At 43.7% G+C, this 135,405-nt stretch overlaps 5 protein-coding genes and 4 pseudogenes across 11 annotated transcripts in view; 3 read left to right on the top strand and 6 right to left on the bottom strand.

Moving 5' to 3' along the window:
• The window catches only part of Faah (fatty acid amide hydrolase), a 21,975-nt gene extending 18,749 nt beyond the window's left edge, over positions 1–3,226 (bottom strand). Inside the window, exons 1-2 of the mRNA XM_004872961.4 lie at positions 2,933–3,226; positions 177–290 (exon numbers count right to left, since the gene is read on the bottom strand). Coding sequence (XP_004873018.2) covers positions 177–290; positions 2,933–3,127 — 309 coding nt within the window. The 5' untranslated portion in view covers positions 3,128–3,226. The remainder of the gene's footprint in view (positions 1–176; positions 291–2,932) is intronic.
• Positions 3,227–28,346: 25,120 nt separating this feature from the next.
• Positions 28,347–28,955, top strand: LOC106008515 (ubiquitin-conjugating enzyme E2 G1 pseudogene; annotated as a pseudogene).
• A 6,792-nt stretch (positions 28,956–35,747) lies between these two features.
• Nsun4 (NOP2/Sun RNA methyltransferase 4) lies at positions 35,748–55,690 on the bottom strand. 2 transcript variants are annotated; one of them, XM_004872958.3, is made up of 6 exons: positions 55,490–55,690; positions 51,276–51,610; positions 45,995–46,149; positions 42,369–42,529; positions 37,626–37,750; positions 35,748–36,366 (listed from the first exon to the last, which is right to left on the bottom strand). In XM_004872958.3, exons 1-6 carry the CDS (start codon positions 55,580–55,582, stop codon positions 36,090–36,092), a joined length of 1,146 nt encoding a protein of 381 aa, XP_004873015.1. In that variant the 5' UTR covers positions 55,583–55,690; the 3' UTR covers positions 35,748–36,089. The 2 variants fall into 2 exon arrangements, with proteins under 2 accessions (XP_004873015.1, XP_021106449.1); XM_021250790.2 differs by lacking the exon at positions 55,490–55,690 and adding an exon at positions 52,385–52,574 and having other exon boundaries at positions 35,904–36,366.
• Lrrc41 (leucine rich repeat containing 41) lies at positions 55,294–92,825 on the top strand. Of its 2 annotated transcripts, none has more exons than XM_021250785.2 (10): positions 55,294–55,347; positions 73,512–73,598; positions 74,427–74,497; positions 83,836–84,979; positions 89,842–90,102; positions 90,622–90,786; positions 90,877–90,975; positions 91,638–91,760; positions 91,976–92,051; positions 92,135–92,825. In XM_021250785.2, exons 3-10 carry the CDS (start codon positions 74,471–74,473, stop codon positions 92,352–92,354), a joined length of 2,115 nt encoding a protein of 704 aa, XP_021106444.1. In that variant the 5' UTR covers positions 55,294–55,347; positions 73,512–73,598; positions 74,427–74,470; the 3' UTR covers positions 92,355–92,825. The 2 variants fall into 2 exon arrangements, with proteins under 2 accessions (XP_021106444.1, XP_004873008.1); XM_004872951.4 differs by lacking the exon at positions 55,294–55,347 and adding an exon at positions 69,829–70,056.
• On the bottom strand, positions 57,747–57,815 carry LOC147827317 (U4 spliceosomal RNA; annotated as a pseudogene).
• On the bottom strand, positions 60,641–69,553 carry Uqcrh (ubiquinol-cytochrome c reductase hinge protein). 2 transcript variants are annotated; one of them, XR_015452614.1, is made up of 5 exons: positions 69,360–69,553; positions 65,856–65,882; positions 64,822–64,969; positions 64,557–64,718; positions 60,641–60,858 (listed from the first exon to the last, which is right to left on the bottom strand). XR_015452614.1 is itself a non-coding variant. In XM_004872950.4 (4 exons), exons 1-4 carry the CDS (start codon positions 69,411–69,413, stop codon positions 60,826–60,828), a joined length of 276 nt encoding a protein of 91 aa, XP_004873007.1. In that variant the 5' UTR covers positions 69,414–69,548; the 3' UTR covers positions 60,641–60,825. The 2 variants fall into 2 exon arrangements, 1 of the variants encoding a protein (XP_004873007.1); XM_004872950.4 differs by lacking the exon at positions 64,822–64,969 and having other exon boundaries at positions 69,360–69,548.
• LOC147827318 (U2 spliceosomal RNA) lies at positions 61,943–62,237 on the bottom strand (annotated as a pseudogene).
• Rad54l (RAD54 like) lies at positions 92,806–121,507 on the bottom strand. 4 transcript variants are annotated; one of them, XM_021250786.2, is made up of 18 exons: positions 121,229–121,506; positions 120,556–120,642; positions 119,515–119,634; positions 111,371–111,431; positions 110,545–110,680; positions 110,010–110,079; positions 109,628–109,916; positions 109,291–109,415; positions 104,849–104,999; positions 99,903–100,029; positions 98,476–98,550; positions 98,208–98,338; positions 97,488–97,598; positions 97,194–97,317; positions 96,754–96,832; positions 96,270–96,449; positions 93,242–93,405; positions 92,806–93,152 (listed from the first exon to the last, which is right to left on the bottom strand). In XM_021250786.2, exons 1-18 carry the CDS (start codon positions 121,364–121,366, stop codon positions 92,942–92,944), a joined length of 2,379 nt encoding a protein of 792 aa, XP_021106445.2. In that variant the 5' UTR covers positions 121,367–121,506; the 3' UTR covers positions 92,806–92,941. The 4 variants fall into 4 exon arrangements, with proteins under 4 accessions (XP_021106445.2, XP_021106447.2, XP_021106446.2 ...); XM_021250788.2 differs by lacking the exon at positions 121,229–121,506 and adding an exon at positions 120,753–121,087; XM_021250787.2 differs by lacking the exon at positions 98,476–98,550 and having other exon boundaries at positions 121,229–121,507.
• Positions 118,872–118,986, top strand: LOC147827319 (U6 spliceosomal RNA; annotated as a pseudogene).
• Positions 121,508–135,405: the final 13,898 nt, after the last annotated feature.

Below are 135,405 nucleotides of genomic sequence, written 5' to 3' on the forward strand. Positions count from 1 at the left end.
CTCACACACACAGAGTGCTCAGGCTCCTTCCACGCCTGGCAGCCCCTGGCACTATGGTCCCTGCAAGGCCCTTGGCAAACCAATCCCAGGCCAGGTTTTCCCCACAGCCTGTGCAAGGGTTGAGAGGAGGCAGGGAAGGAGGGACCAAAGGACTTGGGCAGCCCCAGCCCACTTACCTTTCCCACATAGGTGAAGAGGGCAGCCTCAGGGGACACCTCTCCACTGCGTAACTTCTGCACCAGTTCAGGCAGGGGCAGGGCCAGCAGTGCCTCTGAGTCCAGGTCAGGGTTCTGTGGGGGACACACTCAGATCAGTAATTATAGTTAATCTACCAAGATAATGCAATTATGTTTGATTTTGTAAGGTGCACAGCAATGATCTCCTATTTTGATGTCAGTTTTTCAATAAAGTTTTAATTATGGAAAAAAAAAACACCACATGTGCAAAGGCAGTGGCAGGCACAGAGTCTTGTGGCAACTCTCCCAACCTTGACAGTCTCAGTGGTCCCTGTCTTCCATCTGGAAAGGCTATCAGAACTCACTCAGGGGGCAGATGGTGGAAATAGGCAAAGGGCTGTGACAGGTATGCCTCGCATGGTCCACAGAATCACCAGAAACACCTTTCTTTATTCCATATTCTCTCTGTTTTTTGTGGTACCAGGGATCAAACTCAGGACCCTGCTCTTGCACAGCAGGCACTGGAACCACTGAGCTAAATCCCTGGTCCCCAACACCTTTCTTTAGAGCTGCTCCAGAGGCTGGGGAGGTGACCCATTTTGGGATGACCCAGTGGCACTTAGGTCCCTTTCTCCCCTATCCAGCTGGTTTCCTCCTCAGCACACAGCTAGTTTCACCCGCATGGGGGTGGGTGCTGTACTACAAACAGCTGTAGCCTCCCAGGGGCCTGGGCCTGCTTTCCTAGGTGTCCTTCACTACTCAAGGCTGAGCTGAGAAAGTCCCAGAAGAAAGGCTCCTGAGACACCTTCAGATCCCACCCCCTCATCCAGGGACCCAAATCCCAGGCACATGGCCACCTTAGGGGTGGGAAGGGGAGGGAGCTGGTTTCAAGACGGGGCTGAATTCAGCCACCTCCACCTGGCCCCTCAACATCTACAAAGCTATTGTCTTCAAGACTTAGCCGGGTATGGTGGCACACAGCTGTTGTCCCAGCTACTCAGGAAGCTGAAGGAGGAATATCACTTGAGCCTATGAGTTTGAGATCAGTCTAGACAACATAGCAAGACCCCAGCTCAAAACAAAACAGAACAAAACAAAAAAAGACCTAACCCTTTGCTCATTGCCCAAAACCACACAGGCTCCCCACTGGTTCTCCCTTTGGTTTCCAGTCATTGGAAACCCAAAAGATAATTTTCTCTCCTGAAAGAGCCAAGTTTCAATATATAAAGCCAGGGCTTCTACTCCAAGGAAGATGTATAAACAAGTCTGTATTTCAGAGCCATAATTTCTATTCTGGAAAATTCAGTTCTTTCAAAAAAAAAAATAAACAAACAAAATAAAAGGGCAGAAGTGAGAAGGTGAAATGTAGTAAGACCCAGCCTCTGACCACCCCCTGGCCCTAGCAGTCAAATGGATTCCTTGTTGCTAGGAGGATTCCTTCCTGTAGCCAGAAACTGTGGGCAGATTTCTGTGTCTGTGAGCTGAGTGGGGGAGCTAGCAGAACTCAGCTGACTGCACAGCAGGGCAAGAGCCAAGAGCTCAGAGTCTCCAGGCTGAACCAGTAGCATCACAAGGATCCCTAGAGAGGCATCTCCAGATCTCAGCCAAACACAAGAGTCTGGACCCTGGGCTCAGGAGCAGGAGGTGGCCAGTTTGAACACCAGGGCCCTCCCAAACTGTTCAGAGAGAACCTAACACTGACAGACAGTGGTCTTTTTGGCCAATTTGATGAGTGGAGCCTGGAACCCAGATATATTTTTACTTCAATAAATAAATACAACACGTCCTAGCTTCAGGGGTGGTGTGGGGTAAATTCAAATTAATTACAACCAAAATTTCACCTACATTCAGGTCCAAATGCTGGGCCTGGCATCCAAGGCCCTGTCTCTCTCCCCTCCTTCTCTCCAGGGCAGCTGGGGTCCTGCTGCACACCTAAGCTCTAGTTCCCCTGAGAACCTGCTAAACGCAATTTTCAGTGACTGCCTCTGTGCCTCCCACCTAGGCACACTCAACTGACTCCAGCTTTCAGTCACCTGGGCTGTCTTCTCAGATCCCGCCCTCACAGCAAGTCTTCTCTTCCTCAACACGAGATCATTTCCCAGAGCTCAGCATTTCGAATGCTAACTGGGGCCAGTGTTTCATACATCTGAAGGGAAAAGCCCCGTGTTCTAGATGGCACTTTCTCCTCCACACTCCGCCGTGGCCCCCAAACACACACTGAGATCATAGAGTTACAGAGCTGGGAGAAGCAAAGCTTGTTGACAGATTTCCCAGGGAAGGGCTGGAACTAAACGTGCTGGTGGAAAGCGTTGTCAGGGGTTGGACACAACAGCCTGGGTGGCAGAAGTTGGGAAGATTTCCATTCTAGACCAACTTTGCCAATAACTCCCACGTACGTGGGCCTCTTTCCGGCTCCCTCTTAAGATCCTCACGCACAAAACAAGAAGCCTGAATTCTAAGCTCTCCCGAGGCCCTGGGCTATCGCTCCAGGGTCCAAAGTCCTAAAGTCTAGCATCCTATTGGTCCTCACGGATCGTGTTAGCGTCTAAGTCTTCTGGACGCTCAGCAAAGCTCCTCTTTGACCCAGGGCTGCGATGGCCCTCCACGACCTGCCCTGTCCCTTTCGTTTCCATTCCACGGAAAGAGGTTCTATAGTCATCCCCGAGCTCCCCGCGCACCCGCCCTGCGCGCGTCAGGACTGCAGAAAGAGCTGCGTGGGGACCCGCAGCCAAGCCCATCACCTCCCCGGCCGTCACCTGGAGCCGGAAGCGCTGCGCTGCCTTGTCCATGGTCTCCAGGCCCGCTCGCTGCCTCTGCTGCGCCCGGGCCCCTGCGCCCCGCGCTGTCCGGCGTCCCGACCAGCGCAGGGCCACCGCCGCCGCCACGAAGCAGCAGGCCAGGGCAGCCCCGGAGGCTCCGGACAGCGCGCTCCACAGTTCGTGCAGCACCATGATTTGCGCTGCGGTCTGCTGCGGAGGGCGACAGCTGAGGAATCTGCAACCGCAGCCCCAGAGCTCTGCTATAAAACCCGGGCTGGATCGCCTGGGATTGAGCCCGTGGGAGGGGCGGGGAGGCGCGCAGTCGCCAAGCAGCTACTGGAGGCTAGCGGATCGCCGAGGTCAAGGTGCTACCTGCCTATCGGCTGAGGTCGTTTCCTGCGTCCTTCCTCTTCGGCCGAGGGAAGCAACCATCCAGGAAGGGTAACCGCTTCGCGTGGGCGCCCTCGGAAGCACCGGTGTAGCAGCGATTCAGCCGCGACCCGCTGGGGCCACCACCTCCAACGTCTCCCGCGGGACACGAGGACCAAGAGGACCGGCAGCAGCCACAGACTGGGCTCGCGGACCTGATTAACCTCTGCAAACACTGAAGCAGCATCTTTCTTGGGGAACCGAGCGTCCTGGCCTAGCACCGCTGGGCAGCGGTGCCAGCGCGGAGCTTCTGGGGCGCTAGCCCGGCACAGACCCTCGAAGTTTTTCTGGGGCGGCCATCTGCTGCCCCCTCTTATTTCCCCAAGCCCTGGACGCCGTGCCTCTCACCCTGGGCTCCTCTTCGTAACCCAAACTGCCCATCGCTTGTCCATTTCCTTAGCCACTTCCCACAGACTGGGAAGGGTCGCCCTCTCCCAGTCCTGAGCCCTCCTGGATGCAGGTTCATCAAGCTGAAAGAATACTACCTGACCCGGAGTCTTGCAAGGACCTGGCACCTTTCCCAGTCATCTCACACACACAAAACTACTCCTCCCACGGCCTCTCTCACAGGATTTCATGTGCTTTATTTTATCTGTTCTCCCCACAGTCCCATGAGAAAGATGCTTTTATTCTCAATTTACTGGTGCAGTAACTGAAGGGAGAGGGTTAGATAACTTGTATGGATCACATGGGTGGCAGAGTAAGGATTCAAACTCAGGTCTAACCCAAAGCCAGTGTTGATTTATCCCCACCTAAGACCAAAGTAACAAGTAACAGCTATACCCAGAAAAATTATTTTAAAAAGTTATAAAACTGTCTTTAGTTTTACACAATGATAAGTAAAAAATATTAAACTCCAATTGAACAAGGTATGAAGTTATTTTAATACTGCTTTTGTTGCTAAAGCAATGAATTCACCTCTGAGACCCTGTCTCAAAAAAAAAGCATAATAATTCACCGGACTAAAAAGATGAGAGCTTATTAAAAAAAAAAAAAAAAAAGATGGGAGCTTATTGAACATGCCACTAAGGGAGAAGAGGAGGTGTTTTCACAGAACAAGTATCTTCCCCCATCTCTTCTCCATTTGATGTCCACCAAAACATGCCATTTACCATTGAGTTAAAAAAAATGTCTGCGCACATACACCAGTTACTTTATGAAGAATGGTGGAATGGGGAAAAGGCAAATTGAAAAAATAGATAAAACTATACTGTAGGAATCAGGCAGAGGTGGAACCAAATTGTGTTTTCTAACTGAGAATGTATTCTTGGTCTGTAGGAACTGAGTTGGGGAGGAAAACACCAGGCTTCCTTTATAGAAACTTCCTGTCTGCTGTTAGGAGCCAGTAGTTCATCCCCACCACCCACTCCAGCTATGCAGGTGTGTCCCTTTCCCTGATTGACTGCCGGTCAAGTTAGATTTCCTGTCTGCCTCCCTGACGGCTCTGTCATTCACTAGGCCTCACTAGTTTACTAAAAGGTATGGCATGCGGTGTGCTTCATAAACTGCATCACAGAACCATTCTGCCCTGCCACCTTCAAATTAATATGATTGTTGCTCTCAGTCTTCTTAACCCTCTCCCGGGCTTTTCATTGGCCTTGGTGAACACAGAAGTCTCCTGAGCTGTCACTTCACAAAAGAGGTGGCAGGTCCACCTAGGAGGAACGCACAAACAGCTCCAGGAGTGGTCTGTACATGTTCGCTGCCTGACTGGAGGGCCTCCCTGTGGTGGGTCATGAATGTTTTTGGAAGAATCTTGCCCTAAGGACCTTAAATCAGACTCTTGAGCATATTCTAGTGGGTCCAAAGCCTTGTGTTTCTGAAGCCTTGGAGTGCATCCAAATTCCTGCTCAGCACTAATGGCCATTTATAAATTTCAAATCTCTGGACCTCAGTTTTCCCTTGAAAAGAGGAACGGACAGGTACAGATGATGGAAACCTTAATCTGAAATGGATCCTGCAGGTCACCCCAAACCATCTCCTGACTAAGAGAACAGGATGCTAGGCCTCCTTTCACCCTTTACTTGCTGGGTGACCTTGAGTAACTCAACTTTCCCTCTTTTTAAGAAGAGCAATATTCCTCTAGATCTTCTGTCTCTCTCAAGTAAAGGAAAATAATACCCAGGCCTGGTGGCACATACCTGTAATCCCAGCACTCTGGGAGGCTGAGGCGGGAGGAATGCAAATTGGTGCCCAGCCTGGACAACTTAGAGACTTAGCAAGACTCTCTCAAAACAGAAAATAAAAACTGTGCTGGATATGTAACTCAGTGCAAAGGCCTTCAGTTCAATCCCAGTACCACAAAAAAGAGGTTAAGATTATAGTTATGGGCAAACTCCGGCCATTTCTGAGGCTTAATTGTCAAGTTTCTTACTTGCAAGTAGGGCCTAGATTTACTACCTAGGACTCCATTTACAGAGCACACACTTGTATTTATTGTCATGATGGCTTCTCTAAGTAGTAAGGGCCCCAAGGACACATTAACATCAGACTTACTTTATTTTATTTTATTTTATTTTTGGTACCAGGGATTGAAAGCTGGACCTTGTGCTTGCAAATCAGGTGGTGGAACCACTGAGCTAAATCCTTGGCCAGACTTACTTTACTTGAAAGATCTGGTACATAGCAGTGGGTTTGGTGGTCCAGGCAGCAAGCCTTGGACTTACTGAGTTTAGTGTTCAGGTCATCAGTGGATGATCACTTCATTCTGGTGAGAAAGGATCCTGGGACACTCACTTTCTCACATCCATAATTTAATTAAACAGATATCTACTGACCTGTGGCACACGCTTATAATCCAAGCACTTGGGAAGCTGAGGCACAATTGCCATGAGTTCAAGCCCAGCCTTAGCTATTGTTCTGAACTACATAGTGAGACCCTGTCCTAAAACCTGACATTGTGAGCTGTGCATGGTGGTACATATTTATAATCCCAGCACTCTGGGAGACTGAGGGCGGAGGATGGAAAGTTTGAGCCCAGCCTGGGCAACTTAATAACTTGGCACGACCCTGTCCCAAAATTAAAAATTAAAAAAGGGCTGAAGATGTAATTCAGTGCAGTACCCAGCACTGAAAACAAAAACGGAAACAAAACTGGCTTTGTGGATCTTGAATTCTGATTGGGAAGGATAAAGGTGTCTAGAAATCAAGAAACAAAATAGAAGACTAGCTTTCAAATGCAGAGATCATGCTGCATAAACCCAAAGAGCCTTGGATTCTGACTCTTGGGCTGAATAGTCCTCAGGGAAGCCAGATAACACCAGGTAAAAAGATTGGCCCTGGAGCACGACTGTCAAGTAATCCCTCCTTGCTTTCCGGCTTCCTGTGCCTCAGTTTCCTTACATGTAAAAGATGATGCCAGTACTCCTCAATGCTCCAGTACTAGTGTTAAGAATCAAATGAGTCAGAACATGTAACACAGAACTGGCCTAGCACATAGTAAGCAATCCATTCATGTTGATCATTGCTAGTATCACTACTATTGTTGTTATTAGAAAAATAAAAATAAAGACAAATAAACCAGAGGTGGTGGTGCATACCTGTAATCCCAGCTACTTGGGTGACTGAAGCAGGAGGATCTCAAGTTAGAGGCCAGCCTGGGCAATTCAGAGAGACTGTCCCTCAAAATATAATTTTTAAAAATTTAAAAGGCTAGGATGTAGCTCAGTTCTCCCTGGGTTACATCCCAGAAGGAAGGAAGGAAGGGAGGGAGGGAGAAGGAAAAGGGTGAGAAGGGAAGGGAAGAGAAAGGAGACTTACAGAGATGCATTTTCTGACCTGAGAAGCCCAAGCTCAGGAATCAGACTGCCTGAATTAAAACCCTAACTCTGCTACTAGCTGTGTAATGCTGAATAAGCTGCATTCATCTTTCGTACCTCCATTTCTACAAAATGGAGATAAAATTAGTTACTACCTCACAGATTTGTTGTAAACATTAAACAAGTTAATTCAAGGAAAGAACTTAGAACAGCACCTCACCCATTGTAAGGGCTCAAAAATCTTTAGCTTACTCTATTTTAAGCAACAATGTGAAGCAATCCTGCCAGTGTTTTGGGAGGGCAGGGTGGAGGAGAAATGGGAGAGGCAGCTGAGGCTGAGGCCTGGAAAGAAAGAGTAACCACATCGAAGATCCAGAGGGTCCGGTTTTCCAAGCTCTTCCTGAGCTGTGTTTTCAGGCACACCACACCATTAGCTCTCCTGCCTGGACCAAGTCTTCTGCTGTCCGGTGGGAAGACAGGCAGCCCCTTCCCGGGCTCCCTGGGAGGTGGCGGCTGTGCTGCCCTGGGGAGGAGAGCTTGCAGAAGGGAGACAGCTGCTGCATCCCAGCGGGTGTGAAGTCTTTGTTCAGAGGATAGGAACTGTAACTGCTCTGCTTCTCCCTTTCCTTTCCCTTAGACAAGCCCTTCCCAAGGGCCAACTGCAAAGAAGGAAAGAGGGGCACAGCCCTCCTCTAAGGAATGGCTGTGGTCTGAGTGTATGCTCACTCCAAAATCTTCCATGTTGAAACCTAGTTACCAAGGTAATAGAAGTTGGGGCTCTTTGAAGAAGTAATAGATCAGGAGGACTCTGCCTTCATGAACAGGATTAGTGACTTTATAAACAAAAGTGCTAGATGGGCCGGGGATTTAGCTCAGTGGTTCCGGCATCTGCCTCAAAAGCGGAAGGTCCTGAGTTAGATTCCCCACACCAAAAAAAAAGTGCTAGGGCTGGATGTATGGCTCAGTGATGAAGCACTTGCCCAACATGCATAGACCTTGGCTTCAATCCACAGCACAGGAGAAAAAAAAAAAAGCCCAGCCTGGGCAACTTAGTAACTTAGCAAGATCCTAACTCAAAAATGAAATATAAAAAAGGGCTGGGAGCTGGGCATGGTGGTGCACATGAGTTATCTCAGAATTCAGAAGGCTGGGGCAGGAGGATCACTGTGAGTTTAAGGCCAGCCTGGGCTAGTGAGTTCAAGCTCAGCCTGAACTATATAACAAGATGCTATCTCAAAAATCCAGAAAGGGAGGGATCTGGGGGTGTAGCTCAGTGCAAATGGGATAGAAAGGTAAGGCATGGCTAAAACTGACTGCAAGAGGAGGTGTGACAAGGTCCCCCAGTACACGCTCAGCACAGTTCCAAAGCCCTGCATGTGGACTTCTATGGAGCAGGTTTTCAATAGGGAGGCCTAAAAATGACATCAGGCTGAGGAGTGGGTGATACAAAATCATTGAGTTTTTGCCCCCTGTGCTCTCTTGCATGGTTATCTGCCCTCATACTGTAGGGTGTACTTCTTTTCCTACTTTTGTTTGGTTCAAACTCACTTTGAAGAGCCTGTTTCTTTTCCTATCTTTAATAAAACTTTGTTACTGTCTGTGCTTGTTTTGACCAATTCTTTGCTCAGGCAGAAGAAGCTAGAAGCCACTTCCAGAGACTCCAGCACCCAAAAACCCTGTAACACAAAGGCCCTGGATTTAATCCCCAGTACTGAAAAAAATATAGTATTTGCCCCTTCTGTCTTGTGCACATACAAAAGCAACAAAGGATCACATATAGAACAGTGAGCCTTTACCAGACAACAAATGGGTTGGCACCTTGATCTTTGACTTCCCAGTCTCTAGAACATCAGGAAATAACTGCTCTTCTTTTTAAATTACCTAGGCTCAGGTATTTTGTTATAGCCGCAGAGATGGACTAACACAGCCCCTCCTAGCACAGGGACACTACACTCAAAAACGCTGCGATCTGTGGAGTGCTACAACCTTCCCCCACCCCCAGTACCAGTGTTGGAACCAGGGCCTTCTCACTGAGCTACATCCCCAGCCCCTTTTTAAAGTTTTCTTTTAAGACAACATTGTGCTAAGTCACTAAGTTGTCCAGGCTGGGCTCAAATTTAATGATCCTCCTGCCTCAGCCTCCCAAGGCTGGGTACTTACAATTTACAAAGCACTGTTGGGTCTTTGGACACAGTTGTCTGGGGCCCCCTGCTGAGTTTTGGGAGAGTTCATCTCCTGTGATAAATTGATCACATAAATGACCCCAGTATTCCACCACTCCCTGTATCTATGCTCCTTGCAAAGTACTGTAATTCAGTAGCTCTTTCCCTGAGGCAGATTCTATTTCTCCACTCCTATAACATTTATCACTTGCTTTAACTAACAGAGAGAAATGGAAGGAAGATTGTGCTAGTTCTCAGCGAGTTCTTATTTCTCTATCTCTCTTTCCTGGGACCCTGCTACTGTTGTGAGAACAAGCCCAAGCCAGCTGCCAAAGGATGAGAAGCCACGTAGGTTGCAACCTACCTTCCCAGCTACTCCTGCTCAGCCCCTTCCCCAGGTGAGAGAGCCAGCTGAGCAGAGCCACTGACTGCAGATACATGTGTGAGTCTCACCAAGCCTAGCTGAGCTCAATAGAACCACCAGCCAACCTGTAGTCTCAGAGAATAAAGAATGGGCATGGTGTGCATACTTCTAATCCCAGCACTTGGGAGGCTGAGACGGGAAGGATCGCTATAAGTTCAAGGCCACCCTGGGCTACATACCAAAACCCTGTCTCCAAAAAAAAAAGAGAGAGAATAAACAATGATTGTTTAAACAACTAATTTTAGGGCTGGTTTATTACAAAGCAATAGCTAACTGATCTAATAACTAACTAATAGCTAACACCTACCAATCCCTGTCGCTCAGGTGAGTGACTGAGACCCACAGATATCCAGTGACTTGTTCATCACTACATAGCCTGTGGGTAGCTCAACTGTGAGTCAAAGCTATATCTTCAAGACTCAATCCCTACTGCCTCTGTGTTTGCCATGGACACACAGCAAGGATACTTCTGTTTATTTGTTTATTTGTTTGTTTTGTTTTTTTGAGACAGAGTCTTGCTTTGTAGTTCATGCTGTCCTTCAACTCACTATGTAGCCCAGGCTGGCCTTGAATTTGTGATGATCCTCCTGCCTCAGCCTCCCAAGTGCTGAGATTACTCAGGTGTGCCACTATGCCCGTTTTTGACCACTGTTAATAACTTCCTAGTCATTAGCCTGGATAGCTACAACCCACACCTCACTTTAACCCAAGTCCTCTTTGTATATACATGAAATGTTATGCTTGCTCCATTCTATAATTTATTTGAAATGGTGGGGTTATTTTATCATTCTGTACCTTGGTTTTCTTAGCTGTAAAATGGGGATATTTTGTATCACTTCCTTGAGTGCCATGAGAAATAAATGAGTTAATGTTAGTAAAATGCTTCAAATAGTGTCTGGCATGTCACAAGGGCTAGGTCACTAAATAAAATAGTATGACTAAAAATGAGCCACTGTGATGACAGTTTTATTAGAGAAACACCTTTATTTTGATCATGAGAGCTACATGTGTTTCACTTTGATCTGATTAGATCAGTCTGAGTGTTGAGTCAGCTTGTGTGCTTTGGCATATACTCTTCTATCTAAGACAGCATAGAAGACATCCTGTGGATGGCCAACAAGTTTTTGAAAACCCGACATGCAAAAAAGCACCGATAAAATATTACTACACATTCATGAAATATCACAAAGAACATATCCTCGGTAGGTTGTATATAAATCAAGTCCTAATATAAATTCATGTTATTTTTTTTCCAGTACCGGGGATCAAACTCAGGACCTTGTGCTTGCAAGGCAGGCATGGTGCCGCTGAGCTAAATCCCAGGCCCAAATCCATGTTATTTTAACTCATCTCAGGAATTATTCTGCAAAATGAAGACAGCTTTTATAAAGCAAATCTGTATTCTTTGAGGGACATTCAAAATGTTGAATAGAGATGCACTAAATTTCTTTGTGTCTATCTAAAATAAATCTCTCCTTCAAGGGACTGAGGCCCCTGTCTCTTTCCCAGGATCCCCCCTACAGGTTTCAGGGTTGCTTGCTACTGAACCTCAGTACAACTCAAAGTACCCCAAAAGGTCTTCTACCGCTCATTTGCTCTCTTGTCCTTAGCTCTTTAGGCTTGGGACCTGTTGATTCCTGGCTCTACTGAGGAAGGTTAAACAGAAGGTTTGGGGGAGCTGTTCTCAGAGACTCTGCTGTCATTACATTGGCAGTCTGGATATTCAGCTGCCAAGTCTGCAGGCTCTATGGATTCTTCTCTAGCTGGCAACAACATGCTGGTGACTTTCTTCACAAACAGGGACTTCTAAGAGACACAGCCCACAGTTTTGACAAATGCCCACATCTGATTCTAAGAGTTGGGAGAACATGCATTTCTCATTCAGTCCCTTGGCTTTGGCAGACTGTTGGAATGGAGAAAGGCCCTGACACACTTCTCAGCCTTCTTCAAATGTTTTAGGCTTTAGTATTATTCTGTGCCTTTCATCACACCATTTCCTTGGCCTCTAATGTCTGATGTTCCCCCATTTTCTTCAACCATCATCACCCAGCAATACACACTGCCTGGTAAACTTTTAATCGTCCTTCAAGATGGAGTTCACAGAGGGCTGGAGATTTAGCTCAGTGGTGCTACTGCCTGAGTTTGATCCCCAGTACCAAAAAAAAAAAAAAAAAGATGGAGTTCATAGGCCTCAGGTTTTAGGTGGCAGGTCAAGTACAGACGTTTACTATTGCCATTAAAATAAGAGAAAAACATTTTTTAAAGAAATCATTGGAAACGAAAAAATGAAATTCCTCAAAGATAGAAAGTAGGCAATCTAGGGCCAGGGATCTAGCTCAATGGTGCCATGCCTGCCTGGGAGGCACAAGGTCCTGAGTTCCATCCCTGGTACCAAAAAAGAAAAAGAAAAGAAAGTAGGCAATCTCAAACTGGAAGTAAGGGGAAAACAAAAAAGAAGAAGCAGTCAAAGACACTAGAGAGAGCCAGGGTGTTCCTGGAGAAGGTCCAAGCAAGAATGGGCCACGGTGCAGACGTGGCCCAGAGTACAGAGTACAGAGTATGGAGTACATCTTGGATGTGCTTCGACTTTGGAGGCTTTCCCTGGCCCCTTTGATAAAGTTAACTCCTTGCTCAAGTCTAGAAAAATACTATCGTGCCACAGTCTGGGAAGGGCAACCACTGAGTGTATCAGGCCTTAAGAAGAGCAGAACAAAGAGGAACTGAGTGACTATGGTCCCCCAGGACAGGTAAAGAAGTGGAAAAAAGAGAAAAGGACAATGACATTATAGGAATCCCTGCCTACATGTCTATTTCTTGGTCATGCTAGCTTTTCTGACCAGTCACCCTTTTGGATCAGGAGAAAGGCCTCCTGGGAGGCAGCCCATCCCAGCTCAAGAGTGAATCCACATCACCCTTTACTGGCCAATTATCAGAGGGCAATCAGTCCTCTGACAGCCTAGAAAGGGGGCTAGGGAGGACTAAAGAAAGAAAGACAATAGAGACTTGTGTAATTTCAAAGTACACGGTGGGCTGAGAGGTCAGTGCCTCAGAGTGGGCAAAGACAAAGACACTCTGAGCTAGCCACTATTTATTGGGTTCTTACAATAATCAGAGGGAAGATCTGGTGACTCAGAGGGTGGTGTTAGTCCTATGTTGATGAGGATCTTCCATGAGATGAGCAAACAAAGATGATAAAGAATTTGTCCCTCCCCAGGAGAAACCTCCCTCTCTGTCTCTCTCTCTCTGCTCTCTCTGTCTCTCTCTCTCTCATTACTCCTGGGTTCTCAAAGACCAGGATTCTTCAGCTGACAGAGCATCACAGTATTATGGGACCACTGAAGCCTCAACTTGTGACCAGAGGAAAACGGAGTTATGTTTCCACAAGCCATAGCCAGCTCCCAGGCAAGAAGACTAGGCCTCAGACAGTCCTAATCATATTTTTTTTTTTTTGGGTGCTGGGGATCGAACTTGGGTCCTTGTGCTTGCACAGCAAGGGGCAAAACCACTGAGCTAAATCCCCAGCCCTCCCTAATCATAATTTAATTATGAAATGTTTGTAGTGTCTACTTTGCCCCCTGAAACCTCACTGGGTCAACAAATGATGTCTAAAATGGGATACGAACCAGGAAAAGGATTAGGTAAGCAACTTCAGGGAACAACACAGCCTATAGAACAGCAACAGAAAAATAATTGCTTTGGAATTGGATATGATCAAAATTTTTAGTTGGGGCTATTGAAGAAGTTTCTCCACCCAAGGCAGCCTTGCCTTTACAATGGAAATCAAATGATCCCATTTGGGTTGATCAATGGCCCCTAACACAGGAGAAACTAGCCATTCTAGAGCAACTTATATTAGAATAACTTAACGAGGGGCATTCAGAACCATCTGTGACCTCTTGGAACATACTATGTTTTCCTAAAAGGTCAGGCAAATGGCATTTGCTTCAGGACTTATTTGCAGTTAATGCCAGCTTCATTCCAATGGGGGCACTGCAACCTGGCTTACCAAACTCAGTGGCAATTCCTCAGAAGTGATCACTTATAATTATAGACTTAAAACACTGCTTCTTTAACATTACTTTGGGGCCGAGTGACTGACCTTGATTTGCCTTTTCAGTATCTAGTACAAATTTTAAAGACCTGATGAAGCACTTTCAGTGGACTGTGTTGCCTCAAGGAATGGCGAAGAGCCCCACATTGTGTCAGCTTTTTGTAGCACAGGCTCTTCAAGCTACTCATAAATAATTTCCTACTGTATATTTAACATATTATATGGATGACATATTAATCTCTGTGAATACACAACAGCTGCTTTTACAGGCCTTTGCTGTTGCAAAGAAGAATTTAGTGTGTTTTGGATTGTGCATAGCACCTGTAAAGGTTCAACTATCTGAGCCTTATACTTACCTGGGTACCTTGTTAGCAGAGCGATTGGTTAAGCCATAAAAGATACAATTTAGGACAGACAAACTAAAAACACTAAATGATTTTCAAAAATTATTAGGTAATATTAATTGGATTAGGCCTAAAGTAGGGATAGCAACTTTTTAATTGTGGAATTTGTACGAAATATTACAGGGAGATTCTGATCTTAATTTCCCTCAAAAATTAACTCCAGGGCCAGGAATTTAGCTCAGTGGTTTCGCGGCCTGCTGTGCAAGTGCAAGGACCCAAGTTGGATCCCTGGTACCAGAAAAAAGAAAAAAGAAAAAATTAACTCCAGAGGCATAAAAGGAGTTACAATTAATAGAACAAAGCATACATAACTGTCAGGTTTTTCATATAAACGCTAACTATCCAGTTCATTTGTTTGTGCTTAACACCCCCCATTCACCTACAGGTTTAATAGGGAACTGGTATGAGAAACAGGTCTTTCCCATGGAATAGTGTTTTTATCTTGCCAGTTAGTGAAATCTCTACACTCATATCTAGATAGGTACTTAGGGATTCAACCACTAGAACAACCATGATTGGCAATAATAAGTCTTTTAATTATATTTTTATTCCAAAATGCTTAATATCCAGGTGAAATTATACTACTCCTCTTACAACGCTAATGTTATTGATCTTCTCTTCTGGGTGTTCAACAACCAAAGTTTAAAGACCAGAACTAAAGGTATCTGGGCTAAGAAGATAGACAATGTTTTGGCCCTGGCCCTCCAAGGTCAACAACAACAACAACAACAAAAAGATCCAGGACATGAGGGAACCTTCTCCAAGATCCTGCATCTTTGGTGAGTCACCCAACCTCCTGAACAGGGAGGTTGTTGAACACCAAAACAGTAAGATCCAACAAAAAGTATGCCAAAGGAATGTCATCTGGAGGAAAAAATCTCCCATGCTTTCACAGAAAGCTACATGGTTGAGCAAGGCTGTGACATATCCTGATGGCTGACACTGACAGAGGAGCTAAGAGGCTCTATGCATGGTTCCAAGACAGTGCCTGAGGAGACTTAATGGACCTTGTTAGATAACAAGAGGTTAATTTTATTTAATATAGGTCTCACCGTAACTTGGTCCTAAATATCCAGTAGAAAAGTATAACTGGCCAGGGATTTAGCCCAGTGGTTCCATTGCCTGCCTCGCAAGCAGAAGGACCCAAGTTCGATCCCCGGTACCAAAAGAAAAGTATAACTGAAGATAATATTTATATGAGTTCAACAAGAGTTTTAAGATTTTAGCCAAAATTGCTTTTAAAAATTATTAGATTTTTAATCCTTTTACAGCAAAAATTAAGAGAAATTATGCTTATTATAGACAGCTAAACCAGTCAAACACACTATAGATCCTCACAATATATAGGGACAAGCCATTTTGGGTGTGCTCACTTTTCTTAAAAGCACCCTTACATAAAAACAAAAAGAAAGGGAGATATGCCGGGAGAAATTCTACATAATTTTGGGGAAAAAATCATTTGATTAGGCCTATTTCTCCTGCCTACAGGCCAGCTATGGCATTTTGAGACATAACTCCATTTTGGCCTCCGGTCACAAATGAGACCTCAATGGTGCAGTGATGCTGTGATTCTCCAGGGCAATATTACACCAGCTGAAGACATCCTAGGAGGAACAAAATCTTCATCTACATAGTTCCTCATTGTTCTAGGATTTCCGCCGCCCTGCCCCCCCCCAACCCCGGTCTGTTACATTTGTTTCTCCCGATGTACTGAATAAAGGTGCAGCAAGCTCGGGGGTTTTCCTCTTTGCTGCCCAGAGCAGCATTGATCAGACCCAAAGCTCAGCTTCTTCTCAAAGTCTCATTTTTTTCTACCTTTCCTGTGTAATAAGTTAATTCACCTTGTGCTATCGTGGCTCACAGGAGACTAGGACTTACTGCAGAGGTTCTAGTAACATCTCCTTTCCCTGTTCCCTACATGTAACTTTTTTTTTTCCTACATGTAACTTTTAAAAAATGTCAATAATTTACATAAATCAATTCAATTATTGACTTATAAATAAGAATAGACAATCAAGGATCACTGGTATTATGGCTTGTGTCTAAATGATCCCCCCAAAGCCTCATGTGGTCATAGGTGGAGCTTTTCAGAAGTGGCTGGATTTAGGGTGTGTAATGCTGGGATTAAGTATGTGATGCTGAGATTAATGGTGTGTGATTACTGATTGGTTTGCTGTAGTTCTGGGAGTGGATAATGGCAAGACCCCCCCCCCCCCGGGTGTGAATGCTACTTGCCCTTAGGACAGCTAGCCTTGACAGAATATAAAGGACAGAAAGAGGGCTGCTGTGGTTGCTTGCTGCTTGCTACTTCACTGCTTTGCTGCCTTCTGCCTACCATGAACAGTTTCTCCTCTATGATGCCCCTCTGCCATGCCACCCTGTCTTGGAGCCAGCCAACTATGAACTGAAATCTTTACAAACTGTGAACCAACATAAATCTTTCCTTCTTTAACTTTGAGTGTCAGGTATTTTGTCTCAGCAACAAGAAGAATAACTAAGACTATATCGGACACTTGAAGAAATCTATTAACATAAAAAATAAGGACTGGTGTAGGAGGGTGTGCAGTGGCACACTTCTGTAATCCCAGCTACTTGATGAGCTGAGGCAGGAGATGACAAATTCAAGGCCAGCCCAGACAATTTAGCAACAGCTTGACTCAAAATAAAAAGGGCTGGGAACTAGGGAGGGGGGCAAGAAGGAAAAAAGGGGAAGAAAAAAAATGAGAAAAGAAGGAAAAAAGAAATAATGCATTTGTAAATAGGGAGGGATGGAGGGGTTGAAGGGAAGGAAGGGAAATGGGAAAAAATAAGACCCAAGATATACATGTACAGGCACAAATTTCCAATGATGAATGTGATCATAATGTATACCTAAAATGTACCAATACACTTAATGAATTAAATAAATAAATAAATAAATAAGGCTAGGGGTATAGTTCAGGTAGACTACCCCTGGGTTCAATCCCCAGTAATCATAGCCAGCTGTGGTGGTACATGCCTATAATCCCAGCACTCGAGAGGCTGAAGCAGGAGAATCACCTCAAGTTTGAGGCCAACTTGAGCTACATTGTGAGTCCAAGGCTAGCTTGAACTATGCAGCAAAACCCTGTCTCAAAAAATAAATAAAACAAGAGCCAGGAATTTAGCTCAGTGGCACAGTGCCTGCCTCACAAATTCAAGGTCCCAAGTTCAATCCCTGGTACCAAAAAATAAATAAATAAAATCCCCAATATCACAAAAACAAAATGCCAGTATCATAAAAACAAATGAAATAGAAAACTGTATTGTACAGTTGGAACCATAATTTTCAAAATGTGGAAGGTGATTTTATGTATGTTTCCTTTAGCTATTTCATTATGGTGCATCTGGTTTATTTATCCTTTCTGTTTTAGCTGAAGTGTCCCCTCCTCTGGGAGGATTTCCCAGAATTCCTTAGTCGACACTGGGGATATTCCACTCACCTAAGCTCCCTGTGCTTCCCTCATGGGATGGTTTATCGCACAGTATTGCAATGAGTGTTTACATGTCTGTCTGGACTCTCTCTAGGGCAGAGACTGTATCTTCCATCATCGTATTATTCTTTTTTTTTTTTTTTTTTCACGTACTGGGGATCAAACTTGGGTCCTTTTGCTTGCACAGCAGGTGGCGAAACCACTGAGCTAAATCCCTGGCCCCATCATATTATTCTTAACACCATGTTGAATTGATTGTGAGGGTGAATGAATACTGCTGTGTTATAGTCTACTATATCATCCTGATGACTCCTCAGTTTACATCCAAGTGGCTAGTATATTGCCCTCCCTTAACACATCTAATGATGGACTGCTGGTGCTTGTTTGTCTAACTGCAGGGTTTATAGAGTTTCTGAAAACTATTCCATGTTAAGTTCTGCAGCCCCTATATCAAGAGCAGAGTTTCCCAAAGCAGACAGGTTCTTCTTCCTCTAAAAGAAAAGGGTGGACATGGCCAAACAGCCTCCTCAAGGATAGGAGTACAACTCAGTGGCAAAGTGCTTGTCCTGCACTCCCAAAGCCCTAAGTTCAATTCCCAGCACTGCAAAAACAAACACCAAAAATTTGGAATTCATCAGGTTGAGCTCTCCTGGCTTTGTCACTGGAGAAAACTCTTAGTGTCTTGAAGGTCATCTGTTCAATAGGTTATCTTGTAGCAAATGGACGTGATGACTTGTCCAATGTGAACCCTCACCACCTGACACCCAAAGTTAAAGGAGGAAAGATTTATCTCAATTCACAGTTTGTAGAGGTTCCAGTCCCTGGTCGGCTGGTTCCAAGGCAGGGTGGCATGGGAGAGGGGCATTGCAGAGGAGAAACACTCCATGGCAGAGCAGGCAGGAGGCAACTAACAGTAGCCTCCCTTTCCCTTTTATCCCATCCAGGCTATGAACCTTTTGGGTGGTGCCACCCACACACAGGTTGAATCTTTCCATTATCCACACCCAGAACCATGCTAAACCAATCAGAGGGTTAATTTAGTACTACATACCCTTAATTTCAGTATTACACACCCTTGATCCAGCCAACTCCAAAAAACCCCACCCTATGAGTGCATGAGGCTTTGGGGTGATACTAGACACAAGCCATAACAGTGGGATTGAACCCAGGGCCTTTATACTGCTACATCTCCAGCTCTTTTTAATTTTTGAGACAAGAGTCTTGCTAAATTGCTAAACTGCCCAGGCTAGACTCAAACTTGCAATACTCCTGCCACAGTATCCCAGAGTTCTGGGATAATAGGTGTGCACCACAATGCCTAGCTGGAGATAGCAATATTTTTATTTTTTGTTTTTTGAGACAGGGTCTTGCTATGTAGTTCAGGCTGGTCTTGAACACACTATGTAGCCTAGGCTGGCTTCGAGCTGACGGCAATCCTCCTGCCTCACCCTGAGTGATGGGATTACAGGTGTGCCCCCTCCCATGATTCTCTTCTTTATGCTTTGAAGAACATTGAATTCTGGGTCTTGGATCAATACTTCTCTATCAGTTAATTTGCTTTCAGGTTTAAGTAACAAAAGCCCAACCCAAAATGGCTTAAACAATAAAGATAATTGGCCAAAATGGAAAATACCACAATGAAAATGAGTTTTGAGTTTGACCAGGGGACTGACAATGATTCCCTGCAACAATCTTGGTTTTTGCCTTCCTCTAGGTGCTTTGGCTTCATCCTCATGCTGGCTTTCCAGGCAGCAGTGCTTCACACATGCTTATTCCTCAGCTAGGAGAAAGTATTGCTTCCCACAACCCTTGAGCAGAAGTTCTGAGTTTTTTTCTGATCCATGAGTCAGCGACTGTGGCTAGAGGGATGGGTTTACCTTGATAGGGCTAGACCAATCAGAGCCCACCCCTGGGGCAAAGGGTATGCTACCTTCTACCCAGACTGTCTACTCCAACTTCTAAAGACTAAAAAACATTTCGCCGCCTGCTGCACAAGCAGAAGGATCTGAGTTTGATCCCCGGCACCAAAAAAAAAAAAAAAAAAAAAAGAGAGACTAAAAAACATCAGCGTATAATACCTCACTACATTGTTTTCCTATTGTTATATATAATATGTTATCCAAAATTTAGCAGTTTAAAACAAGAACATTTATTATCTCTCAATATCTGTAGATTGGGAGTGGTGTGGTGGGATTATCTGCTTTAGAATCTCTCACTAGGCTGCAATCAAGATGTCAATTGGGAGCTGGAGGTACATTAGCTCAGTGGTAGATCACTTGCCTGACATGCGTAAAGACCTGGGTTTGATCCCCAATCCTTTTCAAAAAATAAAAACGGTCTAATGGAGTTCCTGTTTCCTGTATTTCTGGGAGCCTGTGCCCTCCACCTCTGAGAGTCAGGACTGCATAGAGAGACTATTTACAGCTGATACACATCTGACACAAACTGTCAGCAAACTTTCTTTTTTTTTTGTTACCGGGGATTGGACTCAGGACCTTGCACTTGCAAAGCAGGCACAGTGCCACTGAGCTAAATCCCAGGTCCTGAAACTTTCTAACTTGTATTTTAACTGTTAAAGAGATTAAAACTTTTGCTTAAGGACATGTCCAAATTATAGACTGTATTAGAAATCATTCTTTATGTTTAAAATTTTAAAAGAAATACCTGAAGTATTATTGATAAAGTCCTCAAATGTGTTATAGTCTCCACGCTGTTAAGCTAAAATAAAACTGGGAAAACAGAGCTGGGCATGGTGGTGCACACCTATAATTCCAGGAATTGAGGCAGGAGATCACTGAGTTTGAGGCCAGCCTGGGCTACATAGTGAATTCAAGACCGGCCTGAAGTATACAGTGGGCCCTGTCTCAAAAAACAAAAAAAGCTACTCATGGTGGCAAATGCCTATATAGGGGAAAGGAGTCTACAGGTAGGGAAAGAATAAAATAAAGGTCTCATTAGGCTTTCTGGTTAATCCTGACTAGAAAGAATTGAAACTTTTTGGGGCTGGGGATTTAGCTCAGTGGTTCTGCCACCTGCCTCTAAAGCACAAGGACCCGAGTTTGATTCCCCATACTAAAAAAAACAACTTTGCTGGAGGGAGCAATTAAGAAGATAAGAGGGATTCAATCCCCAGTACAAAAAAAAAAAAAAGATAAGAGGGAGAGCTGATAAACACAGTAGGAGAAAGCCAGGTGCCTTAACTAAATTAGCCAGCCCTCCCCACTTCCAATAAAATGCAAAGGAGACAAGAGGCATCCTTTTTTTTTTTTTTTTTTTTTTGCTTAAATTCTTTTACTGGTACATTTTAGGTATACAATACGTTTACATCTATCATTGGGTGCTTGTACCTGTACATGATGTATCTTGGTTCTTATTTTTTCCCTATTCCCTGTGCACCCTTCACCCCTTCACCCCCTCCACCCTTCCCTATTTATATAGACTTTGTTTCCATTTTTTTCTTTTTTCATAATTTTTCCTTTCCCTTCTTTAAAAGGAAACTCTTATTTAGTATATAAAAATACACACACCTATGCATATACATATTTTTTCACTCTAGGGTCACTGTATTACTGCATTAAATATACACACATCCCCCTACTTAATCACTAAATCAACCTTGCATATAAGGCTTCTCCTCCTAACCTCTCCCTATTAACCCCAGAGATAAGCCCCTGACAAAAACAAGAGAGCAGGGAGAAATCAAAGCCCACCTAGGAATGTACATGTAGGCAATGGTGTCCAGGTTAGGGTCTTGGGGGCTGAGACCCACCGGAACACAGACAATCAGGTTGTACAAGCTCCAGGGGGCAGGGCCCCTATCACATGATAAAAGGAAGTGGAGGACAAAGGCCCATGGGTAACCATGGGTCCCTGCCCACCTCTCACAGGGCAGCTTTCTGTCTTCTGATTTTTCCTTCTTACAAATAAAGTGTCTTCCTCTTTACACTTCATTCCTTTAATTTGTTACTAGTGCTCAGTTTACAATCCTAGTAGGCTGTGGAACAGTAGTGTGCATCTGAGATGTGATACCTGTAATCCCAGCTTTTGAAAAGCTGAGGCAGGAGGATCACCATAAATTCAAGACCAGCCTGGACTACATAGTGAATTCAAGGCCAGCCTGAACTACATAGCAAGACTCTGACTCAAAAAACAAAAATAAAAGAAACAGTGAAAATAAAAAGTGTTTGAGAGAATGTGTCAAGAAAATTATTTATTTAATGTTATTTCTTTTCTTTTCTTTTTGAGACAGGGTCTCACAATGCAGTTCAGGCTGTCTTTGAACTCACTATGTAGCCCTGGCTGTCCTTGAACTTAGTGATTCTCCTGCCTCAGCCTCCCAAGTGCTGGGATTATAAGCATGCGCCACCCAACTCGGCAGATTAATGTTATTTCATGAAGCTACCAAATATTAAAAATAATGTCACTTCTTTGTTATGGAACAGAGAGTTTACAAAATTTTTAAAAGTTTTGAATTGTTGATGCTAATACAGTTTTCGTGTACTTTTCCCTATGTCTGTGTATAAAAAAGTGTTGTTTTCTATAGGATTAGTATTGCATTTTGAGGTAAAAAAAGAATTTATATTGTTTAATAAACTATTAGCTTATAAATTTAAGACATTTCTTTATCTCAATTAACTTAAAATAATGAATGAATAAACTAAAATATGGAAAAATAAAAATTATGTCAACTAGGGCTGCAGTTACCTCAAGGCACAACTGGAGAACCATCCCTTTCCAAGCTCACATGGCTGTTGGTAGGATACAGTTCCTTGAAGGGTTTGAGACTGGAGGGAAATCTCCTTGGTGTTAGCTGGAGGCTCACTCAGATCTTTGCAAGTAGCTTCAGCAGGATAAGAACGCGGGCAGAAAGAGAATCCCAGTAGGAAGGTAGAAGACACTATTTTCCAACCTGATCATGGAAGTGATATCCCATCACTTGCTATATTGTTTGTAGAGGAGTCACCAGGTCCAGCCCACACTTAAGGGGAGGGTATTACACAAGAGCAGAATACTAGGCAGCAAGGGTCTCTGGGACCCATGCAAACAGCTGTTCAACACATTTAGTAAGTAGGGTTCTCATTTCTTTCCAGACGCTGTAATTAGTTTTTTGGGCTTGAGTCAGGGTCTCACTATGTAGCTCAGACTGGCCTCAAATTCACTATGTAGTTGGGTGTGGTGGTGCACGTCTATAATGCCAGCACTTGAGAGGCTGCAAGAGGAGCACCATGAGTTTGAGGCCAGCCTGGGCTACATAGCGAGAACCTGTCTCAAAAATTCCCACCCTCTCAAAAAAGGAACTATGTACCCCAGGCTAGCCTCAAACATTTTAAGCCATCCTGCTTCAGCCTCCTGAGTGCTAGGATTACAGGCATGTGCCACCATGCCCAGTTTACTTAAAGTAGTTTTTATACTTTTTTTATACCATGATGTACAATAAGAATGTATTTCAAGTTAAGGCCTAATAAGCATATACACACATGCTATATTTTGGACCTGGAATGTTCTCCAAAAGCTCACGTGGCTTGGTTTCCAGCTTGCCATTCTGGGAGGTGATAGAAACTTTTAAGATGTGTGGCCTATGGGAAGTTTTCAGTCACTGGGGGTCATGCCCTTGGAGGGAATCATGGGACCTTGGACACTTTGTCTTCCTCTCATTTTCAAGTCCTGGCCATGAGGTGAACAGTTTGCACCACCACATATTCCCTACCATGTTGTGCTGTCTCACTACAAGCCCAAAGCAATGGGGCCAACTGGTTATAGACTAAAATCCCCAAAATAAAACTTTCCTCTTTTTAAGTTGATTTATCTCAGTATTTGTTACAGTAATATAAAGCTAACACTACATACACACTGAAGCAAATGCTTCAAAAAGTCATATTTCCTCATGGGCTGGTGGTGTAGTTCAGTGGTAGAACACTTACCTAGCAAGTGCAAAGCCCAATATTAACCTTTACTGTGTGTAATACACTGATCTTCTTTCCCCTCCTCTCCACCCATGTCTTTTTTTCTTTTTTTTTTTTTTGAGATAAGAGTCTTGGTATGTAGTCCAGGTTGGCTTTGAACTTGTTACATAGCCCAAGTTGTCCTTGTACCTGGGACCCCTCCTGCCTCAGCTTCCCTAGTGCTGGGATTATAGACATGCACCATCACCAGCTTTCTCTCTTTTTTGGCTGGGGGGGGGGCAGTGAGACAAAGTCCCGCTATGTAGTTCAGGCTGGTCTTAAACTCACTATGTCACTCAAGCAGGCCTCCAACTCGCAGTGATCCTCCTGCCTCATGGCTCCTTTCTTTTTGCTGTGCTGAGGATCAAATCCTCATGCATTCTAAGCACATCCTCTACCATTGAGCTACACTCTTAACCCTCTACTTTCTTTTTAAGGTGATTTTATTTATGTGTGTGTGTGTGTTTGCGTGCACGCACTCATGTGCTACTGGAAATTGAACCCACAGCCTTCTGCACTGAGGTACATCCCCAGCCCCCCTCCCTTTGTTTATGAGATGGTCTAAGTCCTTCAATTGCCCAGGCTGAGCTTGAACATGCAATCTTCCTGCCTCAGTCTCCCAGCGTGGCGAGATTACAGGCATGTGCCACCATATCCAGCTTAAAATGACCATCTAAATTATTATCTCAGTTAGGAAGTGCTGTTAAATATTCTATTGCATCTTGAGTCAGTGAGTAAGTTTTTATGGTGAAAGCAAGATTTCAAACTTGAAACCTCTGAGCTTTTTAAAAATAGGCACTAATCAAAAAAAAAAAAAAAAAAAAAGGCACTAATCCATTCATAAGGTTGGGGCCCTTATGACCCAAACCCTATCCCTTAGGTCCCACTTCCATGACTGTTCCATTGAGGATTAAATTTCCAACATATGCTTTTGGGCAGGGTGTGGGGAGGTGAGGACCCATTGAAACCATAGCAGCTGGCAAAAAGTTATTCATAATACTTATTTCCCTCCACCCCCACCCCACTCGATATGGGGGGTTAAACCCAGGGCCTTGGCACTGAGCTACAACCCAGCTTTTTTTTTTTTTTTGGTACCGGGTATCGAACTCGGGTCCTTGTTCTTGCGAGGCAGGCAGCGGAACTGCTGAGTGAAATCCCCGGCCCTTCCAAGCTCTTTAAAAAAAAAATTTATCCTGTGCATGGTGGCTCATGCCCAAAGCTTGGGAGGCTGAGCCAGGTGGGTTACCATGAGTTTGAGGCCAGCCTGGGGTACATAGTGGGTTTAAGCCCAGCTTGAACTACGTCGAGAGACCTTGTCTAAAGGCAAAAAAAGAAAAAAGGGTGAGGTGGGGTAGGGAGAAAAGTTAGACCTGCAATCTGACTCACTACAACTTTTCTTCTGGCCCCAGCTCTGCCCCTGGGGACATTCAAAACACATCTTCTCTCCCTGTCTCAACACTACTATCTGGCCAGTCACTGATAGTGCATGTCTGCCTGCATCTCAACACTTGGGACACGCTAAGGCAGGAGGAGCACAAAATCCAAGGCCAGCCTGGGCTATATAGCAAAACCATGTCTCAAAACAGAAACAAAAATATTCCTATTTGGAGATGGCATCTCTCTTCCCTAAGTCTGCCCATCTCCACGATAGCACTGCCAATTCCCCCAAGTCTTTTTCCCAGAATGGAACATCCTATTTTCTCTCCATGTTGTTCACCCTCCTCAGGCTACAACCAAGTCTGCCAATATGTCTCCTAAAACGTCACTTTAAAATATGGTTTGAGAAGCTTGGAGTTTAGCAGCTAAGATTAAGGCTGAGCAAGCCTAAGGATTGGACTGTCCTTCAGAAGCATTCAGCAAATGCTATTGATAATCATATTGCTTGTGGGAGGCCTATGAAACCTGACCAGCTCATTTTCCAGCTTAAAAGTCTTGCAGTGGCTTCTAATTACTCTGAATAAAATACTCATTCTTTTTATGTGGACTTAAAGGCCTCTGGTGGTTGGCTTATCCAGCTTTCCATTTCACAATCATTCCCTTCTCTGTGTTGCAGCACTTTGATCCTCATTCAGGTCCTGGAATACACGCCTGCCTTAAGAGCTTCACATTCACACCACCTGTTCCCTCTGCTAGAGCACCCCACACCCTCCCCACTGCCTCAGTAATTTGATTCCTCTGCATCCTCCAGTTTGTTTAAAAATCTCTTCCTTGGGGCCTGGGATTTAGCTAAGTGGTGCTGCTGCCTGCCTTACAAGTGCAAGGTCCAGAGTTGGATTCCCAGTACCAAAAAAAAACAAACCTCTTCCTCTTGGACAAAAAAAAAAGTGAAAGTAGAAGGAAAGAATGGAAACAAAGCTTTTGTACATAGGGAGGGGAGGGGGCTTGAGGGGGAGATGGGATAAAATAAAATTTATTTTTAAAAAAACTACAAGTTTTAACTGTTACAAACTGTGCCACTATGAATGTGGGTGTACATATATTGTTATGGTATGATTCTTTTAATTCTTTCGGAAGATACCCAGCAGGGGACTAGCTGGGTCAAATGGGACCTCTAGTCCTAGTTCTTTGAGGTGTCTACATACTGATTTCCACAGTAGTTGCACCAGTCTATACTCCCACCAGCAGTAGAGGTTTCCTTTTCCACATAGCCTTGCCAGCATTTGTTATTTGTTGATTTCTTGATAGCAGCCATTTTTTCTGAGGGTGTGGTGGAATCTCAGTGTTGTTTTCATCTGCATCTCTCCAATGACCAGTGATGAACATTTTTTCATGTTTATTTGCTATTTCTACTTCTTTGTCTTAGAAATGTCTGTTCATTTCAGATGCCCATTTTTGGATTGGGTCTTTAAATTTAGGAGGTCTTGTGGGACTGCATGATTCCAAAATCAATTATTCGCCTAGCCTCTATAGTACTTGTAAATTAATGGTTAAAATGTGCTTGTTAGTTCTGGGATAATAGAATCTGTAATGAAACAGAGTTCCTAAGTAAAATTGCTCAACCCCTTGTTTGTCCGGAGAACGAATGTTCCCAGGCCCACTACCTGTAGAACAATCCATCAATGTGTCTGCTGACCATCAGTACGTGACAGTCGTGACCATTAGTGTGTATGTCTGCTGACCATCAGTACGTGACAGTCGACCACTAACCTTTGTTCCTTTTTTTTCCGTAAATCTACATGTTAACCTCCCCCTCAACCCCCTATAAAACAGCCTCGGACTCTGAGCCAGTTGCCTCTCTTAGCTACTTTGCTTTGGGAGTGCCGTCTGGCCAGACTAATAAAGGTCTGTTTTATTTTTCAACTTGTCCGGTGTGTTCCTTCCCGGGTGTTCGTCGCTGCAGTCAGCTCCTCGGAGCGTTTGGTAAGGCCCTCGGTCTTACAGTCTGATTTTTTTTAAGTTTTTTTTTTTTTTTTTTTGAGGGAAGATGGATTTTATTGAGACAGGAGGCTGGGCCCAGCTCAGAACATGCTCTCTCCTCCTCCTCCAGGGATCCCATATCCGGTGCCCCTGAGCAGCCTGCAGCCCAGGGGGGGGGGGGGGCTCTGGCTCAGCCAGCCAGCAGCACAGGTGGGGCTCTGGGGTCAGGTGTGGCACGGGGAGAGCTCCAGGGCGGCGTGTCCTGGGCAAGTCCCACCGATCCTCCAAGCCTCAGGTTTCTCATCTGCAAAGTGGAAGCGCTAAGCCTGCCACCAGTGCCAGCTAGGCAACCTCATCCGCTTTTACCTTCACCTCTGAGCCCGGGCTCTCTTTTAAGTTCTTTATAAATTCTAGAAAGTAGACCTTTGTCTGAGGAACAGCAGGTAAAAATTTTTTCCCACAGTGTGGGTTGTCTTTTCATGCTGTTGGTGGTTTCTCTTGCTCAGCAGCTTTTTAATATGAAGAGATCCCAGTTTTTGATTCTTTGTGCTAGTTCATGTGGGACTGAGGTTTGTTCATGAAATCTTTTCCTCCACCAATGTCTTCAAGAGTTTTACCTAACCTCTCCTTCAGCCAGTTTAGTGTTTGTTTCAATATTTAGATCTTCAATCCATTTCAATTTTAGTTTAGTGCATGGTGAGAGATATAGGTCTAGTTTTAATCTCCGGCAAGTTGAAATCCAATTTTCCCAGCACCATTTATTAAAGAGGCCATCTTCCATCCAGTGAGGATGTTTGGCTCCTTTGTCAAAGATGAGGTGGCTGAGTGTGTCTGGAGTTGTTTCTGCATCTTCTAATTGGTTCCACTGATTCTCAGGTCTGTTTCTTTGCCAGTACCATGCTGTTTTTATCACAGTAGCTTTGTAGTATAGTTTCAAATTGGGGATTGTGATACCCCCTACCTTGTCTTTGTTGCCTAGAATTGCTTTTGCTATTCTAGGTCTCTTCTTGTTCCAAATGAATTTTTGGATTGTTTTCTCAACATCTGTGAAGTATGCTTTTGGAATTTCAACTGGGATTGCATTGACTATATAGCAGTTTTGGAAGTATGACCATTTTCACCATATTGGTTCTTCCTACCCAGGAGCAAGGGATGTCTTTCCATTTTCTGATACTCTGTTCCATCTTTTTTCAGAGTGCTATAGTTTTCAGAGTAGAGGCCTTTGATTTCCGGCACAGTTTGTAATAGCTAAAACTTGGAGACAGCTCAATTGCCCACTAACAGGAAACTGGACAAAGAAAATGTGTTTTTTTTTGTTTTTGTTTTTGCTCTTGCTGCTTTTATTCTTTCACCACTGTCAACTGTTGACCTTCTGCCATGTGCCACTCTGCCTTGGAGCCAGGTGATTATGGATGAAACCTCTACACATTAACTCAACAAAAATTTAATGGAAGGCTTTTCAGCAGGTTTAATAGATGACGATGATCTCTATTGGCAGGAAGTCCTTATTATTGGTCCTCCTGATACACTTTATGAAGGTGGTGTTTTTAAGGTTCATCTCACTTTCCCAGAAGATTATCCCCTCTGGCCTCCTAAAATGAAATTCATTACAGAAATCTGGCACCCCAATGTTGATAAAAATGGTGATGTTTGCATTTCTATTCTTCATGAACCTGGTGAGAATAAATATGGTTATGAAATACCAGAGGAATGCTGGCTCCCTATCCACACTGGAAACTATCATGATTAGTGCCATTTTGATGCTGGCGGACCCTAATGGCAACTCAACTGCTAATGTGGATGCTTTGAAAGAATGGAGGGAAGACAGAAATGGAGAATTTAAAAGGAAAGTTTTCCACTGTGTAAGAAAAAGCCAAGAAACTGCTTTTGAGTGAGATTTATTCAGCAGCTAGAAATTTCACTTATTTCAGGGTCTCCAATTGTGAAACATGGCACTGTTTTCCTGCACTCTACCCACCTACTGCTGGACTTCTGTCACAACAAGTTGGCAAACACTGGCTGGAACTGGGCTGCAATAAAGCATGCCAGTCATCAATGCTGATAAGAGCCTAACAAATGTCAACTTTCAGATGATTTCGCAGTCTGAATTCCAACGAACTCTTTTAACCTTCAGGAGGAATTGTAAAGACCTGTACATAGCACAACATGATCTGGACAATATATATACTGTTCATGTACATCCACATACACACCTTGCACCAAATAATGCTTTCTTGTAGTAGAATAAGAATTGTGTAAACTCTAAAAGATTTTAGCAGGTTTTCTTTTTGTTGTTGTTGTTGTTGTACTGGGGATTGAACTCTGGACCTTTCAAGGCAGGCGGCCGAACCACTGAGCTAAATCCCCCGCCCTGTTTCTTATCAGTTTTAAAAGACTCTTTGAGTCTTATCAGTGGTTCAGTCACCTGCTTTGCAAGTGCAAGGTCCTGAGTTCAATCCCCAGTACCAAAAATAAGACTCCTTAAAGAATGTCAGATGGGGCCAGGGATTTAGCTCAGTGGTTCAGCCACCTGCCTCACAAGCACAAGGATCCGAGTTTGATCCCCAGTACCAAAAAAAAAAAAAAAAGAATGTCAGATGAAAAGCGATTAGGATTAAAAGTTTCCATTTAATTTCTTTTAAAGCATTAAGGCTTCATTAAACTCATCTCACTTATTAAACTTTTCTATCTTCTTTGTTTTGACATACCCCCTTTTGCTTTTGTCTCTTCTGCCAGAAAGTCCTCAAATCATTTAGTTCAAATACTGAAATAGTTAATAAGGAGTTACTTGATTTTCAATGATGACACCAGAGTGGTCATCACTAGGTTCTTTGTCCTTTTTATATTCTACTTGCACCCTTGGATTGGATGTAGCAATAACATTTTCTGGCTGTTAAGAGCTCTTGAACCCAGTCATTATCCCCGAGAACTAAAAAAAAAAAAAAGCTGTTGCTTCTAAATTCAACTTACTGAAATTTACCCCAAACAATACAAAATTCTTGTTTGGTTTTTTGCCCTCAATTGCCCATTAAGAGTGGATAAATGAAGCATGCATAGCTACTGGCTTTTTACTTCTGGGTTTGCTATCAAAAGTGCTATTTGCCCTCATACCCTTCTTGGTCCTTCATATTTCTTTGCCTGTATTCTTCTATACTGCAGATTTTTCCTCACCTATTGTACAAAGAAATTGTGATGTGTATTTTCATGTAATTTGATTTTGGAATTCTGTCACCTTATGCAGTGAGTTCTTCCAATACACAATTTTTTTACAATTAAAAAAATGTGTTTTTTTAATAAAATGGAGTACTACTCAGCCATAAAGAATGAGAAATTAGAGACATTTATAGCTAAATGAATGCACATTGAGGCCATACTCGTAAGTGAAATAAACAGGACACACATGTGTAAATACTGAATCATTTCTCTGGTGTGAGAAACTGAAAGTGTAAATAAGGATCAAAATGTATAATGGATCATGTGAAATAGGAAGAAAAGGTCAAAAGGGGAATGGGAATTGGAAAGGGCAAGGGAAAGGAAAGAAGGGAAAGGAATAATATGAGAAAAGGAAAAAATGGAAACAAAGTCTTTGTAAATAGAGAGGGGTGGAGTGGTTGAAGGGAGGGCAGGGGAATGGGGGAAAAAAATAAGAACAAGATATATTATGTAAAGGTACAAATTCCCAATAATGAATGTCAGCATATTCCTAAAATGTACCAATAATCTTAATGAATGAAAAAAGAAAAAGAAACTACAAAAACAAAAGCAAAACAAAAAACAACAAAAAAAAATCTCTTCCTCTAGGGTAAGTCCCCCAGCCATATGTACTCTACTCTTTTCTCAGGACTTTGCTCACTTGTAATTTACTTGAAATTAACTATAATTAGTTATAATTTATTTGTAATTAACTTGCCCTCTAGATTGGCCATCTTTTTTCATAAGAAAAAAGACCTTGTCCATCATGTTCACCATTCCTACATTTAGGATTAGGCCTAGCACATGACAGACACTCAAGTATATATTGCTTACCTAACATTAAACATGCATATCGGCACTTGGGGGCTAGAAGATGCAAAGGTAAATACTAGTTTCCTGCCCTGAACAATTCCTCATCTAGGAATAGGGTAAAGGAGAAAAAGCAAAGATGGGAAGTGCTACACCCATAACAGATACAGAAGATGGAACCACTCAGTCTGCTTTCAAGGATCTGAATAGGCTTTTTGGAGGTGCAGACTTGCTCTCTGAACAAGAAGAGAAGGAAAAGGGCACAGGACAGAGAAAACAATGTGTCATAACTCAGAGGACCAGTCAGGTTATACTTGAAACCTAGAGACTGTGAGAAAAGGGAGTAGGGGATGGCAAGCATGAAACCACCAGAGTCCAGGGCTCAGTTTGGACCTGGACTTGGAGGCAACACTGAGAACAAGGATTATAAACAGATCAACAACACTGTCAGATTAGGGAGATTTACCTTTTGTGGTGCTAGGGATTGAACCAAAAGCCTCATACATGATAAGCATGGATCTACCTCTGAGTTCATTACCAGCCCTAAAGTCTGGGTTTTTAAATGTCAATTACAGTACTTATTAATTGACAGATGTTAACAATTCTCATTAAGCTGATTTAGCCTCAAAACTTGGTGGCTTACAACAGTCACCATTCTATTTGCTCAAAGTTCTGAAGTCAGCAATTTAGGCTGCTGTCCCCAGGTTGGAAGGTCTAAGATGCACTCCAGCAGGATGATCCAGGCTTCTTCATGTGGTAGGAGAAATTACTTAGCTAAGATTAAGTGATCTATGCTCCTTCCCTTATCTATAAAATGGGACTAAGAAAGAGTATCTCCTAGGGTTTTGTGAGGATAAAAAACAAGGACATAAAACAATGTTTTCATAGCATGGTCCTGGCTCAAGCAAGTGTTCAAAACACACTGGTGGGGCCAGAGATTTAGCTCAGTGGTGCCGCCGCCTCCCTCGAAAGTGCAAGGACTGGAGTTCGATCCCTGGTACCAAAAAGAAACAAAACACCCTGGCGATTAGTGCCATTGCTACTAGTAGTTAGGTAATAAGGGTAACTGCAGCTTCTGGCTTGGGCAGCAGGGCAGAGACGGTACTGATGTGTGGAGATGATGAATGCATGTGAGAAGAGCAATAGTTAAAAGGGGGGAAAGTGGTGATTTGAGTTGGCCAATGAGGGTTCCTCTTGCCTTTCTTCCATTCAAGGACCTCAAACCCTGAGACCTTCTAACTCAAAGGTTTTTTAACTAGGGGTTTATAGATAGGTTTTAGGGGGCTAGACTACCGTTCAGTGGTAGAGTGCTTGCCTACCAAGTATGAAGCCCTGGGTTCAACCCTTAGCACTGCAAAAATATTTAAGTATTTATGTAAATTATTTTGGGGGGGGGAGATATCCAAATCCCTGAATGATGTGTAAAGTGCTATAGGGATCTTTTTTTTTTTCCCCTGAGATGGGCCAAAGCTTTTGGGGGGGGTGGTACTGGGGATTAAACCCAGGGCTGTAAACATGCTAAGCAAGCACTCTACCACTGAGCTACATCCCAAGTCCTTTTTATTTTAAAACAGGGTCTTACTGAGTTGTCCAGGATGGTCTCAAACTTATATCCTCCTGTCTTAGCCTCACAACTATGTGGAATTAAAGGGGTATTCCACTGTTTTATCAGTTTTTTCAAATGTTTAACTTGCAATTCTCCTGACTCAGCCTCCTGAGTAGCTGGGATTACAGGCATGAGCCAACTCATCGAGCCAAAATAAAGTTTAGGATGACAATGCAAGTACAAGCAAGGATGTGGAAAAGTAGGAATTCTCATACATTAGTGACAGGGATATAAAATGCTAGAGCCACTTTGAAAAACAGTATGGCAATATCTCATAAAGTTAAAAATACATTAACCACACAAAAAAATACATTAACCATATGACCCAACAATTCCACCTGTGTAGTTTCTCAGAGACAAGAAAACTTGTACACATAAAATCATTTATGTAAATGTTAGCACCATTACTAATGGCCAAAAATGGAAGCAACTCAAATGTTCACAAACTGTGATTTATCTATATCTATGGAACACAAGTCAACAATAAAAAGGAACAAATCATCAATAGTATTTTCAAAAACATTATACAGCACTAACTTGAAGAAGTCCAACACAAAAGATTATACTATATGTTTCATTTCCCAAGGTCAAGTATTTGAAAAGATTCACCAGCATCCACAGAGTATAGTCATCTCAGCTTTTTTTCTTTTTTTGGTTCTGGGGATCGAACTCGGGTCCTTGCACTTTCGAGGCAGGCGGCAGAACCACTGAGCTAAATCCCCAGCCCCTCAGCTTTTAATTTAAAGGCAAAGGATACAGGGCAGCAAGATAAAGACTATGCAGGTAAGCATCAGGAATCTGAGACATCCCATGTACAAGATCCCAGTGGCCCTTATTCACATGTGGACTGCACTGAGAGGGGGTCTGTGCCTGAATCACTATGATCTGTGTGAAGAATCCTTGCTTTGGGAAAGCTCAAATCAGAAGTTCCCAATATAAAGGGAAAGAAAGAAGGCAGGCTTCAGTGCTGCTTCCTGCCTGTACTGCCATGGACTGTTTCTCTGCAGTGCCCCTCTGCCATGCCACCTTGCCTTGGAGCCAGCAGACTATGACTGAAATCTCTACAAACTGTGAGATAAAAATAAACCTGTGCTGCTTACAAAGAAAGTTCCCAGGAAGGTTTTCACACTCCTCTGACCATGTAATCAAGCCACACACACATAAGCAGCTAGACCAGTTGCAAACTATCATTAAAGAAAGTAATCCTGGGGGCTACCAGAGGACAGTCAGATTTTAAGCAGACATTGTAAATCCCAATACCCTTATTTTGTCCAAGAGTGGAAAAGCTAGACATTCAGGTGTCTCAAAGATAAATATGAAGTTCTGGCAATCCAGTAGCAAATCAACTCTATCATCCACAATATCAAATTCTATAAAAGGCAAAATATAGGTCCAGGGATTTAGCTCAGTGGCACCACACCTGCCTCGCAAGCGCAAGATCCTGAGTTCAAGCCCTGGTACCAAAAAAAAAAAAAGGCAAAATATAGTGACAAAAAATCAGTAGTTACCTGTGACCTGGAACAGAAGGGAATGAATGCAAAGAAACAAAAGGAAATATTTTAGGAGATGGAATTAATTTCTACTTTTTTTTTTTTTAGTACCGGGGATTGAACTCGGGCTCTTGCGCTTGCGCAGCAGGCAGCAAAACCACTGAGCTAAATCCCCGGCCCAATTTCTACTTCTTGATGGTGATCATGGGTACACTATTATACACAATTACTGGGCTGGAGATTTAGCTCAGTGGCACCTTGCCTGCCTCGAAAGTGCAAGGTCCTGAGTCCAATCCCTGGTACTGGAAAAAAGAAAAGGAAAAGAAAAACAATTACCAAAACTCATTAGAGCTGGGAAGGTAGCTTAGTGCTACAGCACTTGCTTGGGATGCACAAGGACCTCCATTCAATCTCTAGCGCTGACCAAAAAATTAAACAAAACCTTAATAAACACATTAAAAACTGATGGAAGTCAAGCATGGTGGCACACACCTGTAATCGCATTACTCTGGGAGGCTGAGGCAGAAGGATCATAAGTTTGTTTTGTTTTTGGAGTACCAGGGATCAAACTCAGGACCTTGCGCTTTCAGGGCAGGTGAGGAGCCACTGAGCTAAATCCCCAGCCCATGAGCAAGTTTTAATATCTCTGCCATAAAGTGTGGGTGACCAGCTGGGAAGTCTGAGGCCTAATTGGTTTCTTCAGTGAGCACTAAGAAAGAGGGCTGACAACTGCAGGGAAAAGTAAAAACACCTGAGACTGTTTGACAAGTACCATGGTAGAAGGGAGACAGATGAATCCTGTGTAACTCTAATTGCTTGTGCCCGTGTCTGACTAAATAAAGCCAAGGTTTGCCAGTCACTTGGGGCTCTATGCAGAAGGGAAACGTGAGTTCCCTGGCCCCCCAGATTTTAACCTGATTCTGTGTCTATTTTTCATCCTCGTCACCCCTTGGTGAGGTCTGAGCTTGTAGGCTGGTTCCTAGAATAAAGGTTATCTTTTTTAAGGCTAATGTTACAAAAATATAACTACATAACCGTCATGCTATCAGTAAATTATGTAATGTTGCCCTCAAGCACATTGTGAGAAGTGAATTCCAGTGATGCTGGGAAAAGCACTGAGGGATTTGGAAGTGGGCTAAAGGACAGGCACCAGAGCTCAGCCACAGATTAGAAACAAGAACAAAAACTGCATAAGGTCCTCAGTTCAATCTCTAGTACCACAAAGCAAAACATTAGGAGATGCCCAGATACTTCAGCAAAATGAGGTGAGTTCCCAAATACTCTTAACAGCTCTCTAGCTCCCTGTCCCACAGGAGCTCATGCCATGTTTGCTGCTAGAAGAAGGAACAAAGGAAGAAATGCACAAGAGTGTGACATCCCTATAGGAGAAGCAGTTTCTCCAGCCACACAGTAGTGTCACTGACAGCAGAAGGAACGGTCAGAATTATTCAGCTCAGGAGAGCTTTCTCAATATGAGTAAGAAGATTATCATGCACAGGCTTAACATATTTAGTTACTTGCTCTTCAAATTAGATCACGGGGAACTAGGAAGGCTTGCTGGGCCTGTCAACTAATCAAGAGGAACTTACCTCAAGTGTGAGGGAGGAGCTATAACCAGAGGCCTGTAACCAGGCTCAGGCACCTTGGAGCTAGTATTCAGCAGCTGCAGCTGGGAACAAACAGAACTAAAACAGGACCTGGACTGACATGAAGCCCCCAATAATAGCCCCAGATCTATGGAGCATCAACAATTTTATTGGCTAACTGCTTCTTCCCAAGTTTACAGCTTATAGTGTAGGCCTGCTCATTCGTTCCTCCTGCTAACCCTCAAACAGGGTAGCAACCTTTAGCACAGATGTGGAGGCGGGGCAGAGGTATAAGTGAGCTAGAAACCTGCTGATGCTCCACAATTGGACATCAGGACATACAAACTCCTAATTCCTACTGCTTAAAACTGTCTTCATAAAAACTGGAAGATGGAGACAGGATCCACAGTGTGTATCTGCCAATGGTCTTGGTTTCTGGTTCCTCCAACAGAATACACCCTTTGTCTTCCTACTTCAGGAACAGGGTGATGCTATGTCAGCCTACGCATTTTGCAGAAGTACATAGGCCCAAAATTGGCTATCAGGTTTGGCAATACCAGCTCGCCAACCTGGCAGGATTGAAAGAAACAGAATGTGTCCATGAAAAGTTTTCGGAAGTGAGACAGGTCTTCCACCTGAACCTTGATGCTGTATTGGTTGGCCAGAAGCTCAATGGTGCCTTGCACCACATACTCGTTCTGTAAATGTGACAGTGAGCAAGTGGAATAGACAACGTGGCCTCCTGGTTTGGTGGCAAGAAGTCCAGCCCTGAAAACAGAAAGAGAAAGAAGCAATGACTAGTGAGCTTCCCAGCAGTAGAAGGAGCAAATAAAGAGCTACTACACAATGGGTAGCTGAATTAGTCACTTAAGTCCCTTCTATGATGACACTGCCTGAAAACTTATTCTCAAGGCAGAGACCAATCCAACCTTATTCCATGGTCTCTCTTCTGGGAAGCCTTACTTTGTATCTGGACTGGTTATGGACTAAACCCTGAAGCTGGTTATACACTGAGTCTTTTTTTTTTTTTTGGTACTGGGGATCGAACTCGGGTCCTTGTGCTTGTGAGGCAAGAACCACTGAGCTAAATCCCCAGCCCCATACACTGAGTCTTTACCCCAACCCTCAGTAGTTCATTTTCTTTTCCTTTTTCCCTCCCTCCTTCTCTTCCTTTTTTTTTTGTGGGGTGGGGGGGGGCTTTGAGACAGGGTTTTGCTATGTAGTCCAGGCTGGCCTTGAACTTATGGTGATCTTCCTGCCCCAGCCTCCCCTAAGTGCTAAGATTATAGGCATATGCCATCATCCCCAACTTTTCTTTCCTTTTTTTTTAAGAAGCAGTCTCGGGGCCAGGGATTTAGTTCAGCGGTTCTGCCACCTGCCTCACAAGCACAAGGTCCCGAGTTTGATCCCCAGTACCAAAAAAAAAAAAAAGAAGCAGTCTCACTACTTTTGCCCAGGAATTTAGGGCAGCCCCAATCTTCTGGGCTCACGTGATCCTCCTTCCCAGCCTTTCAAGTAGCAGAAACCACAGATACACACCGCTGAATCTGGCAATAGCTCTTTTTCAAATATGCAAGTCACTGGTACAGGGGGCAACGGAGCATGAGTAAATTTGTGCACTGCACCCTGGTATATCCTATTAGGGTATTGTTTTGTTTTGTTTTTTTGGTACTGGGGATCAAACTCAGAACCTTGAGCTTGTGAGGCAGGCAGTGGAACCACTGAGCTAAATCCCCAGCCCTAGACAGGGTTTTTTTGGGGGGTTTTTTGGTACCAGGGATCAAACTCAGGTCCTTGCGCTTTCGAGGAAGGTGGCAGAACCACTGAGCTAAATCCCTGGGCCTAGATAGGGTTTTTAATGTTCCAGAAAAGGACTATCGCATCTCCTCCAGGCAAATCTCCAGCTATAAGACCCTTCTATGGGTGACAGTCTTGGCAAAAGCTTCTGGTTCCCCCAATCTTCCAGTGACCAGACTCCTAGAGCACTCTGGCACAAACCCTTGAGTTTTTGTAAATCTATCACTCACGCTAGTAGCTGCAATTGCAGCATAGGCAACATCTGTCGCTCCTTCTTCCTTGACCGTTGAAAAATGTTATTCTCTTCCTCATGAAGCGAGTGGCGGTCTGTGGTACAGGGCACATCTACCAGTACCTGCTCAGAGTTAAAGGGTAAAGCATTAAAGTTCCTTAAAGACTCTTCCTACTGAGGCCAGAGCTGTCTTAGCCCCTTGGCCTAGAAGGTTCATGTTCCCTCTGCCCATCCCTCCATTTCAGAGAACCTGACAAAGCTACTCATTTTAGCCTCTTAGACAACTGTGAAATATTGAGTGGGAAAATAGTATATTCAGCAATATTTATGAATAGTCAAAAAGCCGAAACCAACACACAGATAAATATAAAATTAAAGAACTGCTATCAACTAAGAAAAAGTTTTAGTGCTTCAGGGATGTGTCCTTACCTACTTGGATGAAAACATCCAGTTCATAGATGATACAATGCTCAATTTATAGATAATATTGAATAACAAAATCAGGATTCAAAATTAAATTAAAACAATGTCCGATCTAATATGGAAAAGTTTTAAAGTAAGAAATACAAAATCATTCATTACAAAGAGCCTACTGAATAAAAACAAAAATTTTGGACCAGGGATTTAGCTCAGTGGTTCTGCCGCCTGCCTTGCAGGTGCAAGGTCCCAAGTTCAATCCCCAGTTAAAAAAAAAAAAAATTTTTCTTTTAAACTTTTTTGTTTCAAAAAGTAAAATCATCTTTGAAAAAGATCTGTTTTAGTTAAACAGGAACTCTAGGCAAATTAAAAACTGATCCAGTGTTCAACATCCTGATGTGTTCCCAGCTGCCTTGATAGAAAAATGATCACCTTGTATTCTAGTCAGACCATGCTGAACTGTGATGGGGCTGCCCTTCACAGAAAAAATGAAATATTAACTAATGGTGATACCCACAGAAGGAACACTGCAATGTTCTAGAAACCATATCATAGAAGAGTTTTATACCTCTTGATTCTAGTAATGTAGTAAATTAGATATACTAAAAATTGTTATAACACAAAACTTTAAAAAGGCTGGGTAAAATGTATTTTAAAAATATGTTCAGGGCTGGGGATTTAGCTCAGTGGTTCCGCTGCCTGCCTCGCAAGTACAAGGTCCTGAGTTTGATTCCTGGTACCAAAAAAAAAATGAAGTGTGACAGAAATATGTTCAAATGTAGCACTCAAAATTACAAAAGCCTCCAGAAGGAAAAAAAAAAGACAGGACAATAAATCCAAAGAGGCATGTAGGAGCTAAATTAATGGCTTCTGGGGTTGTTTTGTTTTGTTTTCAGTACAGTCCTGGGGACTGAGTCCAGAGCCTTCATGCTGAGCAACATCTCCAGCCCTTTTGCTTGAGATTGTGACTTGCTAAATCACTAAAGTGCCCAGCCTAGATGGCTATCTGCTATCCTCCTTTCTCAGCCTCCTAGAGTTCTGGGATGCCACCACACCCAGCTAATGGTTTATGTTTTTTTTACTAATCCCTATTAACTAAAAGCCTAGAAGGACAAAAAAACAGTGCATTTCCCACATGAGGTGAGAAACTGGAATGGAAACCCACAGCAAAACCAAATCTTCAAAGAGCATGCTAGTAAACAAATACCTTCTGCTTTGAGCTGGCTCCTGAAATTTAATACCCTAGATACAGAGGAAAGCTGGAAAAAGAACAGCCCTCACAAAGACCAACCCTGAGTCAGCCTAAATTGAGTGAATTAAAATGGTATGCCTTAATGTTAAACTGTTGCCCTGAAGCAAATCAAAATCTTTTTAAAGGAAGCTGGCAGCATGTACAGCCTCAGATAATTCTTTATATACAGCATTGGCAATCAAAGTTACAAATTACTAACTTACCAGAAGATAAAATTCAAATCACCGAAAAACCACGAGAAGCTGGGCATGGTAGCATATGCCTATAAGCCCAGCACCTAGGAACCTGGGAACCTGTATTACATAGCAAGACTCTCCCTCAAAACACACACACACACACACACACACACACACACACACACAAAACAAAACACAAAATAACAACAGCAAATGCCCCAAGAGGCCACCGTGTTCTCTCTTGCATGATGGCCCACCCTCATGCTACATAGTGTACTTCTTTTCCTACTTTTACTTGCCCCAAACTCACTCTGCAGAGCTTTTTCTACCTTTAATGAAACTTTGCTACCATTTGTGCTTGTCTTGACCAATTCTTTGTGCAGGACAGGAAGAACCTAGAAACTACATCCAGGAGGAGGCTCCAGCACCCTAAAACCCATTAACATATTTGGCATAGCCAGCCAAAAGGAACAGGCAAGGCCCTTTTGGATACAATTTTTGTTTCTCTCTCTAAAATGCCACAAAGGTTTTTTAGGTTGGGGAACTCAGGAGACTCTTCTCATGGCACTGGGAACTGTTTCCTGCTTTTCCATATGTATATGTGAGTTGGTGTGGTGGCGGTGTGCATGGCCTCTGCGATTTTCTTCCAGCCGTAGGAGGCCTACAGGGCCCGTTTGAAGTTTATCTCCCCTTTTCTTCTCTTTCCAATTTTTGGTCAGTCATTGCAGATACAAGTCAGTAAAGAGCAGCCAGAGAGCCTGCTACTAACCCAGTTGCAGAACAGCTCGTCCAGGTGCCATGTATGTGACCTAGTATGTAGGAAAAAGCAAGATAAAAGTACATCCTGGAGGAAGCAGGCCCACCCTAACCCTAACACAGCCCTGCCTCTCAGGACCTGTATGTAGAAGTTCTTGTGGGTTTCGAGATCTGGACAGCATAAAAGGACACAGATGCCAAGAAGAGCTTGCTATTGTGGCTTTCCTCACCATAGCCCGCTCTGCTTCCTCCAGGGTGTTCTTCTATCTTGTTTTTTCCTTTTACTCGGCCCAACCTCACACTGCAGAGCAAGCTTCTCCCTCACTCTTCACTTTTACTTTTTCAAATAAACTTTGCCACTGTTTTTTGCTCATTTTGTTCAATTCTTTGTTCAAGACAGAAGAACCTGGAATCCAACTCCAGAAGGAGATACCAGCATCACAAAACCTGATAACATTTATTTGATGAGCCACTTTTAGAAGGAGCTACCTGATAACAGAGGTGTCACTAAGTGGTAGAACATGTATTCAGTATGCATGAGGCCCTGGGTTCAATCCTCAGCACCACATATACACACAAAAATATGATAGCAGAAGCAGACTCATATGAGACAAGATACTGAAATTATGAGAACTAAGTGTTTCAAAAAAAAGAAAGAAATGTTTCAAAAAGTCACAACATAAAAAGTTAGATGAAAAAACTTTAAAATTAACAAAACTTTAAAATTTAAAAAAATCAGAAATCCTAAAACTGTAAGATACAATAACTAAGAATGCAATAGATATATTTAATCACATATTAGACAGTGTTGAAGAAAGAACTAGTGAATTAAGTGAAAATATTCATACTGAATCATGAGAAAAAAGAACAGAAATACAAGAGTAAAAAACAGGGGTTAGTGAATTAAATAAAAATAAAATATACAGCTAAGCCTGGTGGCACACACCTGTAATCCCAGCACTTGGGAGGCTGAGGCAGGAGGATCACCACATATTTGAGGCCAGCCTGGGCTACACAGTGAGTTCAAGGCCAGCCTGAACTACATAGCGAGACCTTGTCTCAAAAACAATAAGAACAAAAATAGGGGCGTAGGATATAGCTCAGTGGTAGAGCTACACTTTGCCTAGTATGCACAAGGCCCTCAGTTTGGTGTTCAACATCACCACCACAAAAGAGAGAAAGACACAGAGAGACAAAGGGAAAGAAGGAGGAAGAAGAAGAGGAGAGCTAGAGGGGGAGGAGGGCCAGGGATATAGCTCAGAGGTGCCACGTCTGCCTGGCAGGTGCAAGGTCCTGAGTTCAATCCTGGTACCAAAAAAAAAAAAAAAAGAGGAAAGAGGAGGAGGAGGTAGAGGAGGTAAAGAAGGAAGAGCAGGAGGAGGGAGGAGGGAAGGAAGGAGAGAGAAGAAAAGTAAAACAGTGGGACATGGTAAAGAAGCATAAAATACATGTGATTATAGTTCCAAAATCATAACAGACAAAAATGAAGCAGAAAAAATATTCAGAGATAATAGCGAAGAATTTTCTAAAACTGCTAACAAAATCAAGACATGGATTCAAAACGCACTCTTTCCAAACTGGGATCAAGGTGGAAGACAGAAAAACACTGGCAACATAAATTTCTATGTTCAGTAAAATTATCTTTCAAATTAAGTGCTTAGAGTCAATATAATTGCTGATGAGAGCACCAAAGACTTTGTTTTACAAATTGACAATCTGATTCTAAAATTTATGAAAAAGCTGGGCATGATGGCACACGCCTGTCATCCCAGCACTCAGGAGGCTGAGTCAGGAGGATTGTTGTGAGTCTGAGGCCAGCCTGGGCTACATAGTGAGTTCAAGGCCAGCCTGAACTACAAAGCAAGACCTTGTCTCAACCAAAAAAAAAGAAAACAAAGAAAGAAAGAAATTTTAAGTGGATGTCCTAAATCAAGAATTACTGGTCTGGGGATTTAGCTCAGTGGTTCTGGTGCCTGCCCTGCAAGTGCAAGGACCCGAGTTCGATCCCCAGTCCAAAAAAAAAAAAAATTATACTTTTGGGGGCCGGGGATTTAGCTCAGTGGTTTCGCTGCCTGCTGCGCAAGCGCAAGGTCCCAAGTTTGATCCCCGGTACCAAAAAAAAAAAAAAAGAATTACTCACTCGGTCATAAGTGTCCCCTTCCAGTTCTCCCCACTTCCTTCCGTCCCAAGAAGTGACTCGAATTTGATTCCTTTCCCTGATACCTTGAGGCACATAGCTTTGAAGGACCTTCCGTAGTCTACCTGTCCGAGAAGTGGACAGATCGTTGGCAGCAAGGTTGCCTGTGCAAATAAAAATACTTCAGAAACCATAGCCCAATAAAACACCCCACCAGCAATGGTGCTGATGCAGACTCAGATCAATTCTTAGGCACAGCCAGTCAACACAGACCCCGTGGATAGAGATGTGTGTTGTGTACACCGCACTGCATCAACTCTCTGGAGGGTAGGTTGCCAGGGCAGACACATATAGGGCACATCCACCAGCACCTGGTGGCCAAGAAAGGCTATTAAATAAAGGAGGCCAAATAAGAATATTTATTTCTAAGGAAACATGCTCTCTTCCATCCTTTTGTTTCTTGGTTTTTGGTTTTTTTGAGGCAGTGTCTCACTATATAATTCAGGCTGGCTTTGAACTCCAGGTGATTCTCCTGCCTCAGCCTTCCAAGTGCTGGAATTACAGGTGTGCACCACCACGCCTGATTTTTTTTTTTTTAAATCTCACTCAAGTGAGGCTCAAGTGATCCTCGTATCTCAGCATCCTGAGTAGCTAGGATTACAGGTACATGCTACCACACCCAGAAACCCACAATTTTCTTTTGTTTTGGTACCGGATCGAACTTGGGTCCTTGCGGTTTCGGGGCAGGTGGCAGAACCACTGAGCTAAATCCCCAGCCCCACTATTTTTCCTTTTTTTCAGACATTCTCACTCTGTAGTTCAGGCTGGCCTTGAACTATGTATCCCAGGCTGACTTCAAACTCATGGTGATCCTCCTGCCTCAGCCTCCCAAGTGTTGGGATGACAGGCAGTGGTCATCACAAACCCACTATTCTTTTGTTTTGTTTTGTTTTTTGAGACAGGGACTCACTATGTAGTTCAGGCTGGCCTTGAACTCACTATGTATTCCAGGCTGATGTTGAACTCAGGGCAATCCTCCTGCCTCAGCCTCCCAAGTGCCGGGATTACAGATGTGTGCACCACACCTAGCTGAACCCACTATTCTCAAAACATTCTGCTCTCTCTCTTTTTTGCACTGAGCTATGTCCCCAGCCCTTTTTATTTCTATTTTGAGACAGTGTCTTGCTAAGTTGCCCTAGCTGGGCTTGAATTTGCAATTCTCCTGCCTCAGCCTCCCAGAGTGCTAGGATTAAAGGCATGCACCCAGCTTCATTTCATTTTTTTTGACAGACATGGATTATAGAAATATCTCACAGCTGATACCCAGTCTAAAAGAAGAGGCAACAAGGGAGGTGGGAACTGGAGAGTATATACCTTATGTAACAGTAACAGTCACTACCATGAACCAATTTAGTATCCCTGCAGAGAAATGTCCCAATTTTCTTCTTTTCTTTCTTTGTTTTTGTTTTGTTTTGTTTTTCATACTGAGGACTGAACCCAGGACCTTTGCACTAAGCTACATATTCACCCTTTTAAATTTTTAATTTTGAGATATGATCTCACTAAATTGTGAAATTGACTGAGCTGGCCCCAAACTTGCAATCGTTCTGCCTCAGCTTTCCAGAGTGCTGGGATTACAGGTGTGTGCCACCACGCCCAGCTAAAAATGTCCCAGTTTTTGAAGACACTCAACAATGTAAAAATCAGATTCTCTGCTCTAGAGGAATTTTCAGAAGAGAAAAGACAGGTTCTAGTTCTGGCTCTACCTCCAACTCTTGTAAAATTTGTTTTATAATTTCACCAGAGTTGTTTCCCCCTTTATAAAATGGGAGGGCTGGACTTAGGAGGTAAACTCTTAAGTTCCTTTCTTGCACTAAAATTCTGTGACCCTGTTTTCCTGGAATCAGGAAGTTAGTCATGTGGGTGAGGAGCTGGGACGAAGGCAAGGTGCTGGTAACTCAGCACACCTCAAAACAGCAACTCTCAATTATATCGCCTTTGCCCTTTTCCCTCCTCTTAGCTCAAGTTCTCCCATTCCAAGTGATCTTACCCTCATCTCCTTTCTAAAGGATTCTCACAGCACTCAGGCAGATCAGCACAGCCCAGTACACAGGTCAGGCTCTCTTTCATGGGATGTCCACATCTTTTCTCCTCTCCCTCTAGACTTCTACAAGCCTGAGACCAGATGTAATAGCTCTCTGAATCAGCCATGGGCCTACAATGAGGCTGGAGGCTAATTGGAATTGTGCAAGCTGGCTGACAAGAACTGGAATAGAAGGATTCAGGGACACAGAAAGGCTCAGGTACAAGAGAAACCTGGCAAAGTTCCAGGTCAGGCATGAAAATCACAGACCCTTGTGGCTACTTCTCAGATCCCCAAGGAAAAAAACTATGATTTTAAAAAACAGTGTACAGTATTTTTTTTTCCAGTACCAGGGATCGAACTTAGGACCTTGCACTTGTGGGGCAGGCACAGCGTCACTGAGCTAAATCCCCTGCCCTGTTGTACAGTATTTTAAGGCAGTATGTTGGCCAGCAGATGGCTGAAGTGAGCACTTACAGTGCAGAAGGCCCAGGATTGCCAACTGAGATAAATAAGACTCAGGCTGAGACTGGGACTGTAGCTCAGTGATAAAGTGCTTGCCTAGCATATGGATAGCTCTGAGTTCAATCCCCCAATAATGGGGAAAAAAGGACCTGAGCTGTCCCCAAGAAATTCACAATCTTTTTTTTTTTTTTTTTGAGACAAAGTCTCACTACATAGTTCAAGATGGATCTGAACTCACTATGTAGCCCAGGCTGGATTTAAACATGAGAGAATCTTCCTGCCTCAGCCTCCCAAGTGGTGAGATTATAGGTGTGCACCACCATACCCACCTTAGAAATTCATAATCTTTTTTTTGGTACCAAGGATCGAACTCAGGACCTTGCGCTTTCGAGGCAGGCAGCGGAACCACTGAGCTAAATCCCTGGCCCAGAAATTCATAATCTTGAAGAGGGAAAGATTTGTATCTAGTAAAGCTCTGAAGTAAAGCTAATGGGTTAACAGCTGCAAGGGTGATGCTCCTGGTGTGGGGGCACAGAAGAAAGAGGGATCATTTCTGAACTGGCCTGAGGGAAGACTTCCTGGAGGTGGCACCCTGGAGCTGAGGCTGGAAAGCTTAACAGATTTAGACAACCCAGCTTGAGTAGGGAATTCTTTAAACTGTAACAGGAACAAAGCCTTATTCAGCCAACAGAGAGGAGCAGGGTATGGCTGAAGCACATAAAGCCTGGGGAAGAGTGATATATAAACCTCTAAGTGAGGCTTCAACCAGATCTTACTGTTTTAGCTGGCAGGCCAAAGAACTAAGACTTAATCTTAGAGACAAAGCAAACACATCCAATGGGATTGGTCATGTGATGAACTGGAGTTTTGCTTTAATCTGCCTTTAGCGGCCTTGCTCAGCAACCTTCCTTGACCAGTTGACAAAAAAAGAGGCAATAAACTGCAAATAAAAAATACACTTAGCAAGCAAGAACTATTTCCTCTCTGACCTTGGGACCAGAAAGCTCACCAGAAAGTCATTCAGTGTGACTAGGTGAGGTGGGGAGTCATCCCTGCCCAAGACATCCGTGCCCTGACTTACGGCAACACAGAGTTTGAAGCAACGCTAGTGTCTTTCCCCCAGGGGCTGCACACAGGTCAAGCACAGTGTCCCCGGGGTGAAGGCCAAGAGCCAGGACAGGTAGCAAGGAGGCGGCATCCATCAGGTAGTAGTCCAGGACACCCAGGCTGCCAAGTCTGGAAAAGAGACCATCTTAATGTTAAATTCTTGGGGAAAAAAAAAATTCTTAGTCAGGAGGGCTGGGGATGTAGCTCAGTGGTGCCACTGCCCGCCTCAAAAGCACAAAGTCCCAAATTTGATCCCCGGCACCTAAAAAAAAAAAAAAAAAAAAAAATTCTTGGTCAGGACAAGCCTGGGAGTCAACACAACCAAGTCCATGCCCCCAGGGGCCACTGAGCTTCACTCAGTGAAAAACTAATTTCTCAGACACACTCAATTATTCTCTCTCTCATTCATTCATCTACAGTGTCCAGGGTGAACCTTTGTAAAAACAGATCAAGCTGGGCCGGGCATTTAACTCAGTGGTTCTGCCGCCTGCCTTGTAAGTGCAAGATCCTGAGTTCGATCCCTGATACCAAATAAATAAATAAATAAAAATAAAACAGATCAGACTGGGTATTGTGGCACATGCCTGTAATCCCAGTACTCTGAGAGGCTGAGGGAAGAGGACTGCAAGTTTGAGACTAGCCTGGGCAACTTAGCAACTTAGATCCTGTCACAAAATAAAAAAGGGCTAAGGACATAGCTCAGTGTAAGGGCCATGGGTTCAATCTCCAGTACCACCAAAAGAAAAAAAAAAAAATCAATTCCCTGCAATTTAGCCACACCAGCCATCTGCTATTTCTGTCTCAGGCCTTAAAGCTGCTGTGCCTTCTGCCTGCAATACTCTTCCTTCAAACATCCCCATGTGCCTGGTCATTTCTCTCAGATCTCTCCTCAAAAGTTACAGGGGGCCGGGAATGTAGCTCAGTGGCACCGCACCTGCCTGGCAACCACAAGGTCCTGAGTTCGATCCCCAGTACTAGGGGGAAAAAAAAGCTACCTCATCAGAACCACTAGCATTCCCTGACTATTCTATCTAAAATAACAGCCCTAGGGGCCAAGGATTTAGATCAGTGGTTTCGCCACCTGCTGCACAAGTGCAAGGACCCAAGTTCAATCCCTGGTACCAAAAAAAATAAATAAAATAAAACAACAGCCCTTATTCCCATTACCTTCTATCTCTCTAGCCTGCATTATTTGTACTTAAAGCACTTTATATGTATAGATGTTTGTGTTCTGTTTCTTTCTTTTTTTTTTTTTTGTATTAAATGTGTGTTCTGTTTCTTGATCTTGGCCTATTGGAATGTTAACCCCATGACAGGAGGGATTTTGTCTGCTCTGTTCATTATAATATCCACAACTCCTGAAGTGCCTGGCACAAAGTAGGAACTCAGTTTTATTGGGTTACATAGTGAAATACAAAATGCTTTACAGGCCGGTGATTTAGCTCAGTGGTTATGATGCCTGCTGCTCAAGCTCAAGGACCCAAGTTCAATCCCCTGTACCAAAAAAAAAAAAAAAAAATGCTTTACAGATTCAGAGAGAAACCTGGGCTTGATGAATCAGAGGCCTTCATTAAGTAAAAAGAGAAGAACATTCTAAGCAAAAAAAAAAAAAAAAAGAACAAGCCAGGCAAAGAAACATACAAATTCATACCTTCTGTCAGAATCAGTGAGAAATCTGGTGTGGCAGAAATACAAGATGTGAGGACCAGGAATTTAGCTCAGTGGCACCGCGCCTGCCTCACAAGTGCAAGGTCCTGAGTTCAATCTCCAGTACCAAAAAAGAAATACAAGATGTGCTACATAATGAGTTTAAGGCCAGCCTGAACTACAAAGCGAGACTCTGCCTCAAAAAAAAAAAAAAAAAGAGAAAGAAAGAAATTCAAAATATGTTAAGATTGAGGCTGGAAAGCAAACTGTATGTTATGGAGTTTGGACTACAACCTTTAGCAGTTACCAAAAGTTTTTCAGGAAAATGCCTCAATTAGACAGATCCAAGTTGTAGAAAACTAGGTTTAAGTTACAGATAGAAGGGCCAGGGATTTAGCTCAGTGGTTCCAGCACCTGCCTCGAAAGCATAAGGTCCTGATCCCCAGTACCAAAAAAACCCCCCATATATATATATATATATGTTACAGATAGAGCAGTTAGGAAATGTAGGTAGAAAGGCAGGGCTGATCAATAACAGCCTAACCATCACAGAACAACTTCCTACTTGTTGGACAATTGTCTTAAGGACAGTTGTGGTGAGCAGCGTTTCCAGTGTCTGAGACAGCTCAGCCTTGGGAATAGATCAAGGAGACAGAAACCCTGACAGAGAGGACAGAGAGTCTGGGAGAAGGATGTAATAAAACATAAGACACAGCACCATGTTCAATTATACCTACAATGGCCAGTCCCCAGGCTGCAACACTCCAAGCATTCAGCAATAGGCTCAGGTTGCAATAGGATATTTTCTTTTCATATACATATATACTTTTTCAGTTTTGTTTTTTTTTTTGGTCTTTTGAGATAAGGTCTCGCTGGTCTGAGCTCAAGGTGATCCTCCTGCCTCTGCCTCCCAAGTGCTGGGATTACAGGTGTGTGCTACCATGCCTGGCTAGGATATTTTCTTTGCTTTTTATTTTGGGTAGGATATTTTCAAAGTCAAACCACACTTGGATTATCTGTGCCTCATGCCTCACAAAGGAGAATAACAAAAGCAGTGCAAAATCTGAGAAAGGCCCAGGACTGTTATCACACCACTAGCAGGCCATAAAAGCCATCCTCATCAAGCATGAGGATGCTAGAGGTTGAGGATCCTTAAGGATAAGGATGAGACTGTAAAAGCTAGTCTTTCTTAAAAAAGAACAATTTTATAAACGATTTCAGAGGGCTCCTGGATTCCCTGAATACATCCTTTAGAAGTTGAGATCTCTTTGACTTTAGAAGGAGTCCATCAAAATAAAAGGGAAAAAATCAGACATCTGGGAGTTTTGGGGAAAGGGCAAACCACCTTCACAAATCTGCCACCATTGCTCACTTTCCTCGGTCTCTCAGAGTACCTCAAGCAACTTAGGAGACATGATGGTTCTTATTTTGTGTTTCTACCTAGTCAGTGCCTCGGAATTGTTCTCTGATCCTGGTCCATCTTACTGTACCTACACAGTGACTAAAGAAAGGGAAACTTCCTAAGCATAACTTTGATGAGAATACCATCAATGGCTACTGACAAGTGCTACAAGCACTACATTACATGTTTAATATACGTAATTTCATGTAATCTGTGCCATACCATAATGAAACAGGTAAACCCAGGTTCCAGAGCTCCACGGCCAGGATTTCAAACCCAATCCAGTTACTCATTAGCTGTGTCACTTTCAGGAAATTACTCAATTCTCTATGCCTTAGTTTTTTCTACCTGCAATTAAGAGTACTGGTAAGATAGTAAGAACTAAAGGACCAGGTGTGGTGGTGCACACCTGTAATCCCAGCACTCAGGAGGCTGAGGGATGAGGACTGCTGTGAGTTCGAGGCCAGCCTGGGCTATATACATAGTGAAAGCCTGTCTCAAATACTAAAATAAGAAAGAAAGAAAGAGCTATCACTACTATTATCTGAAGACAGTAGTATTATTATCTATCTACTATTATTTTCAGATAAGAAAACCAAGGCTCAGTATACAATGCCACATGTCCAACTGGTATAAAGATAGTATTCCCCAAATCTAGGTTTGCATGACTTCAAAGTTCATGCAGATTACCACTGTGCATTACTACCTTTCATTTGCTCAGGACCTTTTTGGTGATTCCCTAACAAATCTAGGCAGTTATAGCAACATGTACTAAAGGGCACATGGCCTAAAGCCATTCTACCCTGGTAATCCCAGCTACCCTCAAGCAACCCAGAGCCACCCAAAAAATCCCTTTCCCCTGATGTGTAAGCTCCTGGCATTCAAAATTCCCACACATACCCCTTCCATATACTTTACCAGCCTCATCTTTCCTTCCTCAGGCTAGTAACAAATTGTAAAACCTTGCTAATTTATATCCTCATTTCCATTCCTCTTTCCACAATCAGTTTTGCACACCTTAGCCGGAGTAATATTCTAAAAATTCAGCCAGAGATTTAGCTCAGTGGTTTGGCCACCTGCCTCACAAGTGCAAGGTCCTAAGTTCAATCCCTGGTACCAAAAAAAAAAAAAGAAAGAAAAGAAAAAGGAAGAGAGAAGAAAGGAAGGAAGCCAGCCATCCACCCAGTCGGGTGTGGTGGTGCACACCTGTCATCCTAGCACCTGAAAGGCTGAGGCAGGAGGATCACCATGAGTTCAAAGCCAGTCTGGGTTAAACCTCTTAGTAATTATAAGACCTCACAGCATTTTATACTTTTCTTTTGTAGTACTTAACATAACTATAAATCTTTTTTTTTCTTTGGTACCGGGGATCAAACTCAGGACCTTGTACTTGCAAGGCAAGCGCAGCGCCACTGAGCTAAATCCCTGGCCCACTAAATCTTTTTTTTTTTGGTACCGGAGATTGAACTCAGGACCTTGCACTTGCAGGGCAGGCAGCAGAACCACTGAGCTAAATCCCTGGCCCCACTAAATCATTTTTTAATATCTGTCTTCCTTAGTGGACTAGAAGCTAAATGAGGGTCTGTATACTAGTAACCCAGGCACTTAAATGCCTGGCATTTGATAGACAATATTTGTCAAATGAATCAATGAAGCCTTCAAAGTCAATTCCCATTCGAGTTCTGTGGTGTATACAATCCCAGCACTGTGGGAAGATGAGGCAGGAGAATCAAAATTTGAGCTTAGCCTGGGCAACTTATCTAGACCCTGTCTCGAAAATCAAATAGTAAGGGCTGGGGATATAGCTCAGTGTGAAGGCCCCAGGTTCAATCTCCAGCACTACAAAAATAAAATTTTTAAAAAATCAATTACCACATCCTACAACTAATATTGAGCTTCAGAGTCCAGGTTTAGGGCCAACCACCTGGGTCTAAATACTAGCTGTACCACTAACTGAACAACTTAAAGCAAGTAAGTACCTTAGCTTCTCCACACCTGTTTCCTCAAATGTAAGGAGCATAATATTACCTACTTCATCTGGCTGTTGACAGAAAATGAGATAACTCAGATAAATGCCCAGGCTGAAGAAGCACACCAGAAATATTAAGCGTGTTATGATCCTTATTACAGAGGCCAGGAGCTAGGTCTCTTCAGCGCACATCCAACAAGCACTAAGGACAGCCACACCCATGGCTCTAGATCCCACCTGGCAGGAGGGAAGCGGCTGACATCCCCTCTGGCAAAAGTGAAGCATCGAAGGTTTGGACTGCAGGCTGTGGATGGAGCTACAGAATGGTCACTCTCAGCCTCCGGATCCCAGTGGGAGATGGCTTCATTCACAAAATCCTTGGCATTCAGCTGCTCCAACTTAGCACTCACATGATCTGAAGCAGCAAAATTATTGACCAGAGCACCATACTTCTGCTCTGAGAGGAGACTGACACGGATAGATGGCCAAAGATCCCCAAACTGCACACTGTAGGTCATGTCAAAATTCTGCAGAGCCAGTTGACTGGCAGGGAATTTGGGTTCGGTGGCAGCCTAAAAAAGAAAGAGCAGGCTTACTGATCTCATTCTTGCCTCTGACCTCACCCAAACCTCAGAGCCCAGGGGCAAATTCAGAACCAGCTAATGTCCAACCCTGCCTTGGCATTCTGCCTCTGCCTGCCAGAGAAGTATGTGGCAGACAGAGGTGCCCAGGAGGGCTGGGCATGGCAGCACACACCTATGATCCCAGCACTCAGGAGGGTGAGGCAGGAGGATCACCATGAGTTTGAGGCTAACCTGGACTACACAGTGAGTTCAAGGCCAGCCTGAACTACAAGATCCTGTCTTAAAAGACCAAAAACAAACATATAAGTAAATAAATGGGGGGGGGAGTGATGAGGAAGCTGGACCTCTCACAGTTAACTATGTGTTCAGGCAGGAGGGGCCTCATCAAGAAGGAAAGTCTTTGGCTGAGGTGTCACTCAGTGTTAGAGCACTTGCTTAGCATGAGTGCTGCCCTGGGTTCTACCCCTAGCACTTCGAAAGGCAGGGAGGGAGGCTTGGAGTGAGAGGAATTTAAGAGAAGGGAAGCTCAAAAGAAGACTCCTGAGGAGAGCCTGCAGCAGGCTGGAAGAGACTACAGAAGCAGTGGGAAGGCTTTAGGCTTTAAAAAAAACAAAAGATACTCTGCCTTCGAACAGACCTTCTATTTTCCAAAAGCTGTGTCTACTAGTTCATGCAAACACTACAAGAAAAGTGCTCAGTAGGATACAAAAAACAAACAAAACAAAAACTTCCACATTTCATGGAGAGATAAGGGTAACTTACCTAAGATCACACAGTGAATAGCAACATAATGCTCAGAATCATAGGGTTGAAGGTTGTTTTGGGAGAATTCCCAGACCCCAGGAATAAGATAAGGAGTACGGAGGGCTCACAGTCAAGGTATGAACCAAAACAAGTACTTCTAGAATGACTGCTACGGGAATACCAGTGAGGCACATGAGTCAGGCCTGAAGAGCACAAAAGTAGATTAAAAGGGAAGTGAAGACTTCATATGAGTACTGTAGTTCATAATTTGGTCTTGGGTGCCGCAGCTGGAATGGTCACTATTACTGGTAGTCTTGTTACTGTCTGTACTTTCGCTTCAGCCTAGATTTTTGATCTAGTCAGAACTTCTGTTCTCATTTCTTATTCTGGGGACTCTTGCTCAGACCACAACTTTTGCCAGTGTGAGGACTCTTGCTCCGCTTCCGACTTCTGTCATCACGAGTACTCTTACTCTGGTTCTGAACTGTGAGGTTCTGGTTCTGGTGAGGACTACTGCACCGGCTCTGACTTCTGTTTTGGCTCCGACTTCAATTTTTGCTTTGGTGGCTGCTCTTGCTGTCACTACTCTGACATTCACTCACGATGGTCAAATTAAAGCTTGGATTAGTGCTACAGGTTGAGCTTTTGGGTGAAGGCAAAGGGCAGCTATAGGGAACCTGGGGGGACTCTTTGCCGGGGACTTGAGAGGCCACAGAATAGGTATGAAACCCACAGGGGATATTATTAGGGCAGGGCTGAGGTCGGGGGACAACAGGTAAACACTGGGGGTCAAAGGGTGTTCTCAGGGGAATAAAAGAATAGATGTGGGTAGAACAAGGAAGTATGGGCGGGCCCCGGGAGCACCATAGGTATCACAGGGCGGCATTACAGGCTGGTTATGACACTGAGGGGGCCTTTTAGAGTGACTGAGGGAACTAGAGAGTAGACAGGGATTAGAGGTGGGGGGAACCACAGAATACATATGGGTATTGCAGGGAGATACCATGGAGGCTCCATGGGGACTGCTCTTAGCATAACTACTGTGTGAGATAGGATCACAAGTAACGCAGAGAGGAAGAGAAGTAGGGAGAACCGTTTTGATGTTTCCAGGGACCACGGTAGGTAAGGGAGTCCCTAGGGGCAGTTCTTTGGTGCAGCAATTTGAAGGAGTTGTGAGGGATGGCTCCATACAAGAAGGACCAGAGAGGCCAGGGGGGTGGGGTGGAGGCAGAAGAGAGGTGTTGGCCTGAGGGAACTTGGGTTGCTCAGGAGTATGTTGGGTAGTACTGACTAGGGAGCGACATTTGTGGGGTGTACGTGGCTGTCTTAACTCTGAGGATTTAGGGGACTTCATGTATGGGGAAACTGGAGTAGGAAGAGGAGGTTCATTATAGCTTCTGCAGGGGACTGGCTGTGGTGGAGCTATAAATTGGTGGCCCAGGAGTGAATGGAAGTAGAGCTCAGAATAAGGACAGTGGGAAAGTGGTGGTTCTGGAGGACAGGGGGGACCAGAAATCATGGTGCCAGGGGTTAGGAGGAGATAAGAGCTCCCACCAGTCCCACAGGAAAGAATGGACTCAAAGCAAGGCTTCTTGGGAGCCTGGAACTGGGGTGAGCAAGAACCAGTATTCTCAGGGGATAGGCAGATGCCACAGTAAGGGCTCCCAGGGGCAGATATGTGGGCCTCTGAGGAAATATGGGAGTAATGAAAAGAGCCCTCCTGAGGTGAGCTGGGAGAGCCAGAGGTGCCTGCCTGAGAAGAGAGCGAGGAGCCACAATTTTTGCCAAGGGGCACATCAAGCTGTGGTTTGGGTTCACAAGAGTCTGAAGGCTTATGGTTATCATGGCAAAGGCTGTCAGTGGGTCCAGAAGATGCTGAAAGGTGAGGAAGGGGTGGGTCATTATAACTCCTCCCTGAGGACCAGTGAGAGAGCAGAGGGGAGATCACAGTTCCAAATTCCAAAACCCCACGAGAAAGGGTTGTGGAAACTATAGGTCTAGTTTCCATGGGCAGATGAGCAAGTGGAGGTGAAACTGAAAGTCCAGTTCCCAGGGGTCTATGAGTAAGAGGAGGTGAAATCATGGAACAAGTTCCCTCGGACTCCGGAGTGAGGGGAGGTACAATTATTGGGGCAGTTTCCAAGGGTATGTGAATGAGCTGAGGGAAAGTCACAGGGCTGCTTCCTGGGGGCTGCGAGGTCACTGGACTATAGTAACAAAGGTAAGTGTGCTGGTCAGAGAGTGAGCTCGGAGGACAAGGACGCTACATTCTCGGGGGACTGACCCAACTGCAGTAAGTGCTCTGCTGTCGGTGAGGGGGTGACCCCGGAAGGCCTAATCGATCAAGACAAGGGCTTCTAGGGGATGAACCAGAGAGTCTGGGACCGTGGCAACAGGGCCTTCCCAGGAATGTGGGAGAAGAGGGTTCAAAAGAATTCTGTGGGAGTGAGGAAGGAGTTGGTGGGGGTGGGGTGGGGACCCTTCGGGGTACACTGGGAGACTTGCCACTGAGGCAAGATGAAGGGTCTCTGGAGTGAGGAAGGTCGTTGCACTTTTTGCCTGTCTTTGGGGAAGAGTTGCCAGGGTGGTTGCTGTAACCTTTCCCGGGCGCCTGAGGCGGCTCGAGGGTGAGGACGTGGCTGAATCCTTTTCCGAAAGGCGAAGGAGGGAAGGGGTCATCGCTATGACAGTGTCCAGGAGATGAGGGCAACTGGGCTGAAAGTTGATGGAGAAAAGGAGAAGTCATGGTGGACGAGAGTAGGAGAAAAGGGGAGGGGAGGGGAGGGAGGGGGAGAGGAAGGGGTAGTGGGGACCAAGGGAAAGCTAACCACCAGGAAGAGGCGGTGACTTCACGGAAAGAATGGGGCGGGCGATGACGTAACTTTAGGAGGCGGAGTCAGGAGGTGGCAAACGTTTCCGGAAAAGGAGGCAGAGGTTTGCGACGAGTAAAAGCACAGACCGAGCGTGACCGGCAGACGTAGGTAGGCGACGCTCCTTGGGGGGGGGGGGGGTAGAAAAGATGCCGTGGCGGTCTAATGGGGAGAAAGTAATGAACGCTACCGAGGAGGGCAGGAAATGCAACGGGTGGAGGAGCTTCCCACCTACGCCTCTAGCCGGCCTTACCCATTTCTTCTTATGTCGATGTCTCCGCGGGACCAGCGCCAAGTCCACAAGCCTCATCAGCTCACGAACACCCTTCAGTATAGGCGCAGCCATGTCCGAGTGCGCCGCCGGCTAATTCCGGCAGGAACCCCAGCCGCGGCCCACAGGTTCCGCGGAGCTGTGTGCGCGCTGGTTTGAAGGAAGAGCACGGTCTCTGATGCTCTCCCTGGGCTCCGCCTTCCTCTACACACGGTGCAAGCCCCGCCCCACCAAAGGTCCCTTGACTGTGCCGGGAAACAGATCAGGCCCGCAGCCCTGGCTCCTAAGTGCACGGAGCAGTGTAAGGGTCCCTTAGGGGGATCAGAGAACTGGGAGCTGGTGGTTCAGTAGTGAAAGAGTTAACTAGGGAAAAAGAAATAGGAAGGACCTTTTAGAAGGAAATGGCACGCATTAAGATCCTGAGGTACGGTCTGGGGATTTAGCTCAGAGGTTCCACCGCCTGCCTCGAAGACACAAGGACCCGAGTTTGATCCCCGGTACCAAAAGAAGATCCTGAGGCAGAAGAAAATTAGACCAGACTTGTGGGCAGAGGCGGATTTGAAGTGAAGCTAACGAAGCTTAAGTTTCAAGACCTGTCATTTATTTACACAGCCCCCCTTTCAAGGCCTTCTACTTCGTTTTGTATTATTTTTCTGAAAGAGCTTTTCAAATTATGTCTGCTGTAGGTCCCATTACACTGGTCTCCACCATTGGAACATAAAGTGTTTTTAGAAAGGAAGCTGGGAGTGGTGGCAAACACCTATAACCCCAGCATTCCCGAGGCTGAGGCAGGAAGATCGCTGTGAGTTCAAGGCCAGCCTGAACTACATGGGGAGACCCTGTCTCAAAAAAAAAAAGAAAAGAAAAGGAAAGGAAAGAAAAAAAGAAATGATCGTCTGATAGTTGATGATGTGAGTAGGTAGGAGTTACACTGGAAGATCAGATGAGAGGGGCCGGGGATTTAGCTCAGTGGTTCCACCGCCTGCCTCGAAAGCGAAAGGTCCCGAGTTTGATCCCTGGTACCAAAAAAAAAAAAAATCAGATGAGAGAAGATAATGGTCTAGATTCTTGTAGTGACAGTGAAGATGAAGAGAAGGATATAGATTCCGCTTCTAATTAAGAGATTTACAGGACTGGCCCTATCTAAAATGTATAATAGAGGGCTGGGGATTTAGTTCTCCCGCCTGCCTCGAAAGTGCAAGGTCGTGAGTTCAATCACCTGTACAAAAAAACAAAAAATAAAATGTATAGTAGATATTGAGAAGTGAGAAGAAAATGTTCAAATGAGAAGGGGAACAAGGGAGGGTTGAGGGGGAAAGGAAAGGAGGGACAAGAAAAGAAAGAATAGAAGGAAAAAGTGGAAACAGCTTTTGTAAATAAGGAGAGGAAGAGGAATTGAGGGGGAATGGGAAAAAAGTAAGATGTATCATGTACAGTTACAAATTCCCTATGATGAATGTGATCATTACATATATCTAAAATATACCAATAAAATTAATTTTAAAATATTTGTCTATTAATATCTATTAATAGGTGCTGGGTTAGAAATTTAAAATGAGCCGGTCATGATGGCACATGCCTGCAACCCCAGTACTCAGGAGGCTGAGGCAGAAGTATCTCTGCAAATTTGAGGCCAAATCCTATCTCAAAAAAACAAATATCTTGCTTTTTCCTCTTTTACTTAGCCCAAATTCGGCCTGCAGAGCCAATTTCTCCCTCACTCTTCACTTTTACTTTTTCAAATAAACTTTGTAACTGCTTTTTGCTCATTTCACTCAATTCTTTGTTCGAGACCAGAAGAACCTGAAATCCAACTCCAGAAAGAGATAGCCGCATTATAAAACCTGATAATGTTTATTTGGTGAGCCACTTTTTTTTGGTACCGGGGATTGAATCGGGTCTTTGCACTTGCGAAACAGGCGGCGTAACCACTGAGGTAAATCCCCAGCCCTGGTGAGCCACTTTTAGAAAAAGCTACCTGGTAACAGTACTATGGATTGAATCTGGTCTTGCTTTGCCCAAGCTATATTTCAAACCTTTTTTTTTTTTTGGTACCAGGGATCAAACTCAGGTCCTTATGCTTTTGGGGCAGGCAGCAGAACCACTGAGCTAAATCCTCAGCCCTTCAAACTTTTTTTAAAAATGTTGCTAGGTTGCCTTGAATTTGTGATCTTCCTGCCTCAGCCTCCCAACTAGTTATAATGACAGGTGTGTGCCACAGAGCTTGGCTCATTATTATTCTTTTAATTAGCAATAATCGCACCTCAGATAAACCTCATTGGCTATGATACTGCCACTGTACAAAGCTTTATTATTATTCTTTTAATATCTGTGGTAGCTGGGCATGGTGGTACACGCCTATAGTCCTAGCACTTGGGAAGCTGAAGCAGGAGGATTGCCTCAAGTTAAGAGGCCAGCCAGGGCTACATAGTGAGTTCAAGGCCAGCCTAAACTACATAGTGAGACCCTGTCACACACACACAAAATACAGTAGCCAAGCATAGTGGCACATACCTGTGGGAGGCTGAGGTGAGGTGGGAGGATCACTGTGAATTTGAGGCTAGTTAGACCTTGTCTCAAAAAAAAAATCTATGGTAGGGGTCTAGGGGTCAGCAGAATAGAGCCACAAGCCAAATTCAGCCTGGAGCCTAGTTCTGAAATACTATTTTAACACAGCCACACTCTTCATTTATATCATGCTTAGATCTCACTACTACAGTCAAATTGAGCACAGTAGTCCTCCCTTATCCACAGGTAACACATTCCAGCAACCCCAATGGATGCCTCAAACCTTGAACAGTTGTTATGGGTAATATCTAGATGTCCCCACAAAACCTCATGCGTTCATAGGTGGCGCTTTTGGAATCTGGATTAGTCCACTGATTGGTTTAGTATAGTTCTGGGTGTGGGTGATGTATTTACTGAAGAGGAAAGTCCCATTCTGGGTGTGGCACCAACCAATAGGCTTACAGCCTGAATGGAATAAAAAGGGAAAGAAGAAAGTCTGAACCTGAACGCCATGAACTGTTTCTCCTCTGCCACACCACTCTGTGTTGCAGCCAGTGGAATATGGACTAAAACCTTTAAAGACTGTGAGCTAAGATAAACATTTCCTCCTTTAACTTCTGGGTGTCAGGTATTTTGTCCCAGCAACAAGAAAGTAACTAAAACAATAGGGTCCACTCTTATCCATGCTATATTTTTCTATACATATATACGTACCTATGATAAAATGTATAAATTGGACAGATTAACATTAATAGAACAATTGTGACAATATACTGTATTCTCATATGCAACCAGAGGTCGCAAACTAGTATGCCAAATCAACAGATAAAAGTATTTGGTCTGCATGCTTTCAAAATTACTTTCCCTCAACCAGGCATGGTGGCATACACCTGCAATCCCAGCACTTGGCAGGCTGAGGCAGGAGTATAACTCAGTTCAAGGCCACCCTGGGCTACATAGTGAGACCTTGTCTCAAAAAAAAAAAAAGAGGGCTGGGGATTTAGCTCAGTGGTTCCACCGCTTGCCTTGCAAGCTCGAGGTCCTGAGTTCAATCCTTGGTACCAAAAAGAAAAAAAAAAAGCCAGGGATTTAGCCCAGTGGTTCCGTTGCCTGCCTCGCAAGCACAAGGACCCAAGTTCGGTCCCTGGTACCAAAAAAAAAAAAAAAACAAAAACCAGAAAAACAACAACAAAGTTACCCTCATTTAAAAATTGAAGACTGGGTGGGATTTCACATACCTGTAATTCCAGCATTTAAGAGGCTGAGGCTGGAGGATCATGAGTTCAAGGCCAGCCTGGACATAGCAAGACCTTATCTCAAAAAACAAAATTTTTTTGGAGACATTTCACAATTTGGATTTCTGGGTCCTTATCAAAAGATCTGATAACACTAGATCTGCAATTCTTCACAGAAACAGCTGGCTGAAATACAGAAGCACTTTTCTAATTCCTATAGGGCTCACTTCCATCAGTTGCCACTTAAGTACTTGAGCTTGCAACTGTTAGAACTCCATGTTCTAATATGGTAACCACTAGACACACATGGCTATTTGAATGTGACTTAAAATTAAATAAAATTTCGGCCGGGGATTTAGTTCAGTGGTGCCATGCCTGCCTGGCAAACAAAAGGTCCCGAGTTCGATTCCCAGTACCAAAACAAGCAAACAACAAAAATATTAAATAAAACTTAATTCAGTTTCTTGGTCACATTATCACATTTCAATTGCTCAACAGTCGTATGTGGCTACTGCCTAGCATACTGCATAGTTTTGGATATGCTACCAGTTGGGACAGGAAATATTTTTGTCTTTTTGTGTTATGTGTGTACTGGGGATTGAACCTGAAGGAATCTTAGGCCAGGGATTTAGCTCAGTGGTTTTGGCGCCTGCCTTGCAAGCTCAAGGACCAGAGTTTGATCCCCAGTACCAAAAAAAAATAAAAAAATAAAAAATAAAAAGGAGGGCTGGGGATTTAGCTCAGTGGTTCCTCTGCCTGCCTCGTAACCACAAGGACCCGAATTCGATCCCCGGTATCAAAAAAACCCAAAAAATAAATAAATAAAAAGGAATCTTGCTGGGCGAGGTGCTATATGACTGTAATCCCAGCACCAAGGGAAATTGAGACAGGAAGATCACAAAGTCAAATCCCATGTAGGCAACTTAGCAAAACTGTCTCAAAATAAAATATAAAATAAAAAGAGCTGCAGATATAGCTCAATGGTAGAACATCCCTAGGTTCAATCCCTAGTACCAGGAAAGAAACCTAAATTAGGGGTTAGGGGTGTTGCTCAGTAGAAATGAAAGAAACCCTAGGTTTGATTCTTATACTGCAAGGGAAAAAAAGTAAGAATTCCTAGCACTCAAGAAAGAAAAAAAGAAAAGGGGAGGAGGAGGGAAAAAGAAAGGAAGGAAAGAAAAGAAGAAAAAGGAAGGAAAGAAAATGGAAGGGAAGAAAAGGGAAAGGAGGAAGGACAGGAAGGAGAAACAAAGGGATGGAGGGAGAGAAAGTTCTAAATCAAAAAGGTCAGGGGGCCGGGGATTTAGCTCAGTGGTTCAGGCACCTGCTTTGCAAGGCAAGGTCTCGAGTTCGATCCCCAGTACAAAAAAAAAAGATCAGGACGCAGGGCTGCACATCACAGGATTTTATTAAGATGGAATCACTGCTAATTACATTAAGCTACTTGCCAAACCCAAATACACACAGTTCATACAAACTTACAGATATCACAAATGAGAAACAAATAGCATGTTCAAAACCACAAGGAAACAGCTTGATATCCTGGTGATGTAGGTGGAAGGAGTGACTGCACACTTATTTCAAGCTATTAAAGAGTTTGTGGGCCACCTAGATGGGAAAAAAACAAAACAAAAGAGAATGTCATCAATTGGCAGCTTTCATGTCATGGCTTACAAGGTTCTTCATAACTTACAACAGTTGCTCAGTTTGGTGGTGCACTTGGGAGGCTGAGGCAGAAGGATCATTTAGAGTGGGAGGCCAGCCTGGGCTACATAATGAGTTCAAGGCCAATCTGAACTACATGAGATCCTGTCTCAAAAATCAATCAATTCGCCAAAGCACAAGGTCCTGAGTTCAATCCCTGGTACCAGAAAAAAAAAAAAATTAATCAGTTGGGCCAGGGATTTAATTTAGCTCAGTGGTACCATGCCTGCCTCACAGCACAAGGTCCCGAGTTCAATCCCTGGTACTGAGAAAAATCAATCAATCAATCATAGACCTACAACAGTACTGCATCTTTCCTCACCATACTCTTTCTTATACATCCATACTGCATTTGTGCCCCAGTAAACTCCCCAGTTACCAAAATGTATCCCTTCTACCTGAAACTCTCCCACTTTTTTCATCTTTTATTCATTTAAAACTTGTATTTCTTGTAAGCTTTCCCTAAATAAGCCCCTATCACACACCAATCTGTCCTTTGTCTTTCCCACAAAAACTTGTACCTCTCATCACAGTGATATCAATATTACTTTTTTTAATTAAAAGTTTTTCTTGGCACTACTGGGGATTGAACCAAGGGCCTTCACACTAAGCTACATCTCTAGCCCTTTTTATTTTGAGATGAGGTCTCCCTAAATTGACCGGGCTGGACTGGAATTTGCAATCATCCTGCTCAGACTTACAGAGGGGCTGAGATTACAGGGCTGTGTATACTACCACACACAGCTAACATTACATATTAATTCTCTACACCAGGTACTATTCTAAAATCTGAGAATTTTAACTAAATAAGACAGCATGGGGCTGGGGATTTAGCTCAGTGGTACTACACCTGCCTCACAAGCACAAGGTCCTGAGTTTGATCCCCAGTACCAAAAAAGACAGTATTTCTGTTGTTTATAGAACTTAGAAATTAGTAAGACAAATATAATAAACACACAAATAAAGTAACTTTTCTTTGGGGGTGGGGGTATGGTGCACCATTCCTGGAGGTAATGTAATACCAGGTCAATGTGTGAAGTGGACAGAGCAAGCTCCTATTCCATCTCCTTGCTCCAAAAATCCATTTAATCTATTGTCCTTGATCTAACAATTTTTTTTTGGTACCGGGGATCAAACTCGGGTCCTTGCGCTTGCGAGGCAGGCGGTGGAACCACTGAGCTAAATCCCCAGCCCTATTGTCCTTGAAGTAAGACAATGTGTCAGATATTAAACTGATATGTATAGATATTACACATATCTTAGCCAAAAGGCTAAAAAGCAATAAAAGTAAAGTAACTTCTGAAAGTAAATGTTGGAAAATAAAATGGGAGGAGGGTATGAAGGGGGTTTAGGTGTCAGTGAATGCCATCTAGAAGTTACACCTGAAAGACTTAACACAGTTTAATAATTGTTCTACTTCTGTCTTCTACGCTGGCCCATAAATTCAGTGGAGGGACCATGCTTATCTCACTCCTATATCCTAGAGTTTAGCTCATAAAAGTATTTAAAATATTTGCTAAATGATTATAAAGTGGGAGGCAGTACATACCAGGAGGGAATGTAATAAGGGAACAGATCATGACTGGCACATTTTTGACATTTCATATAAATACCAGAATCATACAGTATATATGACTCTGTGCCTGGCTTATGTCATTTAGCATGTAGCGTAATGTTTTTTGTGTTTACAGTACAGTACTGCGGATTCAACCCAAGACCTTCACACTGAGCTTTTTTAATTTTCTTTTTGGTACCAGGGATCAAACTTGGGTCCTTGCGCTTGCAAGGCAGGCGGTGGAACCACTGAGCTAAATCCCCAGCCCTGAGTTTTTTTTATTTTGAGAGAGTGTCTTGCTAAGTCAGTAAATTGCCCAGGCTGGGCTCAAACTTGAAATCCTTCTGCCTCAGCCTCCCAGTGCTGGGATTACAAGTATATGCCACCACAGGGCTAGTACTTTTTAATTTAAATTATAAGGGCTGGGGACGTAGCTTAGTGGTAGAACACTTGCCTAGCATGTGCAAGGACCAAGGTTCAATCCCCAGCATTGCGCCCCTAAAAGTGGTAAAATACACATTAAACTTACCACCTTACTCATTTTATACCTTCATTTCAGTGACATTAAGTACATGCATTGTTCTGCTACTATCAATTCCCAAAACCTTTTCCTTTTTCCAAACTGAAACTCATTAAACTATAGCTCTCCACCTCTTCTACCTCCAGCTCCTGACTACAATTCTTTCTGTCCCTCTGAATGTGGCTATTCCAGATACCTTATGGAATGATGAAAGACTTGTGCTTTGTGACTTATTTTCATTCAGCATAATGTCAACAATTATCCACATTGTGGCATGTGTCAGTTTCCTTCTTTTTTAAGGCGGAATATCCCATTGCACATATATATGGTACATTTTGTTCACCCATTCATCCCGATGGATACTTGGGCTGTTTCTGCCTTCTGGTTATTATGACTAATACTGCTATGAACATGGATTTGTTTGAATCTTTATTCCCAGTTTTTGTGAATATATTAAAAATTGGATGGTCACATTTTTTTTAAATAGCAAAACATTTATTCATACATTTTAGGCATACATAATGTTAACACTCATCATAGGGAATTTGCACCTGTAAGTCACATGTTAAATCTGTATGTACTTAACCTTTTGAGGAAATGCCAGTCTTTTTCACAGTGGCTATACCAATTTATATTCCCACCAGCAGTATATGTGGTTTCCAATTTCTCCACATTTTCTCCAACATTTGTTATTTGTCACTTTGTCCTGTGTGTGTGTTGCTTAGGATCAAACCCGGAACCTCATACATGCTCTCTTGTGGTGACGTGATTTGCATTTCCTGATGGGTAATGATGTAGAACTTTTTTTTGGCACTGGGATTGAACCCAGGGTTTCTCATATGCTAAGCATGCACCCTGCCACTGACTACTCCCCATCTTTTCATGTTACTTACTGGCTGCCCAATCAGTTTTTGTTGTTGTTGTTGTTTTGTTTTTTACAGTTCTAGAGACTGAACTCAGAGAATGCTGTGCTACATCCCCAGCCCCTTTTTTAAATTTTGAGATAGGGTCTCAAACTTATAATTCTACTTCAGCCTGCTGAGCAGTGGGATTATAGGGATTTGTCACCATGCCTGGTTCCTGATCAGTTTCAACAGAAGCGACCTTATCAAACTTTGCCTATTTGTAATTTGTATTATATGGAAAATTATTTACTTTAAAAAAAAAAAAAAACAAACCCCTTTTTGGACAACTATGTAAAGACACATTATGCTTGCATAGCATGAGTCCCTGGTTTGATCCTGAGCACTACAAAATAAAAAGGGAACAAAATCCAGCTTCCCTATTCAGCAGTGCAAGTCAAGCTATCTTCTTTTTTTTCTGAGTCTGTTGCTATCTGTAAAATGGGAATAATGATACCTACCTCCAGTGGAAGTGACAGTTTAGATAAGATTATTTATGTAATATGACATAACAAGTCCACAGTTAATGCTTACTGACAGGCCTACCCCGGCATGGAAAGAGTGTCAGCACCAAGTGTTCTCCAGCCACTGTAAGCTTTCACTACCCAACTCTGGACTGACTTACACAGTGGTCCCTTGCATGCAAGAAGTCAAGGAGCTCCTCTGTGCAATCCTCTTCAGTCTGTGATCGGGAAGAGACACGTTCATCACAGAGCTCTAGCTGCTCCCGTGCCTTTACACATTTCTCCAGCTGCTCACATTGTTCTCTCACTGTTGTTAGGGGATCCTGAAGCATAAACAAAAGGAACAAAATGGAAGCTTTAGGGAAGACCCACCAATCATGTTCTGATTAATACAACCACCAAACCAAAGTGCTGCCTCTGAATTACCATGCAGAAAGTCAGCAGGCAGAGCCACACTCCAACCAGAAATGGCAGAGTGGCATCTCCCAGTCAATTCTGATGCTAAGTAGGAGGGAAAGGTTTCACATTCCCGCCTTCCAAGGTTGCCAGTGTACACCGAAAGCCTCAGTCCTATCTGAAAAACAAGGTGGTAAAGGAAACCTGGCCAAACTTAAAGATCTATTGGAGGCCTTATTAACATAGCATTATGGAATACATTGTCTAAAACTTCAATTTCCTTTGTCTAAAAACCAGCTCTATGGACCCCAGCCACCCAGCTGGAAAGGCAGTGCTAACTGAGGACTATCTAAGAAACGTTCCTTCCAGAGTTTTCTCTCTCTTTTTGTTTTTGGTAGTACTGGCTAGCCAAGCATTCTACCACTAAGCTACATACCCAGCTCTTTTTTTTTTTTTTTTTTTTTGGTACTGGGGATCAAACTCAGGACCTTGTGCTTTCAAGGCAGGCATGGTGCCCCTGAGCTAAATCCCCAGCCCCAGGCCTTTTCTATTTTGAGACAAGGTCTTGGTAAATTGCCCAGGCTAGCCTCCAACTTGCTGTCCTCTTGCTTTAGCTTCACAAGTAGTTGGGATTACAGGTGTGTGCCACTGTGCCAGTCTGAGTTCTTCGTTAAACCAAAAGCACCAGATGAAGGATCACCAGGCCCTCAAGATACTCTTCCCTGGTATGCTAAAGAAGTCTCAAACCCAGAACTGACGAAGCTTTCCAGACTCTCACCCAAACATTTCACTACACAGAAGTTTTGGGGTTTTTTTTTGTTGTTTTTGAGACAAAGTCCTGCTATGTGGCTAAGGCTGGCCTCGAACTCTGAATGATTCTCCCGCTTCAGTCTCCTGAGTGTGAACCACTCAAGTGTGAACCACTATGCCCAGCTAGAAAGTATTAAAAGCTTATCCCACCCTCATTTTCTGAAGGTCTCAAATAAAGACTCCTTAAGATGCTCTTAGTTTCATGAAGCTCAAAATTCTTGCTTTTACTGTTTCAAATCTGAGACAGCTCTTACCACTAATTCCTCTTCTTCTTCTTCTTCCTTCAAAAAGAAAACAAAATTAATGTCAGCAGCAGTTTTATGACACATTTTCCCAATCATTCTCGTATTACAAATATTGAGAACAGATGTTAATCATGTCATTTTATTTTCTGTATTTTATGACATTTTGACATCTTAGTAGCCATATTCATCTCAGAGCTAATACTGCAGAGCTAGCTATCAGTGATAGCATACAACTTCCCTGGGAGCCCACCTTTCATATGCAATATAATCAATCCAAAGCCCATGTGGCCAACAACTTCTTTTATGTAAGTCTCATAATATACCAAATTCATATTTCCCTTTGCCTAAATGGTACCCCAGGGATAAACACATGAAAACTATGGACACACCCTACAGAATAAAGTGCATCAAATTACTCAAACTGTCTAACACTAAATTTGACTGAGCTTGCCTACCCTGCTTCAGCCATGTCTTCCCCCAGAAACCAAGACTTTGAGCTAAGCTTTCTGATTTCTTCTGCTCACTTTCCCAAATAGCCCTGCATTGTGTGGCATGCTCTCAGAAGCTCTTAAGTAGTAAAGTTCTTTCAAAGGCAGTTGTCTGTCAACTTACGATACCTGATACACCCCAAGAATATTTCAAAAAGAGCACTGTCGTCTTACTTTCATAAGCAAGAACTTATGGCAATCTATAGTTTTGTTTTTTGCAAGGCTGGGGATCTAACTCAGAGCCTTGCACATGTTAGGCAAGCATCATGGGCTGTGCTGGGCTGTGTCCTCCGGCCTTTCTTTTGCTAGGTAAGTGCTCTGCTGCTGAGGTACATCCCTAGCCTTATAGATCATTTATTTTTGCAGCACTGAGCACTGAACCCAGGGCCTTTACACTGAGATACATCCCTAGTCTTTTAAATTTTTTTTGAGACGGGATCTCACTAAGCTGCTTAAACTAGCCTCAGGCTCCTGAGTAGCTCGGATTACAAACTTGCATCACCATGCTTGGTTTTTTTTTTTGGTACCGGGGATCAAACTTGGGACCTTGCACTTTTGAGGTAGGTGGCGGACCCACTGAGGTAAATCCCCGGCCTGCTTGGCTTTATTTTTGAGAAGTCTTGCTAAATTTCCCAGGCTGGCCTAGAACTTGCAATCCTCCTATCTCAGCCTCTCAAGCACTAAAATTACAAATATGTGTCACCATGCCTGGTGACAGTCTACAATTTATAAAGCACCTTCACATCTGTTATGATTTGATTAACTGTAATAGCCCCTTAAGGGAATAATCTTGGTTTAGGTGTAACAAACAGTAGTTAGACATTTTCTCATATACATTCAAGCTGTCAGATATTCATATGGGACCAATTGAGCTTAAAGTATTTTGTTTTAGACTTTAGTTAAGTCCAGTATTGTTAGAAATAACTAAAATTAGCCTTTATTTCCCAAACCAAGTTGAGGGGAAAAAATGATTTTTTCTAGACTCTGAACTTGAATTTGCAATATGAAAATGGCCAAACCTAAACTCTTCTTTAGCTAGAGCTTAACTAAAGATGGTTATGACCACTTCTTGGGCTTTTGGACAAGATCAAATGTAAATTATGACCACTGCTTTCTGGCTTGTAGATCAATACATGAGTAAGTATACCAAAGGTCTACGTAGACAACTCCACTCATGAGCTTGGAAACATCAGGCCCTACATATTTACTTTTGATTCAAATGCACAACCTCAATTTAATCTCCTTTCTTCCACAGGGAACAGTATTAAAAAAATTCCCCATAGAAGCATCAGCATAGGCTTAAATATGGGGAATAGGGAAGCCTGATCAGTATCTCAACAATCTGTCAGAAATAAGGTGTTTGCCTGCCTATGCATGCAGGTATCCACATAGGGGAAGAGAAAGAAAAGGTATATAGGGAAATAAAAAGAACAAGCTCAACAATCACTGTTTTCAAAATCCCACACAATGTTTCATTCTCTACCATCAGGAAAGGGACCAGCTTGCACACAAGCTGGAAGTGAAGGGTAGGGTAGGTTCAACTCCAACCCCAGCTACTTATTCTAACAATTGGTAAAGGTTTCTCCTAATCATGAAGATGCTATTTAGGATGTAGTGGTTTTTTGTTTTTTCGGTACTGGGGATCCAACTCAGGACCTTGCTTTTCTGAGGTAGGCGCAGTGCCACTGAGCTAAATCCCCAGCCCAATTTAGGATGTAAATTCTAGTTTTTCATTAAACAAGCTTTCTATTAAAACTTTTTAAAGAATTCATTAAAAAGTCATAGTGAAAATGTTTCCCCAAAAACACTAAAAGCAGGACTGGGAGCATAACTCAGTGGTAAAGCATGTGCTTAGCATGTTTGAGGCCCTGGGTTCAGTGTCCAACACTACTCCCCCCCCCCAAAAACCCCCACAGAACACTAAAATCACATTCTGCCTGAGGTAAGAAACCAGAAATTAGTATCCTTTATATCATTTCCCTACTAGCAATACTACAAAACTAATCATTTTGTGTTATAAATTCAAATATAAGGCTGGACCACAAACCCTGGTGATCCTCCTGCCTCAGCTCCCAGCTGCTGGGATTAGAGAGGAGGATGTAAAATTTCCAACTGAGAAAAACCAAGTTCACATTGAATGAAAAGACTTAATCCCCAGGAATTATGAGTCCTTCAGGAAATATCCCAGTCTCTTAATTTTAAAACTGACAGTTTATTTTCAGTGTGTGTGTGTGCGCGCGTTTCTGCTGTGGTAGGCCTTTGTTGAACTTTCTGTGGCTGACTCCATTTCTTTTTGAAAATTTATATAAGACTAGAAAAAATCAAGGGACAAATGAGATTCAACTTTTCTCAACTCATAAGCCCAGAATGGCTGCCAAGAAGTGAGCAGGGGACAAATGAGTATATAGGAAATGAGACTGTAAACAAAAAACTAGTAGCTTTGACAGCTGTGTAGCACCGTGGGTAGGAGTCCTGAGAACCATGTTGCCTGGGCCAAACCATTTTATGAGCCGAATGTGTTCAGATATTTAACTTCTCTGTGCTCGGTGCTGCAAAAATGGCAACAATAATAATAACACCCAATACCTCACAGGAACATCGTGAATTAATATATATAAAGCACTCAGTAACCTCCACGGATGTGTGATTCCTGACCTGAGCTGAGCCAAGGACTAATGATGGTCTGCGCCACAAACCTCTCAAACCAGGGCCTCAGAACACCTGACTGACTGAAAACACAAATACTGTACTACTTGTACCAAAGTTTAGTCGGTAAGCATTTTCTCTTTCGTTAAACCTTCACCACATTCATAGAATGGAGAAACCGAGGCTCAGAGAAGTACTACTTGCCTAACTACCCAAAGTCACTGGACCAATTCTGGAGAAGAGTACCGGGAACCAACTCTCTGACCCTGGAAACCCCAGGCCGCAAACCCGGATTAGGAGGGCACAGGGGCACGTTCTGGCGGGTTCGGTCCTGGGCCTCAGGGCAGTGAACAAGGTTGAATCGACTGCCTTGCCTTACCTCTTTAGGATCTCCGGATCCAGTCAGCATCTTTTGCTCGTCTTCCAGTCCCATGTCCGGCCACGTTCCTGGACTCAACACTAGCAGCTACAGCGGCACCTATTCCACTTCAGGATCAAAAAGGACCAGTAAGGGTCACTCGGCGGATATCCGGCGACCTGGCCGGAAGTGCGGCACACTCGTCCCAGTCTCGAACACCCCCTCGGATTGGCATGTACTACCTGCTAGAGGCAGGAGGTAGGGGGAGCTGGTATTTGCACCTGAGGAAGCTTTGCGAAGAAACTTTCCTGTAGGCACTCCAGACCCAAGTATATAATGACTTAAGATTGTGTTTAAAGTATTAGCATCTTAGAGACTTGAAAAACATTTAATGTGCTCAATAAACCTTCAGCACACTTCCTATACTTCCCCATATCGCTTATGGAGCCGTCCTAACTGCGGACCTTTTCAAGATGGCGGTCCGCGAGCGCCACCCCCGGGCTCGCGCACCTCCCCAAGATGGCGGCACCCGAGGCCTGGCGCGCCCGGAGTTGCTGGTTCTGTGAGGTAGCGGCGGCAACGACCATGGAGGCCACGTCCCGGGAGGCGGCGCCAGCGAAGAGCTCGGCCTCGGGCCCCAGCGCTCCCCCCGCCCTGTTCGAGCTGTGCGGGCGGGCAGTGAGCGCCCATATGGGGGTTCTGGAGAGCGGGGTGTGGGGTAAGTCGCGGGGTGAGGGGCTACCTCTGGCAACGAGCGGGGGCGGCCCAGCAGCCAGGGGGCTCGGTGGGGGCGAGGCCGAGAGGCCCAAGGCAAGGCCCAGCCCGGGGCACTGGAAGTCGAACTGTTGGATCGGAGCATGAATTCTGTGACTGTCAGTGCTGTATAGAGTAAAGACCAAGGCCAGATGAGCAAGTAGACTCGCACCGCGGCCTGGCTGGGGGGTCCAGGGGGCAAGGCCAGGAGGCCTGGTCCGAGGTTCGGCAGGCAGGGCCCGGGCGGCCGAGGCTGGGTTGGCGGACTGGAGCCGCGGGCACCGAACCGACACTGCTGGGCCAGGCTGCAGCGTCTTGATGTGGAAGTGACAGGCAGGGATAGCCCCGCTGCCCCGGGGCAGGGGCCGAGGTTGGCAGGGCCCGGCCCGAGGCAAGGAGGCCGGGCCCGGCCCACCTAAGCTGACGGACGGCCCGGGGCCTCCCTTGTCCGCTGGATACACTGCTGTGCTGGGGCTCCGGAGGACAAGTCGCCGGGCGGAGGCGGGGCTGCGGATGGAGAGCTAGGGAAGGGTTGTAGGAGCGGCAGAAAGGCTCGCGGCCCGCGGCCTGTCTGACTACCCGGGCCTCGCTTCTCCGGGCCACTGACCGACTGGCTGGGCGGCAAGCATCGGAGGCCGCTCGGCTGGGCCAGAGCGGCAAGAAAGGGCCGAAAGCGGGTGCAGGGCCCTGGAGCGGTTCGGCAGCGCGGAGGGCTCGCACCGCGGACCAGCAAGGTGGGCCCGGGAGGCCCCAGACCGGGCGACAGCGAAGGGGTCCGGGCCGGAGTGTGAAGGGCGCTTGGCGCCGAGGAGGCCTCGGTCCGAATGGGAGCGAATGGGGGTTCGGGCCCGAGGGCGGCCAGGCCTAGCAGCCCAGGAGAGTGGCCGGCAAGAGCGGGCGTGCCAGCTGGGCTGCGGGCCGGGAGGCCGGAGGCAGGCCGGGGAGAGGAGGCCTGCAGCCGACGGGCACAGGGAGGCCGGGCTGTGGCGTGGGTCCTGCCGCCCCGGCCTGGCAGCTGAGGGGCTAATGGTTTGACCGCGTGAGGACTGGCGGTCCAGAGAGAAAGGGAAAAGTGAGGACTCTGCGACGAAGGCCTGGTTTCATCAGGGACAAGGAGGCCCCAGGCCTGACAAACTAGTGGTGTGAGGGGGTGGGGTTCAGAGCCAGGCTGAAGTGGGGCGAGATGCCGGCCAGGCCCCGTGGGAGAAGCCGGAGGAGGGGGGGGGGAGGTGGCAGGACAGGAGGCTCTGGGCCTTGGAGTCGGGGGAGGGGAGTTCCACGAGGAGGCCGGGGGATGGGGGTGGTAGGCTGAGTCTTTGCCTGGACAAGGCCCTGGGCAGGTCAAGAGTGAAAGCTTGTGGCCCCAGGGTGGGGGGTTGCGTTACTGTACACCCTCAGAATATGGTGTGTGGGAAAGGCCCTGAAGTTTGGAGGATTGGGGCTCCAGGATAAGCCCCAAGACCTTGGAGAATGATCAAGGAGGCACTGGTGTTGGGTGGTAGGTGAGGGCCACCAATACTGAGGAGGCCCAAGCCTTTGGAGTAGTGCGGGCCAGGGGGACTATTAGAAGTGCAGAAGGGATTGTGGAGGCCTTGTAGCAACATTTTACAAGAGGACTGACCCATAGGGAATGGGAGAAAAGTGCCAGTGGAGTTGAGCAGGAGCTCAGAAAAGCTCTGGAAACATGGAAGGCAGGGGGCGTCTGGCTGTATCCATCTGGAGGTTCTGGGATGTTCCTCCCAGCTAGAAGGGGAGAGAGGACTGGGTATGGGTCCCAGTTGGCGGGAGGAAGCACTAAAGAAAGGGATAGGCTGGAAAAAAAGCAAAGAAGAACCTGTCTGAAAAAAAATGGAGAGGGGGGGCCCCCGGGGATTTAGCTCAGTGGTTCCGGGGCCTGCCTTGCAAGCTCAAAGTCCCGAGTTCAATCCTCGGTACCAAAAAAAAAAAGCATGGAGAGGGGCTAGGCATGGTGGCGAACTCCTATAATCCCAGCACTCCGGAGGCAGAGGCAGAAGGATCCCTGAGAGTTCAAAGCTAGCCTGGGCTAGTGACTTCAGAGTCATCCTGAACTACAAAGCCAGACCTTGTCTCAAAAAAAAAAGAGAGGGCGGGGGATTTAGCTCAGTGGTTTCACCACCTGCCTTGCAAGCTCGAGGTCCCAAGTTCGATCCCCGATACCAAAAGGAGATTGCAGAATAGTTTTTCCGTATTCTAAGATCTTAGACCTGTTCTCTTTTTTTGGTACCAGGGATCAAACTCGGGATCTTCCACTTGCGAGTAGACTTGTTCTTGATAAGTCAGAGATGCTAATGACAAGATAAACATAATAGCCTATATTTAGTCAGCCTACTGTGACCAGGCATTGTTTTAACTACATTACTAGCATGCTCTCCTTTAATCTTTACAATGTGGTCATTTATCATGAAGTGGTCATTGCTATCTCTATTTTTAAATTGAGGAAACTGAGGCTTAAAGAGATTAAATAATTTTTCCAAGAACTCAAAATTGCTGGGGATTTAGCTCAGTGGATTCGCCGCCTGCTGCGCAAGGGCAAGGACCCGAGTTTGATGCCCGGTACCAAAAAAAAAAAAGAAAGAACTCACAATTGACTGATCAGGCAAGGTTTCACTCAGATTTGCCCAAGTCTAGAGATTAAACCCCTTAGTCACTATACTGTAATCCTTCTAAGAACTAAAAAGGTTGCCAAAAGCTGGTTTTTTGTTTTTGTTTTTTGGTACCAGGGATCGAACTCGGGTCCTTGCATTTGCAAGGCAAGGTGCGGAACCACTGAGCTAAATCCCTGGCCCCTGGTTTTGTTTATTAAGATACAGGAAATTTAGAGTATAGAGACTAATTGCCTCCATTCTTTATAGAAAAGTATTAATTCAGGGTATAGTGCTGGCCCAATACATGAAAATGGGCAGTCTGGAAGATGGGAAGGGAATTCAGAAAGACTTAATAAAAGGCTTATTATAGTTGAAAGATGAGTAGTTGATATGCTGAAAGTGACAAGGACATTACTGTTTGAGAGAACAGCATGACAAAGGCAGAAAGAAGCATACTATTTTAGGTAAGTGAAAAAAGTTGTTTAGTGTGGTTTATAGGACACAAAAGAGCTGAAGTTATTTGGGCAGATTATGAAGATGCTTTTATTGCACATATTTAGTAGAACCTTTTTAATGCAGAATGTGTTCATTATGAGCACGTCAGCTTGTTTTGTGGGATTGTCTTACCCTTACCCTTGAAATTCCAGCTACCCAGTAGCTGAAGTAGACCAAAGTTTAGAACAGATTTAGTTTAGTTTCTTTAGGTTACATTTATCAAATGAAAAATCTACCCTTCTATTTTCCTTTCCAGTAAAGTATGTGATTCTTGGAACCGTTGGAGGGAAAAGTAAACTTTGTGTTTTGATTTTTATAGCCCTCCCAGGCCCAATACTTCAAAGCATCTTACCTCTGCTCAATATATATTACTTGGAGAGGATTGAGGAAACTGCCCTCAAGAAAGGTGAGTGTCTTTTTGTCTCTCTGTGATTGTGAGCAAGGCACCATGATGTTCTTCAGGTAAATATTACATCTGATGCCTGTGTAGAACTTTCTGCTTGTCAGAAAGTATCCTCATGGGCCAGGGATTCAGCTCAGTGGTTCCACTGCCTGCCCTGAAAGTGCAAGGTCCCGAGTTCAATCCCCGGTATCAAAAATTTTTAAAAAAAGTATCCTCATACCTACATTCTGATATGATTCCCTACGGTGTCCTGTGAAACACCAAGCAAGATGTGATCCTTATTATTCTGATAAAAGTGAAAAATAGGCACACCATAATTAATAGCAAAGGCAAAACTAGAACCCAGATCTTAGGAATCTTAGTTTTACCAAGCTACTTCTCTTCCCTCTTTTTGGACAATCTGTTATAGCTGACATTTATCTAACCCTGATGTGCTAAATATTGTTGTGGTTATTTGCCCAGAGAAATTCATTAACCCATGTAATCCTTTCAACAACCCTATGAGATAGCTATTAACTACATTTTACAGATGAAGAAACTGAAGTACAGAGAAAAAAATTTTTTTTGGTACCAGGGATCTAACTCAGGACCTTGTGCTTGCAAGGCAGGCGTGGTGTCACTGAGCTAAATCCCTGGCCCTACAGAAATTATGTAACTTGCCCAAGATTATAGATTTGCTGATGTTCCAACACATGCAGTCTGTCTTTAGACCTAGGACTCTTAAATCTGCCCACATTGTTCCTATGAAGCCAGAGGACAAGATGAATGGCTGGTGTACTTCACTTATGGTGGCCAACAAGCAGCCAAGTAAGTGTGATATTCTCCTTACAGGCCTCTCCACTCAGGCTATCTGGCGCCGACTCTGGGATGAGCTGATGAAGACAAGACCTTCCAGTTTGGAAGTAAGTTTAAGGAACCAGGTAGAACTCTAGCCTAATTTTGTACAGTGAGAGCAGGAATAGCACACAAACATAAGCTGGGAACTGTTAAAGTACCGCCACAGGAATGGAATGAATTTGGGAGGAGGGCTGAGATGTATTGTCATAAGCTTCTTGCCCATTTAGCATGGGAACACAAAACAGAGAAAGGTATGATCACAATGAATAAGAGAGCCATAATTCCTAGAATTCTTTACAGAGTTGGACCAATGGTCAAATCTAACAGAGTGAAATTAACACAGTAAACCAACTCTTCACTGAGTCAAAAAATATTTGAATTGCATGGCCCATAGGTAAGGGGGTAAAGAGGTCCAGCTTAGCAGCAGCTCATATAAAAAAGATTAATCCCGGTTACCAAAAATAAATAAATAAATAAATATAAATAAAAAAGATTAAGGCTTGCTGTGGTGGTGCATACCTGTAATTCCAGTACTTGGGAGGGTGAGGTAGGAGGATGTCTACAGGCCAACCTGGACTACATAGTGAGTTCAAGGCCAGCCTGAACTACATAGTGATGACCTAAGCTGTATGAACTAGTATAATATAAGCTGAAGGACAAGGGGGACTATAGTCCTGCCAGGCTCTGCACTAGTCAGGCTATCTATCCCTGGAATATGGAGAAAGTCGTCAAAACCATATCACGTGAGTCACATTTGGAAGATGAGATGTTATTCCTGAAAAAGAGACGACTTGAGAAACATGAACCACCTTGAAATACATGAATGGTTGTTACATGAATGAGGGATTCATAGACTTGTTCTAGGTGGAAGCTAAAGGAGGACATATTCTTGCTAAACTAAAGGTAAAACTTTTAAACTTTATAATTGTTGGTGATGAAACAAGCTAGTTCCAGAACTAATATGGTTCCCATTACCAAGTGTTCAAAGAAAGTCTAGATAACTACTTGATTAAAGGATGTTGTACAGGGAATTCAGCATTCTAAAAGGGGATTGACAGGACTGATGTTATGGCTCCTTTTAGCCATAAGATTCTACTAGTCACTAATTCAGATTTAAGGTCCAGGGATTTAGCTCAGTGGCGTCAGGCCTTCCTTGCAAGGTCCTGAGTTTGATCCCCAGTACCAAAAAAAAAAATTCAGATTTAAATGACTGGAGCTCTTATTTAAGCAGAATTTCTTTAGCTACTCCATAATTAGATGACAGATTTAGTTCAATAAACATTAACTAAAACCACTTAACAAATTTTATCCCAGATATCCAAAGTACACACACACTAGGCTGGAGATTTAGCTCAGTGGTTTTGCCGCCTGCTGTGCAGGCGCAAGGACCCGAGTTCAATCCCCAGTACCAAAAAAAAAAAACCAAAAACAAAGTACATACACACTCCCTAATCTTAACAACCTACCAGTTTAATAAGGAAATCTACAAATAGATCAGTGATGATAGGATAAGTGGTGCGATAGAGAAAAACAGAGATAGAGGGAGAAGAGAGCAAGAAAATGTTTTAGAAAGTATATTTGAGGTGGGCTCAACGAGGCCAAATGAACAGAGAGAAGGAGAGAAATTTAAGGGGAGATTTTAATTTCTAGTAATACATTGGGTTTAGTAACATTCAGCCCAATATCCTTCAGCTTTTCCACTTCTAGATCTCGACTCTAGCCCTGCGAGTTTGGATGAGGACACTGAGGCCCAACAGACAGTAGCCCTTATGAGGAAAATTGGGTGCAAGAATATTAGAAAAGCATAACAGCTTTCTGCTATCTTTAAAGAAACATCAGATTCACTTTGTCTCAGTATTTCACAGTGTGGTTGACAAGCCCATGACAAAAATTGTGGCATCTATCGCTTGGAGAAAGCTTTCTTTGTCCAACATTATCTTAAGCTTTTTGAACAAAACTTTGTTATCTTATCTTAGTTCAAAGCATTTCAGGACATTTGGTGGCCAAACAGTCACTGAGGCAGAGATCCTGACTTAGAACATTAGCTACTCTAGATGTTTTCTTTTGCTTCCCACTTTTGCAACATAACAACCTTCATCTCACAACCCAGAAGTACTTATTGAGGGGCTTGGTGTTTAGCTTAATGATAGAACACTTGCTTAGTGTGCATGAGACCATAGGTTCCATCCCAAGAACCACAAAAGAAGAAGGGGGGCAAGAAGCCATTTATTGAGTGCCTGCTCATTTCCAGGCACTTGCTAGGTCCAGGAGATACTGCTTATATAAAGCAAGAGTATTGCAGATATTGTGGTACTAACATATATGATTTTTATACAATACAAGAGGTATTCTGATGACAAAGTAGTGGAGAAACAAAGGATGATTTAATAAATGGTTCTCAAGCAATTGGTTAACCATTTGGAAAAAATTAAGTTAGAGCTTTACTTCACAATATGCTCAAGTAATTTCTATATGGATTAAAGATTAAACTGTAAAAAATAAAAGTATAAAACTAAAAAAGAATAAAAGTGATATGATGGCTAATCTCAGGATAGAGATAGTGCTAATTAATCAGCAAACCAAAAAAGAAAATTTGGGGCTAGAGATTTAGTTTAGTGGTAGAACATTTATATATTGTGCAAAAGGCCCTGAGTTTGACCCCCAGCACTGTAATGAAAAAAACAATAAAAAAGACAAAAATGACATATGTGCTTATTTAACGATATAAAAATTTTAAGAGTTCGATCCCTGGTACTGGAAAAAAAAAAGATATATACAGGAGGCAGAGGCAGGAGGATTGCTGCAAGTTCGAGGCCAGCCTGGGCTACATAGTGAATTCAAAGCCAGCATGAAGTACATAGCAAGACCCTGTCTCAAAAAACAAAACAAAACAAAAAAACAAGCAGGGCATGGTGGCACATGCCTGTAATCCCAACACTCAGGAGGCTGAGGCAGGAGGATCACTGCACGTTTGAGGCCAGCCTAGGCTACATAGTAAGCTCAAGGCCAGTTGAACTACATAGGGAGACTCTGTCTCAAAAAACAAAAACAAAATTTGCAAAACAGAAGGATACGGGCTGGGGATTTAACTTAGTGGTTCCACTGCCTGCCTCGCAAGTGCAAAGTCCCGAGTTCGATCCCCAGTACCAAAAAACAAGACCAAAAAAAAAACTAACAAAAAACAGAAAGATACAAAGAATAAGATGAACATTCTCATAAAATTAAAGATTTTTGGGGCCAGGGATTTAGCTCAGTAGTTCCACTGCCTGCCTCACAAGCGCAAGGTCCCGGGTTCGATCCCTGGTACCAAAAAAAAACAACAAAAAATTAAAGATTTGGAAGAGTCACAAATACACAAAAATTTCCAATAAATTGAAAAATGTTCAACCTCTGCTGGGTGTAGAGGTGTGTGCCTATAATCCCAGCACTCTGGAGGCTGAGGGAAGAGGATCGCTGCTAGTTCCAGGGCAATGTGGGCTACACAATGAATTCAAAGACAGCCTGAATTGCATAGTGAGACCTTGTCTCCAAAAAACAAAAAAAGAAGGGCTGGGCCCAGGGTGTAGCTCATAGCACCATGCCTGGCTGGCAAGTGCAAGGTCCTGAGTTGAATCCCTGGTACTATAAAAAAATATAAATAAATAAAAAGAAGGGCCAAAGATGTAGCTCAGTGGCACTGTGCTTGCCTGGCAAGCCCAAGGTCCTGAGTTCAGTTTCTGGTACCAAAAAAAAGGAAAGTAAAATTTTACCCCATATTAGTAAAGTCTTCTTTTCTTTTTTCTTTTTTAAATTCATGCCCCTGGTTGGCCAGGGGTAGGTGAAAGTTGCACTTACACCTGTTACATTGGTGGGAATAGAAATTGTTGCAACTTTCTGGGTGGTCAATCTGGTGATATTTTTCAGGAGTCTTAAAAATACTCAAATTTTTTAACTAGAAATTTTGCTTCTAGCCGGGCATGGTGGCCCACACGTGTAATCCCAACACTCAGGAGGCTGAGGCAGGAGGATCACCAAGCATTCAAGGCCAGCCCGAACTGAAAGACTGTCTCAAAAAAAAAAAAATCTGCTTCTTAGAATTTTTAGAATATCAAAATTGAAGTCAGAGCCAAACACAGTGGTTCATACCTATTAATCCCAACACTCTGGGAGGCTGAGGCCTAAAGTTCCCAACTTCCAGCCCAGCCTGGATAACTTAATGACTTAGCAAGGTCCTGTCTCAAAAATAAAAATTAAAAAAAAAAAATCTGGGGATATATCTCAGTGCTAAGGTCCTGGGTTCAGCTGGGCATGGTGGCCCATGCCTGTAATCCCAGCACACAAGAGGCTGAAGCAGAAAGATCTTGAATATGAAGCTATCCAGGAGCTACATAGCACACCCGAAGCCAGCCTGGATTCTATATATAGTGAGACCAAAAGCAAAAATACAAAATTGTGATATTCATAAAAAATATTTCTAGATGTTCATTATAGCTAAGTTTAATATCAAAAGGCCACAAAAAAGTATATATTCAATAATAGGGGGACTGGTAATATGATATATTTTCAAAATAATAAAATTATAGACCAGTCTCAATAAACAAAACTAAAAACATTTAAATCATGGTGGTATAATGTTCAAAAGTGGTTCAGCAGTGGTTCCACTGCCTGCCTTGCAAGCACAAGGTCCCAAGTTCAATCCCCGGTACCCAAAACAAAACAAAACAAAACAAAAAAGGCCCAGCATTTGAAATTGTTCAAAAATGTCTCAATGTTGCAAAAACAAATATCCATAACTATTCACATGTACATATACATACAAACTCCAGCATTGGTTTACGTGTGAGTTTTGGGTTGCTTCTTTTTTTTTTTTTGTACCGGGGATCAAACTCGGGTCCTTGCGCTTGCGAGGCAAGCGACGGAACCACTGAGCTAAATCCCCAGCCCATTGGGTTGCTTCTTTTATCTTCCTGAAAATATGTTATCAAAAAACAATGTATAATAGATAATCTGTGAATATTTTCTGGCTCTAACAAGTAGATATAATCAGCCAGGTATGGTGGTACAAAACCTGGAGCTGAGGCAGGGGGACCACTTGAGCCCACAAGTTCAACAGTAGCTTGGGCAACACAGCAAGATCCCAACTCAAAAAACAGAAAAAATATTTAGCCCTCCCTAGTTTGTACAAACACTTCTCCCTGCCCCACCAGTGCCTGAACTGCCACCCATTGAAGATGGGCCAAGGATTGTGTTGGTGGGCAAATGTCACTTCACCTCATGGGCAGTGCCTCATTTCCCCTACCTTTATGTAAAACAAAGTGCTTAAATCATTCTGCAGCCATCTGTTGGTATGGCAGGCCTATAATCCCAGCACTGTGGAAGGCTGAGGCAGGAGCATCACAAGTTTGAGCCCTCCTGGGCAATTTAGACCTTGCCTTTAAAAGTATTAGGCATGTAGCTCAGTGTGAAGGCTCTGGGTTCACTTCCCCGTACAGGTGGTGGTAGTGGGGGGATCACTTGTCTGCTGTGCACTAATTCATGAGAAAGAAGCCATTGAGTTTTGGCTGTCCTAACCTCACAGCAGCTTGGTATTGCTATTGTTATCTCCTTCACTTTATAGATGATGAAACTCAGGCAGAGAGGTGAAGTAACATGCCTATAGTTATGGTTAGTGAAAGGCAGACCCAGGATTCAAATGAAAGCAGTCTGGCTCTGAAGTACACGTTCCTCATTATTATGGCATGCTGTTTGCTGCAGTTTATCACATTGGAGTGTTCAACTTTAAACATTCTCTCCCAATGTCTTCATTAACATGTCTGGAAAAATCCAGTATTTACTTCTCTAACCTGTTTCTTCATCCATTTTATGCAGAAATAATCACACAATCTTAGTTTACAGCCTTGTCCAATCTTTAGGCCCAGATTTTATAACTGTCTGACTGTCTCACTTGTTTAGGTGAAGACTTGCTAGCATTATCTGCAAGTACTTTTCAAGAACATGTATGTGGCCAACATCTGTAGGAGAGGTGCTGGAGGTAGAACCTAAGACAGGTGCCTGCACTCAAAACTGAACAGAGCGGGGTTACTGTTGCACACCTGTAACCTCAGCACTTGGGGGACTGAGGCAGGAGGATCGCTACAAGTTTGAGGCCAGCCTGGGCTATAGTGAGTTCAAGACCAGCCTGAACTACATAGTGAGACCCTGTCTCAGAAAAACAAAACAAAACTAAACAGAGGAGCTGAGGATGTAGCTCAGTGGTAGAGCACTTGCCTGGCATCCACAGGGCCCTGCAGTGCTAAATTCCTAGCACTGCAAAAAGCTGAGGAGACTTCTGAGTGCAAGCTATTTTTTCCGTTTCCCTAATGCCCTCCTGCTGGGAAGCTAGGCCCTTCTTTTGCTACCACCCAGGTAGCTCAGACATGAAAACTTAGCAGGCAGAGCCTAGGGAATTAACTAGGGCCAAAGAAATGCCACTTTTGCCTGAGGAAGGAGAGAACCAACGCCCGCTAAGACCCTCAGGTGTAGCTGGGTGTGGTGGTGCAAGCCTTTAATCCCAGCACTCAGGAGGCTGACAGAGGACTGCTGCTAGTTTGAGGTCAGCCTGGGCTACATAGTGAAACCATTTCAAAAAACCAAAACAAATCAAAAACTAAAGTGCTTCGCCTTGTGCTCATTTGATATTTGCACAATCCTATGGAGAGAATGGTAACCACACCTTGTAGAAGAAGAGGCCCAAAGCACAGTGCAGAGCTGGGAACCCATACTGAAGTCTCTTGTACCTTAGGAGATGAGAACTTAAGTGTGGATTGTTTTTTGTTTTGGGGGGTGGGTACTGGGGATTGAACTCAGGACTTTGGGCCTGCAGCACCACTGAGCTAAATCCCCAGCCCTGACTTAAGTGTGGTTGTAAGCCAGGCATGATGGCACACACATTCAGGAGGCTGAGGCAGGAAACTTACTGTCGGTTTGAGGCCAGCCTAGCCTACATAGTGAGTTCAAGTTCAGGCTGAACTACATAGACCTTGTCTCCAAAAAAGAGTGATCTTAAAATAGGAACTCTCAGCTTGGTACCTCTCTTTGTTGTGTGCCCTTCTTAGTAGCAGTACTTCTTAACCTGTAGTGTATATCAGAATCATCTGGGGTAAAGTCTTAAAAAATAAAGATGCCTGTATTTTACCTCAGAGGTCCCCTATATAATCACTAAATTTGGGTATCTGGTATGTTATTTGTATGTGTATGTGTGTGGTACCAGGGATCGAACTCAGGACCTTCCGCTTGCCAGGCAGGTGCAGTGCCACTGAGATACATCCTGGCCCTGCAGTAAAGGTTTAAAACGAACTGCATTCCAAGTTCTAAACATATCAGGGTAGTGTGACATCACATGTCCATCAAAACAACTCGGGCCAGGGATTTAGCTCAGTGGTTTTGTCGCCTGCTGCGCAAGCGCAAGGACCCGAGTTCGATCCTCAGTACCAAAAAATAAAACAAATAACTCACCTTAGAGAAAACAAACCTTAAATTTGGTTCATGCTCCCTAGGATTCCTAATAGTTGGGAGAAGACATGTACATTGGCAAAGAGCCCAAACACCATGGAATAGTGTACCAACATCTTAGACTTGAATAGAATGTCAGAGAAATTCCAACAAGAAAGTCTCAGTGACTTGTTAGGAAATCTGTTTAGTCCACCAGCAGAAACCATTTCTAGCAGATGTCAGAAGAAAGGTTTGGGTCAGTGAGGTAACCAATTTGGCCAGGTCAAAGCATTCCCATGATCAGGATGTGGGAATATAGCTGGGCATGGCTTAGATGGGCATACCTTTGGCTTAGGCAGAAGGATCACAAGTTCCAGCCTGGGCTGGGCAAGTTAGTTAGACAAGTGTCTCAAAACAAAAGGATGGGCGTGGTAGCACAGGCCAGTAATCAAGCATTCAGGAGGCTGAGGCAGGAGGATTGTTAGTCTCAAGCTAACCTGGGCTACTAGTGAGTTCAGTCAGCAAGACCCTGTCTCAAACCATCAACAAAAGGGCTGAGGATGTAGCTTAGTGCAGAGGTCCAGGCTCAAGGAGAGGAGGTCTTTCTCAGGTAGCAGAGGTCATCTTGTGGAAGGACTTTGTTGCCAGGCTGAAGAAATTCAAATTAACTCTAGACTAGGGAGACAGGGTGTTTTAAAGCAGAATTTAATGAAAGTAGCATTTTACAAGAACTTCAGTGAGCTTGTGCAGAGTAGTATGAGAAGAAAAGGGGACACAGAACAACCAGGAAGCTAATGAAGTCGTACTGTGTGAGGTCTTAAGGGTCTGAAAAGTTGAGATCAGGTTCTGAAAAAAAAAAAAATACAGAATTTACAGCAGTGAGTGACTCAGTCGTGAGAGACATTATGGCAAAAGAATGGTCTTGAACTAGATTTCCTGGGTTAAAAAAATTTTATTTTGAAAACAGGGTCTTGTGCTGTAGCTCAGGCTGGCCTTGAACTATATAGCCCAGGCCTGTGTTGAATTCTTGGTGATCATCTTGCCTCAGCCTCCTGAGTGCTGGGATTACAGGTCAAATCTTTTTTTTTGTTTGTTTTTGTACTGGGGATCGAACTTGGGTCCTTGCGCTTGAGCAGCAGGCAGCAAAACCACTGAGCTAAATCCCCAGCCCTTACAGGTTAAATCTTGATTACCACTTACCTGTGTGATAACCTCTATTTTTTTTTTGGTACCGGGGATCGAACTTGGGACCTTGCACTTGCGAGGCAGGTGGCGGAACCATTGAGCTAAATCCCTGGCCCTCTGTGTCTTTTTTCAAGTTCATATCTTTTTGTCAATTGATTAAAAAATTTTAGAACACTGTGAGAATGAAAAAATGATTCTAGGGCCGGGGATTTAGCTTGGTGGTTTCATAACCTGCTGTGCAAGTGCAAGGACCCGAGTTCAGTCCCCGGTACCGAAAAAAAAAAAAAAAAAAGATTCTTGGGCTGGGGGTATGGTTTAGTGGTGGAGTGCTTGCCTAGCATTCTAAGGCCGAGGGTTTGACTCCCAGCACTGGGACATGGGAGAGAAAGAGAGAAAAAAGAAAGGTTCCACTCTTCAGATGCCATCAGAAATACAGTTCTGCACTTGATATACATAGAATACAAATTCTGCCATATTTCTCAGGCATGCACATTATAGTGCTGCCCTGCAAAGAAAAACTAAACAAATGGTTTTTATTCATCAGCTTGGATACCTGTTTTCTTACCTGTAAAATAATAATAGTAATATGCACCTCAAAGATGTAAGGATTAAATGAATTTGCATAATTTAAAATGTTGCCTGACTCATGAGTGCTCAGTAAATAGCTTGTTATTAGTACAAAGAGGAAGGGGACAAAGGAAATGGAGATGAGTTTCATGAATATGGATTGCACAGGATTATAGCTATCTGGCATGTTCTCTGCTTTCAGAGTGTGACCTGTTGGCGAGCCAAGTTTATGGAAGCCTTTTTTTCCCATGTTCTACGTGGTACCATTGATGTGTCTTCTGACAGGCGTCTTTGCGACCAGCGCTTCTCACCTCTTCTGCATAGCTCTCGTCATGTCCGGCAACTCACCATCTGCAACATGCTGCAGGGTGCAACAGAGTTGGTGGCTGAGCCCAACCGCAGGGTTTTGGAGACCCTGGCCAGTTCCCTGCACACCCTCAAGTTCCGCCACCTGCTGTTCTCTGATGTGGCTGCTCAGCAGTCACTTCGGCAGCTGTTGCATCAGCTCATTCACCATGGCGCTGTCAGCCAAGTGTCGCTGTACTCCTGGCCTGTGCCTGAGTCAGCACTTTTCATCCTTATCCTCACCATGAGTGCTGGCTTTTGGCAACCAGGCCCTGGTGGCCCACCCTGCCGCCTCTGTGGAGAGGCTTCCCGAGGCCGAGCCACATCCCGAAATGAAGGGTCTCTGCTGCTGGGCTCACGCCGGCCTCGCCGGGATGCTGCCGAGCGTTGTGCTGCAGCCCTGATGGCTACCCGGAGAAAGAGTGAAACCAAGCAGATGCCCAGAGCTGCACCTGCCACTCGGGTAACACGACGGAGCACACATGAGAGCCTGATAGCAAGCGGGACAGACCTTAAGAGAGGGCTGCACCCTCCAGCCACTTCCCATGAGGCTTCTGGTACCAAGCGGCCACCTTCTACTCTGGCTGCCACCTCTTCTGCCTCTGCCTCCTCTTCCACAGCCTCATCCAAAAGGGCTCCAGCTAACTCAGCCCCACAACCTAAGCCCTTAAAGCGTTTCAAACGAGCTGCAGGGAAGAAGGGTCCTCGTGCTCGTCAGGGATCTGGTGCAGAGTCTGAAGACCTGTATGACTTTGTTTTTATTGTTGCTGGTGAAAAGGAAGATGGTGAAGAGATGGAGATTGGGGAAGTGGCTTGTGGAGCTTTGGATGGATCAGATCCCAGCTGCCTGGGGCTCCCAGCCCTGGAAGCCTCCCAAAGATTCCGCAGCATCTCCACTTTGGAGCTATTCACAGTTCCCCTCTCCACAGAGGCAGCTTTGACACTGTGCCACCTGCTGAGCTCCTGGGTGTCTCTGGAGAGCCTCACACTCTCCTACAATGGTGAGCACCCTGGAGGGGCAGGGATGGGCTTGGATTTCCCAACAGCACTCAGTCCTAAGAGGGAAGCTGGAGTATGATCAGGAAACTGGAAATGTGGTTCTATGCCTCACAGGGCAGGGCAGAAGGCTCACAGAAAGCAGCCATCAGAGTCAGGAGAGGAACTTGAGTTCTGTAGGCTAGATTGGTAGAAGCCAAGGGTCCTTAGAGGCAGAGAAATAAGTCAGCAAGATACAGGAGAAACAGTTCAAGGGTAAGTGGGACAGGATTGTGTATGCAGACCCACCAGGGTTGGGGTTAAATCCCACTAGATCAGTGGTGGCAAACCTACAGTACATGTGCCGTAGCAGGCTGTTTGTATCATTGAAAGCTCTAAAAGGTTCACCATCACTCCACTAAACTGTCATATCAAAACAGCTGTTAAGATGAGAAGGTATGGAACTTTTTAAAAAAAATCAGACCAGCAACTTGTAAGGCAGGCAGGCAGGCCTGTCTTTCCCACCTGGTTGCGCCCAGCTAGCAAAACTTCAACTGTGTTGAACCCAAGCAATCTGCCTAAGTTGCTAAGTACTTCTACAGAAAATCACAGCTGTGCAAATGGTGCCTACAGTACATTCAGGGTCACCAACCTCATGAGAACCCTGTTTGCAACATCAGCTCCTATTCCTACTCTGCCACTTCTAATTCCTTTTTTTTAGCAAATGACCTCACCTCCTACTTCACAAAGAAAATTGAAGCTATCACATATGAACTCCTTCAAGTTATTGTTAACCAGCCTATCAACACTTCTACTTCTGCATTCATCTTTTTTCTTTCACAATGGAGATTATCTTATCTAAGGCTAATTCTTCCACTTGTGCTCCAGATCCTTACCTCCAACTTAATAGGGAAGCTTATGTCTCAAATGCCTTAGTAATTACTTTTATGTACTCTGAAGTATATCTGCATATTTTAATTATTCTTGATATATTAACTAATTTAACCCTGCTGGGCATAATGGCACATGCCTATAATTCTATCACTCTGGGAGCCTGAGGCAGGAGTTTTGCAAGTTTGATTACAGCCTGGTCAACTTAGTGAAACCTTGCCTCAAAAAATAACTGAGGGAGGGGCTGGGGATTTAGCTCAGTGGTTCCCACACCTGCCTCGAAAGCAAAAAAACATAAATAAAAAAATAATAATTGGGGGAGAAGGGGTTGAGACAGAGGCTTGATAAGTGGTTCAGGCTGGCCTCATTATGTAGCCCAGGCTGGCCTGGAACTCGAGATGGTCCTCCTGCCTCAGCCTCCCAAGTGCTGAGATTATAAGCATGTACCACCTCACCCAGTCAAAAATTAATTTTTAAAGAGGTGGAAGTAGGGATACAGGTCAGAGTGAAGGCCATGGGTTCAATCCACAGTACTACAAAACACATCAATCAGGTCTCCACCAAAGACAACCAGCATTATCTCCCTTTATCCCTTATTAACTATCCCTTTTTCTCATGTTTTTCAGTCATTACTTCACTCACAGCTTACTCTAGCTTCCTTGTTACTAGATGCAACATAAATACTGTGTGTGTGTGTGTGTGTGTGTGTGTGTGTGTGTGTGTGTTTTGAGAAAAGGTCTCACACTATCTAGTTCAGGTTAACAATATGTACTTTTAAATCCTCATCTTACATAAACCCTTGGCAGTTTTGCTATTATCTTCTTTGTGAAAAACTTTCATTATTGAAAAATCTCCTTCCTCTTGAACATTACTTATCTCCTTTCCTGTTTTGGTTTTTTTTGCGGGGGGGGGGGGGTGCTACAGGGATGGAACTCAGGACCTTGCTCTTGGAAGGCAGGCATGGCCCCGCTGAACTAAATCCCTGGCCCTTATTTTGTTTTTGCTTTTTTGCAGTACCAGGGATCAAACTCAAGACCTTGCGCTTACCAGTCAAGTAGTGCCACTGAGCTAAATCCCCACACCTTTGTTTTGTTTTTTTCAGACTATATAAAGTCTTGCTATAGTCCAGGCTGGCCTCAAACTTGCAGCAACCCTTTCCCCTCAGTCTCCTAGTACTAGGATCACAGGTGTGCGCCACCACTCATGACCTTCACTTATCTCCTAAGTTCAGAGTTCCTTAGAGGTCTCTTACTTTACACAGCCTTTCTGGATTTCACCCATTCCTGTAGCTTCAGTGGCCAACTCTCCATTTTAGGACATTATCCCAAATCTTTCTCCTGAACTTCCTGATGCATTTATCCAGCTGGGTACACTTATCCATCATCCCGTAGTGTCTCCAAAACCCTTCTCTAGACAGGCATCAGCAAACTCTTTAAATCAAAGTTTCTTGAACTTTGATGTAAGTTAGAATCACTTCAGGAGTTTTTAAAAATGTAGGGCCAGGGATTTAGCTCAGTGGTTTCACTGCTTGCTGCGCAAGCGCAAGGACCTGAGTTTGATCCCAGGTATCAAAAAAAATATACATAGAGAATAAAAATGTAGATGCATGGGTCCTACCCCAATCCAACTAAATAATATACAGACTTTGGCATTTTATCGTGCTTTCCAGATAATTCTAACATACTTTAGTTTGAGAACCACAAACCTAGGAGGAAGAAAACTCTGTAGTCACCTATCTACACCCTTAATATCTCACTCTCCTATGCACTAAGTCCCTAAGTCTGATTTCTCCTGCCTTAAATCCTAGAAGACTAATCTCTGACCACTAGAGACTAGCCCTCCCTATGAAAAGTGGCATGTATGACTCCTAAACAGCCCTTAAGATTGCTATCTTAGTCTGTTTTCTGTCCTCAGTACAAGATCCTAAAACCAAGTAATTTATAAAGAATAGCTTATTTAGGGCCAGAGATTTAGCTCAGTGGTTTCGCCGCCTGCTGCGCAAGGACCCAAGTTTGATCCCTGGTACCAAAAAAAAAAAAAGCTTATTTAGCTCATGGTTCTGGAGACCAGAAAGTCAGAGTATAATACCAGCATCTCATGAGGGCCTCCTTGCTGCCTCCTGATAAGGAAAGCATCACACAAGTGTGCTACCTCAGGTCTCTCAAAGTCACTAATGCCATCATGGGATCCCCACCTTTATGACCTTATCTAGTCCTAATTACCTCCCAAAAGCACACCTCCAAATACCAAGAGGGGATTAAGTTGCTAACACCAGACATTACCCCTTCATAACCCACAAGCTTCCCAGACTGATGTCCAACCTGGACATGCCTTCTTCACTGTACTGATCCTCATTCTGAGTAACATCACAGTTGAATCAGTTGCCCAAAGAAACCAAGATTCTGCCTCTACATCTATTTAGTCACCAGATTGCTTTTATATTTTTCAAATCCACTTATTCCTCTTTATCTACATTCTTAATTCAGGCTACTAGTATTCCTCACCTTGATCCATCATGTCAACAGTTCTTCTTGACTCTTCCTGCAGTACGGCACAAGCATTCTTTTATTTTTTCAGTACCAGGGATCAAACTCAGGACCTTGCACTTACAAGGCAGGCACAGTCTCACTGAGCTAAATTCCCCACCAAGCATTCTGTTAAATATGCAGATCTGACTGTGTCATCCAGTAAAAATTCATGTTCTCCCTTCTGCTTGCCTCTATACTGTAGCTGTATGTTGAATGCTTCCCCTCTTAAACTTTATATACTTACCATATTTTCCAGTTCATAAAACCTGCCACTCCTTCAGGCCTCTATATGTCATTTCCTCTGCTAGTTATTCTCCTTTATATTCTTTAGGACAGCTGGGAAGCCTTTACTGATATAAACCAGACTAGATGTTAGGTACTCATCTTTTGGACTTCCATTGTACCTTGCCTCTCCAGTTTCTGTTACATTTTTATCAGGTAATACAGGCAAGCACAGTATGTGCTGCTCACTGCTATCTAGCAAAAAACCCTATTTGGTGGGTGTTGGGTAAACTTTGGTTGAATAAATGAACAGAGGCCCACAGTCCAAGAGATGAGGGGTGGAGGGGGTTCTAAGATATTATTTGCCTGACAAGCATAATCTAGGCCAGGTGTGGTGGTGCATGCCAGTAATACCAGCACTGGGAGACTGAGGCAGGAGGATCACTGAAAGTTTGAGGCTAGCCTGGGCTCCTTAGTGAATTCAAGAACAGTCTGAACTACATAGCCAGACTGTCTCAAAAAACAAGAAAAAATTTCCTCCAAGGTCCAGCTTCTTGCAGTGCTGGAGATAGAACCCAGAAGTGCTATACCAAAGCTACACCCTTTTTGTTTTTCTTTTGGGTCTCACTGTGTAGCACAGGCTGGCTTCAAGAAACTCACAGTGATCCTCCAAATCCCACGTGCTGGGATTATCAGCATGTGCCACCACGCCCATTTTTTGTTATTTTTTGAGTCAGGGTCCAGCTAACTTGCCTAGGCTGGTCTCAAACCAGCCTCCCAGGACCTTCCAGGACCCTGCTTTTTCAGGACACTACATAGAACTCAGAGGTCTGGAGACCTGTGGTTCTCCCTGGGCCTATCCTTTTCCTGATAGCCACATGGAGCCCTACCACATCTTTTATTTTGAGACTATGCCCTGATTCCTCTTGAGGGCACAGCCTAATATAGGAGGCATCAAAGTTTCAGAGTGTGCTGGTTATCTGAGAAAAAAGGAAGATAAACGAGTAATCTAGATAAAAGTTTTTAAAAATCTGATCCAAAGCTCAAGAGATTTTCGAGAGTAAGCAATAGTGTATGTGTGTGTGTGTATCTTTTTTTTCCTACCGGGGATCGAACTCGGGTCCTTGTGCTTGCAGAGCAGGCAGAACCACTGAGCTAAATCCTCAGCCCAGGAATAGAAATATTTGACGTTGTCTCTGAATGTTACTCCTGCTGACACCCACGTGCTTTAATCTTTCCTGCCATAGGCCTGGGCTCTAACATCTTCCGCCTGCTGGACAGCCTGAGGGCCCTGTCAGGCCAGGCTGGATGCCGCCTCCGTGCCCTGCATCTCAGTGACCTATTCTCACCGCTGCCCATCCTGGAGTTGACACGTGCCATCGTTCGAGCCCTGCCCCTACTTCGGGTTCTCTCTATTCGTGTGGATCATCCAAGTCAGCGGGACAACCCTGCTGTGCCAGGGAATGCTGGGGCCCCCAGTCACATAATTGGAGATGAAGAGATACCAGGTGAAGCACAACACACACATGTATCGCTACACAAATGTGCAAGTGCATTGGTGTGGGGAAGGGGGAAGGATCTCCACTCCAGGTCTGCCTTTGACTCATTTCTGGCTCATCTGGAATCTGTTCCCCCTTGACAGGCTACTGTTCTTTATGATAACCTTGGGGTGGATAAGGCCCAGACCACTATAAGCCCAGTAGAATGACCATGGCAGTTTAATTTCAGAAAAGCAATCTGAACCTAGACCAAACCAGGTCCCCTTAGTTCTGATACACCTATCCTACCATGCTGCATATATACTGTTATATTTGCTTACATCTGAATGATTTAGTCTTCCTGGACTGAAACCTCTATAAGGACAAGGACCAAATCTCGTATTTAGTGCCCTATCCCAGAACCAAGTACAGTGACTAACAACTGCATGAATAAAGTATTTTTAGCTTATCCCTTAAAGCCAACATTGTACTTGCTATTGGACATGAGGGAGGTAGCCAGCTGGAATCTTCTCTCCCTATCATATCCAGAAAACTGTCTCGAGCAGTTGGAGATGGGATTTCCACGAGGAGCCCAGCCGGCCCCACTGCTCTGCTCTGTTCTGAAGGCCTCAGGTTCTCTACAGCAGCTGTCCCTGGATAGTGCCACCTTTGCCTCTCCCCAGGATTTTGGACTTGTGTTGCAGACACTCAAAGGTAGGATCCAGCAAGAATGGTGAAGGAGGGTGGGGACCTAGCACTGTTCTTTGGGAAAGCTAAGGCCCATGGTCTCTGTCTCCTCTCCAGAGTACAACTTAGCCCTGAAGAGGCTGAGCTTCCATGACATGAATCTGGCTGACTGTCAGAGCGAGGTGCTCTTTTTGCTACAGAATCTGACTCTTCAAGGTAAATTCCTAATCTAGAACCTGGGCATTCCTGGGTCTTCCTTGTGGCTCTGCTGTCTCATTGAATGAGCTGTCTTAGTTCCTTTCTTCACTATGTTTCTTCAACAGTAAAAAAGATATACAAGGGCCGGGGATTTAGCTCAGTGGCACCATGCCTGCCTTATAAGGGCAAGGCCCTGAGTTTGATCCCCCCATACAAAAAAAAAAGATACACAATCTACATGACCTTCCTTCTAAAAATCTGTAACTCAGCTCCTCTACAAGCATGGAAAATTACTCGCTTTTCGAGTACTTCACCCCACATTTTTTTTTTAACCTGTCATGGGCTGGTACAGGTGGTGGTGGGGGTAAAAATACTTGTGTTGTGCCAAGCTCCCCTCATTGACTTCTCTAACCCCATTCTGCATAGAATGGTCAGTGGATAGATAGGGAAAGGATGTGAATGGAGGACTGTCCATGGAGAGATCCTCTTTCTAGTAACACTTAAGGCTCAATCTTGTGTTTGAAACCTGATTTAGTTCTAGCCCTGCTTAGAATCTTGGTGAGATTCCTTTTTTCTGAGTCTCCAAAAAGTTCACACCTTGCTAGGGCCACCTGGGGGCAGGAGGGGCAGCACCAATCCTAATGCAGCCATCCAAATCTGCTCTTAATTTCTCTTGACAGAGATTACCTTCTCCTTCTGCCGTCTGTTTGAGAAGCGCCCAGCCCAATTTCTGCCTGAGATGGTTGCTGCTATGAAGGGCAACTCCACACTGAAGGGCCTTCGGCTGCCTGGGAACCGCCTGGGTGGGAGCTGGACCCAAGGGAGGGAGATGGGGGAGAAGCCAGGCCTCTGACCTAGACACTCCCTGGGTAGAGGCATAGACCTCTCCACTAGGAAAATGGGGATTGGAATACAGATATTTGTGTGTTGGGGCTTCTCCTCAGCCAGAGTTGAATTTCAATACCCTTGTTCTCTATGCTTGGATGGAGGTAATGGGCACTTTCCCCCTTCTCTCCAGGAAATGCTGGCCTGTTGGCTCTGGCAGATGTTTTCTCAGAGGATTCTTCCTCTTCTCTCTGTCAGCTGGACATCAGGTACATTGGGGGGATGGACCCACAGAGCTATAGACCAGGGATCAGTTGCTTCCTGGATATCTAATCCATCTCATCTCTACCAGTTCCAACTGCATCAAGCCAGATGGGCTTCTGGAGTTTGCCAAGCGGCTGGAGCGCTGGGGCCGTGGAGCCTTTGGTCACCTGCGCCTCTTCCAGAACTGGCTGGACCAGGATGCAGTCACAGCCAGGGAAGCCATCCGGCGGCTCCGGGCCACCTGCCACGTGGTTAGCGACTCATGGGACTCCTCCCAAGCCTTTGCAGATTACGTCAGCACCATGTGATGGGGCCCATACCTCACAGGCCCATGTTCAGCTAATAGTGGCTGAGGCATGGGCTGCCCAGAATCCCCACCACCAATTCTGTCTTTCTCTTTCTGTCACTTTTTTTCTCCTTTTTCATCTTCCCTTGCACTGAGGTCCTGGAAGCCTTGATGTAGACCAGCTAAGGCATTCCCACAGCTGGGTTTAGGGCCTTTGGGCCCCTTACTCAGTACTCTGGGAACCCTGGGCCAGGAGGATATAGTGTCATCACTGTCACTGAGGACAGTTCCCACCCCTTGCCCTAGGGTTCCTGCTTTCCCTCAAGCAGGTACCCAGGCTTTAGAGAAGTGTAGGAGTGCCCACTACCAGGCCTCTTCCCTCCTGGGCTTACCACACTGCTCCCAGGCCTCAGTCCCTTTCATACCTTTATTCCTTTCTTTTTTTTAACCAAAAAAAAAGTTTTCTTATAAAATAAATTTTGGGCAAACATCATGCAGCCCTTCTTGATGATTTTCTCCCAGAGAACAAAATTCAGCAGGTTATGGTGGGGCAGGGAGCCCCTTTCCCTGTATCCTTCCTCTAACAGCTACACCTAGACCAGCTGGTTATCAGCGAAGCCCCCGCTGCTCTTCATGGGAACGCTGGTAGAAGACGAAGGTGATGGCTGTGGAGGCAGCGTCCCAGGCAGCCTGGAGTACCTCATCCTGCAGTCCTCGCTTATCAGTGCTGTGATTCCACTGACCCAGGTCTGAAGTGCAGTCAGAACCATCAGGGGGTGGCCGGACCTGATGGTTGTTGACACATCGGCGGCACTGCAGCCTGAATGAGGACAGAGCTGAGGTCACTACACATCTCATTTCTATGCTGTGTAGGTAACTCAGAGATAATGGCAAACACTCTCCACCCACCTGTCATGTGTGTCACTAAGGCTAGCTTCATCCAGGATAAACAGCTCCTTCAGCTCGCCCAGAGAGAAGTGCCGCTCTACATCCTGCTCCTCATCTACCACACAGCTACTTAGCGCCTTCTTGTGGCTCTGCCGCTGGAAGATCTTCTCCTCGATGGTTCCTGCCTGAGGGAACAGGGTTGAGGGATGCAGGGCTCAGAAATCCCCATAGACAGGGAGCAGAGAAACCCATGGGTTCAAAGTACAGCCACTCAAGGAGAGATGGAATGGATGGAGTACTCAGCTTAGCCTCATTTTCCCAGTCTACCTTCTAGGAACATGACTCTTGCATGTGCACCTACTCAGGCTATTTTCTACACCATGAAGGGTCTCAGGGCCTAGCAGATTCCTTTAGGGTGAACTGAGGTTGCCTGTAGTGGCTTCAGACCTCCACATTAAGCCCAGTTCTCCTTAATTCAGTAGTCATTTGGGTATCCAGTCTATGCCAGGCCCTGTGCTAGCAAAAAAAAATTGGGTGTGACCCCATTCCTTGATTAGTGGAAGGGATAGGCATACAAACTAATTTGTACAATAAGATATCTACACAGGATACACAGGGCTCATAAGAGGGATGGTGGAATAGTGTTAAAAAGCTTAAAAGTAGATTATCCTTCAGCTGAATCTTGAAAAATGGCAGAGTTTGCATGGGAAGAGCAAAGGCATTCCCAGCATAAAAACAAAGGAATAAATTGGGCCTATTGGGGCTGGGGATTTAGCTCAGTGGTTCCGCCTCCTGCCTCGCAAGTGCAAGAACCCGAGTTTAATCCCTGGTACCAAAAAAAAAAAAAACTGGGCCTATTAAAGAATCATGAAAAGTTCTTACTTTGGAAGCTGAGCCTAGAGAGAGGGTCATCTGGGCCCAGAAGTTAAAGCCAGCATGAGAGACTCTGTCTCAATCAGTCAATTAATCAATGAGGGAGGTACAGGGTGTGTTGAGACTGATTACAGGAGAGAGGATAAAGGAGGCAGGACTGGGGAAAGAGGAAACCATACTGGAGAAACTTGGGTGCCAGGCTGAAAGACTTTGTCTTTGAAGTGATGAAGAGGAAATTTATAATTTTTGGAGAGCTTATTTTGAAAGTAATATGTAGGGCCAGGGATTTAGTTCAGTGGTTCTGGTGCCTGCCTTGCAAGCGCAAGGTCCCAAGTTCGATCCCCGGTACCAAAAAAAAAAAAGAATAATATGTAAAGAATGGGTTAAGAGCCAGGTGTGGTGACGCACACTTGTAATCCCAGCACTCAGGAGGCTGAGTCAGAAGGATTGCCTTGAGTTTGAGGCCAGCCTGGGCTACATAGTGAGACCTTGCCTCCCAAAAAAGAGTTAAGACCCAAGAAACACAAGGTGACTGAGTATTTTAAGAAAAAAAAAAGAAATGGTAAAACAATTAGGAAGCTCCTTAAAATATCCAAGTGAGAGTGGACTGTAACCTTTGCAAGTGATGGAGAGGAGGGTTACATTAAGGAAATTTCAAGAAGATAAAATCAGTGGCCCGGGGATTTAGCTCAGTGGTTCCGAAGCCTGCCTTGAAAGCGCAAGGTCCCAAGTTCGATCCCAAGTACCAAAAGAAGATAAAATCAGTAATAAATGGTAGGAATCTGGTTAAGAGGCAGAAAATAGTTCAGTAGGTTGATTTCCAGACTTGGGTTAGATGAATAATGGTGCCATTAAATGACAGAATCTAGAAGGGGAATGCATAAAGTGCTGAAAAGAAATCCAAGTAGAAGTGATGCATAGTAGAATATACCTATACTAGGGCTTTAGAATAGAGGTAAAAGAATGAGCCTCAGAGAGGAAGAGTATTCTCAGAAATGGGAAGGGAAAATCAGGCATAGAGACTTAAAAGAAGAAAAGAAGGGACTTCAGAGAATTCATACCTAGTAGCCTATGTTTTCGCTGAGGAGAAGACAAAAGTCTCAAAAAGAACAAGCCAGGGTTAGTTAGGAAACTTGAGGAAAGAGGTGAAGGCTTACAGTGTTTGCTGAAGGGATAAGATATGGACTAGTCTAAAAAGGAAGAGCATGAATTTGTGGTGGGCCCAATCTGTAAATACAAGTTTTAGTTGGTGTGGAGGCTGAAACAGCTGAAATGATTCAAGTAGAAGGATACTGGGAACAGAGTGGCTGAAAGGACACACAGTAAGGCTCATGCTGGATAAAAAAGGGAAGCCAAGCCAGACTGGGGAAAGGGGGATGGGAGAGGTTCTAGGGGCAGCAGGTTAAAGTAGATGTAGTAGGTATCAGCTGAAGGATAGGATATGAGAGTAGGATAATAGTTATTAAAGTTTTGGGTACTAACAAGTTCCATAGTGTGGACTTACGAGTATTAGATGAGGGGACTTGAGGTCACGAGAAATAAAGTCAAGGAAACATGAAGGCCAGAGTGCTGGAAAACTGCATGGTCCTAAAGGTCAGGCAAAATGATTGCTGAATTTGGGAAAGAAATAGCCAGTGTCCAAAATCATCATGAATTAGGAGCACAGCAGAGGTTAGATGACTGCAGCAACAAAGAAAAGAAAGTAGTCAAGTCAGACAACATGAGCTACAGAAAGAGGAACTATGAGACAGAACTATGGTGGTTGAAAATACTGTTACCGCTCCTTAGCCCCATGAAACACAGAGTATGACATTACAAGACCAGTGATGCAACAGAAATTGGGTATGAAAACAAAAGTGCCCTGTGAACAAACACCTGGACAGCCCAGTAAGAAGCATTTGGAGGAACCAGGTGGAAAGGAGAGGGAGAACAGAATAAAGTGCTCAAGGCTAAACCCATAGTGCTGCTGCTACAGAGGGGCCAAAGAGAGCAACTAAGAAACAATTCAAGATGGTCTTAAAAAGGGATAGGAGTGTAGCTCAGTAGTGTGGTACTTGACCATCATGCATAAAGCCCTAGGTTTGATCCCCAGCACACAAAAGAAAAAAAAAAAGATGGCCCTGAAGATCTTGTTCCATGACCCCTCCCCAACTCTGACCACTATGATCATTCTTACAGACAGTAGGCGATAGATATAGCAGGTCTTCTTTTGACCATCACGCCAAACCCGAGCCATGGCTTGTTCATCATTTGCTGGGTTCCAGTCAGGATCAAACATGACCAGCCGGTTGGCCCCAATGAGATTGAGGCCACAGCCCCCAGCTTTACTGCTCAGCATGAAGACAAAATCAGGGCTCTGAAAAGAAAAGAATCAGGGGAAAGAGAACCTCTTACAGCCAAAACTGTGAGACTGCTCAGCATAGCTAACTCTTTTGTCGTGCTTCTATCTCATATCCAGACCAAGTGGAAAGGTAAACTAGTTTGCCTGCCAGCCAATTTTCAAACCTACAAAGTCAATTTCCAACCCAACCACCACATCTACTCCAACCAAATCAACAAAAACAAAAAAACTGAAGCAGAGCCCTCTTACGGCTTCTCTACCGACCCTTAATCCTGATGTTACTGTATTGCTGGTGTGTGGACAGAAGCTGCACATTTACCGATGGACTATTGAAACGTTCCACAACCTTGGCTCGCTTCTTAATGGACATCGTGCCATCCAGCCGGACATACAAGTACCTGAAGGGGGGGGATCTGAAGATCAGTACTTAAGAAGAAAGCAGAACCCGTGAAGCTATGCTACCAAAGGAACTAGACTAATCAAGCTTGAGGCTTCTCCTACATAGCCTGAGCCCCTCCCAAAGGGAGCTAGGGTCTAGGATTCTATCCTGAGGGGGAAGGGCAGAGAACCTGAGGGACCAATGGATATCCTGCTTGGAGATGGAGCCAGGACCATGGTAGAAAGGAAAGAAACCTCTCCAGGTAAGTCCCTCATGTACTCACATCTTGGCCTATATCTCTAAGTCAGAATACTTAATCTTCCTAGAGGGGCACTGTAGGAGGCACATCTCTTTGCTGGCCTGGTTAGGCTCTTCCCTACCTTCGCGCTCGGCAGAGCTTCTCAAAGAGATCCAATGTCTGGGTGTAATTGGACACCAGCACTACTTTGTCACTGCTGCAACTTCGGGTCACCGCCAGAATATAATCAAGGACCAACATCTTACCTGAGAAGAGCAGCAACCATCAGTCCCCAAACTGGCTGTTCCAACGGCCCATGATTCTTACTCCTGATATATTTCCTTGAGACAAGACAGCTGTAACATGAAAATAACTTCCTACCCTCCTTCCACCCCTTTCTCTTAGAGGACCCCATAACCTGGCAGAAAGAGCTCACCTGACAGCTGTGGCTCTATAGCCTTAGAACTATAACCAGGGGGAAAGATGTCCAAGGCACCCTCAAAACCATCCTCCTCTTCTACACACTTGTCATGAATTAGAGCTGGATCTGAAAAACCAAACAAACCACACCAAGATGCCAGCTACTTTGTTCTCTAAAGTTTCCATTTCAATGCTCATCAGAAAGCCCTTCAAATGCCTGGGCCAGAAGGCTTTCCTTAGCACCAGACTCTGACTCTATCCTTACAAGTTCCAACAGGGTACAGATGGCATCAGACTGCCATCTGGAACCACAGATGGACAATCTCATTCATTAGTGTGTTCTCCCACAGCAGAGGCAGGTTTGTTATATTTCCTCTGGCCTAACATATAAGTAGCTATGCATGCAAGCATTCATACATGGTCCTGTACATCTCAAACATCAAGCATGGGCTGGGAAGAGGATAAGCTAAATTTTCCAAAGCAACAGGTCTATTTTAGGGCTGGGGATGTAGCTCAATAGTAAAGCATTCACCTAGCATAAGCAAGGCCCTGGGTTTGATCCTCAGTGCAAAAAGGGTCTAGTTTACAGAATCGCACTGCAGGGTTCATACCATAGGGAGGATTAGAATCACATGTGGTCTCCATGAAGTCTGGACAAATTTTAATGAAGGTTACTGGACCACCAGCAAAAACCCCTTATTCTCAGAGAGAACACCAGGGCATGGGCTCAACTCACGATTACAAAGCTTCTTTAGTGATGTGATGGAAGAAAGGGAAGATACACTCATCTTGCCTTCACGCAATTCTTCTGCTGGCTTGGCTTGTCTCAGAAACCTCTTGTATAACTCAGTCTGAAGGGGTGTAAGCCTAAAAAAAAAGGCAGCTAGGTCAGTAGGAAAAGCTAGACTACATTTCTGCCCTCTGAGGACATGCTGAGATCCAGTCATGCTTCAGAGGCTAAGCTTTTACCTACTCATTGCATACCCTTTCATTGATTTCAGTACCTGCAACAAACCACCTGCTCAATCTTCACAGGCAGATATTTAGAAAGGATATCAGATGTCCTCCGTATCAGACACCTAGAGAAAAACAGGATAAAAAGGCAAGGGGTGGCAAAACTATAATGCTACCTACTACAATAACAGCTACCACTCAAAGGACCAAGACTAGCTCTGTCTTATAGTATACAATGTCACAAATCTATCATCCCTATGGCAAAGGTATCTATATATTGCGAGTCTCAGGGGCCGGGGATTTAGTTCAGTGGTTCCAGCACCTGCCTCACAAGCGAAAGGTCCCGAGTTTGATCCCCAGTACCAAAAAAAAAAACAAAACACATATATATATATTGGGGTCTCAGTCATGGGAACAGAGACCTTCCAAATAGCCTAGCATAGAGTGGTATGTCTTTTCCCTTCAACAGGATGACTGGTCTTCAAAAGGCTGAGGTCTCCCATTAATCCTCGAGCTCTGTCAAAGAAAGCAAGCTGCAAACCACCAAATCCTTATGGGAATTTCTGCTTGCATTTGCCCCCAAACCATGGTACCTCGGTTCACAAACTTCATTCTTTCCACAATTCTGGTCACAGACCAAATTGGATGAGAACTAAATCATATTTTCCCATAAAGTCAATATTGAACCTAACCATTAAATTAGGTTTAGTTTTTGTTTAATTCAGTTTGCAACCAAAATCTCGGAAAGAATGAAGTTTGTGAACTGAGGTACCATTGTACCTGCTGCCACATGGCCCCCAGGCTCAATCAGATTAAGCCCTTACCTCCTGGGCAGACCAGAAAAGATAAGGAGACACCTGGCACAGGTCCTAAGAGCACACTGATTCTCCCTTCCTGCCATCTAAAATTGGCAGGACAATGATTAATGGAATCATTATATACTGCAAACATGTAGTAGAAAAAAAAATAATAAAACAGGTAAGGATAAGCTAAGGCAAGGCAGGAAGGCTCTAGAGTATAACCCATCAAATGTGGGTACCTGCAATGGAAGAATCCAGGATACACCTGCCCCTAGGTTATGTGACCTCCATGGAAAAATAAGCCTGAAAACTGTATCCATCTTTGAGATTTATCCTTACCTATCACAGAAGTATGGAGTATGGGAAGGGAAGAATGGTGCTTTAAGGTCTGAGACCAACTGACAGAAAGCTTCTGAAGTACTAACAATGCTCCAGGGGATATTTTGCTCAGGAAGCCCAGCTACCTCAGAGAAGAGCTTCCTCAGCAGACCGGTAAGCAAACCAAAACCAGACCAGAGGGTCTAGGCCAGAATGAAAGCAGACACTTGGTCTGCAAGACTCCATTCGTTCAACAGCCATAGTCAAGAAAAATATTCTACTCCCTCAGAATCCCAGTCCTCTAGACAGACAGACAAAGCTCCCCAAAGGGTTGGCCTTAGATGGCCTGGGGCCATTACCTGTTCACAATGCTAATGAGCTCTTGCAGTCGCTCCTCCCCTAGCTGCCTATCTGCCTCACTGGCAGCTGCATCTCGACTCTTCAAAATTGGTAACTCAAAATGCTTCTTGAACTCCTGGGCAGTCCCTGAACACAAGAGAAAAGGGAAAATTGAAGCATGTGAAAAGAAATTATTTCCCCACTGCTAGTAATTGCAGACTACTATGTCATGAACTAACCTTCCTGCCAAGAATAACAAAGCTGAACAAAATATAGCCTATTTCTTTTCTTTTTTTGGTACCAGGGATTGAACTGAGGACCTTGCATTTGTGAGGCAGGTGGCAGCACCACCGAGCTAAATCCCTGGGCCAAAATATAGCCTATTTCTATTCAACAAATCAGAGAAACAACAAGACTTAAAAGGCTAAACAGTGCATCGACAGATTAAAGTCCAAGTATACAATTAATTACACTAAATATAAGACAATAGGGCCAGGGATTTAGCTCAGTGGTTCTGCCGCCACCTGCCTTATAAGGTCCGAAGTTCAATCCCCAGCACCAAAAAACCCAAAAATATAAGACAATAATTGCCAGGCTAGTACTTTAATACAGTACTAGGGGAACTGAACCCAGGGCCTTTGCACTAACCCACATCCCCATCCCTTTTTATTTTTCATTTTGAGACAGGATCTCACTAAGTTGCCCAGGCTGAGTTCAAATTTGCAATCCTCCTGCCTCAACCTCATTAACTACTGGGATTACATGCATGTGCCACCATGCCCAGCTTAAGTTCTATTTATTTATTTATTTATTTATATTTTATATCTCTCAGGGTTTTTTTTTTTTGGTACCGGGTATTGAACTCGGGACCTTGCTCTTGCGAGGCAGGCAGCAGAACCACTGAGCTAAATCCCCGGGCCTCTTAGGGTTTTTTTTTTTAAGTGCAACTATACATTGTTTCTTTTGTTTTGTTTTGTTTTTGTTTTTGTTTTTTTGTGGGGTTTTTTTTTTGGTACCGAGGATTGAACTTGGGACCTTGCGCTTGCGAGGCAGGAGGCAGAACCACTGAGCTAAATCCCTGGCCAAACTATATATTGTTTCTAAGAGATGAAGTAATATATGTTAATGTAATTAAGTACTGATATAAACTACAAAGTAGATGAACCTTTGAAAAGATTATGCTAGGAAAAATAAGCCAAACATAAAAGATTACATATTATATGGCTCCATTTATATGAAATACACAGAACAGGCAAACTGGGAAGATAGAGAAAGCAGATTAGTCAGTGCCAAGATTCAGAGTAAGGAAGAATAATAAATATGTGACTGCTTAATGGAAAGTTTTCTTTTGGAAGACGATGTTTTGGAACTAGATGGGGGTTGTGGTTGCCTAACAATGTAAATGTACTGAATATCACTGTACTATTTAAAATGGTTAATTTTACAATATGTGACTTTTATTTAACAAATTTGATAAAATTCAACACCCACTCCTAATTTTAAAAAAACAAACTCTAGAGCCGGGGATTTAGCTCAGTGGTTACGCCGCCTGCCTTGCAAGCGCAAGAACCCGAGTTCGATCCCCAGTACCAAAAAAAAAAACCCTCTAAAAAACCAATCTCATATAGAAGATATATTTTTAAAAAATCAAAAGCAAGCATTTATGTTTCGTGAATAGTATTAAGTAATGGTGAAACATAGTAAGTTTCCATTTTCCCAAGATCAGGAATGAGATCCATTGTCACCCTTTTTTTTTTTTTGAGACAGGGTCCCACTGTGTACTTCAGGCTGGCCTTGAGCTCACTATGTAATCCACGCTGGCCTCAAACTCTTGGTGGTCCTCCTGCCTCAGCCTCTTGAATGCTTGGATTACAGGTGTGTACCACCACCCCTGGCTTGTCACCACTTCTATTCAGCACTGTAATAAGGTTCTAACTGATGTACGAAACAAAAAGAGAAAGGAAGAGCTAAGAATTAGAATGGAAGATATAAAGACTGTCATTATTGGAAGACAGCATGACTATGTGTAGAAAAATCCATAAGAATCTACAGAACAATTAATTTAGCAGGTCTCCAGATACAAAGACTATCAGCCCCATATCCAATCAATATACAAAAAAATTCTATTTATTAGCAACAAATAATTATAAAATAGATAGCATATGATTGCACTGAAAAGATTATATACCTAGAAATAAATCTCAAAGATATTTCTCTACAGAAAGCCAAGAAAAATGACAGAGAATTTAAAGATGACCTAAACATTCACACAAATCAAAGATGGTAATAATAATAAAAAAAAGATGACCTAAACAAATAAAAGAATGGGTCATATTAATAGACTGGAAGATTCTATATGTATTATAAAAATGCTAGATCTCAGCCGGGCATGGTGGCACACATCCATAATCCCAGCTCTTGAGAGTCTGAGGCAGGAGGAGTCAAGAGGCTAGCCTGAGCTTCTGGTGAGTTCAAGGCCAGTCTGGACTATACAGTGAGACTTTGCCTAAAAACAAAACAAAACAAAAAAAAAAACCACAAGCTAGATCTTTGAAAATCAATCTATGGATTTTATATATACCAATCAAAATCCAATTAAGGCTGGGGATATGGCTCACTAGCACAGCACTTTCTTAGCATGCACAATGACCTGGGTTCTATCCTTAGCATTTGGGGTTGGGGGATGAGGAGATAGGAATCTAATTAGGGTTTTTATTTTGAGGGGGGGAAAGACTGATAAAATGATTCCAAAATTTACATAGGAACACAAAGGGCAAAGACTATCCAGCACAACGTTAAAGAATAAGAAACTCCTATTGGGGATTTAGCTCAGTGATGCCTTGCCTGCCTGGCAAGCACAAGGTCCTGAGTTTGATTCCGGGTACCAAAAAAAACCCAAAACCAAAACAGAAAAACCAAGTCCTGTTAATGGTTATCAAAAAATTACTGGGCTAAGGATGTAGCTCAGTAGGAAAGCACTTGCCTGGCATGTGTGAGGCCCTAGGTTCAATCCATAGCATTGCAAAACAAGCTACAGTAATGAAAGCAGAGAAGTATTGATACCAGGACACAAATAAGATTAGTGGAACAGAACAGAATTCATAAATAGAGCAACACAGAGATAGACATTAGAGATATGAAGGTAGCACTACAAAGCAATATATAAAGGACAGTCTTTTTAATAAATGGTGCTGAGTTAACCAGGTGTCTTTATGGAAAAAGATGAATCTTCATTGGTACCTCATACCATATATAAAAATCTAAGATAAACTATAGAATTAAATGTTGTTGTTGTTTTGTTTTTGGTACCAGGGATTGAACTCAGGTCCTTGCACTTGCAAGGCAAGCAGCGGAACCACTGAGCTAAATCCCCAGCCCTATAGAATTAAATGTGAAAGGTAAACAATAGTTTCCTTGAACACTTTTTCATGAAAAGCCCTCAGCAAATGAGGAGGAGTGAACTTCCTCAACCTAACAATGGATATCTTCAATTAAACAGGCTTGTTATATGATGCAGCAATTTTACTCAAGAGAACAGAAAACATATGTCCACATAAAAGCTCTTACATGAGGCCAGGTATTTAGCTAAGTGGTTCCACCGCCTGCCTCACAAGCACAAGGACCAGAGTTCGATCCCCAGTACCCACCCCCAAAAAAACTCTTACATGAATATTTATAGTAGTGTTGTTCATAATAACCAAAAGGTGGAAATAACCAAAATATAAAAATAAAATAACTGATACATGGATAAACATTTTTAAACGGGTAAAGATAAAGTCAAAACCAGGTGTGGTACCAATTGCTTGTAATCTCAGAATTTGGGAGGCTGAGACAGAAAGATCCTGTTTAAGCCCAGCCTGAACAATTTAGCACAAACCTGTCTCCAAAAAAATGGGGGAGGGGAATCAAATATTTCACAAAAGAAGAGCTTCAAAGGTGAACATAGGACAGTAAGAAGTAAGTAGAACTGTGGTTAGGAGAGCTGGTATGGTAGTAATCAGTCTGGTGTTAGTTATATAAATATGTTTACACTGAGCATTTTGCTGCTCAGAGGTTCTCTACCAAAAGGGATTCTCCTGAGAACCAGCAAATTGGGGAAGCACCAGGAAACCCCTCTACAAATAGCTGTGCGCAGTAAGTGCCCAAATGGTGGTGATTAGGATTGGGGGTAGGAGAGGAATGTGGAGTTACTTAAAAATAGTTTCAGTTTTGCAAACTGAAAAATTCTGAAGATGAATGGTGGTAATGGTTGCACATCAATGCAAATGTACTTAATAGCATTAAAGTATACATTTAAAAAAGACATGGGGTGCCGGGGATTTAGCTCAGTGGTTTCGCCACCTGCTGCGCAAGCACAAGGACCCGAGTTCAATCCCCCATACCAAAAAAAAAAGAAATCTAAAAAAGACATGGGGCACATACCTTTAATCCCAGCACTCAAGAGGCTCAGGCAGGGGGATCACAAGTTTGAATGTACCCTGAGAAACTTAGCAAGACCCTGTCATCAAAATTTTTAAAAATTTTAAAGAAGAGTAGTTATAGCTTATCACAAAGCCCCTGGATTTAATCCCCAGTACTGAAAAAGTAAAAATAAAAAAGGTTTAGAAAAAATACAAAAAAAGAGGGCCGGGGATGTAGCTCAGTGGCACCACTTCTGCCTGGCAAGCACAAGGTCTTCAGTTTGATTCCCAGTACCAAAAAAAAAGAAAAGAAAAGAAACTGCTCAAGACTACCTGCTCTGAGGACAAAGCTCTGAGGGAACTCAGCTGTGAGGGGCCTGCTACGTTTGCAGAAAAAATGGCCAAAGTGTGCCCTGCTGAGTCACTCTGTAAAGCTAAAGCCAACCTGCCAATGGCTTTGCTACTCCCTAACAAGAGACTTCTTACAAGAGATAAGCTAAAGTCACTCTTAGGACAAGGCCAGGAAAAGCCTCTTTCCAATGTGGCAGAAAAAGCTGGACTCTTACCCAGGATGCCTGAGTTAACAAAATGGACCAAGCTGAAATATTCAAGCAGATCATTCTGGATGGGAGTCCCAGATATGAGCACTCTTCGGCTGGTGTTCAAGCTGTCCAGAGCCTGATAAGTCTGATTCTCTGAGTTCTTGAGCCTATGTCCCTGCAAGAGAATTAATTCTCACTCAGGGTATGATCTGGCAACCTTAAATGTCAGCAGTCTAATGAAGACAGGAAGAAAAGAGTCACAAATATTACAGGTCCTAAGGTCTTAGGAAATAGCCAGGGAGTAGCTTGAGAGTTCATTCATCCTTTTGCTTGGGGAGAACTAGGCTCAAAAAGTTATCAGTTTGCAGACCACTGCTACATCCATAAAGCAAGGACTCTCTCCATTCCCTCCCACCCTCCAGAGCCCTGGCAGCTCCCGAGCCACAGAGATCATGTGGCCACATCACAGCCCCGTGTCTCTAGGGACTCATCCTTCCCCACAAGTCAAGAACTTTCTGAGCAAGATCCCTTCTGTATTAGGCTCAGGGCTTTGGGCCATCAGTGTTAAAAGGACTTCGCCAACCTCTTGCTTTCACCAGAATCTGGACAGGTATTCTATCTAAACAGCCTCCCTTTGCATCTCTTCCCCACTCTCTTCTCCTCTCCCATCACATGAACATCTCCATAACTTCTCCCTTTGAAGCCATTTTCAAGAAAATAATAAAGGATCCCTACCACCTTCCCTCTTTCTCCAAGAACCACACAGTCAAGATCAAGCCTGGGCCTTTTCTATATCCAGCCTCGTTTCTGTTCCACACTAGGAAAATCACACAACTCAGCCATCACTCAAAGAATCAACAAACAAATCAGCCTTTGACAATACAACTAAACAGACCCTCGCCAACTCTCCCATCTGTAGGGATGGGTGATCAAGCCTAAGCTCTTTGGGACTATTAGATAAGCATTCAAAATTTCTCAACTATGGGAAGCTGAGGCAGGAAGACTTTAAGCTCAAGTCCAGCCTGGGCAACTTAGTGAGACCCTAACTCAAAATGAAAAGGCTTTAAAGAGTTGGTGATATGGGATGTAGCTCCGTGGCACCACGCCTGCCTCACAAGCCCTTGTAAGCACAAGGTCCTGAGTTCAATCCCCAGTAAAAAATTAAAAATAGCCAGGGATTTAGCTCAGTGGTTCCACCACCTGCCTCGACTCGAAATTGCAAGGTCCCAAGTCCATCCCCAGTAAAAATAAATTTAAAAAAGAGCTGGGGATGTAGGTCAGTGCTAAGGCCTAGGTTCAATCCCCACTACTATAAAAAGAAACAAAAAAGCACTCTGCTGGGTCCCAGCTAAGTTCTGTGACACTCTCCACAACTTGTCATAGGCATGAACCTTTTTCATGTTTTGTTTTCTGGTACCAGGGATCAAACTTGGGACCTTGCGCTTGCAAAGCAGGTGGCAGAACCACTGAGCTAAATCCCCAGCCTGGCATGAACTTTTTAAAGCAGAGATTGTGACAGGTTGGCTTTAAAATTTGAACACCTAAGACAGAGCCATGAACAAAGTACCATTCAGTGTTAGGTGAGTAAAAACTGAATTAAATAAACACACATAAACACAATTTTAACTTTAAAAAATTACTGCAGGCTCTAAGTATTAGCCCTAAAACAAGGCTCACACTTCTGAGCTGAATAGGAAAATGAGACTTAAAACTTGTGAAAAAATTTCCCACCTGGGCATGATGGTGCATGCATGTGGTCTTAGCACTCAGGAGGCTAAGGCAGGATTGCAAGTTTAAGCGCAGTCCTGCTCAACTCAGCAAGAAACTGTCACAAATTTTTTTTTAATTTTTTTTTTTTGTTTTTTTGAGACAGGGTCTCACTATGTAATCCAGAATGGCCTTGAACTCACTATGTTAGTCCAGGCTAGCCACAAACTCATAGCAATTCTCCACCATCCCTGGCTTTCAAAATTTTTTTAAAAATTTTTTTTTTTTAATTTTTTTTTGCTTTTTGAGGCAGAGTCTCACTGTGTAGTTCAGATTGGCTTTGAATTCACTATGTAGCCCAGGCTGGCCTCGAACTCGTGATGATTCTCAACCTCAGTCTCGGGAATACTGGGATTACAGGCGTGTGCCACCATGCCCAGCATCAAAATAAAAATTTTAAAGAGCCGGGGATGTAGCTCAGAACAAAAGTCCTGGGTTTAATCCCTAGTGCCACAAAAATAAAATATTTTTGAAAACTGAAATGATGATGTCAATATCTCCCTATTCTCATACTTTTACAAAGCGTTTCAAATATGCCCATTATCTTTTTTTTTTTGCTACTGGGAATCGAACTCGGTCCTTGCAATTTCAAGGCGGGTCGGAACCACTAAGCTAAATCCCTGGCCCCAATGCCCATTATCTTGATCTGGATAATGTCCCTTTCAGATAGATTTGTGCCACCCACGCTACAGATAAAGAAACTGAGTCTCAGGCCGGGGATTTAGCTCAGCGGTTCTGCCGCCTGCCTCACAAGCACAAGGACCCAAGTTTGATCCCCAGTACCAAAAAAAAAGAAAAGAAACTGAGTCTCAGGGGTGAAAGTCATGCTTATTCGACGCAAAGTCAGGGCTGATTTCATGGCTTCTGAGTGATGATGAAGAAATTTACACAGGACATTATTATGAAGAACTGTGTGTACTGGAGAAAAGTGTCAGGGGGACAAAGCCACTATAGGTGCTGGGAGCAGGAAAGCCTGGGAGGACACTTTCTTTTCCTGGGTCTGAACAGGACAAACTTTCTCCTGGAGTAGGATAGCTATCTTTCAGGACTCTAACAATTGACAAAGGCTGACAAATAAAAGGAAAATGAGTAGAAGAAACGCCAAGGGGCTTCAGTATGGCAAGGGGCAACCTGGTCCATTGTGCTATGCATCTCACTTTCCTAACTCTCTACCTTCCAGAGCAGGAACTTGCTCTGGTTTCGTTACCAGGCCAAAAAGTGCTTTCTTAGGCAGCTGTGGCTTCTAGGTCAGTAGACACAATGTCCCAAGGGTACCATGTATCCTTGCCTATGTCTGAGTACCATAAAACAGGACAAGCAGGGTACAGTGGCACACACCTGTAATCTTAGCACTTGGGAGGCTGAGGCAGGAGGATTACCTTGAGTTCAAGCCCAGCCTGGACTACATAGTGAGTTTAATGCCAGCCTGAACTACATAGTGGGACCCTGTCTCAAAAAACCAAAATTAAAAAAAAAACAAAAAACACACCCAAGTTGGGGGAGTGGGGGAGAACTCCTAAGGGAAAAAATCCTAGATGTTCCCCAGACCTTAAGGGATTAATAGCTAGCCATAGCCCACAATGCCCTGGCCTGGATCAGGCTCCTGACACAGTACTCCTCCATCGTGATAAAACAGATGCCAAGGCCCTAAACACAGGGCAGTCACATGCACACCTTTTCTCAACCCACTGAATCCTACCAAGAGGGACGATCTATCAGGTAATCAAGACTTTGTGGACAATGACTGACTTTTCACAAGGACAAAACCCCAACTAGGGAATGGGTCACAGTTAGCAAGCACGGTATTCAAAAGTAAGCTTTCTTCCTCTGTCCTCTCATTAGATTCCCTCAGATCCCTGGGCTGAGTTACACTCTTTCAACTTGGCTGGTTGAGCCAAGTATTTCAATCAGCTCTCTGCTAGATCCTCGAAAGTGTGCAAAGTGATCCTAATGTACTCCGTGAAGTATAAACAAGGAACAGCAGCTTGAAGTAGCCAAGACCCGTGCAGTCCTAGAAAGTTCTCTGTAGTAGGAAGCCCTCACCCACCCTCAACACGAGCACCTCTACCACTATTCATGCATCCTGGAAAAGGCCACAAAGCAACTACTGCCATATTTCCCTTAGACCCAGAAAGAAGGAACAAACTATTACTATGAGGGTTTCCTATCTCTATGCTTCTGTTCATAAAAGTACCCCAGTCTAGAATGAAAATCAGCACTAACATTTATCAAGGCTTTGACATACCAAGCACTGGGGAAAGGCCTTTCCTTCACTTACCTCGCTGAATCCCCACAATAATCCTATCAGGCAGATATTATCACCTCATCTTCCTGATGCAGAAACAGAGGCTCAGGTATTTAAGTAACTAAATCTGAGGTCACCTACAGATTGGTAGCAGAGCCAGGATCTGAAGAGAGATCTCTAACTCTAGAACCTTGTTCCCTTAAACACTGTGTCATGTCTCTCCACCCATTCAAATCTCTCCTGTTCTTCTTTGGTCTAAAAGTACTTTCTGGAGGCAACAAAACCAATCAGCCCACAGCACCTCACTCTCCTCAGTTTAATCCCTCTTTCGGCAGATAGGTATCATCCCCCATCTTCAGCATTCCTTAGTGACTACTGTAGCCTTGGCATGGCAGTGCTCAGTGAGGAGACTTTCGGAGATCTCCTACTACCCAGACTGTTGAGCATCTAGTACCTCATCACATATGACCAGCCCAACACTTCCTTTCTGAAGGACTCCGACATGAAGGCGGAAGGTCTCATAGGAAATGATGAGGATGGGAGAAGGCACTCTGGCTCCACGCTGGTTCATGAATCCTTCTACAACAGAAAAAGGTGTCAAGGGAGGCAATCAAGACATCTTATTAAAGAAAAATATAAAATAAAATAACAGTTCTTTAATGTACCCTGCAAGGAACTTTCAACTATTTTCAATGGAAATTCTCTTCTACCCCTGTGGCAGGCCTCAACCCTGGCCACAAATAAGTATACACATAAGGAGCAAGCAGCAGGCTAGGTGGAAGGCTGCATACCCAGCTTTTGGTCTATCTCATCCTTGGATCCGCCATCGATAGCCAGAGGTTGGATCCTTCCTCCAAGCCACTTCCCAACCTCATTGTACCAGTTCTTCACTAGACTGGAGGGCGACACGACCACTGCTTTGTCAATTTCCGGTTTGCACTCTGGACTCTGGCGCAAAAGTGTCCACATCAATGCAATGCATTGCAGCGTCTTTCCCAGGCCCATCTCATCAGCCATAATGCAGCCGTAGCTGCCAGGGATGCGGCGACTGGTGACACATTCCCACAGGAACTTCACTCCCTGGAAAATAACACCTACTGTGTCACTGCCTCAGAGATGGTGGTCTCCAGACTCAACCCCAACACACACCTCACTTTCCTCACCCTCATTTACCTCTCTCTGATGAGGCCGCAGAACCTTACTGAGAACAGGATCAACAACCACATGGACAAGGAGTTTTTCCCTGAGAAAATACAACAAAACAAAACAGAAAACATGGTGCCCAGACATAGGCAAGGGTACATCCTTAGGACGTTGCATCTGCCGACCCAGAAGCCACAGAACCCAGAGAGACCACTTCTTGGGCTGGTAACCAAACCAGAGCAAGTTCCCGCTCTGAAAGATAGAAAGTTAGGGAAATGGAATGGATTCCCTGCATCCTTGCTTCAATCACTCCCCCTCCCAAGTGAGTGAGGCAGGAGGGAGTAAGGAACCCCTACTAACTGGACAGGACCATGCATGATTTCCCAGGCTCTCTCCTTTCCCAACCACCCACTCTCTGGATGACATCTCTCTGATAACTTATTCCAATCCCAAAAAGAAATCATACCAAAATAACAACCACTTTCCCAGGCATGCACACCTTCAGAAAACCAAAATTAAAAAAAAAAGAAGGGCAAAATTGCTCAAGAAAGAACAATGCACATACTTGTCGAGCTTCAGCTGGTCGTGGGCACTCAATGGGGGAGGCTCATATAGAACCAAGGCACCTTCTTCCAGGGGGTCATGGAGGGCCCGGCGGACACCAGCCCTTTTCAGGCCCAATGCCCGAAAGCCCAGAGGACCTAGAAACCAACAATCAGTCTGTCACCTAAGCCTCTATGTTCAGAAGCTCAAATAGGACCAGCTCAAATGCTCATCCTTAACATAACCTTTCCTGAGGTCTCTCATGAACCACTCTCTCCAAGGATTCCTCCAAACCCAGTTTGAGTACCTCTACCTAGCCATTATCCCTTCTATGTAAGACCAAAGCTCTTTGTATTTTTTTTCTTCCCATATAACTACAAACTTCTAAAGGGCCAAGTTGTGTTCATCTCAAGTCAATCTGGGAAGGTCTGAAAGCTTTTGAAAGCTTGTCTCCTTCTTCCCTAGCCCCAGTTTTAGAAAAAAGTGCAGTGTCCTACCTAGGACAAAGGAAAACTCTGTAGAAATTAGACTTCCCACACAATTGACCTCATAAAGGAAATGCTAATGAATACACTTGGTCTGAGGGAAGCTAGGTCTGTCAGACACCTTGGCCACCCGCCTTCTACACACTGGCACCAAGAAGATGAAGGCAGTCAGTCCTGGCAGCCCTTGCTGAGGCTAATATGACTTTCACCCAGGCCTCATGAGGGTCACACCAAACAAAGTCATCACTGAACTGGCATCTTCAATTCCCAGCTAAAGTTATATTTTCAAAAGCAGAGGTTTTTAATCTATTCAAGTACATTCACACATACTGGTTAAAAAAACCTAAAAGGTCTCCATTTTACCTTGATAATTCGGAATGGGAACTTTAAAAGGCTTTGACAAAATGCTTCGGATAAATGCTTCCTAAAAAGACAGGAAAAAGAGAGATTCAGAACTGATGGGAGATGTTACAGGATGATTTTGTCTTGATATGCTCCAGATTAGGGTTTGTTTGTTTTTTTGGTACCAGGGATCGAACTCAGGACCTTGTGCTTGCGAGGCAGGTAGCAGAACCAGTTGAGCTAAATCCCCGGCTCCAGATTAGGTTTTGTACCAGTTTCACCTTTTAGGTTTTCATGTAAAGTTCTCCAATACATAGCAACAACAGAGGTACCCAGCCCCAGTCAAGAATGAGCCTCAGAATCATCTGTTCATGGAAGACCATGCCAGTGAGGACAGCTGGCTCTTCTCTAGGGTGGAGCACCTTGAGAAGCAACTACCCTACACTTACCCACCCAGTACTAACAAGGAATTCCAGCAAACACACCTCATTATTCTTGGTTTTTTATTGTTGTTGTTTGTTTTGCTGGGGATTAAATCTGGGGCTTTGCAAATACTAAGGCCCACTGAGCTACAACTCTAGTCCACAATTCTTTTGGCCACATCAGTTACACCTACTGCATCTAATTCTCACATCAGCCTCACTGGAAACTAAACAGCCCATCAAAGAGTAGTTCCCAAAGAGTAGTGGTAGCAGTAGTAACAGAAAGAGTAGTATCATGAAACAATATTAGCAACAAGAGTAAAAATGACAATAATGGGGGCTGGGGATTTAGCTCAGTGGTTTCACTGCCTGCCTTGCAAGCGCAAGGTCCCAAGTTCAATCCCTGGTACCAAAAAAAAAAAAAAAAAGACAATAATGATGGCTAACAAAGTACAGTAGGTGCAAAGCTAAGTCTTTTACATTCATTTTACCATCTAATACTCACAGCTCTATGAGATCCGTACCTGTCTGACATTCCACTTAGAGATGAGCAAACTGAGGCTCAAAGTGATTAAGTCACTTTCTCAAATCACACAGCCATAGGGCCAGGGATATAGCTCAGTGGTGCAGTGCCTGCCTGGCAAACATGAGGCCCTGAATTTGATTCCTGTTACAAAAAAAAAAAAAAGAAATCACACAGCCATGACAAATACAGCACTTCCCTAACTCTTGGGCCCTAACTTGTAACTGGTGGCCAACATGGCCATTGATGCACCATATTGTGTACAGCCATGCAGATCAGCCCAGCGCTAGCAGGTTTCACCCATGATGACACAAGAGAAGGTAAGCCCATTACCAGAAAAAAGCAAGAAGGACAAGTATGACCAGAAGTAGACCCATGAAGGCCTAGAGAACCTCTGCACCAGTACCTCCTCCTGGAATCAGCACTATTCTGTGGGCCCCAGGCCTGCATGGGGCCTTAACCCTGAGCTAATGCTGACAACTCCCAAGAAAGCCTGGTCCATACACACCTGAGTCCTTTGGAGAATTACAATAACCTCTGAGCCTCAAAAAAACCAGAGATGGAACCCAAGAGAACAAGGAGAATCCAAGAGCAGAGAACCTAAAGGTAATTATAATGGGAATACATTTGAGAAAAATGTAGTAAAGAAAAAAGACTCCCATCTCCCATAAAGGGAAAAAAGCAACCTTGTTTAACCCTGAAAAAAAAAAAATTTTTTTTTTGAGACAGTCTCACTATATAGTTCAGGCTGACCTTGAACTCACTATGTAGCCCAAGCTGGCCTTGAACTCACAGCAATCCCCATCTCAGCCTCCCAAGTAGGATCACAGATATGTCCCCAGCTTTTTGGACTATTTTTAAACAGCAATGATAATCATTACACAAGATGCTAGCAAAAAGCTATCCTTAAACCAGAAAAATGAGAAGAAAAAGGAGCCAGACTCTAACTTCCTTTGTAATTTGGCATCAAGTTTTTTTCCTTTGAGACAGGGTTGTACTATGTATCCCATGCTGGCCTCATATTCACAATCCTCCTGCCTCAGCACTGGGATTATAGGCATGTGTTGTCATGCACAGCCCTTTGGCATCAATTCTAAAATTGAAATATTATTTTTCAAGATTATCCATGCCTTGCAAGCTCAAGGTCCCAAGTTCAATCCCCGGTACCAAAAAAAAAAAAAAAAAAAAAAAAAAAATTATCCACATAGGAGGCTAGATTTGAGGCTCCAAATACCCAAAACTTTATGCTGCAAATCTAAAACAGACTTTCAGTAGAACCCAGGAGCCACAGGTCTTAAAGGGACAATTACAGGCTCATTTTAACCAGTGAAAGAGAATGTGGAAACCCCTTGCCAAAAACACCTGAGCACACAGCCTACAAGATTTAGAACAGGCGGGCCTTGGGGATCTGGTCTAGCAACACCAGAGTAGCAACACCACTCTGGGGCCAAAGCAGAAGAAAGAGCTTGCTCTCAGGCTCCGCTCAGTTAACTGCTGATAATGCAAACCATTCTTTCCTTCTGATAAGAGTCAGGTCCCCCCTCTGCACCAAGGCCAAAGCTCCTTGCTTCCAGAGACTCACTCAATCAGTTATGTCCAATTACTCCTATATCTCAATCTCTCCCTCTCTGCTAGCTGTTGCTCAAGGGCTGGGGGTGTAGCTCAACTAGCATGAAACCCTGGGTTCAATTCCCAGCACTAAAACACAACAAAAATTCCTTTGATCCTTTATCTGCTCTCTTCCACAGGCAAACCTGTAGAAAGAGCTGATGGTCTCCTTCTTATGCCCCACTTCTCTGCTCAAGGTCGCCAGTGACCTCCATGACCCAAATTCCAATGGACGTGTTTGTATCCTTATCTTGACAAAGCCAACCATTCCTTCTCAAGTATGTTCTGCCCCTGACTTTTACGATACTACCTCCCCCTATTCTACTTCCCTGGGATCTCATGTTCAATCTCCTAATAACCACTTCCTCTGCCTGAGCCCCTTAAGTCAGTGCTCCTTGGGGCTCAGAATTCAGCCCTCAATTCCTCCAACTACACAATCCCCCCAACTCTTCAATACATTTCTTTTTTTTTTTGGTACCGGGGATTGAACTCGGGTCCTTGAGCTTGCAGAGCAGGCAGCAAAACCACTGAGCTAAATTCCCAGCCCCTCCACCACATTTCTCTATGTTAATGACTCTCATATCTACTTCTAGTCTATACCTCATTCCTAGCTCCACACCCACAACTGCTTCATTCTTAACTATCCTACAGGCCTTTCAAATGGTCATCCCTAAGGTTAAATTCTTATCTCCAAGCTACACTATGACTTCTGTGGGTCCCAGGCACTTCTGCCTCCTGAGTGTGTGTATAAAAATAAATTTTTTGATGACTGCATTGGTATAAAGACAAATACGATCCAAGGGGCTGGGAATTTAGCTTAGTGGCCTTGCAAGCACAAGGTCCTGAGTTCAATCCCTGGTACCAAAAAAAAAGGACAAATACAATCCAAGCTGGAGTCATTGCTATAGTCTGATTTTAAAAGGAACTAACGGCCACTGCTCCTGCAGGTGGTAAGTAAGGGAGTTTCTGAACCACAGCTGGTATGAAGCAGAGACTGCCTGCAAATCAACCCAGGTCAACACCCAGGAAGCAAAATACTAAAAGTCACTAGCAAGAGCGCACCCTCTGCTGGAGACAGGGAAGAAACTTCACCATGATAGACCTGGCACTGGGGCCCTCTCCCTTCAGCATCTCATCTGGTGTGAGAAACTGTTCAGGACTTCAACACAAATCTCCGCTTCCAAAGCACAGCTGTTGGTGCTTGCAGGAGACAAGCAAGGCCATCTTGTTGGCCTTTCTGAAACCACCAACTGGTGTGCCACTGTTGCCAAGTGTGTAAAGATTAGGCCAGGACATCCAGTAGCATGCCACACAGGTGGCGAACATGCCTGAGAATCCACTAACATAGGAATCATTTCATTCACAGGAAGGGAAGGAAGAGGGGAGGGGAGGGGAGGGAAAGGAAATACGTACAATCTTTCTGTTATTGGTACTTCTAAATGTTAGATTCCCCACCACCACCACCACCACCACCACCACCACCACCACCACCACCACATTGTCAAAAGATAGGTATGACTGTGAATGGAAAAGAGGACAGGAATCAGGCATTAGCGGTTTTTCCATTTTCATTTGTGTGTAAATTTTTTTTTTTTTTTTTTTTGGTACCGGGGATCGAACTCGGGACCTTGAGCTTGAGAGGCAGGCGCCAGAACCACTGAGCTAAATCCCCGGCCCTGTGTGTAAATTTTTATTTTTTGGTACCAGGGATCGAACTCAGGACCTAGCAGCAGGTGGGGCAGTACCACTGAGCTAAATCCCCAGCCTGTGTGTAAATTTTTAATACAAATACACATATGGAAAGCATTAAAGCAAGTCAAAATGTTTCAACAGTTCAACTTTGTAACAAATATAAACTTTATTATAACAATTGTTATAAACTTTATAGCAATTATAAATAAGGCTGTTAAATTATTCTGGACAATGCCATCATTTGTTTTTTGTTCTGTTTTTGAGATAAGGGTCTTGCCAGATTTCCCAGGCTGGGCCGGGGATTTAGCTCAGTGGTTCCGGCGCCTGCCTCTCAAGCTCAAGGTCCCGAGTTCGATCCCTGGTACCAAAAAAAAAAACAACACACACACAGATTTCCCAGGCTGGCCTTGAATTTGTGGGCTCAAGTGATCCTCCCACCGTAGCCTCCCAAGTAGCTGGGACTACAGCAGACATGTGCCACCATGCCCAGCTTCGATGTATTGTTTTTTGTTTTTCCCTTTACAAGGCCTTCACACTGAGCTACATCCCCAGCCCTTTTTAAATTTTGAGACAGGGTCTCACTGAGTTGCTTAGGCTAGGCTTGAACTTGTAATCCTCATGCCTCAGCCTCCCAGAGTGCTGGGACTGATTATAGGTGTGTGCCACAACACCCAGTTAACCAACTGTATTTTTCTTAAAACAAGCACATTTCTTATTGACAGCAATTAAATGGCGTTTATAGCATTTTCATCATATAGAAGGTGCCATCCATTCAGTATGCTTTTCTTAGTTGCCCTACATATAAATACATGTTTTTAATGTTGTCTGTCTTGTGTTGTAATCCTTTGCTATTTGAATACATTAAACCATTTTTTAAAAGGAATTAAAACATTCTTTGGGCCCCTAAAGTACCATAGGCCATGTGACTAAGGTACCCATTTACCTCCCTCCCACCAAATGTTGATCTTCTTTGCTATCTCAGTAAATGGTGCCACCATTCATTCACCTTGTCCATTTCTGAAATTTCAAGTTCACCTTAAGTTCTCTCTCCCCTCATACAGTCAATCCAAAGTCTACTTGCAAGTCTTAAGTATCTCTCTAAACTACCTACTGCTTCCCATCCCCACACCCAAACACCCGAGTCTAGTCCATAATCTTCTGTCCAGTGACCTGCTTTCCCACTGGCTTCCCTACCTACAGTCTCCTACCAGCCCTCAATGGATTTCCTATAATGCTACCCCTCCCACTCCCACTTAAAATACTTCAAAACACCAAGTATGGTGGAGTAAACCTGTCATCTCAGCTATTCAGGAGGCTGGAGCAGAAGAACTGCAAGTTTGAGGCTAGCCTGGGTAACTGCTCGGGATCCTGTCTCAAAATAAAAATACCTGGGCGTGGTGGTGCATGCCTACAATCTCAGCACTTGGGATGCTGAGGCAGGAGGATCACCATGAGTTTGAAGCCACCTGAGCTACATAGTGAGACCCTGTCTCCAAAAAAAAAAAAAATTAAAAAATTAAAAAATAGGACTGGGGATTTAGCTCAGTGGCACTGTGCCTACCTTGCAAGCACAAGGTCCTTAGTTTGACCCCCAGTACCAAAAAAAATAAAATAAAAATAAAAAATAAAGCCAGGTGTGGTAGAAGGAAAAAAATGGACACAAAGCTTCTGTATATAGGGAGGGGAGGGAGTGTCAAGGGGAATGGGAAAAAAGAGGCAGGATATATACAGGCGCAAATTCCCTATGATGAATGCTATCATTATGTGTATCTAAAATGTACGAATAAATGTGTTGCTTTAAATAACTTTTTTTTAAAAAAGCCAGGTGTGATGGTGCACACTTGTAATCCCAGAACTCTGAGCAGCTCAGGATAAGAAGATCACAAGTTTGAGCCTAGCCTGGGTACTTAGCAAGACCCTGTCTCAAAAAATAGAAAAGGCTAGGGATGTAGCTCAGTGCCAAAGCCCTCAGTTCAATCCTTAGTACTACAAAAACAAACAAAAAAAGGCATTCCACTCCTGGTCTCTGCCCACCTCTCCAGCTCTCATCTCTTGCCATCATCACCCAGCTTCCCACATTCCCCACTGATCCAGCCACACAACTCTTCAAGACCTGCCTCACTCACTCTTTGCTGCTAGACTTTCACGCAGGCTGTTCCCTGTATCTAGAGTATTTCTTACTCCCTTCGCCTGGCTAACCCTCATACCCTGCCAATCCATGGCACATGGAGTCAGATTCTCCCCAGCCTCTTTTAGGCCCCTGTTGTACTGCACCACAACTGCACAGTTACATGAGACAACCTGAACAAATCCTGAGTGAAAATCAGCTCAGGTGGCTACAGACTGTTTCTCTGGTTTGTTTGTTTTTTTGTACCTGGCATCGAACTTGGGTCCTTGCGCTGGCGCAGCAGGCCACGAAACCACTGAGCTAAATCCCCAGCCCTAACAGACTGTTTTAACATCATTTAAAAAAATTAGGGCTGGGGATTTAGCTCAGTGGTTCCACTGCCTGCTTTGCAAGCACAAGGTCCTGAGTTCAATCCCCAGCACCAAAATAAATAAATAAACAAACAAACAAACAAATAATAAATTAATTGATTAATTAAATGTAGGGCCGGGGATTTAGCTCAGTGGTTTTGCTGCCTGCTGCGCAAGCGCAAGGACCCAAGTTCGATCCCTGGTACCAAAAAAAAAAAAAAAAAAATTAAATGTGTTATCTAGTGTTTTATATATAGAAATAGATGGCAAAACTGTCACTAAACACAATGGATGGTGAACATAGTTCAGCATGGTGCTTCCCTCTAGGGGTGGGGAAAGAGATTATGGATTTGGCAATGTTCTAGTCTTGATGGGATTCATAGGTGTTAATTTTGTTTTATAATTTACACGTCTGCCAGGGGTTTAGCTCAGTGGTTCCGCCACCTGCCTCATAAGCGCAAGGTCCTGAGTTGGCTCCCCAGTACCAAAAAAAAAAAGTAATTTACACATATATTCTTTATATTATTCCATATATTCTTTTGTACTTATCAAATATTTAACTAGCCTCAGTAATACATCAACATATTGCTGGGGATGTACCTCAGCGCCACAGTGCCTGCCTGGCAAGAGCAAGGCCCTGGGTTCAATTCCCAGCAGAGAAAAAAAAAAAATCCCATTTTTCCTTTAAAATATCCCTCAGCTTGGTGGAAAAAGCTTTGGAATTAGGGAAATAATGCACAGACCCTCCCATAGTGAGAGAAAAGCTACAGGACTCTAGCACTCCAAAAAACCATAAACAATGCCCACTCTGGCAGCACATATACTGCAACTGGAACAATACAGAGAAAATTAGCATGCCCCCCCACACACAAGGAAGACATGCAAATTCAAAAAGCAAAAACAGCCAGGGATTTAGCTTAGGGTCGCTGTGTCTGCCTCACAAGCACAAGGTCCTAAGTTTGATCCCTGGTACAAAAAAAAAAAAAAGAAAAGAAAAACAAGCTGGCTGTGGTAGTGCACACCTGTAATCCCAGCATTGGGAGGCTGAGGCAGGAGGATTGCCATGAGTTCAAGCCCAGCCTGGGCTACATAATGAGCTCAAGACCAGCCTAAACTACATAGTGAGACCTTGTCTCAAAAAACAAAACAAAAAGCTATAAACAGAGTCAAAGGCTGTTGCCATGAGGATCCTGATTCTAACACCCCTCCACACCACCCTGCTCTTCTATCTTAAGAATCTGAGCCACCTAAGATCTGGTATCCACACAGACATAAACAAGGGAGGACTCCAAATCAGAGAAACATCTCCCAGCAGGTCAAAGAAGCTGTGGACAGGCTGGCATTCTGTGAAGATGCAGAGTTTGAGTAGGAACAGCAGTAGTAATCTGCTAAGCCAAAAGAATCTGCCAGACAGACGTAGGCAAGTTGCAGTTCTGACTTACATGTTGACTGCTATCCAGACAGGGTGGTCGATTGATTAGCTGAGTCAAAGGTTTCCGAAAAGGAGACAGGAAACACTCTTGGATCTGGGTCTCATTGCTAGATTTCCATTTCTTAGGAGTCTAGGAAAGAGAAATGGTAAAGCTGAAGTCTGGAAGAATACAGAGATCAACCTAATGGCAACCAGCATTTAAAGTGCTTCTTAGAGCTGGGCATGGTAGCATACATCTATAATCACAGATACTTGAGAGGCTGAGGCCAGAGAATCACTTGAATCCATGAATCCACGAATTTAAAAGCAGCCTAAAATAAAGCAACATAGCACAACTCTTGTCTCAAAAAAAGGTGCCAAGCCGGACATGGTGGTGCACACCTGTAGTCCCAGCACTCAGGAGGCTGAGGCAGGAGGAACATCACAAATTCAAGGCCAGCCTGAGGTACATAGTGAGACCCTGTCTCAAAAATTAAAAATTAAAATTAAAAAATACTGTAACTGAACATGAGCAAGAATTGAAAGGGTATCATCCCTCAGATCTAGACCCAAGTGAGCTCAGAATCTTAAGGTAGGCTCAGAACACTCTACTTTCTGTGATACTGGGTAAAAGTCAAAGAGTAAAACAGGAGGCTGCTAGTTGCTGCTGTGGAGACTCTTTCCCCTCTAAAAGTCAAAGGACCCAACTTAACCTGCTCTTTGGCTTTGGCATATTTCTCCTACCAGGAAAAATGAGGCTACAGGATATTACCTTCTGGTGAAGCTACCCAGAGGACAAAAAGTTTATTAATCTTGTTCAATCCCTGGCAAGTAGTAAGCATTCATTAAAAGTTTACTGGACAGGGCCGGAGATTTAGCCCAGTGGTTCCACCGCCTGACTCACAAGAGCAAGGTCCCGAGTTTGATCCCCCAGTACCAAAAAAAAAAAGTTTACTGGACATATCAAAGAGACTTCTGGAGGTGACTATAAAATCCCAGAAACCAAGTCCAGGCTTCCTTTCTGCCCAAACAACCCTGCACCCCCAGCTTTCCTATTCCCCTGAGCACTCACCACTGCCCCAGGATGCCAATCTTCATCATCAGAGGACCTGCCGTCTGGTTTTCTCTTGGCCAGCTGGCTGGGAGCTAAGCTCCTCCTCTGTTAAGGGAGAAGGCAAACTGAGCACCTGCAGGAAGGAAGTCTCCGGCTTGGGCCCATCAGACGCAGGCAAAGGGTTCTTCCTAGACTCCCCCTAAGCCCACACTTACCATCCTGGTCCCAGGAGCAGAATATGTTAAGTACCCATGGGCCAAAAATCAAAAGCACTCAGAAGCACTCGGCACTGCTACATCATCGAGAAGATGAGCTAAAGAGGGACTATGGGTGGAGAGAATCCAGCCAGGGGCTGGGGAATGGGTCCAAATTGAAAATGTCGGTAGCCAGTGAGCTAAGGGAAGAGATGAAGTCAAAGAGGAAAAGTCCAGGCAGAGACAAGTAAAGTGCGGGGAGGGATCCAGGAAGGACCAGTAAAGGACTCAGAAGTGCTAAAAGGGCGGCCGACAAAAGCCACACAGCTCCCCGTCAACCTTCCTCTTCCCAAAGCGCGCGTTAACAGCCGCCAGGCCGAGTCAATCGAACCTCCCGCCACGCTGCCGACGCTTCACCTATTGGCTGCGTTCGATGAGATCGGCGCTCTTAGCCCAGGTAAGGAGCGGGCCAAGTGCTGTTCCAGCTGTGCTATCACCTTGGCCTGGAGGCTAGAGAGGCTCCTCCGCCCAGCTGGGAGGTGGGGATGAGGTCGCCGCGGGACGCGGAGCGGGCTGGCCGGGCGGGTCGGAAGGGACTCGGAGCCTGAGGAGGGCCTCTGTTCCCCCTCCAGCATTTGTCCATGCGCTGGGAGCTGACCTGAGGCCGGTTTGTCCCAAACTGGCCCGCGGAGGAATTTACCACCTGGGGTTTAGATAAGGCGGAAGATTTCTGCAAATTTGGGCCTTTCTTAGAGCCAATCGCATCTTTCCTGTCTGGGACCTGGAGAGGAAGTCGGCGTTTGGAGTGGGGCCAGCCCGCCTGGAGCGTGGTGAGCCCTTGGCCGGGATGACTACATTGTAGGCTCGGACAGTGGGATGTGACCTTCTTAGTCTGTGGTGTATTGGAAGAAGCTGCCTTCTTTTCCCAGGGTGGAATCGTGCATTTTCGAGTCAGAGACTTAGTCGCCCAGTCACTCAAAACTTCAGTTTCTTTATAACTAAAATAGTGCAATAGTACGCACACACACACACACACCCGCCCCTGACATTCTTAGACATAAATTAAGGTATGCAAAGAGTTAGGCAGCTCCCCACGATTAATGTAATCATTATGTACTGCAAACATGTACTAATACAAATAAAAACATTTAAAAAGTGCTTAGGCACCTAGCGGGCCTGAAGGAAGGGGGAGGGCAAAAATAGCATGCGTTGCCATTAAAAAACAAAAATGGGGCCGGGGATTTAGCTCAGTGGTGCCACCGCCTGCCTCGCAAGCACAAGATCCTGAGTTCGATCCCTGGTACCAAAAAAAAAATGACGCTATATAATACATTTATAATCATTTGTTAACTCTCAGACCTAAAGATCCCACAGAGCACAATGACATTTTAAGGTTACCCATTGATCACAGGCTTTCTGCTACCTGGCCATCTAGTTACAAAACAAGGCCTACAGGATTTCTGGCTGCCATAACCTTCAGCCCAATGGTATCAGAAAATGAATTGTTTAGGGCTGGGGATTTAGCTCAGTGGTGCCGCCGCCTGCCCCGAAAGCACAAGGACCCAAGTTTGATCCCCGGTACCAAAAAAAGAAAAAAATGAATTGTTTAAAGACCCTCTTGGCTCTTGACTTAAACTAAGATCCTCCATGGGTTTCTTACATGATTAAAGTCCCGGAGGAAACACTGACCATCCAAAAAGGACAAAAAGACATTTTGCAATTCCAAAGTAACTTCTAAGTAAAATGTCAATGAGTATCACAATTACTGAACCCCAGGATTGACTTTAGTGTGCATAAAAAGGTGTCCAAACTTGCACTCTGTGGAGGTGCCTTCAGGGCACTGTCGGCCTTCTTTTGGCTTTGACTTTATATTTCTACCTGCACTTCTGCACAGCCGCCTATATGTCTTGATTGAATTCTTGATAATATATTATCAAGATCACAAAGAACTGGGGACCAAGGAAATAGGCTGGTTCCTTGTTGCATCAAGACCTGGCTTCCCCAGTGACAAAAGTACTTAACACAATTCCATGCATAACCTAGGTGCACTCTAACAATGACAGCATACACATGGCAGTTTACCACCATGCACTTCTAACCTTCTTAGATGTAACAATTCATTTAATGCTCACAAGTGTAAGGCAGGTTTATTGTTGTCCTCATTGTATAAGTGAAGAAACAGACTGAGAGTCTAGGAACTTGTCCAACGTCACACACCTTATGCATATAGCCAGAATTTGAACTTAGGCAGTCTAGCTCCAGAGTTCTTTTTTTTTTTTGGTAACAGGGATCGAACTCCGGTCCTTGCGCTAGCTCCAGAGTTCTTATCCACAGCACTGTGCTGAGATTCAGAGCTTGGCAGGGACTAAAGCTTTTTTTTTTTACTAAAGCTTTTGTAAGTACCCTTGGGCCCCTCCAACATTAGATGTTTACATTAATATTTATATAGAAAGAAAAAACATGACATCCAATTGTGGAACCCCAGAGATTTAAGTCCCTACCTTGTGAAATATCTAGGGAATTATTCAGGAATGTGGGGGCCAGGGATTTAGCTCAGTGGTACCGCACCTGCCTTGCAAGCACAAGGTCCTGAGTTCAATCCCCAGTACCAGAAAAAAAAAAAAAAAAAAAGAAGTATTTGGAAATGTGTCCATAAAAATATTTCCTGGACATGTGAGAGGCCTTGGGTACAATCCCCAGTGCTGAAAAACAAGTACTTCCTGGAGTTAGGGGTGTGGCTCAGTGGTAGAAGCAACTAGCCTAGCACAGAATGCCTGAGACCCTGGTTCATTCTCTTACACCAAGGAAAGAAAGGAAAGTTGCTTCAGAAAGTTGGGATGAAGCCCAGTAGTACCCCCTTTGCTAGAATGTGCAAGCTCCTAGGTTCGGTATTCCAAAAGAAAAAAAAATTAGGGCCGGGGATTTAGCTCAGTGGTGCCGCTGCCTGTCTCACAAGTGCAAGATCTGAGTTCGATCCCTGGTACAGAAAAAAAAAAAGAAAAGAAAGAAAGAAAGAAAATTTTTAAAGAAAGAAATATTTTATGTTGAGATCTGGCTTCTCCCCAGTTAGAACACTTATTACAAGTCCCTCTTCCCGGTAGCTTTCAACACTCCCAGAGTCTGCAGATAAAACCTTCAAGATTACTCTTAGCTTCATGGTAAATCTATCTCTGATAATAACTATTACTATTTGGAGGAATGGAATAATTTTTTCCTTTTTTTTTGAGGTAGAGTCTCACTATATAGTCCAGGCTGGTCTTGAACTCATGTAGCCCAAGCTGGCCTTGAACTCACAGCAATCCTCCTGCCTCAGCCTTCCAAGTGCTGGGATTATAGGCATGCACCCCCACAACCAGGACTTACTGATTTCCTAAATTAATTTTTTTTTGGTACCGGGGATCAAACTCGGGACCTTGCATTTTCGAGGCAGGCAGTGGAACCACTGAGCTAAATCCCCAGCCCTACTAAACTAATTTTTTGAGATAATATGCAGTTGTAAGAAATATACAGAGATCCTATGTACCCTTTGCCAAGTTTCCCCTAATGGTAACATTTGCAAAAAAAATTTAGTACATTATTACTAGCAGAATTGAACAAGGATGCAGTCAAGATATAGAGCATTCCCATCCCCACAAGGATGCTTCTAGTTTTCCTTTAGACATACTCACCTCTCTCCTACCTCTGCCCCTTCCTTAACCTTTGACACCCAATCTGTTCTCCATTTCTAGTTCTGTAATTTCAAAAATATTAAAAATAAAAGACTTAGGGCCGGGGATTTAGCTCAGTGGTTCTGGCGCCTGCCTCGAAGGCACAAGGTCCCAAGTTCGATCCCCGGTACCAAAAAAAAAAAAAAAAATCAAAACAAAAACAAAAACAAAAAAAAGACTTAAATAACTGGGCCAGGAGTATATAGCTCAGTAATAGATCCACTTGCCTACTATGCCTCTCTTTATCTCTCTCTCTTTTGGCAGTGGTGGTGGTGGTCGTACTGGAAATTAAACTCAGGGCCTTCACACTGAGAACAAACCCATCCCCTTTTTATTTTTTATTTTGAGACAAGGTCTCACTAAATCAGTAAATTGCCAAGACTGGCTTCAAACTTGTTCCGATCCTCCTACCTTAGCCTCAAGAGTGCTGGCACTTCAGGCAGTGTGCTACCTTGCCTGGCTTTATACTATGTAACCTCTAGATAGCCACCACTGTGATTGTAGTTCCAGCTACTCAGAAGGCTGAGGCAGGGAGATAGGATCCTTTGAGGTCAAGAGTTCAAAAGCAGGCTGGGCATGATGGTGCATGCTTGTAATCCCAGCCCTCTGGAGGCTGAGGCAGGTGGATCACTGTGAGTTCCAGGCCAGCCTGGACTACATAGTAAGTTCCAGGTCAGCCTGGATTACATAGCTAGACCTTGTCTCTTAAAAAAAAAAGAAAAAAAAAGTTTAAAATCGCTATAATCCCAGCATTTGGGAGACTGAGGCAGGAGGATGCCATGAGTTCAATGCCAGCCTAGCTTACATAGTCAATTCAATCTGAACTACATAGTGAGACCTTGTCTCAAAAATAAATAAATAAATAAATAAATAAATAAGAGAGAACGAGAGTTCGAGACCAGTCTGGGCAATAGAGCAGTAAGACTGTCTCAAACTTTTTTTGTTTATTTGGTTGGACACAGTGGTACACTGCTTGAGAGACTGAGGCAGGAGGCTAGCAAGTTCAAGTCCCACCTGGACAACTTCAAAAAATAAAAAAAGGAGCTAGGGATGTAGCTAGGGTGAAGGCCCTGGGTTCAATTGGCGGTACTTGAAAAATGGTTTTTGCTTTTTTCTCTCAGCATTATTCTCCAGAGATTCTTCCTCCTTTAATCGCTATGGAATATTCCATGGTGTAGATGTACCTTAGTTAATTTAACCACTCATGTGTTGAAGGCCATATCAGTTTTTTCCAGTTTGGGCTATTATGATAAAACTGCTATAAACATTCATGTGCAGATTTTTGTGTGAACATAACCCTTCATTTCTCTGGGATACATGACCAGTAGTGCAACTGCCGGGTTGTACGGTAGTTGAATATTTATTTTTTTCAGAAAATGGACAAACCATGTGTGGTGGCACACACCCATAATCCAAGCACATGGGCGCCAGAGGCAGGAGAATCACAGTGAGTTCAAGGCCAACATGAACTACATAATGGGACCCTGCCTCAAAAAAAAAAAAAATTCCTGTCTCAAGACTAAGAATATAGCTCAGGATGATGGCTGCAGGTTTTTTGTTTTTGTTTTTGTTTTTGTTTTCAGTACCAGGGATCAAACTCAGGACCTTGCACTTTCAAGGCAGGCACTGGAACCACTGAGCTAAATCCCTGGCCCCAGAAGACTGTAGGTTTAATCCCCACCAAAAAAAAAAAAAGAGAGAGAGAGAGAAAGTGAAAGAGAAAAAAAAAAGAAAATGAAAGAGAAAGAAAAAGAGGACAAATTGCTTTCTAGAATGACAATACCATTTTTCATTCCCACCAGCAATATATGAGTGATCCAGTTTTTCTCCTTCCTTATGGATTTAGTGTTACTATTTTCTTCCTTTAGCTATTCTGATAGATGTGAGATCTCATTGTGATCTGAATTTGCTTTTCTCTAATTGTTAATGACATTGAGCATCTTTACACAGTTATTTGATATCATATGACCTCTTCAGTAAAATGTCTCTATGTCATTTGGCCATTTTCTCGTTGGATCATTTGGTTTTTCACTGCTGAATTTTGAGCATTCTTTACATACTCTAGATACTGGATCTTTTTCAAATATGTGGGTTGAAAATTCTTTCTCCCGTTTCATAGCTTGTTTTCTTCTCCTACCAATCTTTTACAGAAGAAGCATTTTTAATTTTGATGAAGTTCAATTTATCAACTTTTCCTTTTTTATGGATTATGATTTTAGTATTAAATCTAAGAACACCTTGTTCAACCTTTGATCCCAAAGAGTTTCTCCTATTTTTTCCTAAAAACTTTATATTTTTATGGTTTACTTTTAAACCTGTGATCCATGAGTTAGTTTTTGTATAATATGTGAAATTTAGGTGGAGGTTCAGTTTTTTGGGGGTTTATTTTGGTACTGGGGACCGAACTCAGGACCTTGCGCTTGTGAGGCAGGCGCCAGAACCACTGAGCTAAATCCCTGGCCCCGATGGAGGATCAGTTTAGCCTCAGTGTTCAGTTGCTCTAACACTATTCGTTGAAAATGCTCTCTTTAACCATGAGTGATTAAGTAAATTGAACTGCTTTTGCATCATTATCAAAATTAAGCTAAGTATGGTGAGGAACACTTATAATCCCAGCTCTCTGGGAGGCTGAGGCAGGAAGATTGCAAGTGTGAGCCCAGCATGGGCAATTTAGTGACTTAGTGACACTCTGACTCAAAATAAGGGAGTGGGTAGGGGTAAAGATGTAGCTCAGAGCAAAGCCCCTGAGTTAAATCCCCAGTACCAAAAAATAAAATAAACATATGCTAGTTATTTGACTCATCCATTCCACTTATAGATTTTTATCCAAAAAATATTTATTCAAGAATCAAGTTTGCACAAAAAGACTTGTATGGGCTGGGGATTTAGCTCAGTTGTTCCGCCGCCTGCCTCGAAAGCACAAGGACCTGAGTTCGATCCCTGGTACCAAACAAAAAGACTTTTATATAAATGCTTACAGAATCTTAATTCATAAGAGTGAGTCTCAAACTGGGAGCAAACCAAATGTCCATCAAGAGAATGGACTGATAAACTGTTGTATATTCATACAAAGGAATACTGCTCAGTAGTACATAACAAACTCCTGATACATAAAACATGTATGAATCTCAGAAACATGATGCTGAACAAAAACAGCCAGTTTTGAAAAAAATATACATTCCACTTATATGAACCTCTAACACAAGAAAAACTAGTCTTTGTTGATACAAAGTAGAACAGTAGTTGTCTGGGGCCATAGCAGTAGAGACTCCATCTGCAAGTATGAGCATTTTTTTTCCAGTGCTGAGGTCCGGGGTCCAGCACAAGCTCTGCAATTCTCTCCCACTGAGCCACACCCCCAGCCCAGGAGAACTTTTTCATTTAGTTAGTGAGTTAGTTAGCTAGCTAGTTAGTTAGTTTTTGCAGTCCTGGCAATTGAACCCAGGGCCTTTGCACTGATCCTTTGGTCCCTAACCCTTTTTTAAAATTTTGAGACAGGATCTTGCTAACTCCCCAGATGGGGAAGCTTGTGACCTCCTATCTTGGCCTCCCTGAGAGCTGGGATTACAGGTGTTCATGCCCAGTGACAGGCTTTTTTTCATTGCTGTGTTTAGTTCATTTATAGTTAGTATAGTGATGGATACATTTTTCTTTTTTGATTTTGTGAGACAGAGTCTTACCGTGTAGTGCAGGCTGGCCTTGAACTCACTATGGATCCCAGGCTGGCCTCAAACTTGCAGTGATCCTCCTGCCTCAGCCCCCTGAGTGCTGGGGTTACAGGCATGAACCAGCATGCCTGGCATGATTGATAAATTTGGATTCACTGTTTTCTATTTGTTTCATCTACTGATAGAACAAACAGACAAAAAATTCAGCAAAGATATAGACAACTTGAACAATACTATCAACCACTTGACCAAACTGACATCTGTCATCTATCTGATCTATCTGTCATCTGACATCTATCATCTATCTATTTTAGAGCTTGGAATAGAATCCAAGGTCTTATGCATATTGGGCAAGTGCTCCACCACTGAGCCGAGCTTTATCTCCAGCTATCTTTTTTTTTTTTTTTTGGTACCAGGGATCAAACTCAGGACCTTGGGCTTATGAGGCAGGTGCAGAACCACTGAGCTAAATCCCCGGCCCTCCAGCTATCTTATTTTGATTCAGGGTTTCACTATATTGCCCAGGCTGGCCTTGAATTTGTGATCCTCCTGCCTTAGTCCCTGAGGAGCTGGGATAATAGGCATGCACTGCTGCACCTGCCAAAAGAGGAAATTTTTAAAAATCAAAAAGAAATGAAGCAGAAGATGTTGTTCAGTTGTAGAGTGCTTCCCTAACATATGTGAGATTCTGGGTTTGATCCCCAGCACTGAAAAACAAAAGTGAATATAAAGAAAATAAAAGTATTAGTACTGAATACTGAAAACAGGCAAAGAAGATTACAAATATAGAGAGATAATGAGTCCCTGAGAAAGAAAGTCAAAAAGCAAGAGAGAACAAAATACTAATTCAAGGGCCGGGGGTGTAGCTCAGTCTTGGTAGAGTGCTTGCCTAGCATGTGTGAAGCTTTGGGTTTGATTTCCAACAGAACAAAAATAAATAAATAAATAAATATTCAAGAGGGGCCAGGATTTAGCTCAGCGGTGCCACCACCTGCCTTGCAAGTGCAAGGTCCCAAGTTCGACCCCCAGTACCAAAAAAAAAAAAAAAAAATCAAGAAAAATTTCTTATTTCCTGAAATAAAGACAAATTTGAAATATTCAAATGGCATGCTCCAAAGCTGTGAATATGGTTCCAAAATTACCTTAACGAAGACATATTCTGATAAAATTTGATCTTTAAAGAAAAATGATCCTGGGCTGGGGATGTGCTTGCTTAGTGGTAAAGTGCTTGCTTGGCATGAATCCTGGGTTCAAAAAAAAGCGGGGGAGAGAAGAGGAAGAGGAAGGAGGAGGAAGACGAGAAGAAGAGGAAGAGGAAGAAGAAGGAGAAAGAGAAGATTCTTTGGACATCTAGAAGGTACATGACTTAGAAGGAAAAAATTATCATTAGACTTTTTAATGTCAACACTTTATTCTAGAAGAGAAGTAACAAGTTTCAGAGACTCAAGAAAGGAAATTATGAACCTACCAACATAAACTCTGTAAGTAACAAGAAACAGGTAAATTTATCAGCATGTAGGATCATAGGGAAGATTGTTCCCAAGGTCCTTCCTGGGGAATTTAGCAGAGAATGAACTCGTGCCAACCAAAACGTGTAGGGGTGAGTAGCATATATTAGATTATTGTTTTTTTGGTTGTTTTTTTTTTTTCGAGACAGAGTCTCTCTATGTAGTCCAGGCTGGCCTTGAACTTGCAGTGATTCTCCTGCTTCAGCTTCCCAAGTGCTGAGATTACAGGTGTACGTCACCACTACACCTGGCTTGGCTATAAGGTTAATTGTAGAACTAAATTACATAAGGGCTAAGAAGGAGAGAGTAGAGTATATATTGACTACATGTCTTAACAATGTAGACTTCTTACCAAAAAAAGTTAATGGGGCAGAGAACGGGAAGTGTTTCCCCACCCTACCATGGGGGATTGAACCCAGGGCCTTTGTGATGACCTACATTCTCAGCCCTTTTTTTACTGTTTGAACTATGTTATTTCCATTTTTTCATTTTCTCATATTAATTCCATTCCCTTCTTTCCTTTCCCCTTGTTTGAACTATGGTATTGCTAAGTTGCCCAGGGGCCAGGGATGTAACTGCCCAGGCTTGGCTGGAACTTGCAATCCCTCTGCCTCAACCTCCCAGATTGCTGAGATTATAGGTGTGAGCCACCATGCCCAGTGGAAGTGCATTTTTTATTGTTCTCAGTGTTGATATTGGTGGTAGTATTAATATTGTTATTCTCAGCGTGCTTTGTATCAGGCCTGCTTTGGGCCTGTTTGCTTTACAAAGGTCTCATTCAGCCCAGACATGACACTTTGTATCTAATGCGAAAGAAAATAAATAAATAATTGTGGAATTTGTAACCTTGAAAACCAGCATTCTTTTTTTTTTTTTGGTAATGGAATCGAACTCAGGACCTTGCGCTTGGGAGGCAGGTGGCAGCACCAAAAAAACCAGCATTCTCACCCTGCGGATTTAGCTCAGTGGTTCCGCTACCTGCCTCGAAAGCACAACAACCCAAGTTCAATCCCCAGTACAAAAAAAAAAAAAAAAACCACAACAAAACCCAGCATTCTTAGTATAGAAGAAATGAGTTTAAGGAGAACAGAGAAAAGAGATTAAGCAAAAACTCGTTAATCTTGGATTTGGTTTGTTTGGCTTTTTTGTAGCGCTGAGGATTAAACCCAGGGCCTTATGCATGCTAATAATCTTGAACTTGAATTCTCATTGAAAGTATCAGTATGTCCCGATGAGATGAGGTGTTTTCTCATATGTAGGATGTATATGTACATGCACATAGTGCAGGCACACACACAGTCATCTAGCTTTGTCTACTAAGGAGGCCTGGCTGTGATACTGAAATATAATTTATCATTTGTAAGACCCAAAGCTTCTTAGAGAAGTGGCTGACTCAAGTCTGTGTACAAGATGAAGCACAAATATTTTGTTATAACAAATGGCAAGGACAGCTACTCAGGATGACAAGGAAGGTCAAAAGGACCCAAGGGTCGACCTAAAGAAACTCCATTAGATATAGCTGGGGCATCAGACCTTTAACAATGATAATTTGGGGCCAGGGATTTAGCTCAGTGGTTCTGCCGCCTGCCTTGCAAGCGCGAGGACCCGAGTTCGATCCCCAGTACCAAAAAAAAAAAAAAAAAATGATAATTTGGTGTGACTAAAATCTTCCACATGTACATAAACTCATAAATTCATGAGTTTTTAAAAAAATGTTCACCTTTGGAAGATGATGGAGATTCATTATCCTGAACACTGGTGGAAAAGAATGAATCAAGCATTTACTCTGACTCTTTTGTGAACTAGACCACTTAGAAATCAAAAAGTCAATGAGAGAAAAGTGCTTTTTTTTGATACTGAGGGTTGGACCCAGGGCCTTTACACTGAGCTACATTCCTGGCCCTTTTCTAGTTTTTATTTTTTGCTTGTTTGTTATTTATTTGTTTTATTGAGACACGATCTTGCTATGTAGTTCAGGCTGGCCTTGAACTCACTATGTAGCCCACGCTGGCCTCGAACTTCCAGCAGTCCTCCTGCCTCAGTCTCCCAGAGTGCTTGGATTACAGGCATGAGCCACCATGCCTACCCAGGTTTTATTTTATTTTTTTTATTATTTTTTAAAAAAATTATTTTTGGGCTGGGGATTTAGCTCAGTGGCTCCGCCTCCTGCCTTGCAAGCACAAGGACCCGAGTTCGATCCCCAGTACCCCCCCCCAAAAAAAGAGCAGCAAAAAAAATTATTTTTTCTGGTACCAGGGATCAAACTCAGGACCTTGCACTTTTGAGGCAGGCACTGTACCACTGAGCTAAATCCCTGGCCCTTTAGTTTTTGAGACAAGATTTTGATAAATTGATGATATGCTCAGACTGGGCTGGAAATTCTGATCCTCCTGCCTCAACTTCCGAGAGAGTTGGAATTACAGGCATGTACCTCCATAACCAGCTGGAAATTTCTCTTCATAGAAGTATATTAACTTATCAATAAAATGAAGTTCTAGACCAAGGATGTAGTTCAATGGTAGAGTACTTGTTTAGCATGCATGAGGCCCTGGGTTCAATCCCCAGTACTACCAAAAAAAAAAAAAGTTGTACTAGAATTAAGCACACCAATTTGTAATCCCCAATAGATTAACAGATAACAGGACTGGGAATTTAGCTTAGTAGCACTGCGCCTGCCTTGTAAACGCAAGGTCCCGAGTTTGATCCCTGGCACCAAAAAAAAAAAAAAATTAACAGATACAAGCCATAAGCATTAACCTTTGAAAAAAACTCACAATCACAGACCCAACTAGATTCACATGCCTCTTACAGTCTTCCCAAAGTGATCAACTGTAAGTGTAATCCAGCCTCTGGATCCAGCTACCAATTTGCAGGAAACAGTGAGGAAACAGGAACATTTAGAACTGTGTCATGCACACAGCCCTGTATTCAATCCTGAGCACGGAACAGCAAAACAAAACAAAAAACCATGCATCATGAATATGTAATCAGCAAAATCCAGTCTATGGTAAACTCTGTAAAGTTCTAGAATCTTCAACAAATTAATTGTAAGCAATTAAGGATGAAAGAGGAACATTACATATTAAGAGACTTAAACATAACAATTGCTTTTTTTTTTGGTACCAGGGATCCAACTCCGGGCCTTGTGCTTGCAAGGCAGGCACCAGAACAACTGAGCTAAATCTCTGGCCCACAATTGCTTTGAAATGGATAAGACTAAAAACTATAGCGTCTAGGAGGCAAAATTGATAATACTATAAAAAACATAGAAAAGGGCCGGGGATTTAGCTCAGTGGTCTGCCTCACAAGGGCAAGATCCCAAGTTCAATCCCCGGTACCAAAAAAAAAAAGTGAACACTGTAACATCAGGCAATGGTTACTTGTGGGCGGAAATGGAACTATAATTGAGATGGAGCCTGTGGACAGGACTTCTGTGTGGGTTACTGTTCTTGGCATAATCAACTCTGCTGGTTACAAGAATGTTTGCAGGAGCCGTGCATGGTGGCGCTCCCCTGTAATTCCAGCACTCAGGAAGCTGAGGCAGAGAGATTGTCATGAATTTGAGGCCAGCCTGGGCTGCATAGTGAATTCAAGGCCAGCCTGAACTACATAAGGATACCCTGTCTCAAAAAACAAACAAAAAGGAATGCTTGCAGGAGCTTGCAGGAGCTGGCTGAGCCCAACCTGGGCAATTTAGCCATGTAGCCAGATCCTGATTTAAAAAAAAAAAAAAGCTTGAGATGTAGCTCAGTCCCAAGGCCCGGAGTTCAATTCCCTGTACTAATCCCCACTTGAGAAAGGTTTGTCTCAGAATAATTCATTAAGCCTTACCTTTGTTTTGTATGTTTTCTACATTTGTGCTTTACTCTATACTGAACATTTGTTAAGAGGAATTTTTTTTTTTTTTTGGTACCAGGGATCAAACTCGAGTCCTTGCACTTTCGAAGCAGGTGCCAGAACCACTGAGCTAAATCCCCGGCCCTAGAGGAAATGTTATGAACTACTTTCTGTAATAAATTCAACAACTTAGAAGAAATGGACAGATTATTTGAAAACACACCCTACCAAAGCTAAAAATGAAATTAAAAGAGTAAATACTGAAAGACTTCAACAGCTGCCATTCTAGGCTATAGTTGTTACCAAAGAGATATGTCATCAAAAACATCCCCATAAAACCAGGCTTGGTAGCTCACGACTGTAATCTCAGCACTCTGGAGGTGAGGCAATACGATCACCAAGCATTCAAGACCAGCCTGACCTGGTATCAAAAAACAAAAACAGGGCTGGGGGATTTAGCTCAGTGGCACCGTGCCTGCCTCACAAGCGCAAGGTCCTGAGTTGGATCCTGGGTACCAAAACAAAAAACCAAAAAATCCTCATAAAGAAAATCTAGGCCAGATGATTATTAATTATATCAAATACTTAATAATACAACTGCTGTCAAGTATGGTGGTGCATGCCTGTAATCCCAGCACTCAGGAGGCCGAGTCCTGAAGATCATGTCAGTTCAAAGCCAGCCTGAACTACACAGTGAGGCCCTGTCTCAAAACACCAAAAATAAAACAAAACAACACAACAACAACAAAACTATGGTCACACTAAGTCACTAAATTGGACTGGAGCTTGTGATCCTCCTGCCTCAGCTTCTCAGAGTGCTTATTACAGGCATATGCCATCATGACCAGTTTAAAACTTTTTTTTAATAACAAGGTTATCATTGGACCAGGGATTTAGCTCAGTGGTTCCGGCGCCTGCCTCAAAAGTGCAAGGTCCCAAGTTTGATCCCCGGCACCAAAAAAACAAAAACAAAACAAAAAGGTTATCAGAAAATTAGAGCCAGAGATTTAGCTCAGTGGCACTGCACCTGCCTTGCAAGCACAAGGTCCGGAATTTGATCCCCGGTACCACAAAAAAGAAAGAGAGAGAGAGAGAGAGAGAGGGAATTAAACATTAACTATATTTCATTACACAGTACTGAGAAACTGTTGAATTTTGGGGTGCAATAATGGTAATGAAAGTTCTTATCTTTTAGAGATACATACAAAAACATTTGCAGATGAATTGGTGTATCTGGTGGTTTTGCTTCAAAGTGATCTTTGCTAGAAAAGAAACCAAGATTGGCCATGAATTGATAATTACAGAAACTAGGTGATAGGTGCATGAGAATTCACTACTCTAGTTTTCTCTAAATTTTTTATGCTTGATATTTTATTTTATTTCATTTTATTTATTTTTGTGATGATGGAGGTCAAATCCAGGGCCCCATGCCTGGTAGGGAAGCAGTCTGAGTTACATCACCAGCCCCATGCTTGATATTTTATATAAAACAAAAAATAACTACAATGATTAAAACATTAAATATGTAAGACCTATAGGTTCATAACAGTAATTTTATTTTTATTTATTTATTTAGGTACCATAGATTGAACTCAGGATCTTGTGCTTGCTTCTGAGCCAGGTGAAAGCACCACTGAGCTACATCCCTGGCCATCATAACAGTAATTTTATCTTATTTTATTTTATTTATTTATTTAGGGACCGGGAATTGAACTCAGGACCTTGTGCTTGCAAGGCAGGCAGTGAAACCACTGAGCTAAATCCCCGGCCCAATAATTTTAAAAGAGAGTGAAATAGCCAGATGTGATGGTGCACGTCTATGATCCCAGTGCTGAGGAGGCTGAGGCAGGATTGCCCTTAGCAGCAGGGAACTTTACAAGGCCAGTTTGGGCTACATAGTGAGTTGAAGGCCTGCCTGAGATAGTGAGAGCCTATCTCAAAAAAAAAAAAAAAG

This window comes from Heterocephalus glaber, unplaced genomic scaffold, assembly GCF_053883595.1.
Source record: "Heterocephalus glaber isolate CG9 unplaced genomic scaffold, H.glaber_assembly_v1.0 deba00001451, whole genome shotgun sequence".
NCBI classification, from domain to species: Eukaryota; Metazoa; Chordata; class Mammalia; order Rodentia; family Bathyergidae; genus Heterocephalus; species Heterocephalus glaber.

Excerpts from the sequence above, each read along its gene's own strand:
- Rad54l (XM_021250786.2), bottom strand. The coding sequence starts at position 121,366 with ATGCTGGAGGGGGAACAGAGGCCCTCCTCAGGCTCCGAGTCCCTTCCG. Across the intron at positions 110,681-111,370 it reads TCCCATTCCGAATTATCAAG|GTCCTCTGGGCTTTCGGGCA; the intron begins GTAAAATGGAGA and ends GTTGGTTTCTAG. Across the intron at positions 98,339-98,475 it reads GAGCAGGTGGTTTGTTGCAG|GCTTACACCCCTTCAGACTG; the intron begins GTACTGAAATCA and ends CTTTTTTTTTAG.
- Lrrc41 (XM_004872951.4), top strand. The coding sequence starts at position 69,858 with ATGGCGGCACCCGAGGCCTGGCGCGCCCGGAGTTGCTGGTTCTGTGAG. Across the intron at positions 84,980-89,841 it reads CCTCACACTCTCCTACAATG|GCCTGGGCTCTAACATCTTC; the intron begins GTGAGCACCCTG and ends TTCCTGCCATAG. Across the intron at positions 90,103-90,621 it reads TGGAGATGAAGAGATACCAG|AAAACTGTCTCGAGCAGTTG; the intron begins GTGAAGCACAAC and ends TATCATATCCAG.
- Nsun4 (XM_004872958.3), bottom strand. The coding sequence starts at position 55,582 with ATGGCTGCGCCTATACTGAAGGGTGTTCGTGAGCTGATGAGGCTTGTG. Across the intron at positions 51,611-55,489 it reads ATCGACATAAGAAGAAATGG|GCTGCCACCGAACCCAAATT; the intron begins GTAAGGCCGGCT and ends TTTCTTTTTTAG. Across the intron at positions 42,530-45,994 it reads GCTTCAAACTCTGTGTTGCC|GCAACCTTGCTGCCAACGAT; the intron begins GTAAGTCAGGGC and ends TTATTTGCACAG.
- Uqcrh (XM_004872950.4), bottom strand. The coding sequence starts at position 69,413 with ATGGGACTGGAAGACGAGCAAAAGATGCTGACTGGATCCGGAGATCCT. Across the intron at positions 65,883-69,359 it reads GATCCGGAGATCCTAAAGAG|GAAGAAGAAGAAGAAGAGGA; the intron begins GTAAGGCAAGGC and ends TTCTTTTTGAAG. Across the intron at positions 64,719-65,855 it reads AAGAAGAAGAGGAATTAGTG|GATCCCCTAACAACAGTGAG; the intron begins GTAAGAGCTGTC and ends TTTATGCTTCAG.